The 144,179-nt window shown below is 46.1% G+C and overlaps 4 protein-coding genes across 13 annotated transcripts in view; 2 read left to right on the top strand and 2 right to left on the bottom strand.

The window, feature by feature from the left end:
* LOC119188228 (uncharacterized) overlaps positions 1–9,890 on the top strand; it is an 83,373-nt gene extending 73,483 nt beyond the window's left edge. For all 5 annotated transcript variants that reach the window (XM_075895319.1, XM_075895326.1, XM_075895306.1 and 2 more), the window contains 2 exons: positions 7,995–8,202; positions 9,639–9,890. In XM_075895319.1, the coding sequence (XP_075751434.1) occupies positions 8,040–8,202; positions 9,639–9,820 (345 nt within the window). In that variant the 5' untranslated portion in view covers positions 7,995–8,039 and the 3' untranslated portion in view covers positions 9,821–9,890. The remainder of the gene's footprint in view (positions 1–7,994; positions 8,203–9,638) is intronic.
* Positions 9,891–55,111: 45,221 nt separating this feature from the next.
* LOC142767295 (uncharacterized) lies at positions 55,112–57,249 on the top strand. Its single transcript, XM_075868729.1, has 3 exons — positions 55,112–55,673; positions 56,204–56,616; positions 57,129–57,249. The coding sequence occupies exons 2-3, from the start codon at positions 56,279–56,281 to the stop codon at positions 57,247–57,249; spliced, it is 459 nt and encodes a 152-aa protein (XP_075724844.1). The 5' UTR covers positions 55,112–55,673; positions 56,204–56,278.
* Positions 57,250–58,880: 1,631 nt separating this feature from the next.
* LOC119188226 (lysozyme) lies at positions 58,881–77,272 on the bottom strand. Of its 2 annotated transcripts, none has more exons than XM_075895264.1 (4): positions 77,191–77,272; positions 62,710–62,768; positions 61,212–61,335; positions 58,881–60,469 (listed from the first exon to the last, which is right to left on the bottom strand). In XM_075895264.1, the coding sequence occupies exons 1-4, from the start codon at positions 77,255–77,257 to the stop codon at positions 60,180–60,182; spliced, it is 540 nt and encodes a 179-aa protein (XP_075751379.1). In that variant the 5' UTR covers positions 77,258–77,272; the 3' UTR covers positions 58,881–60,179. The 2 variants fall into 2 exon arrangements, with proteins under 2 accessions (XP_075751379.1, XP_037292056.2); XM_037436159.2 differs by lacking the exon at positions 77,191–77,272 and adding an exon at positions 66,979–67,132.
* Positions 77,273–81,050: 3,778 nt separating this feature from the next.
* LOC119188225 (choline/ethanolamine transporter flvcr2b) lies at positions 81,051–142,752 on the bottom strand. Of its 5 annotated transcripts, none has more exons than XM_037436158.2 (10): positions 142,555–142,752; positions 102,001–102,069; positions 97,645–97,847; positions 96,540–96,704; positions 92,274–92,438; positions 90,489–90,642; positions 89,635–89,769; positions 87,147–87,429; positions 84,824–85,041; positions 81,051–82,351 (listed from the first exon to the last, which is right to left on the bottom strand). In XM_037436158.2, the coding sequence occupies exons 2-10, from the start codon at positions 102,029–102,031 to the stop codon at positions 82,278–82,280; spliced, it is 1,428 nt and encodes a 475-aa protein (XP_037292055.1). In that variant the 5' UTR covers positions 102,032–102,069; positions 142,555–142,752; the 3' UTR covers positions 81,051–82,277. The 5 variants fall into 5 exon arrangements, with proteins under 5 accessions (XP_037292055.1, XP_075751367.1, XP_075751361.1 ...); XM_075895252.1 differs by lacking the exon at positions 142,555–142,752 and adding an exon at positions 136,184–136,253; XM_075895246.1 differs by lacking the exon at positions 142,555–142,752 and adding an exon at positions 131,373–131,377.
* Positions 142,753–144,179: the final 1,427 nt, after the last annotated feature.

Here is a 144,179-nt window from a genome sequence, read left to right as displayed (position 1 = left end):
GGAGAAAATGATGGTTGCCCAGAGTGAACTGCTGATGAGAATCGCCGAGCTCGAGACTGTGGTGGCGACAGAGCAAGAGAAAACGAGGGCAATGGGAGAAAGACTGAAGTCCGCCGAGGAAGCGCTAGCGAAGCTAAACAAAGAAGCGACCTACCGAGAGAACAGTAGGGAACCGGAAACCAGAATGGTGGAGAAGGAAAAGCAAGTAAGTTTGAAAAAAACAGGTTTAGCCGGTTCAACTGTCGCAAGGCCCAGCTTCAGCGAGGTAGTGGTGGGGCAGGGAGGGAACAAAGCAGCCGGCGTCACAGGTGCAAGTAGCCCCCAGGTGCAGAACGGTCCAGCTGAAAAGTCACAGCATGTGATAATAGCCGGGGACTCGAATTTAAATCGATGCACAGAAGCCATCAAAAAGAGGGTAAGAGGTGACAAGAGGGTTGCGGTAGGGGCGTTCCCAGGACGCAAGCTGGAAGCAGTCATGAGGCAAGCGAGCGCAAAGCTCAAAACGACAGCTGATAGACGAAACCTCGTGATAATTTCAGGCGGTTTAAACGATGTCCTCAATTAAGATGCAGAAGGACTAGCAGCCACACTGGCGAAAGGCGTCGATGACATGCGCGCCACTTCTCCTAAGGTACAGGTAGTTATATGCACGATACCGGAGGTACCGGTGCGTGATAGCAACCTGCAAAGAGCGGTAGTCAACGCAAACCAAGAGATATGGCGGATTAGTCGAGAGAAAGGCTTTGAAGTGGTGGAAATAAACAGAGAGGTGCATAGGTGGGATGGTTTTCAACGAGACAGAATTCACTTCGATGGGAGGCTAGGTCATAAGGTGGGTTGGCGACTTTCAGGACGCGCACTAATTTGGGTACTTGCGGGCCCTTCGGGGTCCAGGATAGGTAGTAACAAAGAAAACAACCAGGGGAACTTTTTGACACATGGTAAATGCAGATACAATTCCAAAGTGGCACCAATATCTAAGACACATAGAGTCCGGGGCAGAAATCGACGTAGACACGAGGGCCGAGCCAATTCCGACGTAGAGTATATTAACATTCAGGGTGCCAGGAATAGGCTGAAGTGGGAAAAGATAGAAGAACAGCTAAGGGAGGAGAGGCTGATGGTATTTTGGTTTGTAGAAACAAATCTTAGGGACATGGAACAACCACCTAGCAATCCGGACTGTGCATGGGAATATTGTAATAGAACAGAAGGCAGCAGAAAGGGGGTGGTATTAGGGCATTCATTCATAAACGTACAGACTGGCAAAGGGTCAAGCAGGAGTGCAAAGAACATTTATGGCTAAAAGGGAAAGTGGCAGGGCAAATGACGCTTCTGGGTTTTGGACAGCGGCAAACGCCAGAGAGGAAACCCAAGAAATGGTGTAACGCATAGAAAATGACTTTGACGAACTATGAAGAATGCGAGGTAATTATATTAGGAGATATGAATGTGCACATAGAAGATATGGATGGATATACTGACCCAACAGGCAGAATGCTAATGGATATGTGTGAAAGGCATGATTTAATCATTTGCAACAGCACCGATAAATGCGAAAGGCAGATAACATGGGAGGTGGGAAGGCTGCAGTCGACGATAGATTACGCACTGATTTCACATAGGATGTATGATCGGCTATGGGTGATGAGCATAGATGAATATGGGTCCAGAAGCTTAATAATGATCACAAACGTATCAAGTTGAGTTTTGAAAGAGAAATGAAATCGGAAAGGCAGCATTACGAGCAACCACATGGTAACATTTATTCAGAAAGGCACATAGAAATAGCAACTAAAGAGAATGAGAAAACAATCACTGAGGATACTAAAACAGAGTGGACGTACACAAATCTAACTCGATTGTTTGAGTTAGAGCTTGCTAAGGTACGAGTCAAATAAACCGGAAAAAGCAAAAAGAAACCCAAGAGCTGGTAGGATGTGGAAGTTAAGAGAGCCATAGTAACACGTCAGGAAGCCTCCAGAAAATACAGGTATGCTAAACAGGGGGGTGAACGGGAAGATATCAAAAGAAAAGGGGAAATCTTTTTGAGCTGCAGAAGGGAAGCGTCTGATTTGATCAGTGAAAAGATTGGAAGAAAGGGGGCCCAACGGATGACGGAAGTAAGCAAAAAGGATACAAAAGCAGCTGCAAAGTTTTGGAACTATCTCAATTTTCTGAGTAATAGGACAAGCATGAAACAGAGGTTTATAACTAGAGTTAAGGGGGTCAGACTAGAGGGGGATGAGGCAATAGAATATATAAAAACAATGATGACAGAAAAATTTAAACACCATGAAAGTGCTGCGTGCACCGTACCAAATGAGGATGGGCTAATTATCTCAGTAGCTCCACTGGGACAACGAGAATCAGAAAGGGCAGAGGAAAGGGTTCCTAATAGCACTTCAACAGGCCCTGACAGCATCCTAATCACAATCTGTTTTTATTGATGCAATGTATTGAAATAGCGGAAAAAGAAGGCATGCCCCTGTGGCTGGCATTTCTAGATATCAGGGGAGCTTACGATAGTGTGATTCAAGAAATATTGTGGGGAATACTGGGTACACTAGATGTGAAAGATAGAATAACTAATCTTCTAAAGGGTATTTATAAAAGTAACAAGGTAGTTATCAAATGGGAAGAACAGGTATCTGTTCAACGCGGGCTTCGACAACGCGGGCTTCGACAGTGGTTTCCCTTGTCACCTTTGTTATTTATGCTGTATCTACAGGGACTAGACGCCAAATTAGAGGGGAGGAGACTCGTCTTCAGCCTGTCTTTTGCCAAGCAAGGAAAACACATTTAACAGTCGTTACCACCATTGATGTATGCAGATGATATAGTATTAATAGCCGACAACAAGAAAGATCATCAGGGTTTGATAGACACCTGTGGTAATGAAGGAGATGGGTTAAATTTGAAGTTTTGCAGAGAAAATTCGGCAATCACGATTTTTAATAACAAAAGCAGTGAGCATAAGATACAAGAAGTCACTCTAGAAATAGTAGATAAATACAAATATTTGGGCGTATGGATAAATAACGGGTCTGAGTATCTAAGGAAGCAAGAAAGATACGTAATTTACTAAGGACACCAGGAATGCAGCTGTAATGAAAAATATGGCATTGTGGAACTACAATAGATATGACGTTGTGAGAGGGATCTGGAAAGGTGTCATGGTCCCGAGTTTGACGTTCGTCGATGCGGTCTTGTGCATGAAATCAGAAGTTCAAGCAAGATTCTAAATTAAGCAACGTGGTATAAATTGCTTTGGGAGCACACGGAAATACCCCAAATCAGGGGATACAAGGTGATATGGGATGTACATCGTTTGAATGCAGGGAAGCTAGCAGCAAGATAGAATTTGAGGAGCACTTGAGAAAAATAAGAGAGCAGCGTTGGGCCAGGAAAGTTTTCAGCTATTTGTGCATGAAGAATGTTGATAGTAAATGGAGGAAGCGAACTCGAAAATTATCAAGCAAGTATTTAGACAACAGCAGAATACCACGCCAAAAGAAAACATCGGTTAAGAAGAAGGTGAAGAAAACAGAGAGGGACATGGGGAAGATAGGAATGCTTACGAAATCATCACTCGAGACCTACTGAACATTTAGGCAAGAAATTGCAAGGAAAAAATTTACGTTAATTCTCGGGGTAGTTCTCTGCTCTTCGAGGCTAGAACGGGAGTATTGTGGACCAAGACGTACCAAGCAAAATACGAAGGCACAGACACGGTATATAGTGCGTGTGGAGGGGAGGAGGAAATGGCTGAACATTTGATAATGTTCTGTCAAGGGCTCCACCCTATAGTCGAAGATAATGGCGCTGAATCTTTCAAAGCATTGGGGTTTAGGGAGAGTGAAGGCAAAATACTTTAAACGGGTAGAAATAACCAGGAGGAGGCTAACGGATTGGTCGCTGCAATCGAGGTGCGAGTGAAATTCTTTATGGTTAGGTGGCGTGAGCCACCGCCCAATCTGAAGGGCGCCGCCAGATACATCCACCTATCCATCCATGCATCTTCAACCTCGTTATCATTGGTCTTGTGGAACGACTACAGAGCTTGGTGAAGCTATATATGTATGTTGACGACATCTGCATCTGAGCTTCTGGCGTGACAAGGCACCAGGTGCGCGCAAGACTTCAGAAAGCTGCGACGTTGGTATCAGTGTACCTCAATGAACAGGGTCTGAAGATCTCACCATCGAAATGCGCATTGATTGCTTTTAGTAGAAAGCCAATGAGACCATACGCTATATCTATCGACGGCCAAGACGTACCAAATGCCTGGACGCACAGATTTCTAGGCGTATTCATTGAGAGATGCCTCTGCTGGGGCCCACATGTGGCTCACTTGAAGAAGAGGCTGACAGACATTGCTGACTTATTCAAATATTTTGGAGAGAAAACCCGGGGGACTTCAGTACATACAATGATGCAATTGTACAAGACTCTTTCTCTCGGCTATTTGCGATACAACTTGCCTGTGTTGACCAATACTTGCCGAACCAGCATTCGCACTCTAAAAAACATTCAGGCTATGGCTCTGCGAGTTTGTCTGGTGCTACCGCGATGTCCGTCAACACCTGAGACAATTGTGATCACAAATGACTACCCACTCAAGACGCATATTGTAATGGAAGTGCTCAGAGCACACGTGAGGCATCTCACTCACGCCCCTGCCCATCATCTAGCCTCACAGCCAGAAGACCGACCTTGTGCCTCATTTTGCAAGACAGTCTTGACATATCGTACACGCATGCCCAAGGGATATACCACTTCGTCCAGAATTGCAACTCCCTCGTGGTGCATGACTCATCCACGTGTTGAACTCATGGTTCCAGGCATATGGTCAAAAGCTCGGCTCTCATCCCCAGTGCTAAAGCAGCTCTCTCTTCTCTTGTTGTATGAGAAGTACAGTGACCATAACCATTTATTTACTGACGCTTCTGCTAAAGTAGATGGGTCTGTAGGGTCAGTGATCTTCCCTGCAACAGCGACAACGACGAAGTTTCGGTTATCTCACCAGACGTCATCGACAGCTGCTGAACTTGCTGCTCTACGTCGCGCAGTTAAAGTCATTAAACACCAAAAAGCCAAGAAATGGAGCGTGTTCACGGACTCCAAGGCAACACAACAGTGTTTGGTGTTCCCCTTACGCCGGGGACCTCATGAACAACTAGTGTTGAAAATTAGAGTTACTTCACCACCCCTTCGACGAAGGACACAAATGCACGTTTCAGTGGCTTCAAAGTCACTGCGGCATACTGGGCAACGAACATGCCGATGTAGCTGCTCGATCAGCACACGAAGATGGTGAACAATTCATTCACGTTTCAAGGACTGATGCTGCAATAAAAATCCGAAAATCGCGAATGAAGAAGTAAAATCCCTATGAAACGCTGAGTGCTTACGGCACACGCGACTGCATAGGCTGGATGCGTCTCGTCGACTTCGGCCTCCGTCCGGACTATCTCGACTTGAGACAACGGTGTTTTGCCGACTGTGGCTTGGTGTCACCTTCACCAAAGTTTTCACCTTCCGAATCGGCATGAAAGACAGTGCTGCTTGCGACCATTGCGACAGCGATTAAACAATAGAGCACATTCCCTGTCACTGCCCTCGCTGCAGCGTGCAAAGACGACAGCTAGCTGCTGCGTTAGCTTGTCTTGATGACAGACCCTTGTCAGCACAGCCAGTGCTTGAAAGGCGACATAATCTGTATTCGCACAGAAAATTAGTGAAGGTCTTATTGAACTTTTTGCGTGATAGTGGCCTCATAACAGGCTATAGCACCCCAGTTAATTTTTTTCTTTTTTATTTCGCGCGTCTATTTCGCTCTTCGCTTTTTCCCATCTTTATTCCCCATTATTCCTTTCCTTAGTACAGGGTAGCAAACCGGATGCTCCCACTTCTGGTTAACCTTTCTGCCTTTCCCTCATTTTATTCTCTCTCTCCGCACCGCGAGTTGTCACTTATGTTATAATTGCACGAACATTGCCGCGGAAGGAATGTGTCCCCGTGTCTATAACTAGTTTGATACACTTAGATTTGACAGGAACACCCGTTATCACCAGAAAGGGGCATAGAAATAATATAAACTTTTACAGTACAGGGTTACGCCTCTGGTAACGTAAGTGTTTCCTATATTAGTCCTGTGCAGTATCCTTGCCTGCATTGCTTACCCTTTATAGCAGAAGGTGTGTACCTCTCAACGACATAGCAAGAGATAAAGAAGAAAAACGATCTAAAACAATTTTAATTTCGTTCCACAGATGTGCCCGATTGAATGATTGATTGTGCCAGAACTAAGGAAGAAGTCGTAGTGTATCGACCGGTTCGACATCGTTTCTTATTATATGAGAGGAAAGAATCGTTTTAAGAAAGCTTAAGCTGTACGACACGAGCAAGAAATTTTAGTGGGGTCGTAGCTGTCGCATTCACTCATGTCGTACGGATGCTTAGTTCCACTACATGACATCTTTTACGCCTGTTGCAGCAACACCTCCCCTTATACTTAACCTCGCTCTCAAGATCATGAAGTAGATTTTACTTTCTATGTGTCTATCACAGCCAATGCTGATAGGATTCATGTGGCGGCCGCGCTCTATTACAGGCTTTAATAAATGAAACGATGGAACAACCTTTTTATTTATTTATTGGTGTAAATTGCTTCTTTTGCATAACATTGAGAAGACGACAAAGTCATAACGAAGTTCGTTACCACAAAGGCTTTCCACCAAATCAACCATGAATGTCGGTGTCCCCAGTGATCGAAGACCTGAAATATCCACAGTGCCTTACGATCGATCAGTTGCTTCACTTCAAAACGAAAGAAGCGAGGGGCTGGGTTAGAGGAACGGAACGACATTGAGTATACCCACGTTAAGAGCTAAGAAAAGGAGAGCACCGTCTCATCTATTTCCGCTTGCTTCGTTCTGAAAGACATCGAACATTTATGACGACCAACTTTTAAGCCGGTTCTCATCAGACACGCCGGATTAGACGCCGGTCGCCTTTGCTGAGCCGTGCAGTTGTTGGACGCGTTTGTGCGGGACGTCAGCAGCTCTGTTTTTCATGCTGTTTGTATACAACGGCATGCAGCGCATGACTGCTGCGAAGGAATTTACTTGGCGACGCGAACCTCGCGAACAACGGACTTCTTAAGACATTCATGAGCAGCATTCGATGCTGGAAATAATCGGACCACTTCATCGTCTTTTTGACGGTGATTGTTGCAGCATAAAGATGGCGAGCACGAGAGCTTTGTAATAATCATTGCTGGAGGATGACTAAGTGTGCCGCCGTTTCAAGTACAATAAAGAATTTATGTCAACCGTGACGGATGAGGGAGCTTCCGTGGCACGACATATTTTTTAAAGAAATATCGTGTCTTTATTGGTGTTATCTTAATATGCTCACGCTGTGCGCCTAATAATCTCTCCCTCTCACACTCCCAAACTGGCCCGGAGTCGTCCTTTTCATTGGATTAAAGATTAAATTCATTCATTCATTCATTCATTCATTCATTCATTCATTCATTCATTCATTCATTTGTACACTGCTTTAAACATAAGTCTTGATTATCGAAGTGCATGAACTCTGGAATCAGTCATTTGCTCTCGATGCAATTGCGATGCGATTATTATTATTATTATTATTATTGTTATTGTTATTGTTGTTGTTGTTGTTGTTGTTGTTGTTGTTGTTGTTGTTGTTGTTGTTGTTGTACCGCTTTCTGAGTCCTTCTTTGCATAAATAAACATTTTTTTACTCCGTAGAGAGCGAGGCAGAGAAATATTCTAATAAAAACTGTACATGTTGTTTTTTAACTGGGAGTCTGTGAGTGAGTCAGTACGTTTCGTCTAATAGGTCGCTCATTGTGTAGCTGTAATGTATTTCTTAATTGTTTATGTTAACAGGCTTTTCTCGGCGAAAAGTATTGCTAACAATCTCGCACTGGTCCTTGCCTTTTACGCCTCGACATTGCGCAGTGCGCATTCGTCGAGCGTGTACAGCAAAGACAGCCTACAGAAGCAATGGACACGTCGCGGAGCCTGCTGCTGAGCCTCGCCGCTCTGGCCCTGCTGGGATCCTCGGTGACGTCAGCCTTCTACCGAGGAAGGCCGGGAAGCAGCTTGGCGCTGGCCAAGAGGCTGGAGACTGAGCTCGCCGAGGACGAAGAGTACACCGCGCTGCCCGGTAAGCGTTCCACCATTTGTTCTTCATCGTGAACTTTCTTACAGCGCAACACCAGAAAAACTACAGGACAGGGAAGGAGTAGAACAGAAAGAAAAGACGGCGCTGACTCACAACTGTTGTTTATTGGAAAAAACGGGGTGAAAATTATTGGCAATATATATAGGTCCCGGCAGCCTACATCACAACATGCGCAGAATACGAGGTGCACCGAGGTAGCGTTATCACACTCATGGCAATAAACAAGCTTGGCCTAAATAACTTAATTCTTTTTCATGCAGTGTGACGGATGATTCACTAACGCACTTGCTACCCCTAATCTTTATATGATATGCCTCAGCGATTTCTCTAGTTATCTGGTTAGGATGTTTGAAGATGATGGTGGTTCTCTCAAAAATGGGACGACAACCGCATGACCTGCAATGTTCCGGCAGATGAAGTCGCGCGATTCCTTGAAGAGATAACTCATGCTCTCTTAAACGAACATTCACACATCGTTTCACACATTGCCAATAATTTTCACCCCGTTTTTTCCAATAAACAACAGTTGTGAGTCAGCGCCGTCTTTTCTTTCTGTTCTACTCCTTCCCTGTCCTGTAGTTTTTCTGGTGTTGCGCTGTAAGAAAGTTCACGATGGATCCTAACCAACTGGCCCGACTTACCGTCTTACTACAATATATTTGTTCTTCAGCTCACATCCTCAGTTCACTCTTGAGGGCACATCCATCCGGCTCTTGAGCGCACGACCCCGCTAAAAAAAAAAAACTTATATTTATATTGTTGCCCCTTTTCACCGCTTATTATTATTATTATTATTATTATTATTATTATTATTATTATTATTATTATTATTATTATTATTATTATTATTATTATTATTATTATTATTATTATTATTATTATTATTATTATTATTATTATTATTATTATTATTATTAATGTATTCCTGTCTTCTTATCCCCAATGCCCTTCCTCAAGCACAGTAGCAAGTTTACGTCGGCTAAAGTCCCTGCCTTTCAATGAACAGTTCTTATTTTCCATCTCTCCATTAATAGCCCAGGAAAGCTTTGAAACGCTAGTAGGTTCATATTAACTATTGAGTACTGCGTATGCTAAAAATAGTGATAAAATAAAATGCATGAATATTTTCGTGTTTTGACTTGACTATCTTTTTCTTGTGATGCCTCGTGCAGAACGCCACCAAAATATTCATCATACTTACCGGCGCTTCTATAGGACATTTTGTACCTGACGCTTCGTAATAATTTGGTTTGATAGTTAGACCATGGACTTGTGAGGACAGCCCATACACTTTAACCAACAGTAGCTAGTGAGGGTGGCTCATGACTGGCACTGGTCTTCAACTGGCCTGTCAATGGTGTTTGAGTAAAATACTAAACGCGAACTCCCCTAACGGTGTTCACTGCATGCCGCCGCAGGTGCCTTGGAAGCCTTCGAATGGCGCTCCCGGTTCCCCGCAGTGGCGCCGGCGGACATTAGTGGCTTCTACCCTTTCTTCAGGCCCACGTCCCTCGCCAAGAAGAACAAGGACGCGCCGCGGTCTATCGACCCGGCCGCCGCTGCGAACCGCAAGTTCCAGACGCAGGGATGGAGGCGCTGATCACCAGGACGAGACACTACTGGACACTGAGACATTAAAGCTCACGTTTGGTCGTTTGTTGTGGGACAAAGATATCTCTTTCTCTTATCATTTTTGATAATTGCCGAAGAGCAGGCTCTCATTGCCAGCGTAAGGCAGAAAGATGGAGATCTATCTGCGTTTCCAACAGGAAAGGAAGATCTTCACGGTTATTTTTCAATGTACACGTACGGGACTGAATAGTAGTCCAGCAGTAGGGTTGTCTTTCACTACTTCCCAAAGCAGGAACACAATTCTCCTCCCTCTCTTGTATTGTCAAGCTCTAGCAATATAGTTTTTTTTTTCGGTAATTCCGAACCCTAAAGATGCTGAGATGTGTTTCCTCTAAAGACTCCATACAATTTTTATTCATTCGTATCGGGTCATTTTACATTCTGCACTCCATTTTCGTGTCTAGGGTACGGCTGATACATTTTCTGGCATGTATCAGCAATATCTGTTTTAGAATAATGGGATGGCAAGGTAAGTTCTAACTAGATACGGATCGCGCGCAATCACCCTCTATAGTAGCAAGCGTTGTGCACCCTGCTTCACCATTTCATGCTCACAAGAATTTTGTCGCATGATCGTTGTCTCACATAATCGAAACAAGAATACTCATTGGCAAGCTCGGAGTGACAAAAGCAATTGGATGAAATTTTCGGTCGAAGTTGCATTATAGCACAGGGCACATATCTTCTGCTTCATAAGTGTTGGTATAGCCTCAGTGATTAAAACGCACTGCTTCTATTTTTCGCCTCCAATCTATTTCATTATTTCTTGCACTTAAAATGTCTTTATAACGAGTTCTGAGGTGGAGCTAAAACCAGAGCTATAGAGCATGCGCAGAAAAAGGGATCTGTGGATCTACGAGGACTGGAGTGACTTAGCATCGTAGCTGGCGTAGTTCGTTGCCCTCTTCCCCTACGTAACATCCAAGGTACGTAACGCGGCATTCAGTAAGATGTCCCGTAACAGCTTGTGACTTTTAGATACCGGGATAACGGCGTCATGTGACGTTCTTGTGAGTCACCAGCGTATAAATAGAAGCCGAGGCATTCATTACTCTTGCTCAGCACCCTCGAAGCTTGGGCATGACATCAAACGCCTGTTTTCTGCTCGATGAGGCATTCGAACTTCTTGTTTTAAAAGATCGTCATGCTCGTCGTCCACGTCTTTAACGACCATACGAAAATCGCATCAGGAGACCATCGAAACACCTACTTCTAAGTTGTAATCTTCCTGGTGTCTACAAACCTCTATGCCGGCTTTACATGTCGAACTGGAGGTGGCTTCCATTCCACCATAGCAAAACACTTCAACAACGACTCATTAGTAAATTTTCTATTTTGCTTTTCTTTCTATTTTATCACTGGTGCAAGACATTCATCAGGTTCAGATCAGATACACTGGCACTCTGCCAAGGTCGGCGTTCAGCCCATTCGTTAGGGTATTCGCTTGCGGCGCGTGAGGTCATAGGTTCGATAGCAAACGCCGTCGTGAACAGTACTTTTTTACTTCCTCAGAGGGATTTTTCTTGCATGACACAGGGACGGAAAGACAGACGGCAGTCTCATTAAGTCTGCCTAGAAATCGTTAGAACTTCCAAAAATTTCAGTACTGGATGCTGCTTTATACTGCATCAAAACTATCCCCATTTCAATGTAAGAAACTGGACGTGCACCTAGTTAACCTCTCTGCCTTTCAATACATCCCTCTTTATATGCTGTACACATCGCAATCACACAGAAAAATGGTAAACGTTACCTGAATGTTCTCGGGGTAAGAAATCTATGAGATTGCAAGCAAACTTCCTTTAATCAAACAAACATATTCATACCTCCAATCTCTGTGGTGGTGATGATGATGATGATGTTGATGCCGCCACCACTGCCACCGCCGCCGCTGACGACGACGACGACGATGATGATAGGTGGCTGTTCCCTCAGAGCGGGTGGCCGCAGGTACTGTGGCCGAGCCTTGTCAAAAAGATAGAAAGAGAAAAAAGGAAGATAGATAGCGACGAACACATACTGCACGTTTAGCGCTGGTGCGACCTCTTTCTCACTTTTCATGCACTTTTCATGCACTTCCATGCACTTAAAGCTGAATGCTGTGCGAGTGTGCGTGTATAGGCCAGTGGTTAGACCACTTGCCTTTGGACTCGGCGGTCTCTGGGTCAAAGCTGGCTTCACCAAGGGTGTTTATTTCGCTTTATTTGTTTCTTTATTCACTCTCCCTATCGTCAGAGGTCCTCTCGATCACCTCAGTTTCTCTCGTTTCATCCTCTCCGAGGGTCCTCCGAGGCCTTTTAACGTGCTCGTCGATACAGTGCATTCATATGCTACCCACAAATTCTTGCTGTGCATGTTTGCTGTGTAGATAAATGATTAATGCACTTGATTTCGGCCCTTGAGGTTCCAGAGTCAAATCTCGCTGGAGAATGGGTGCGTGTTTTGCTTTAATATCTTTTTATTCCCTCTCCCCCATCGGTGACACCTCCTCTCCGTGTCGATACCCTGGACCTCTTCCTTTCACGAGTCTCCTTCACCATTCTTGTGTGACTGTCAATACAATGCAGTAATAACAATACAAGCCCTATCCAAATCATACACTGCGTACTTAGATAAAAAGGGTGACGATTTAGAGGACTTGGTACTCTACCGCTAAACGTGTGTTTAGAAAATGTGGTTAACGATTTAGAGTACTGGGTACTCTTGAATGGGAGAGCATAAAGCCGTCCCATGCAGGAACTGCATAAGAACACTTCAGACTTTCGTCATTAGTTCATCCTTGGCCAAAAAGGTAAGCTTAAAGCTTTAGGCCTCTTCTGTTCTTGCATTTATTGAATGTTCTATTCTGTTCGGAAGAAAATCTCATTATGGGTGCATATTGCAAGAATGGTTCTCCAATACGCAATAAAGTATTCCTGGCATGAAGCGTTTGCTTCACCGCAGTACACGTCGAAAAGTCACCGAAAAAGTTGAGGTCTTCTTCACGCATGATAAGGCTCAACATTTGTCTGACGTCACGCCTTGCAACAATAGGCATGTAACGCGCAGAAAAGTATCCCTCCAAGATAACTCTTCTCCTGAATAGCTTGTTTCCCCGCCGTAAACGTGGAAAAGCAGTCGAAAAAGCTGGGGCCCTTATCACGCATGATAAGGCTCAACTTTTGTCTGACGCCACGCCTTCAAATGAAAGACACGCAACACGTATAAGCTCATGCCTCCGAGCTGACGCTTCTCCTGAATAGTTTGCTTCACCGCAGTAAAAGTTGAAAAGCAGTCGAAAATGTTGGGGCCCTTAACACGCATGATAAGGCTCAACTTTTGTCTGACGCCATGCCTTCAAATGAAAGACACGCAACGCGTAAAAGTGCATGCCACCAAGCTGACACTTCTCCTGAATAGTTTGCTTCACCACAGTAAACGTGGAAAAGCAGTCGAAAAAGTTGGGGCCCTTATCACGCATGATAAGGCTGAACTTTTGTCTGACGCCATGCCTTCAAATGAAAGACACGCAACGCGTAGAAGTGCATGCCACCGAGCTGACACTTCTCCTTAATAGTTTGCTTCACCACAGTAAACGTCGAAACGCAGTCGAAAAAGTTGGGGCCCTTATCACGCATGATAAGGCTGAACTTTTGTCTGACGCCACGCCTTCAAATGAAAGACACGCAACGCGTAAAAGTGCATGCCACCAAGCTGACACTTCTCCTGAATAGTTTGCTTCACCACAGTAAACGTCGAAAAGCAGTCGAAAAAGTTGGGGCCCTTATCACGCATGATAAGGCTGAACTTTTGTCTGACGCCATGCCTTCAAATGAAAGACACGCAACGCGTAAAAGTGCATGCCACCAAGCTGACACTTCTCCTGAATAGTTTGCTTCACAACAGTAAACGTCGAAAAGCAGTCAAAAAAGTTGGGGCCCTTATCACGCATGATAAGGCTGAACTTTTGTCTGACGCCATGCCTTCAAATGAAAGACACGCAACGCGTAAAAGTGCATGCCACCAAGCTGACACTTCTCCTGAATAGTTTGCTTCACCACAGTAAACGTCGAAAAGCAGTCGAAAAAGTTGGAGCCCTTATCACGCATGATAAGGCTGAACTTTTGTCTGACGCCATGCCTTCAAATGAAAGACACGCAACGCGTAAAAGTGCATGCCACCAAGCTGACACTTCTCCTGAATAGTTTGCTTCACAACAGTAAACGTCGAAAAGCAGTCGAAAAAGTTGGGGCCCTTATCACGCATGATAAGGCTGAACTTTTGTCTGACGCCATGCCTTCAAATGAAAGACACGCAACGCGTAAAAGTGCATGCCACCAAGCTGACACTTCTCCTGAATAGTTTGCTTCACCACAGTAAACGTCGAAAAGCAGTCGAAAAAGTTGGGGCCCTTATCAAGCATGATAAGGCTGAACTTTTGTCTGACGCCATGCCTTCAAATGAAAGACACGCAACGCGTAAAAGTGCATGCCACCAAGCTGACACTTCTCCTGAATAGTTTGCTTCACCACAATAAACGTCGAAAATCAGTCGAAAAAGTTGGGGCGCTTATCAAGCATGATAAGGCTCAACTTTAGTCTGACGTCACGCCTTTTAAAGACTGTCCGTTGACGCGTACTTAACGCGTCACGGGAGGCAGAAACGGTATAAAAATTTTTCTCATGGTCTGTATTGTTGTGAAGCCAACGTTTTGCAGGACAAGCGGAGAGGGGTTTGCAGTTGCTGTTACTGTAAGTAGGACCCTCTCTCCCTTTTCCTTTTGGTGCAGATAGCGTGCTGTTGCCATTGGCACAGACCATGCCGTTTGATGTGACGTCATACAAAAGTTGGGTCTTATCATAGGTGATAACGGCCTCAAGTTTTTTTTACTGTTTTCTACTATTAGTGCTGTGAAGCAAGCGTTTCAGGAGTAGCGTTAGCTCGAAGGAATGCTCTCATACGCGTTGCATGTCAGCCGTTACAAGGTGTGACGTCAGACAAAAGTTGAGCCTTATCATTCGTGACAAGGACCTAAACTTTTTCGACTGCTTTTCGACGTGTTCTGCGGTGAAGCAAACTATCCAGGAGAAGCGTTAGCTGGGAAGGTTGCTATTACACGCGTTGAATGCCTGCCGTTGCAAGGTGTAACGTTCGACAAAAGTCGACTCCTATCATTCGTGATAAGGGCCTGAACTTCTACGACTGCCTTTCGACGTGTACTGGGGTGAAGCGACCGCGTCAGGGCAACCTGTTTCTCCGAAGGTTCTAAATACGCATTGGGGGGCCTTCGTTGCAATGTTAACCGACAATCAGTTTTATCAAAATTGAATAATACAATCAAGACGCAAAACAAAATACTTCCAAAGGCTGCAATGTTACCTTTATTTTTAAAAGAAGGGCACGATTAGAATAGAGCTTGTATAATTGTCACTGCATTGTATCGGCAATGACGTAAAAATGGCGAAGGAGATTTGTGACAGGGGAAGGTCCAGTGCATCGACAGCGGAGAGGAGGTATCCCTGACTTCTAAAGGGGAATAAACACCCCTGGTCAGGCGTGGTTTGACGCTGGCACCTCACGGTCCGAAAGCAAGTGCTCTTAACCACTGGGCTACACTCCCACGCCTGCCCAGCGAAAGTTTGTGGGAAACACGTGAATGCACTGTATCGACGATCACGTCAAAACGACTATGGAGGAGCCTCGGATGACTTGAATGAAAGACAAGGAGGTCACGTGATCGACAGCGAAGAAGATATCTAGATGATGGGGAGAGTGAATAAATAAATATTGCAAAATTAACCCCCTAGGTCAGGGGGGGTTTGACCCCAGGCCCTCACGGTCCGAAGGCAAGTGTTCCAACCACTCGGCTACACACGCACGCCTGCGCTGTGTTAATGTAGAGGAATAATATGAATGCATTGTATCAACGATCACGTTAAAAGGACAGAGGAGGAGACTCGGAGAAGAGGAAAGAGAAGGAGGCCAGGTGGTCGACAGCAGTGAGGAGGTCGCACCGAAGGGAGTGGAAGTATGTGGATGCCGCTAGGGAACGCTACCAGCGCGGCGATGCATGTCGCACACTGCAGCAGCACTTGCAACGATACTTTCGTTCAACCGCATGCATGATAATAATAAATGTTGCGAAAAAACAAAGAGCAAAGAGATCCTTAAAGAAAAGTTTGCGAAAGCTTAGAAGAAATTGTGGCTTTTTGTTTTTATAAAGATCCATTGGCGGAAAACGAAACTAGCATAAATTTCACAAGAGGGTAAAGCTCGCCTAAGTAACATTAAATTTTAAAATAAGTGGAATAAAAAAACGGGTTCCTCATTGTATCGCGAGCTCAAAAGGGCAGTACGTGAAAAAAACGAGCCCCGATACTGCAACGGTTTTCATGAAACTGAGCCACATCCATTAATTCAGCACAGCATCAACAATGGTGACCAAAATAACTAACCTGGTCTCATTTAATTTGTTTCATTTGCGTCCTAGTTCACTACCGTATTCATGTTCCACAATTTGTTTTTCGAGTGCGAGTTGGCATTTACTGAAGGACACAATGGCGTAGGACAAAACTCGAATATAAAAAGTAAGAGGCCGACTTACCTATTTCTTCTTGCATCTTCGTGTTTACTTTTGAGTTCAACACTGAAGCACAATGTCCTGCTTTCACTCCAACTTCGTATTGTAGAAGTAGAAGACGTATGAAATTAAGATATTTGACACTGATTTATTCCTTGCAGAAGAAGAAGGGATCCGAAATAGTGCGGCATAAAAAAGAGCTCAGAGGAAGAAGAAGAGGAAGAGGAGTGATAGATCACTCATTTTGAAATAGGCCAATTTTTATCTTTTATTAGTGTTCTATCATAAAAAATATACACTTGTTCGCCGATTCCCCTGCGTGGGTGTGTGCCACGGGTTCAAGTATCTACTCTACTCTACTCTACTCTACTTCAAGGTCCCGTTCTTGACTCATATCCCTTTGTGGGTGTGCGCCATCAGTAGAGAATATTATAATCATCATCATCATTCTCAAGGTTTTTACTCTTCCAAGTCTAGTGACGACCATTACGCCCATGCGACGAAGCAAGGCACCGACGGAAGTACAAGCATGGTGGATCCGCCGGGGTCCAAATGAAATATTCCCATCTTTATTTTGCCCAATGCACAGTTTATTCCTGAATACGGCCAATACTGGGGTATGTAGATTTTTGTCACAATATAGGTTTGAGGTATTTAGGGGAGAGGAACATACTGGCAAAAACAAAAACAAAACGGTCGAGTACGCCCGACCATACTGTCAGTAGCAAATGTGTTTTTCTCAGGTTCAGTGCCTATTTTAGCAGAAAAAACGCCACAAATGTAATGCCTGAATAAAGGGTGACAGCTTTGCTGTCTGACACTTTTCGTGGCGTGGAATATGGTGGAATTTTTGTGTTATGCTTTTTCGCATGGAATTGTGTGTGTGTTTTTTTGTTAGGTTTTTGTTCAATTCTACCCATTCTTCAGGGCAAGGTAGCAAACCAGATATATTTATCTTTGTGTGTGTGTTTTTTTGTTAGGTTTTTGTTCAATTCTACCCATTCTTCAGGGCAAGGTAGCAAACCAGATATATTTATCTTTCGGTTAACCATCCCGCCTTCCCCACAACCTTTATCTTTCTTTTTTCATCTTTCTCTAAAACAAAGCTGCGCTTTTTATTGGAAGCAAGGGCCACGGATGTGGGCGCCGCAAGAATGACGCGAAACCCTCCAACGGATTTTAATGCTTAATTTTCTTCATTTTCTTGGAGAACCTTCTTCGAAGCTCAGAAGCACTAGATTGCTTTACAAATTAAGAAGAAATTGACTTTACTACAAGTGGTTAGGTAAGCGGTTGAGGGGGAGACAGAAAGTTAAGTGGGCAGATGAGATTAGGAAGTTTGCGGGTAAAAAAAAAAAGTGGCAGCAGCAAGCACGGGACCGAGTTGACTGGCGGAACATGAGAAAGGCATTTGTACTGCAGTGGCGTAGTCGGGCTGATTATGATGATGATTCTGATGATGATGACTTTATGGTACAAAATGGTCTGGCAGTTTGATTTTTGTTGATCTCAGATGGCGGCTCCCGGGCTCGGGTAGTATCGTCGGCCAGCCGGACGGCCCAAGGCTGGTTATTCAGGTCCAAGCTTTTGAGGGTCGCCACTCAGCTTCGGTGGGACCGACGGAGATCCCCCTTGATTTGGACTTGAGAGGCCTGCTTGCAACCCTCGATCATATTCGGCGAGCCGTGGAAGCTAGTGGGGCCCTGGAATAAGGACTGCGCCAACATGCAGCACTCGTCATGTATCCTTCTTCAATAAGGTTGCTGTTCTTCCGGGCAGCTTCCGCAACCAAGGGGTAAATCAGCTACACCCCTTACCCCGTGATAACTCTGCGCACGCTTATGCTAATGATAATAAAGAACAGAGTTCAACAATATTAAGCGTAATTTAGAAAGTGTTCCCTCACTCGTTGGTGTGCAACGCCCCCCTGTTCATATTTATAAAGCAATGCCGGCAAAGGAAAGTTCAGTGAATGCAGAAAGTAGCCTGCACACCAACGACAAAGAAGCCAGCTCTCGGTGAAGTGGGTACACGAGTATACATGTGTGCATACATGTATGCTTATGTTGGATAATTTCTTTTTGTAAGTCATTTAGTGAGAATCGTTGCTCAATTAAAATTGGTACTCTGGTGGATGAGCACGGTTGTGCTTCCACACGTGTTATGCTTTGAAGCCAAATTTATCTTACCAAGTTTAAAAGGCTATTGCAGTTTGCGTGCTGCAAGGCTAATTGATGAGCACATAGTAGATGCAGCAGCCTAGCGGAACGAAAACTCCGAGGACATGCAAAGGCGCGCGTCTGTTAAGCATAACGCTATAGCGTCCGAGGGGCGAAACATCAATATGCTGTATGTGCGCGAATTTAGTGGGCCGCTTATTACAGTGAAAGCTGTTATGGGATCACAACTCTGGTCACGTGCAGTTGTCCGCCGCCGCCACCACCGGTGTCCGTGACCGCATCACGCGAAATTAGAAAAAAAAAATCTAGCACCAAAGACACAGTGGGGCTCGAAACTTTGGTCTGATGGGTGCCAGCCCAGTATTCTGCCACTGAGCTACACTGGTGCTTGTGACTTGTTGGCAAACCTAGCACCAAAGACACAGTGGAGCTCGAACCCGGGTCCGCTAGGTGCCAACCCAGAATTATACCACTGAGCAACGCTTGCGCTAGTGACTAGTTGGCAAAGTTGCCTTAGGCGGGTTCGATGTCGGGAAAGCAATCGCGTTAATACGACTTATACAGCGTTTTAAAACAACGAAAGAACAACCAGTCGTAGCACAATGCGAATAGCGTAACGAGCGGGCCGTCCGATGCTCCAACCCATTAAAAAGCTTGTTCTTGATAAGAACTTTTACCTCAGACGCCCAGCCTTTGCCCCACCTCACCCCAAGCTCAACCGGGCACAGGCCACCACTTTGCGTCTACTTCAAACAAACGCACATCCCTCACCTGCCCGCCTTCACCTCATATTCCCGCACGTATACACAACCTCCCACTGCCAGTTCTGCGGCACTCACCCGGCTACACTTGCGCGTATGCTGTGGGAGTGACCGGCACAGTACACACTAACACCACGACCCTTTCGTCAAAGCTCCATGAGGCTCTGCGGAGCCCCGCTCTCGACGACCAACCTGGGCGACCCAGCACGCCCGTGAGGCGGCGTCGAGGCAAGCCCTTGACGCCCCCTCATGGGAGACCTAGGCTCGGCCACCTAAACGTGCTAGTTTCTTAGGATAAAGTTTATTCCTCCCCCTCCTCCTCCTGTGGCACATACCCACTTCAGCCATAATTCATCATCGTCGTCAGCCGCTGCATGAACAATTGGCACGAAATTCCCTGCAAGTGTTTAGCGGATGCCACGCTTTTCTGAAGAATGACGAAAAATAGCAGAGCGAATGCCGGCCTTCTGCCCAAAAGTTTATGTTTAGAAAAGTTTATTCTCTCATGGGACGCAACAAAGCTAAGGGACAAGCGTCTGTATAACAGGCACAATAACAAACAAAAGACAAAGCACAACATACATTACACATTTAAACAAGTGTCCAAGTCCGTAGGATGTCCATCGTTCATAGTACTAATAACTATACATACACTACATAAATGCACTAATCACAATATGGACAATGTACATGATGATATATGTGCAGAATTTACAAGACTTGGTGAAGATGTTAGAAAATATGTACAACAGGTATCAATATTCATAAAAGTTACATAACTTACAGCGTTAGAATGAAGTGCATATATATTAATGCCCTAGTGGGTATCAAGCAATTGTGCTTGGAGCAGTTACCCAATGAGTGTTTTGAAAAGGCTCTGAAAGGCCGCCCTTCTAGCTTTCGCTGTGACTGTGGTGTGCCTTCCACGCAGGCCTGGCGTTTTTTTTTCTGTCGCTCTATCTTTGTTATTCTTTTTGCTTTCGTCAAAAAATTGTTACAGGTATACTATGAAATCCATTTGATTTAGTTTAATTCAAGTTTTACTTATATATTAGAAAAAAAAAACATGAGAAGGTAGGCAATGTTAGAGCCGCATTTATCCTACCAACGGGACACAAACAAAAATAAATAATGAACAATAATAAATATTATAACGAAAAAACCGAAAACTAATCAGAAGCACTATGTACTATCTTGATGAATGTCAGCTGGAATACGGAATTCATCTTTGATTGATATGTGGGGTTTAACGTCCCAAAACCACCATATGATTATGAGAGACACCATAGTGCAGAGCTCCAGAAATGTTGAACACCTGGGGTTCTTTAACGTGCACCCTACGGAATTTGTCTTTATATGACGGTATCTTGTAATGTACTAATACGAACGTAATGCATTGTATTGCAAGATTACACTGCATTGAATCATTTTATTTCATATGAACAATTTAGCGCTTGCCCACTGCGCTAAGCCGCTACCGCATTTAAAAAGTTATTTCGGCGTTGAAACTAATATTGCTCACCACTATACATATACAATATGTGGTATATAAGGAATGAGTTAAGAGTACATACAGCGTGGGCAAACCACTGTTAGAGCCCATACAATTATGTTTCCAAACTCTGTTGCTCGACGGGCGAAGCACTGAAAACGGATATAAGGTTTACGTGGTCGAGAATTATCCGGGGAGTCTCGGCTATGGCGTCTTAGCATAGCCTGAGTTGTCTTCGGACGTTAAGTCCCTTAAGTCAACCAACCGAACCATGGTTCGTCATTGCAGAGAAGTTCTCTAAACTGCTTTCTAACGCCGGGCGACTCGTTGGCGAGCTGCTATGAAAACGATGAAGATATCCGGCTACTCGATCGCGGCGCCTACAATGCCTTGTAATTGCTGTCGCTTTATGGGACACCAATATTATGACATAACATCGAAGTTGGTTGGTTGGTTCCTCAACACCTTGGCGCAACCCACCTATTGGGATAGGCCATGAATGGAACGGTGCCTTGCTTTTTGAATTAATTCACTTCTTGAAAGGGAGGGTTGAATTATTTAGGTAAAATAGGTAATATTATAAAGGTGTTAGGTTTCTAAACAAACAAAAAACCTTGAAAAAAAAACATAATAAACACACAAAAAATGAAAACAACTTATACATAAACTAACATTGAAGTTAATGGGTTGTTATTAGGATACCACCACCATCGTCGTCGTTGTCGTCGGTGTTTGCGCAGACCGGAGCACAGCGTATGGCTTGAGTAGGGAAACAAGAATCATATATGTCGGTTCAGTCCAACGAAAGATCATGTGCAGAGTTCACGATGATAAATAACGTGTGACCATGCAGATTTTTTTTACAAAACCTTTTGGAGGAGAGACTAATATAACTTGGTGATCCTCAGAGGCCATTTGAGAAACTGATATAATAATAACATTATAATTTCAGTTTCCTGGTGTTTCCTTTCTACTTCGTTTTTAGAATATTTACGGGCCCTATAGCTGATCTCAGTATCATTTCGCCTTAGTTGTACATACTCGCATTATTACAAACTGAAAGAAGGATGTCAGAACCAAGGGGCGTCGACGCATAAACCGTGCAAGTGAAATGTTGGCATACGATCATCTCCTTGCCGCTGTTGTTGTTGTTGTTGTTGCCCCTTCGCACTGGCACATACCCACTATGGGGGATTGGCCATGAAATCTAGAAGTATCCTATATGAGATATATTAAAAGGTTTATCCTTAATGAAAAAAACTAATGATGTAATAGAAAATAATAATTAACTAAAAAGGAATATTAAACTAAACAAATAATTGAAGATTGAATCAAGAAGAGAAAAGGTGAGGTAATACTACAGTGGAAGGCAGAAATTTTGAGTAGACCAGACAATCGAGCTTATCTCACCCGGTCACAATCAAATGAATATGCAAATTTCATTCAAAATTAGACAAGTGTCGTCAGAAATATATTTAAGCAGGCATTATTATGACATGCGCTTTGATTCTCGAATGAAATTGCATACAGCATCGAATACGCTCCTGTGGCAATGTCCCAAGCTAAAGGCACCGAAACTTAGAACATTATCTGCAGTTAAATTTAAACCTACTGCTTGAAACGGAACAATTAAAAGTCTTTTCCTAATTAATGAATAGTTTTTACATGTTATAAAGTAATGCTCTATTGTTTCCGTTTCTTCACAGAATGGACACAGGGGGGATATCGCCAGACCAGCTCTGTGCAAGTAAAAGTTTAATGGAGGGACACGACATCGAAATTTGGTTAAAATAACTTCTAACTTTTTAGATTGACTCCACTGAGGTTTCCAGGGGTATGTTAGGTGCTGATAGTCCGTATATTTAGTAATATTTTCCATAATATCCGTATAAATAGCCCATTTTCTATATCTGATCGACACTATGTGTTCCGATTCTGGTAGTACCGAGATCACAGGGCCATCAAGTGTGGCTCGAGATAGTGAATCGGCTATTTCATTCAACCGTATGCCACAGTGTCCCGGGACCCAGACTAACTTCAGGAACTTCACATGAGGTGGAACTAATGTTTGTAATGTCGCTAGAGCTCTTGATTGTTCTGAAGCTGTGAGAGTAGTACACAGCGAAAGAGAATCAGTAATTATCATTGCACTCTCTTCGTTTGAAGGAAGTTTTCGTAGCGCTAAAATAATAGCCAGGAGCTCAGCTTCGAAAACCGGAGTGAAGTCTGGTAGTCTTACCGAGAATGACCAACCGAGGTAATCTGAGACGATTCCTACTGCTGCCTTTTCTTTATTCACAGAAGCGTCTGTGGCTATTATGTTCTTTATTTCCGCATGAGCTATGTAGTCTTCTAACCTGTCATTTAAGTAACTCGAAGATTGAAACTTAGATAGTGGGGGAAAAATTTCATCACATTCTATCGTAATATTGTGATTTAATGCTTTGGTTCCAATTACCGATCTGATATCCACCTTTATGCTTTCAAGTTTCTTTTGTACAAAAATAATCTGGGGAGTACGAAAGCGTGGCCAGTGAGCGAGGAAGAAGGCGTCGGGGTCACTAATAAAGGCATATGCAGACCGTCTCGCTGATAAGCCGTAAAATTTCAAGTATGTTTGTACTGTTAAGATACGGAATCGGCAAAGAATAGTTGGTATGCGAGCTTCCTGATATAGTACATTAATAGCGACATACCTGGGGAGTCGCAAACACAACCGTAACGCTTCTCGCTCTAATAGAACTAACGGTTTAATTTTGTACGTAGGGCCACCCGAAAATAATATACACCCAAAATCGAGTATTGGGCGCATGTACATTTTATATATCATTAATAAGGTGTGTCTACGTAACCCATATTTTCTGTTGCTCAACTTTCGCAATAAGCCTGAAGCTCGTTGTGCCTTTGCCACGATATAGTCTATGTGAGGGCTCCAGTTAAGTTTCTCGTTATAAATAATGAGCAGTATTAAAAGTGAGCAGTACTTCTTTTTCCTTCTTTCGTGGTGAACAAGAAACTATAGCCCAGCGTTGCATATTGCACATGGACGCCAAAGTGAAGTAATATGAAGCCGTGGGATTTTCACATTCACTTTTGTCGTGCCTCGTTCGCAGCTATAGTGTCTCTATCAGTTTTCCAATTTGCTGTTATAAAGTATTCATGAGCAATACACTGGACTTCGAGCGCAGTATAGTTCGTTGATCGCATTCTGCAGTGGCGCTTGCTGTTCACTTCGTCGGTGTTTTTAAATTTTTTTTGTCATTGAGACGAGAATTGTGAAATTCTTTAAAACGTGGTCCATCACGGAGAAAATGCATCTGCTTATATTGCTGAAAGGAAGGCGGTGTGTGTATGGGGGGGGGAGGGGGTGTCAGAGTTTTTATGTTCGTTGTTGCTGTTGCTACTGTTATTATTAATACATGCGCAAATGTATTAAAATGACAAAATGATATATTCAGGATCGAAGTGACGAAAAAAAAAAGAAACTCCAGACCTGCGTGAAACACGCACAACAGTCACAGTGGTATATAGCTACCAATTTTCCACAGTGGATTTGAGCCACAAGAGAAGCCTTGAACAACGAGAACAAGAAAGCTGGCAGAGAGTCTTTCCTAGAGCCAGTTCTAAGACCTATCGGAATGGCTACTTCAATTACAGTTGCCAGCTACCCACTACACCATAAATTATATTTTTACGAAGAGGGATAATACCCACTGTGCCACTATGCAACATTCTGCTGAAAACTAAGTGCACACTACGCGTATGTACGGCATCACGTCCACTTTGTGGATGCTGTGGTTGACGACAATGAACTGTGTCTGAGCCTTTTGCGAAGCTTTAAACCACCCACTCGTCATGAAATGCGCTATACCACCTGTCAAAAAGGTGCGTGCGTGCGTGCGTGCGTGCGTGCGTGTGCGCGATCTGAGAAACGACGTGAGTGCGTAACACCAGTTTTCCAAAAGCAAGGTAAATTTTCAAACTTTAAAAGCATTCACGTCCATAAGCGAGGTTACACAGCGTAAATCAATATTAAAGCAGTGGCAGTACGCGATTAATAATAAATGAAAACAACATCTTGTCTAGACTAACCAGAAATGTCCAGAATTCTCCCTATCCATCTTTTTTTTTTCCTTTCTCGTGTGTGTTTAGTAGCGTTCACCGGTAGCTTTTTGTAATCATATGTGCAGTCCACGCTCCTGAATCGATATTTTACTTGCAAAGTATTTCTAGCATAATAGTGAGCGCAGTCACAAACCTTTACGACGTCAGCTTCAAACTGAAAAATATAGATTTGTCAAATACATCTACCCTTTTATGTTATACCAAATTGAGAAGTTTGCAGACATAGAACGAATTAAGATCGCGCAAGACAGGGAAATGTGGAGATCAATCTAGCCGTACACATAAAATGGGCCAGCGATTGAAACGAACGATAAAGATAACATTAGGCCATCTTGCCGCCAGTGGTCATTCGCCATCAGCTGTGGCGTCACTAAACCTGCAGTCCTTGAGCTCTCCGCGCCGACAGATAGTTATAATAGTCAAAATTATGTATGTTAGCTATAAACGAGGCTGTGATTGCAATACAATCTGGTCTGTAGGACAAAACAACAACATTGGCGGACCAACGGTGTGCAATTGGGCTACCTAATTTGTCAAGCAGAATGCATCAATATTAAAAAGAACGGCCGTTCCTGGCAAAATAAAGTTTTACAGTTCGTTTAGCTGACAAAAAGCAAAGCTCAGGTGAAATCCTGATTCTGAAATTTCAATAATTAAGCTATTTTGCCGTTCGAAGTCGATTGCATGATCACTTCCTATAACCTTTCGATCGCCTAGACATCAGCACTGGTTCTACACGCTGAGAATTGGTCGCCGAGGTGTTCAGTTACAATTGATGCACCTTTGATTCTTATTGTCATATGAATATTCTTTAAATTTAATTTGCATGTGACACAGCTTTAATTATATTTTGCTTCTCCTCGTTTCACTCCAATTCCCGTTCAATTCGCCTTATAAACTCATCATAACAGTTAGTGACTTGGAATATCCTTGCTCCATCATATGTAAGGTACACGTATTAATACTCGTGTGACAGCACGTCTCTCTCGAGCGATACTGGTAGGCTAACAGATTACATGTCGTTCGCTCTCATGGGCAGAGCTTTGCTAATTTCCAATCACCATGCTTACTTTCCGAACTTGGCCGGACTTTCGACCTCAGCCTGAGAAAGAAACTTTTTTAATACGGCACGCCGCTTCGAAAAGCGACGCGTTTATTTTTATTTGTTTGTACTTATCTTCAACCTCCCTTGATAGCAAGACGTGCGCTTCATATTCTTGCGCGCCTCCGTATCAAATCTGCGACTGACATTTGATTACTCGGCGGACGCTCGCAAATACGGTTCCAACAATTGTTTCGCTGAACTCGAACTGAGTTGAGCTAGCCTGATATCGAAAATGACGGAGGCAGGATAAAACAGACAACAAAACAGCAAAGCTGATATTACTTCCAACCTAATTCCAAGCACGTCCAGTGCAGTCGCAAACGGTATTCTAGAAATGTAATCATTACGATGTTTTCACCCTCGTTTGATGAGTTATAAAGGTCTTTTTAAATTTCCTCTTAGGTTTATGACGCCGCTGCAGAGAGGAGCTGCAAAGGACTTCATCTTTCGAAGTTTTTAACATTACGCTTACCATTCACTTGCATGTGTCACGGTATACTACACGGTACAGTGACAGGTCACTTGTATAATAAAGGAGGCAAAAAATTTGCCATTATAATAATCAAGGCGATATTAATAGAAAACAAAGAAATCGAAACGCGGTGATATTGCTCTTAAGATAATGTTCACAGAATAAAAACTCTTGAAGGGCACTTGAAGAGCTAAAAAAAGGGTGAGCTTAATATACAAAATCCTCGCAACAAACTTAAATTTAGTATGTTGCGTTTCAAGTGAAGTTAACTTTGGCAACGCCCATTAAGAATAAACACTGTCATCTAATGCTTGAATCTTACTATATTAAGTTTATAAACTAAACATCAAATTGCTAAATTAAAAAAAAACGTTCAAAGGCTGGTTCAGAAGGTTCAAAGGCCTCACCGAATTACGGAAACACACACACACACACACACACACACACACACACACACACACACACACACACACACACACACACACACACACACACACACACACACACACACAGTTCTATGAAGTATATATGTAAATGTGCAAGTGGTGCGTGCCTTGTGACTTCAACAAAAGAGACATCACATTCTATAAGCTGCCACTCGCACGCTGGCAGATATGCTGCAGGAGCCATCAAACTGTGTACGAGAAGATGCACACCTGTTTCTTCAGCCAGGCCCCTTACACGGAGCGAGTAGGGCTGCCGCAAGGAAGGACGGTTCTCGAACAAGCCAGAACAAGACAAATCAGGGGATCTGGCGCCGACATGGCTGCCGGAAACTTACGTCGAGTATTTCTTCAGTTGATGCAGATGACAGCGATTGCCCGGGACGCCACAGCATCAGCGGTGTGTCCGGCTCTGCCGGACATTTCTGTGACGCAAGACTTCTTCATTGAACTTCCTTGCTTTCCTGCGGTCCGAATGCCACTCGACATGACGGCGCTGCCAGCGGTATCAACGTTCGGTTGCGAGCGTATATGCAGCTGGCAACGATGGAAGCACCGTGACAGCGAAGCACTACAAAAGCACACCCACCATTCAACCACTTTGGGATCTGGCGCCGACATGGCTGCCGGAAACTTACGTCGGGTATTTCTTCAGGTTACTTACTTTTACCTCCCTGTATACGGTAGGCCATTTAAGAAATCGGTGCCATATCCCACTGCTGTTCTTTGTTCGGTGTTTTTCTACCTGTCGGCCTTGCACGCAAATGCTGTCGCGTGGGGTCATATGGTGAAAATGATTTTGCTGTTATCTGGGGATATAGGGCAAAACCCAGGCCCTCTAACACCGCAACAGGAAAAGCAGATGTTCGACACCATCATGACATTACCTTCAATGCAGATCTCTCAGTCTGCCATTCTTGATGAACTTAGCTCTATCCGAGCTAACCACGAAGCGTTTCAACAAAAAATAACAGAATAAATACATTCAGTGCGAAAAGAGCAACAGGCTCTTGAGCAGCTAGTGGCAGATGTAAATGATAGATGAACGCATGTAGAAAATTACACCCCCCTATAGTAACACGGGCAAAAAAGAACTTGAGCAACTTTCAGCCCAATGTGGAGTGCTTTCGCGTGCGTGTCAGGCTATGAAAGAATTTCTGCACGACCTCGAAAGTAGGGATCGTCAAAATAACATGGTATTTTATGGTTTCTCAGATAATGAGAATGAAACGTGGGCACAATCAGAGGAAAAAGTTATTTCTTTTTGTTCTTGTGACTTACAGCTCAAAATTGCCCCTGACGCAATTGAACGAAGTCACAGATTAGGCCGATATTCGGCGGCGAGGAAAAGGCCCATCATAGTAAAGTTTCTATCTTTTAAAAAAAAAAGAACGTGTGCTGAAGTCTTCTGGCAAGCTAAAGGGAACCAACTTTGGAATCAGTGAAGACTATTCACCCAAAGTCAGGCTAGAGAGGCAAAAATTGATACAATACGCTAAAGGAAAGGGTTGTGATTTTAAGCTTCGTTTCAATAAGTTATTCATGAATGACCAAGTATTCCTATATAACAGTGCTGAAGATAGAGTTGTGCCTAGTCGTAGATAGCAATCACCTCGATATGCCATTTTACTGACAAAACAATTGAGAAAAAATGAACTAACGTGCATCGTAGTTAACTGTCGCAGTTTGAAAAACAAAAGAACAGAATTTCTTTCGTTATTAGACATGACTAAACCACACATAGTATTTGGCAAGGAATCTTGGCTCGATACCACCATCACAGATCATGAATTCTTTCCGTCGACTTATGCAGTATACCGAAGGGACCGCACGGCGCACGGAGGTGGTGTATTCCTAATGATCCATAACAGTATCAGTAGTGTTCGTATTTATGGTGTTAGCGACTTGTGTGAATCTGTGTGGTGTAAAGTTATGCTGAGTGGTGGCTCAACTGTGGCCGTTGGTTCCTTCTACAGGCCCCCTAGTAATACAGCACCCGAGCCTTTATTTACTTTAAGCAATATTTTGTCAACGTAAATACAACATACACAATGGTTGCCGGTGATTTTAACCTACCCGATGTTGCATGGTCCTCATTCAAGCCGATAATTCACAGTGAGTCACTGCTACATAGAGCTATTCAAGAAATCGTGAATGCCCGTCAGTTATATCAGCTTGTGACAGCCCCCACGAGGGTGTGCAGTACTAGTGCAAACGTATTAGACCTGTTTTTTGGCAATGATCAAACGCTTGCTTCCTCTGTTGTTACAGTACCAGGTATTAGTGATCACGAAGTTGTCCTTGGTAAAATGTGCTTAGCTGTAGCTCAACAACGAACTTCGGGGCCCAGAAAGGTGTTTTTATATGAAAAAGGAGACTACGCTTCTATTTCAACAAAACTAGACGCTTATTTACCTGAGTTTCAAGAACTATGCTCGTGTTCTGACGTGAATGGCTTGTGGAATGAGCTAAAAACAAAACTGTTATCTCTAACTCAAACTGTTGTACCATCGCGAGTCATATCAGCTAAACAACGAAATGATAAACCATGGCTAAAACCATGACCTTAAAACATACAAATAGATGAAACTACTTGGTAAGAAGATAACCAAAGATCTTGGGAAAGCAGAGAGGGCATACTTGAGTGATCTGAGTATTAAGGTGAAAACTAACCCGAAACTCGTTTGGAAATACGTTAAAAGAAAGACAAACGTTCGTGGTGGTATTCCTGATATAAATGATGGTACTAAATACTTGTCGGACAGTACAAGTAAAGCTCAATGCTTTAACCGGTACTTTCAGTCTGTGTTTTCGGTTTCGTCAGCGGTTCAAACTACAATGTGCAACACAGTAACGTTATCGCAAATGGCGGAGTTAGAAATTTCAGAACAAGGTGTTGCATCTCTTTTAAAAAAACCTTAGTGCAAACTCGGCATCAGGTCCAAATCAAATCTCAAACTTCATTTTAAAGACCTGTGCCCTTTCAATTAGCCCATTTCTTACAGCTGTATTCAGAAATTCTTTATTGCAGGGTGCATTACCTGATGACTGGAAACGAGCAAATGTAATTCCTTTTTTCAAGAGTGGTGACAAGTCAAGTACTTGCAACTATCGGCCCATTTCGTTAACGTGTGTGTCCTGTAAGACACTTGAGCATATTATATACTCGAACTTGGCAAAGCATCTTCAGACTAACAATTTTTTCTGTCTAACACAGCACGGTTTCCGGAAAGGGTTTTCCTGCGATACGCAACTCGTAGAATTTCCACTGTGGGTATAAAAGTCCTGGCTGCACTGTGCTTCACCAGTGGGCAAGGCGGCAGCAGCTCGAGCACCATGCTCAATCCTTTCGTCTTCTTTGCACAGGTACGTTACCTAAACCATGCATACTGCTTGAGATCTGACAATCGTTTCTTGCTGCTGCTCACTTGCCCACCTGGTGTTGTGTCGCTATATTCGCATGCGTTGTATAATGTTTGCCGCCTGATTCTTAGTGGTGACGTCGAACTAAATCCTGGCCCTGGTTCTAAAAATAAACCTCTCAAAGACTCAGATGGCCCCGCAACGCGATCTAGGACAACTTCAAATACATCTTCGGAGGCGGTTACGCTGCCTACTCCGTCAGCCCATGCTACACAAAACGAGCCCGAAAATACTACCGTTTTATCTATGCTTTCTCAGATACTCACAAGCCAAAATCAAATCGCTAGCGATATAGCAAACATAAAAACACAATTCAATGCAAGATTCGATGCGCTGGAATCACGGGTGGCGGCACTCGAGTCTGTGACAGCTGTCTGCGAGGGGAAAACTGCGTGAGAAGCCTTACGCGCTGAAGGTGCCTCGGCGAGTAAAACACCTTGCACAGCTCAGCCTCAAAATAGACGAGCTCGAAAATCAATCCAGGCGAAATAATATTATCTTACACGGGTTTCCAGAGGACGCCGGCGAGAATGGCGAATCTATACTGTCTAGTGTGTCTGTACTCGTCACGCAGAAAATGAAAATGGAAATGCGACGCGTAGAGCGCCTACATAGATTAGGCAAACCGCGTGAAAGGCTGGCGCGTCCGATCATATTGGAACTCCTAAATTTTAACGACAAGATGGCTCTCTTGAAGAAAGCCAAACATCTTAAAGGCTCCGATTTCAGCATTTCAGAAGATTACTCTTTTAGAGTGCGATCTATCCGCAAGAAGTTATGGGACGCGACCTCCACTTTCCGCAATAATGGCTCCTCAGTTAAAATAGTGTATGACCATGTATTTATCGACAACGTTCGCTACAACTGGAACGACGCATCGAATGTTCTAGTTGTGGCCTCTGGTTACCATAGCCGTGCTACAAATAAACCTGGGACTTCCCCGAAAGTTCCCTCACAGGGCTTATCGCCGCCCCTGAATACTTCCGGTAGTTCTAGTGCGCCGCTCGTCCGTGGAACTCAGTGTTGACTACCCCGTAGCTCTGCACCCAAACTAACTATTATTAACCTTAACGCAAGAAGCATAACAGGCAAATTCCCCGACTTCCTTTCTCTTGTTTCGACATATTCCCCACACACCATTGGTATAACTGAAACGTGGCTCCACGAGGCTATATATGACTTTGAATTTACCCCACCCGGATATGTCGTGGTTCGTGTCGATCGACGAATCGGCCGAGGCGGTGGTGTAGCCTTGCTCTTTCGGTCGGACTTACGGTTCTCAGTCCTGCCTAGTCCTTCTGGCATTGAATCAATATGGTGCAAACTTCACATCGACAAACTTCAGATTGTAATTGGTGTCATATACCGCCCCCCGGATTCCTCCCTTGATATGTTTCACACTCTTAACGAGTTCGCAAACGCACACAACTTCGGCACCAAGCATCTTGTTCTTATGGGGGACTTTAACGCCCCTGGAGTTGACTGGCCTTCCTTGACTCACAGCGGCCGCGACTCCCATATTTGTGGTGAGCTTATAAATTTTTCGTTATCCTTCGGGCTTACCCAGATCGTAACTGGCGACACCCGGCATAATGCACTCCTTGACTTGGTATTTGTAAGTTCAAATATGTTACATAACGTGTGTAAATGCGAGATTATCGATGGTATCTCGGATCACAAGGAAGTGCTAGTTTCCTTGCAGTGTTCGATTGCGAAACGGCAATTCGTGGTCACTTCCTTTCACGATTTTAACCGCGCTGATGACGTTTCCGTTCTCGACTGTTTAGCCGATAAATTTGAACAATTTTTAGCACTCGCCACACGCAACGATGTTGATGCTTTAGTTGGTTTCTTTGAACAGTTGGTGAAAACTTGCACTCTGGAATTTGTACCGATCAAAACAAAAAAGAAAAATACTAATGTTCCCTGGATGAACCGTGACATCTTGCATCTTTCACGTCGGGTACGTAGGATGAGGCAGGCGAGGTCACGCTGTTCCTCTTATGATCACTGTAGATTTCTTCAGGCAAAGGAAGAACTCCGGGTCAAAATAAACGCCGCAAAAAACCATTTCTTTCGAATAGAACTACCGAACCTGTTATCCAATAACCCACGCAAGTTTTGGTCATCAATATTGCCCCGCGATGCCGCATCAGCGTCATTTTCCATTGGCAATGAAACAACCAATGATCCTGCGGAAATTTCCGAAGCTTTCAATAGGTTTTTTGAGTCTGTTTTCACTCGCGACGACCTTGAAGTTCCTCTTTTTCATAGTACAAGCTCATTCTTATCAATACCGGACATTATTATTAGCGAAGAGGGGGTTCTCAACCTAATATTAAACTTAAACACTAAGAAATGCAAAGATCCGGACGACATTTCCAATGCGTTCTTGGTCCGTTATTCCGATTGGGCTTCCAAATATCTTACTGTCATATTTCAGAAATCCCTTGAAACTGGCATAGTGCCTAGCTCATGGAAACTGGCAAAAGTAATTGCGTTATTTAAGTCCGGAGAAAAGCATATTATGACTAACTATAGACCAATATCACTGACTTCCTACTCTTGTAAACTACTGAAGCATATAATTTATAAACACATCATGGAGCATTTAGAACAACACAACCTGTTATCTCAGTTTCAGCATGGATTCAGGAGTGGTTTCAGCGCGGTTACGCAATTAACAGAATTCGTTCACGACATTTCTTCTTCACTTGATTCCGGAGAGCAGGTCGATGCCATTTTCATCGATTTTTTCAAAGCATTCGACACGGTATCTCACACTAAGCTGATATGCAAACTAACTGCCATATTAAACAACCCTGTCTTGGTCAAGTGGATAGAAAACTTTCTTTCAGATCGCACGCAATTCGTAGAATTTAATGGTTCCGTATCCAATAAATCTATCGTAACTTCTGGAGTTTGCCAGGGCTCGGTCCTTGGACCACTGCTATTTCTGATCTACATAAACGACCTGCCTGGCAACATCAATTCTAAAATCCGTTTTTATGCGGACGATTGCGTACTATATGACACCATTAGCACACCGCAGTGTCACCAAAAACTAAACGAGCCGTTTTCTAGGTTTTGCGCGTGGTGTAAAACGTGGCAGATGTCCGTAAATTTCCGCAAAACAGTATCCATGTCTTTTACTCACAAACGTTCCCTGTCTAATTTCACGTACTCATCCGCTGACATAAACCTCCAAAGAGTTACAGAATTTATTTATTTATTTATTTTTATTTATTTTACCCTCAGGGCCAAATGGCATTACAGAGGGGGGTGGGTTATTTACAATAAAATATTGAATTTAACAAAAAAAGCAGTGAATACGGTTAAATCGTACAAATAAATTTGGAAGAGCACAATGTTTGTTAATATGCTGTATAATAATACATGTTAGGTAATACAACAACAAGCCTAAATATACAATGTTAGCTGTTGCAACAAAACACAAAAAAAAAGAACTTATTACACAATGTTAGCTAAAGCATCACGGAACAAATTGTTATCAGTAATAGCAACAATGTCACCGGGAAGTCTGTTCCACTCCTTTGATGTGCGAGGCAAAAAAGAATTGAAAAAAGTTTTTGTGTTGCATGAAGGGATGCCTACTTTGTGATGGTGGTCAATGCGGTGGGAAATGTGCTGTGGGCGAAGTAGTAGTTGGGCATGCAAGATGGGATGATGGTAGATCTTGTGAAATAGAGTTAGACGGGAGACTTTTCTGCGAGATGCTAAGGAAGGAAGTGCAAGTGAAGTTTTCATGGTTGAAATGCTAGCGGTTCTGTTATAATTGGACAATATAAAACGAACGGAGTTATTCTGAACAAGTTCAAGGGAAGTTACCAGGTTATTATAGGTAGGGTCCCACACGGTTATTATAGGTAGGGTCCCACACGGAATATAAGTATCTTGGCATTATTTTCACAAGTAACCTATCCTGGTCGAAACACATCGAATATGTATGCCCAAAGTCACTTAAAAAACTGGGTTATCTTCGGCGCACACTCAGCCAAGCACCGAAAGACACCAAACTCCTGATGTATAAAACACTAATCCGACCGACATTCGACTACGCATGCTCCGTGTGGAACCCTTATCGAAAAGGCGAAATTAACAAAATTGAAGCCGTTCAAAAGAAAGCCATCCGATTCATCTGTCGCAGGTATGACTGCGCTTTTTCACCAACCACAGCCCTCGTATCTCTAGAGCTAACCACCTTAGCTGCCCGTCGTGAAATTGAATCACTAACCTTTTTTCACCACATCATTCACTGTTCATATCGCCTGTCATCGAACAAATATGTCACATATGCAAGCCCCACTCAGACCAGAAGCAATCACACCCTTAACGTTTCCCCGTATCATCCCCGCACAGACACGTTCAAATATAGCTTTTTTCCGCGAACAATTGAGCGTTGGAATTTGTTGCCTGGCCACGTGCGCTCTCTTGACTTGCTTACATTTCCTTCTAAAATACAACTATTGTAAACTACGTACATATACCGCTTTGTTTCCTTTCCCCCTTTGTACGAGTGCACTTTTGTACTTAGATGTGTATATTAGGTCGATCTTATGTAACCCTTTACCATGCCGCTAAAACTGTATACTTCCTTCTATGTTGACTTTCGAACACCTGGTTTCGTCGTTACTGTGTTTTCTTTCTTTCTTTTTGCTTTTGTTTCATTATTGAACTTGTTCGATGCACGGTTTTGTGCGATGTACCCACTCCTGCTATAGCCCCAAGAGGGGCTGCAGTATGTTAAAATAAAATAAATAACATCGCCGCAACGTTAAATTCCGGTAGCCAAATTGATTGCATATTTTTAGACTTTAGCAAGGCTTTTGACACTGTTACACACTCGCTCCTTTTACTGAAATTATCGTGCCTCAATATATCTGCTAACACCCTGGCATGGCTACAAGCTTATCTCTCATGCAGGAAACAATGCACCATCATCGATAGCGCGTCGTCGTCACATGTAGACGTCATTTCAGGAGAGCCACAAGGCTCCATCCTGGGGCCGCTTCTCTTTTTGATTTATATCAATGATCTTGCTGAATGCGTGGACAGTCAAGTGAGGTTGTACGCAGATGACTGCTGCATATATCGTGAAATCAAGTGCACTCAAGATTCCGAACAACTGCAGAAAGACCTTGACTCAGCAATAGCATGCTGCAGTACGTGGAAAATGCAGCTTAACGTGTCAAAGTGCTGTGTAATTAGGTTTACCAAGAAAAAGCAGCCTTTTATCACAAATTACTTCATGGAAAGGATACCTTTATCCATGGTAAATGAATACAAGTATCTTGGCGTTGTCATCAACAGCACACTATCGTGGAATGATCATGTTCGCATAGTATCAGTTAAAGCCAGTCACGTGCTGAACTTCCTATGCCGCAATTTCAGAACCGCCCCTTCTGCTCTTAAACAAGTTCTTTAGGGGTCGAATGTACGCCCAATTTTAGAGTATGCTTGCACTGCCTGGGACCCGGCCACAAAGTTAAATATTGATGCATTGGAGCGCATTCAGAAACGTGCCGCCCGGTTTGTGACGGGTGATTACTTCACCAGAAGGTCTAGCGAAATTGTTAGTTCACTTGGTTTGCCGTTACTCTCCTCAAGGCGTAAATATATCAGGCTATGTCTTTTGTACAACCTAATAAACGACAAAACTGGGATCGATAAAAAACAAATACATCAGACCACCAACACACATCTCATCACGACGGGACCATTCTTTGAAAATGTGTGAATATATGTGCCGAACATCAACGTATGCAAATACTTTTTTTCCTAAAACTATTCACGAATGGAACAGTCTTCCAAAAACATTGTGACCGCCCATTCCACAGCATTTCCTTTCCTTTTAAAGAAGTATGTGGTCACACAATGATATTGTATGCTGTGATTTAGGTATTTTTGATTTGTTTTTATTTTTTGAGTGCCGTGCAATTCAACTTGTCCCCACTGATTTAAATGTAATTTGAATTTGTAAACCCCCCTACAACAATGCCCCCAGAGGGCGCTGTAGGTATAAGCATAAATAAATAAAAATAAAATCATTACTTGTGAAATGAGAGGGGTGTTTCTTGTCTGCCTTTACCTTGAAAAAGTACAAAAAAGACAGGTAACATCTTTGTAGGTGGAGCTACCATTCATTCGAATCCACGTACAGGCTCTCCACGGGGCTAGTTCGAAAAGCGCCCGTAGAGAGGCGAATTTCTAGATGGTGGACAGGGTCGAGAATCTTCAAAGCTGATGGTGTTGCCGACTGATAGATTAGAAAACCATAATCTAGGCGTGTGCGTACGAGGCTTTTATTTAAATTCATCAGACACTTCTTGTCACTGCCCCACGTAGTGCGTGACAACACTTTTAAAATATTCATTGTTTTTAAGCACCTGTCTTTTAAATACTTGGTGTGTGGGATGAAGGTTCGTTTTGTGTCTAATATTAGTCCAAGAAACTTGTGCTCGATCTTCACTGGCAGAGGTTGACCATGCATGTCAATTTCGGGATAGAGGCCCCTCTTTCGGCAGAACAAGACGCAAGTGCTCTTTTGCGCGTTGGGGGAGCTAACTCAGCTGCCTTGTTTAACTGTACGTCCCCAAGTCTGTCCTGCAGCCAAAGTTTGACATCCTCCTCGATGCAGCGGTAGAATTGCTCCAATGCAACGCATTCCACCACTTTATCGCGGTCGTCATAAACAGCTTCGCCCTTGAGCCATTCAATCAAATCGGCTTTAAGACGAAACGCGAAGTCAACGTGTGACTCATTCCCCTTTTTAGCATACCGGAACCTTTGCCTGAAAGCCTCGGGTGACAACTTATAACGTCTCAAGAGCACTTCCTTAACCTCGTCATAGCTCTCAAACGCTTCCCTCGACAAGCAAGTTATCGCGTCGGACACTTCGCCGGGAAGAAGAGCTAGCAGGTTCCGCGCCCAAAGAGACCGCTCCAAAGCGTTTCGCTCACAGACGTGTTCAAACTTGACGAGATACTTCGCCATGTCCTCGCCTACTACGAACGGTGGCAGTTGGTCACGAATTCTAAAACCGCTGACCTGAATCGTCGGAGAAGCTACGCTAGGCGCCTGCGAACACTGTAGGATTGCCAATTCTAGTCGTTTCATCTCAAGGCGCTCCTGTCTCTCGGCCTCCTCGCGCTCGCGACGTTCGCGCCTTTCAGCTTCTTCGCGAGCTTCGCGCCTTTCAGCCTCCTCACGTTCGCGAGCTTCTACTTCTCGCCTTTCAGCCTCCTCACGGCGTGCTTTAATATCCACCCAGGCCTCATCGACTTCCTCAGCCGACACTCCCTCATCCTTCATGATCTCAAGGATCGCTTGCTTTCGTTTCGCACGGCCCAAAGTAATGCCGAGTTCCTCACAAATTTCGACGAGTTCCTTCACTTTAAGGTTCTCCATCGTTCACACTAGCCTCTTGCTGTTTGCCCCTGTTAACAATTTACTTGCCGTACCCACTGTAAGTCAACTAGCAAGACGCGCAAGCAATTTTTCACTCTCCCGTGTTTACCCCCTCCGCATTAACTTTGGTTTCAAAGCACTTCGACTTTGCTTGAAACGATCAAAGCTCACTCTAATGCTTCACACAGCCCTCCTCTAAACTACTACAACCTGAGCTAGAGTAGTCTGGTGAACTGAGGGGAAAACATCAGGCACTCACCGCATCGATGTCGCTGACGCCGGCCGATCCCGCAGCTGCCAACCACTGTTGCGAACGACGGACCGATCCCGCCGAAGCCACCACTGTTGCGAAAGACGGCGACGCCAACACGGCCCCGAAGGCGCCACTGCTTTCAACTCCGCCGGGAAGGTCACCAGCCGTTTGGTAGCGTATGTTTCTCAGCTCGCGACTGCTTCTGCGCAGAGCTGATAAGACGAGCGGACGAGACGACGGTGAGTTAAACAAGGTTTATGTACAGCATATATACAGAGGCGTTACAATTTCGGCACTGGGGCCGACAGAGACTCGAAGAGCCGAGCTCTCCTCTCTAACACATAGGTCAGCTTTTCGCCTAAGACCGCCGACTCACACACATGTCGGCTCTCCGACATGGGGACTCCTCTCATAGGACCGCCGATCGCGACGCACCGCAGGGCTTCTTTTATAGGCACCGGGTCCAACCAAAAATGTCCAATTAGAAGCGCCGCTGGTCGTCAGGGCAGATTCCTCCAATGGGGTCGCCGTGCAATGCGTCAGACCACCAGACACGAGGACGCCGGCTCGCTGTCACGTGCGCCGCTGACTCAATGCACGTGGGCCAGAGAGGCGCCGCGCGTGTTCACGCCGTTGGGTTGTTCGCGTCAGGCGGACTGCGGGCTGGCCTTGACCCAGATTGTTTTTTTTCAGAGGCACGGACGTTTGACGAGGACTCGCTGGCATAACAATGCACACTTTGCGCAATTGGCTCGCCCTCTGCAACTTGCGATCCGTGCCCGAAACGTTGACACTTGAAACATCGACAAGGATTGGGGATATATTGTCTCACATGGAGCTTACAGTAGCCGGTTTCAATCGATTCTGGTAAGTCACTAGTACCGAATGAGACAATTATGTGTTTGGTGGGTGTTTCTTTCTTGTCTCGTCATGTAATAATTCTCTGTACCTTGACTATATTCTGGTCTTGCAAGCCTTCTAATAGTTCACTTTCCGAGAGTTGAAAAAGGTCATCATCAGAAATGACGCCGCAGACAGTGTTCATGGACCTGTGTGAGCCCACGGAAACAGAGCTTCTCCAAACGCTACAAGTTTAGAACACTTCTCATATTGAGCTTTGTCACGAACCTTCAAAAGGAGATCGCCACTTCCCATCTTTGTGACTTTATAGCCTGGACCTATTGCTTCGGTGAGAGTTTTCGACACAAAAAAAGTGAAATAGTACGTACTGTCTTCTTTTTTCTTCTGGCTATGAATAACATGGTACTTTGGGGAAGGTTGGTTTGGTGTGTTGAGCATAAAAGTGTATTCGGTGCGCCACCTTTTCAGAGAGCGATCAGGAGGAGGGGGGAGCATTTGCCATGAACTGACTATAAAGTTCGGCAGCAGTGCCAGTGGCCCACCCTTGAGCCCAACCAGGGGACGTGGCAGGAGATGCTGGACAAGTCCTGCCGACGCCAGATGTACAGCGCTGCTATAACCTAATATGGAATAGCCAAGACTGGGTATCCACATAAGGTTAACCCTTGCCGCCAGGAAATTCGGAAGTAGATGGAAAAGAGAAGATGACAGGACAGATAAAAAGTGAGAGATAAAGACGAAGATGCGGGGAGAGAGAGATAGGAAAAGGCGACTGCCGATTTCCCCTGGGTGGGTCAGCCCAGGGGTGCCGTCTACGTGAAGCCGGGGCCAAAGGGGTGTGCTGCCTCTGCCGGGGGGGCCTTAAAGGTCCAAACACCCAGCGTCAGCTCAACCCCCAAGATCCCCTTTTCCTCAGACACGGCTCAGCCACGCATGGCTAAGCGTGGGAGGGAGTCGTAACCCCCCTGTTAGCTCGGGTCCGTGCTGTCGCTACACACCAAACATCTGCGTACGCAGACGCCCCTGCGGGGACCTAGCTGCGGACATGGCGGTCAATTCCTCCTATTCTTCACTCTCATTTAAAAAGTGTTGCAAGAACAACGCCAAAATTATCCGCTTTAAACAGCTACAGCTAGTTATAACTTTACATTTCATCTGTACTCAAACATAGCTTCAGTGGATATCATGTAAAATATTTCTTCACTGTCCGTGTGCCTCGACAGGAGCTGTAAAAGCAGTTCCTCTTTATTTTGGTTCCAGTCGAACATTTAAGTGTGTTTCCAGACACTGACTTTTTTTATCAGCAAGCATGCTGGCGTGAAGCGAAGAGAACAAGCAGAAGTAATCAGTGATAGGGCGTAGAAGCGCGAACGAAAAGTCCCGGTTGATATTAAAACCTTCGACAGAACAACTTTTTACGATGAGATATTGCTTAAGATTATTTCTTTAATGATGGAACTGTTTTAAGCCCATGATTCCACGCTTTAGTGTTCGCAAAAGCTCGCGTTGCCTAGCAACCACTTGGCACAGCTGCGCATGGCTTCGCTCAGTGGGCTGCTGTATCAACTAGTTGAATGATAGAAAGAAGGGGAATAAAAAGAATTAGAGCTGGTAAGGGCGAGATATAAATAAATAAATTCTTTTGGCAAGGCGGGAACCTGGGTACTCAAGGTTTGAAGGCGATCGTCATAACCACTCGGCTCTCCAGGCCGGAAAACAAGCATTTATGGGAGCCATATCATTTCACTTTGCAGTGGACGGCATAAGAAGAAAGATAAAGATAGAATGAAACGTGAAGAAAGTAAAAGAAGGAAAGCAAGGAAAATAAATAGACAGAGTTAGAAAAAAACTAACACAGAGATAAGGAAAGCATTTATTTGTAGCATAGCCGCATCAGTACAATATAGCAAGGAGGCGGGAGGTGGAAGCAAGGGAAGAAAACAGAGAGAGAAGTCGAAAGGATGAGGAACAGTGTGGTGTTGTATAGTATACTATACTTTAGTATAGCAACATGTTGGAATGGGAAGAAAGTGTGTCAATGAGAGTAAGGAGGAAGAGAACACCACTTGCTCCGCATTTATCTCAGCCTTCGCACCAGTAACCTGAACCTGGCTTTGTTGTTGTTGTTGTTGTTGTTGTTTCGCCCTGAGGTGATAAGTACAGTTATTGACCGGCGTCACTTAAGAACAGCGAGGCCTAAAATTGTCACGTAGGAATATCACATCTTCGAGTGCTCGATCGCAGACAAGTCTTTTGGCTAAAGAAGGAAGAAAAGAAAGGAACGGCAGGGATGTTAACCGGATGTTAACCGGGATGTTAACCAGGAAAGAAAAACTAGTGCCCGGTGGGTGGTTATTACCTTTTGTTCTAAAAATCGGCTGAATCGTGAAAGCGACGCTCGTAGGACTAGCGCTTACCCTGTTCTGTTCATTTCTGTTCTAACAGTTTCAAGGTTGAGGTACCCTCTCTTCATACGGGACAGTTCACTGCTCCCCAGAGTGGAGTATGAAGTACTCGAAATCATTTAACACTTCTTCTAAACACATACACATGTCTTGAAACCGAGAAAACCTATGTCTATCCCGTAGTAGAGTAGTCTAAAGCGTTTCCTATTTATTCTAGACACGCACTGAATGAAAGATCCGCCTACGACCACGCACAGTACTTTACTACCACTGAAGAATACGCCCTTGTGTAGTTTGGCTTAAGAGTAGAAAACTGCCTCTTCCGTTTAAGCTGTATTCACACGGTGGACGTGATCGCGGACGGATCAGTCACGTGACGTGTCTCCTGATTCGGATCCCTCCGCAGCCAGCATTCACAAGGCAGGAGAGCATTCCCGCTATACAAGCGATAGTTTGGGCATTGCTCTTCGAGGATCTCAAGCGTGATTTGGGCTTCCGTCGTTTCACGAATCGCTTCGCGCGGGCAGAAGCGAGGAAGCGGGAACGGCAGACGTACATTGAAGCAATCCGCAGGCTCGAATCGCAATTCCGTCCGTCGTGTGAATTCAGCTTTACCTTCTTCAATGATCGAGCCGTGGGATAGTTCATGAAACTGCTAATATTTCCGGAGCCCTCTACTACGGCGTCTCTCGTAATCATATGGTGGTTTTGGGACGTTAAAGCCCGCATATTAATCAATGAAACTGCTAATGACGAAATGTACGAACGAAAATTTACGAAAGTATCTTACCTCTCTCTTTCTTTTTTTTTTCACAGGCGGCTGACGGTTTGTCGTTGAGCCAGCAACTGCAAGCTACACCTTCGTGGCTCTTTGGAGTGGACTGGCACGAGCACAGCAGAGTGGCGTGTGCTTGCTGATGTAAGATGTAAATCAGTGTCGGTGCGTTTAGAAAAAGTCGCGGTACCGCTGCAAGGGTGAAGCAATGATTGCGATAGCGAGAAATCGGAATGCGACATGAACAACAAACAACTCGAAACTTGCAGCGTTCCGCTGAAGCACGAAAAGGGACGTTAGAATTTACAAAAAAAATAATCACAAAGAATAGGTTCACAAAAACCACAACATATATTCAGTGCAGCGATTAAGCTTGATAACAATCACGAAACAGTACTAGAAATGAAAAGTGCCAAAATAAAGACGAAGGACAAGAAAGAGTGGACGACTTGGCGCTTATCTAATAACCGAGTTTAACGGCAGAAAAAAAAAACTATGTCAGTCTCATATCAAACAATCAAAATGTTCCCTAAATATTATCGACCAGATATGCAATCTCACAATCGTTCAATGACACTGATGGCCGACCGATCGACCAACCGACCGACCCACCTGCCGCGATAGTGCTCTGCTGCTGGCCCGAAGGCCGCGGGATAAAATTCAAGTCCCGGCAGCGGCTGCCGAATTTAGATGGCCGCAAAACTCTATAGAAACCTGTGTGCTCAGATTCAGGTGAAAATTCGTGGAACCTTCCACTACAGTGGCTGTCATAATTACGTCGCGGCTTTGACCCTCCCATTTTGTGTAACGAACTTACAAAACATATTTACCTGGCGCGGAGACCGTACCTTCCACCGCACCAAAAACTAAAAAGACCACAGACTCTGACACTCAGGCTTCTTCAGATCGGGGCGTACCCTAACCACGCGCTATTGCACAAAATATATCCCGAAATACAGCCAACTAATGCATGTTCCTCCTGCGATAATATTGCTAACTTGTAACATGTTCTAATGGTGCCCTACGTTACGCTGGGGTGAAGTCACCACGCCGTTCAAATGGGAGGGTGCTATTACCAACTCCGGGATCGAAAAACAGTTATGGGCAGTCCAACGGGCCCGCGACGCAGCAGTGAGACTTGGTCTTTCTGTTCTGATCTCGGGGCTGCCCACAACGTGCTAAAGCGCGTTCCTAAAGACCTAATAAAGTTCATTCATCCATTTGACACGTACAATAAAAACAATTACCGTTATTGAACTAAATTCTCATTATCGGTTAACTAAATAAAACGAAAATGTTGGTCTTTTTCAAGGACTTGAAAAAACGCTTCTTCCCTTTAAATTTACGCTCTCCCTTGACGAAATTTATACTAAGCTTTTTTCCCACAAGAATGATTAAAAAAATCTTTTTTGTTGCAGAAAACTAGAGATTATTCTCTTTCCTAGGATTGAATTATACATTTTTTTCTAAGCTACCCGATCTTCAGCAAATCGCCCGGGGTGAATGTGAGCCAGAAGTTTAGGATCTACATCTGAAATCTGTCTGGTCTGAACGGGAAAACAACACTTATTGCACTCTTTTTTTGTTTTACGGTCTTTATTTTTCTCACAAACATTCAACAGTGAAAATTTCTAAGTGATGTACATGGCCGATCCCCCTAAGTGGGTTAGAGCCATAAATAAGGCGTCATCATCACCATCATCTTTGTCGCGTGCCATCGATGCTTGGTATCAAAGAAGAAGTCCAAGAAGTGCGGAGAGACGACGTTTTGATCGGACGCCCTGAAAAAAGAAGGTGAGCTCTGTAACACTCTGGTCTCAGATGTCACTGAGGGCAACATTTAGTGCGGTATAAGGAAAGGAGACCGTTTTCAGTGTCACTGATTCAACGCCTATAAGCGCCGTTTGTCATTAGATATGCCGCACACTGAAGCGACTTGATCTCGCCCCTGTTATACGCGAAGCAGCCCGCTTGCGTCATCGTGATCTGTCACTTGTTTTTCTCTTTTTTTGTTGTTTCTTTTTTTTATGCCCGCATTTTTATACCTCGCATCCCTCTCCAATTTGAAGTCCGGAGAGCTATGCTAAGAAGCAAGGACAAATCGTGCTGTGATCAAACATGCGCACAGCGACATCAGTTTCGGTTGTTTGACATCCGTCCTCACTGTCCTCGCACTTTCTTGTCCAACTTGCGATCATAACTTACTTTTTTTCAATCTTAACAACTTCGCGTAACGCAGGCTACTGGCACATAGTGATTTCACTGTCAGTCGTTCACAATAATATAACGTCCCAAAATCACGATATGATAATATGATAGACGCCGTAGTGGAGGGTTCTGAAAATTTCGGGCACCTGAGGTTCCTTGACGTGCACCTAAATCTAAGTGCACAACAAGCCTCTATAGCATAATGGCCTCAATGCAGCCGCTATGGCCAGGATAGACACCGTGGCTTTCGGGTCAGCAGCCGAGTACTATTTCCACATGACTATGGCGGGTGCATCACGTAAGCATTAAACGCGGCGTCCTGTTTGGTGTGCAATTCCGGTTATTCTAGATATTTATCGTTATGCCACGGAGGCCATAATGCATGCGCATTCTCTTTTTGTCGCAGGAACCATGGCGCATGTGGGATGGGCCCTGTTCAAGATGCCGGGAAAGAGGCGCTGCCTGCGCAAGCTCAACGGCATGGTGCGATACAGAAACTGGCGCTGGCTCGTGCTGTCGTTTATTCATCGTAGTGCTTTATCACCATGCAGCTGTGCTTTTCCTTTAGGAAACGCATTGTATTCGCAATAACTTGGAAAAGCACTTTAGTGTTCATGTCCTATGAGCGTTGATAAAACGCAGAAGTGCGAATCAAAGGAAATCATATTGCCTATAAGTATACGGGTGCACGCAGACATGACGGTCTTCTACCAGAGGTCGTATAGAGTTTTGCTCGTTAGGCAACTTCTCGAAAAGAAACACATAATTTTCTCAATCACGCATGTTCATAGAAAGACTATCTACAGAGGAGGGATTTCGGTGCCACGATGGTATAGTTATCGTTCATCATTTAGACGTTCTTCGCTTCGTTTGAGTGGACGCGAAATCGGTGAGGTACTGCCAAACTTGTTCAATGCACCAATTTGATTTGAGTCGGTTACGTAATCAATGATTCCGTAAACAATTTTACTGGGACGGCTTTGTGCTCTCCCAGAGTAGAGTACCGAGTACTCTAGTTTGTTAAACACTTTTTTCTAAACACGTTGCTGTCCCATAGTAGAGTGTATTCCATAAATCACCAAACCTGATTTTCACTCTTTAAACTCAGCGTATACTTATTTGTATTTTGAATGCCAGTAGAAACATTTTCATTGTGCGTTGTCTAACTTAACATCGATAAACGCTCCAACCATGATTAACCGGCAGCCGCTGCCATAATACCACAACTATCCGCAACAGAAGTGATAAAACGGAGAGGGCAATAGCCTCGTTGCATTCTTATACAAATACAAACCATGCATTGCGAACGCCATAGGTGTACTTTTCAAACAAAACCTAAGTAATGCCCCGTTTTCAACTAATCTGTTCAGTTATTATACATTCAGATATTATAACACAGGTTGCTGTTTATATGTGCCTTGTTTACTGCATAATGTTCATATTCCTTGTCATTTGGATGTGTTCGTATACTTGTTGCTCTGTATAGATGCTTTTTTTTTCAACCCACTCCTGCTTGGGCCCGAGGAGAGCCTGCAGTATTGTGAAATAAAACAAATAATAAGCTTGTGCACTCCTAAACTGCAAGCCTGATTTTGGGGCAACTTCCAATGAATTTTAGTAAACTTGTGATTAGCCGCATATAAAAGGTACTGAAGAACTCCATCGATTCTGTTGTAGCACAACACGGCGGCACTTAATTGTCATTCAGACTTGCGGGCTACCTCCCTGCCTTTCCTATATGCATTCTCCCTTTGCCTTGGGGGCAGTGGGATAAGCTGGAAACACTCCGTCACCTCTTAGAGAGCAGATAATTGGTTTCCTCACTGTTTTCTACGCTTTGATGCACTGGTCCTGCCCCGCCGCGGTGGTCTAGTGGCTAAGGCACTCAGCTGCTGACCCGCACGTTGCGAGTTCGAATCCCGGTTGCGGCGGCTGCATTTCCGATACAGGCGGAAATGTTGTAGGCCCGTGTGCTCAGATTTGGGTGCACGTTAAAGAACCCCAGGTGGTCGAAATTTCCGGAGCCCTCCACTACGGCGTCTCTCATAATCATATGGTGGTTTTGGGACGTTAAACCCCACATATCAATCAGCACTGGTCCTTGTGACGTAGTCCATGAACGATGTCTGCGCTTGCGCGTCGCAGGATTGTCGATTTCCCGTGTTGTTGGCACTGGCGCTGCTCGGTGCACTGGCGCTGCTGTGCGGGGGCCGTCGGGACTGGTCCAATGACCAGTGGGCCTGGATGGCACCCAACCGGATGCTGGTGTACTCGGCCTGGGCCGAGCATCGCGGCGAAGTCAACGAGGTGCGCGTCATTTCGCTGCTCGCTCCTCGTGGGGCCCTACGGGGACGCCTGCTGTGCACGCTGGCCTACCTCAACTACTCGCACGTACAGGTAACCACCGAAAAAGTGGCATCGGCGTTAGCATCGCGCCTATTAAATGTGAAATGTGAACAGTACTTGTCCGATGCGAAGCAGCTTATGCTAGAGTTCAATCCGGTGTGCGGCGTGACTACCCTTACTGCGCAAGCGCCAACTCTCCCCCTCTCCTTGTGTGAGTGCGAGAAGGTGGAGGGAGGTGGTGGCGAAGAGGTGGCAGAGCGCTGCCTCCGCTTCGTTTCTCCTCCCCCGTTTATCTCTGCCACAGCTGTGCGTTCGTATATAATGCTGCGTATGCTTGCTCCATTGCACTCTCCTAGCAGCGCTGGGTGTTCACTTTGCGGCACACACGCGGTAATACACACAAATGGGAGTGGGGAGAAGGTAACATAAGCGGTGCACAGCATATACACAACTCCACAAACAAATGAAACACACGAAAACACACAAATGAAAAGTGAGCACCAGCGCTGCTTCGCATCCCTACATGGTTCACTTTAATGTGAGATGGTGTAATTTTTTTAGATAGCAGGATGCTAAGGTGTGGCCGATGCGTCTGGAAGGAGACGTTCCTGGCGTGTTTGACACACGCGAGTGGAGTCATCTAACCATGAGTGCCGTCTCACTGACACGACTGGCGTTAGGGCAACGCGTATGTACACCATACGAAATGAACAAACATAATTTTAAATGCTACAGATATTCAGAACGGTTCATTTGGGCTCCGGGCACCATTGGCGTCGCCAGGAGGTTCCGAGGTGAAAGGGCTGCTCAGGCAAGTTTCCCTCCTCGAAAAGTTTTTCATTGTATATAACAAACTCTACATCCGTAGCCAGGCAGGTGCCTTATAAGTTCGGACTCCTTCCCTGCGCCTCCCAAAATTTTTGTGGCGTTTTTTTTTTGTTGGGAATAACCAATGAAAACAGTTGAGAGAGTTCTCAAACAGTTGAGACCTTCAGCAAGTGTCTCACCCCCCCCCCCCCCCCCCCAAAAAAAAAAAAGTCCGGGCTATGAGCCTGACGCACGCATAATATCACACGCATACATATTCACTTTATATATATCAAGGGTGGTGCAACCCTTCGACCCCTGGAAAAATTTCTGGCTTTAGCCTCTGCTGTACCAGATGCTTTCATTTTAACTTTCACATTCACTATATGACCCCGAGTGGGGGCATTACATAAGGGGTGGGTGTACAATAAGGATACATGATACATGACCATTCAGGATGAGAGGTGCACTTTTACAGCATCAATGAAAGCATCTGGGTTGGTGGTGGCAACGTTGGCGTAGAGAAGGCCGTTCCAGTCTACAATGGTGCGCGGGAAAAAAGAAGAAGAGAAGGTGAGAGTACGGATTTGAGGACGAGCAACACTTAAGCAATGACCTGTACGAAGGGATATACGAGCAGGCGGTGAGATGTAAGGTGGCTGATTGAGTGAACTGTAGTACATTTTGTGAAACAGGGATAGGCTGGCAGTGCGACGGCGACAAGAAAGGGCGGGCAGGCCAGTTTCCGCCTTTCATGGGGATACACTAACGTTATACGAATGTGATGAGTGAATGAACCTGCTGGCGCGGTTCTGCACCATTTCTAACGCGTCTATGAGATAAGATTGATGAGGATTCCAGATTGCGGACGCGTACTCAAGTTTTGGTCGAATTAAAGATTTGTATGCGATGAGTTTAACGTGAGGAGGAGAGCTGCGTAAATGACGTCTGAAAGAGCCTAGGGTTTTGTTACTGGATGAGATGACGTTAGATTTGTGGGGTTTAACGTCCCGAAACCACCAAATGATTATGAGAGACGCCGTAGTGGAGGGCTCCGGAAATTTTGACCACCTGGGGTTCTTTAACGTGCACCCAAATCTGAGTACACGGGCCTACAACATTTCCGCCTCCATCGGAAATGCAGCCGCCGCAGCCGGGATTTGAACCCGCGACCTGCGGGTCAAATGAGATGACGTTGGACACATGCGGAAACCAATTTAGATCTTTGGAGATAGTTACATTGAGATATTTGAAGCTACTAACAGATTCAATAGGAGTGCTAGCAATTTTGTACGGACAGAGGAGAGGGCTTCGCGAGCGGGTAAAGGACATTAATTTACATTTACTGGGATTCAGGACCATAAGCCAGCGATCACACCAATTCAGGATTTTAGATAAACTGCTCTGCAGCACAGCCTGGTCGGAGGTATTTCTTATTGACTGGTAAATAACGCAGTCGTCGGCGAACATACGAATAGAGCAGGTAACTTCCAATGGCAGATTATGGCAGATTATTAATATATATCAGGAACAATAGGGGACCCAGCACGGAACCCTGGGGGACGCCGGAGGATGCAGGGACGGGGTTAGAGGCTATGTTATTGATGCGCACACACTGATACCGATTAGTAAGGAATTCTTTAACCCATTGTATGACATCTTGATGCAAACCAAAGTGGGAAAGTTTTAACAGCAAGCGTTGATGTGGTACCTTGTCGAAGGCTTTAGCGTAGTCAAAGATTATTGCGTCTACATGTATATTAGAGTTCATGTTAGAATGTAGATCATGAATAAAAAGGGCGAGCTGTGTTTCACAGGACAGACCCTTGCGAAAACCATGCTGTGATGAATGGAAAAAGCTTTTGGAATCGAGAAAGTTCATGATGTTAGTGTAGATGATATGTTCCATGATATTAAATGGTATGCTGGTTATGGAGATGGGCCGGTAGTTTAATGGTGAAACTTTGTCGCCTGACTTGTAGACGGGAACGACCTTCCCCACTTTCCATTCGTTCGGTAGAGTGCCTGATGACAAATACTGCGAGAACAACAAGGTTAAGACTGCGGCAGAAATATGCTTAGTGTTTAGAAGTGACGTCAACAACACCTGCGGACGAAGAGACCTTTAGTTTTTCACTCAGTGATGCGACGACTTCGGCCGAGAAATTTATAGCCGGCATTATCGACATGATGCTGTAACCACAATGGTACAAGCACATAAGGCTCATCAGGTAGAATAGAAGTGCATTTGTACATATATTTAGAGGCACTTTGTAACGTTTCGCTAATATAAAAAAATACAACATTCCATCCACGTGCTTCGCAAAGCATCAATTCCCAAGTTACGTGGGATCTTTCAGATGTTTTTGGTGTCAGCGATGGAGTCCGAAGGGTTACCGACGTCTTCCGAGGTTCTTGAAACGTATGAGCAAAAGTAAACTTAGACAAGGCTGGGTTAGTTGAATGTACCTTTTCCTACAGGAAACATTACGTGTCGGCAATACACGGTAGATTGAGTGTGTATCTTTACCCGACGACAGTATCCAAAGTAAGCCCCATTCACGCAATTACCGCGCAGCTACCTTTCGCCTATGTAAGAGAAACATATGTCAGCAGAAGCCCTATCTCAGCTTAGCTTATCTTGTTATAGGTCTGTTGCCCCGGCGTGGTGGTCTAGCTAGTGGCTCAGGTACACGGCTGCTGAACCGAGGTCACGGGATCAAATCCCGGCTGCAGGTGGAGGCGGAAATGTTGTAGGCCCATGTGCTCAGATTTGGGTGCACGTTAAAGAACCCCAGGTGGTCGGAATTTCCGGAAACCTTCACTACGGCGTCTCTCATAATCATATGGTGGCTTTAGGACGTTCAAACCCCACATATTAATCAATCAAATCATTGTTATAGGTCTGTTTGTAAACAAGAGTTTTTGTACAGAGATAAAAGAGCGTCCTTGGCTGAACCATGGCCGTGGCTAAATACTGTCATCAAGATCCCGATTCTATAAAACTCGTCATGACGTTCAAGCTTCATCCAAAGCCAGTGATCAACTGTATGACAGTGTTCATTGCTTTAAGCCTGCGGAAGCGTTTGGCCTTAAGAAATTCGCAAAACATTTTTTACTCACACAACTACGAAAATTTGTCCGTCGGTATATCGAACAGCATGCATTCATGTCACTATGCAGATAAAGGGTATTTTGATTGTATGGAGCTTATATGTACGGCAGAACATATCTTGCATTCCATAAGCATACATGTATATACAGGGTGTCCCAGGTAACTTTAGCCAGAGTTTAAAAATATGCCGGCACATTCGAGTACGACGCGACCAAGTGCATGTTGCTAACCGTTGGCTTGAGTTAGACTATTTTTTGTGTTCTCAAATATTGTTTAATTAGATATGTTTAATTAACTAACTTTTAAAGAAACGAAGATAAAATATTTCACTGAGAAAGTTGTAGACCGTTTTGCAAAACGTCTGATTAGACAGTTTTGAACTTTATATCTGCTAGGTATTCTGCTAATTAGTTTTTCTGCTAATTACAAATGCCCGCGAAATACAAAACTACCACGTGACAAACCCGCTCGTGCGCCAGTGGGCACAATGATTCTGGTGCTCCCTAACGTTCCGCGTACGAACGACCATAGCATTTGCCCAATTGTGCGGTCTCGGCAGGGCCGCAACGATGGTGTTGGCTTTAAGATGAACATGTTTTGCTATCGGCCACAAAAGCTATAACCGCTGTGACTGCTTATCGCTGCCATAAACCATTGCGAGGGAATCGTGTTGTTCTTACGCGGAACGTTAGGGAGTACAAGAATCATCGTGCGCACTGATGCGTGAGTGGGTTTGTACTGTGGTATCTTTCTGTCTTTCGCGGGCATATGTAATTAGCAGAAAAACACTAATACTTAACAGATGCAAAGTTAAAAACTATCTATTTAGACGTTTCGCAAATCGATCTACAACTTTCTCTTTGAATTTTTTTATCAATCTTCGTTCCTTCAAGAGTTAGTTAATTAAAGAGATCTAATTAAACAATATTTGAGAAAAAAAAATAGAAATAGTCTGTCCAACTCCAGGCACCGGTGAGCAACATGCATTTGGTCGCGTCGTAATTACGCGTACCGGCATATTTTCAAACCCTGGCTAAAGTTACGTGGGACACACTGCATACGTTACCCGTGTATACAAGTATAACCACCCGCCGCAGCAGCGTCGGGTACGTTTAAGAGATACAAGAGTTCTCGCTTCGGTATCTAGCATTATAAGAGGAAATAGAATGTAGCTTTCTTTTTTTTTTCCTTTACCCAAATGGCGCAAGCGGATCCGTCGGCGTCACGACGAGGAAGGCCCCGGTATAAACGGGGAAGTTTAGCCAGAGCGGGTCATTGTGCCCGCGTTATCGAAACGCGCCGCCGCAGGATAAAGACAGCGCTTCGAAGTCAGTGGCAGCGAGTTGGCCTGTTCTTTCGCAAAAAGCTCCGACGCAACTGGCTGCCGTGAATTGGCCCGCTTTAAAAATAAAGAAACGAGGAGAAAAGTGCACTTTTCTTTTTGCTTCCTTATTCGCAATGTGCCCGGGATAGAAGCAGCTGATCCCGACTTGAGCGCGAATTTCGCCTCGAGTGTTGACGGAAGGCAGCGTATGGAATTTGCTCGCGTAATGTACGTGTACGAACAGAGAATAGTATGCTTTACTAGGAAAGTAAATAGTTTCACGTAAAAACAGAAAACAGTCGGCCTGAGGGCGAAGGAAACGAGTTTCACAAAGGATGATAGCCGTTGCTAGGTGATCTCGGAGCGCAAGGGTGCATTAGGTACAGGCTATATATAGTTGGTTCTTGAACATTATAGCGAATTAGTGCAGAACACGGGACAGATTAACCCTCATTAAAATTGATAGTTTAGCCCATTAATTGATTGATATGTGGGGTTTAACGTTCCAAAACCACCATATGATTATGAGAGACGCCGTAGTGGAGGGCTCCGGATATTTCGACCACCTGGGGTTCTTTAACGTGCACCCAAATATGAACACACGGGCCTACAACACTTCCGCCTCCATCGGAAATGCTTTATAGTTTAGCCGGTCCACCGAGTCACTTGCTATAGCGTTTGTGGCTTCTTGATTGTGCCTCTGTCAATACATGCTCCGCATTTTTAATTAAAAAAAGAACTGTTGATAGCGCTGTGTCCTGTGTTTCACTATTCCGTAGTTCCGGCTGTTCTGCTGTAGTATAAATATACAATACGTTGTCAGAGGTTCGGAGTTGAAAAAACCTCAACGTGGGCCTCCGTATAACAGGCAATCGTGTCTATGTCCTTTAAATTACGTTTTCGCAGAATTAAGGGTTCAGGGTATGTCCTTGTTCTTCCAGAGCATTCATGATCACTCACATTTTATCGAGCAGACTTTCAGCATGTCGCCTGTGAAATAAAGCGCCATCCACCTATTTATCTATTGTACTTAAACAAGCACGCGTTACACTCTGGATTATTTTAAATTCTCGATTATAGATAAGCTTTGCGGGTGTGACTTGCCGTCTTTAAAGCCCTTCATCAATTTTAAACTGCTTTGGTTACTGTAAATTATCTTGATTTTTTTAGTTATAAGCAACTGCATGGTATAACTTCAGAATGGTATGTATCGACGTTATTCTTTAACAAAAATAATAATTAATTGCTCCGAGAGATCATGAAGTTTCAGCGAGCCAATCTGAAAGTATAGAAGTCAATGCCTGCCTTTTGCTTACCTGAAATCTTTCCTGCCTTTTACGAAGTCTCCTTTGTCGACAAACACGTGTACCTCACGTTCCTGAAAGGTACTGGGCTAACCCGATTTCTAGTTTATACTTTGTGTATTGTTTTGTTCGCGTTACACAGATATCTACTTTCCGAGCATGATAGAGCACTGATACGGGGGGCGACGACGGTAGTGGTCGTTATGTTAAATGCGATTATGTCGGCGACCACATTATGAATGAGGCTGTCAAGATGCAACTCAGAAGTGGCAGCACAGTTGGGAACAAAACAAACGGCTGGTGAGTTCACCGCGTGCTGTTTCTTTTTTCTAAAGCAGACTAAACTGATATTCGAACAGAGCGACTGCGTACTCGTGACGAACCATCATATTTCTCAAACTCGCCGCGAATGTAATACAGCAAAAGCTATCAGCGTCAGTCAGCGCTGTTTACTGTTACTTTCAGCCATCGCCACCTTTTTGCGCTGCTAATTGTTAAGGTTTAAAGTCTTAAAACCACCAGGAGAGACATCTTAGAGGAGGTCCCCGGAAATTCTGGCCGCCTGGGGTTCTTTAACGTGCATCTAAATCTAAATACACGGGGCTCGATCATTTTCACCAACGAAAATGCAGCAGCCACGGCCGCCCCGCCGTGGTGGTCTAGTGGCTAAGGTACTCGGCTGCTGACCCGCACGTCACGGGTTCAAATCCCGGCTGCGGCGGCTGCATTTCCGATGGAAGCGGAAATGTTGTAGGCCCGTGTGCTCAGATTTGGGTGCACGTTAAAGAACCCCAGGTGGTCGAAATTTCCGGAGCCCTCCACTACGGCGTTTCTCATAATCATATGGTGGTTTTGGGACGTTAAACCCCACATATCAATCAATCAATCAATCAATCAATCAATCAATCAATCAATCAATCAATCAATCAATCAATCAACAGCCACGGCCGATATTCGAATCCGCGGCCTCAAGTTTCGCTGTTCATTCACCATTACTAACACACAAACTGACCATACTACCTGTACTTTCACGAGGCTTATTAGGATACGTCGAACTCGGCTGCAGGTAGTGGCAGCCCGCGTCGAGCCTCTGAACGCCACGCTGCTGGCGGGCCACACGACTGGTCCCACGAAAGACCACTCTCTCGAGCCCGGTTTCGTGTTCTGTCCGGGCGATCCGCTGCTGCAGGCCGACGAAGTGGGTCTTCGCCTGGTCGACACAAGCCGCGTCCACTGGCTACCCGTAGGCCACGCGCCTACCAACAGCGTCAGACCTTTCCACGACGCCGGTAGGGCTTAGCGCTTGATCGACGACCGTTCGTGTTAATCGACCAAAGCGTTGTTCCCGACGAGAGCGTAGTGCCGCTCGACGAGTCCTCGGTCTCGTGTTTTCTCGTTTACTGTATACGTTCCAGTAGCGTATTTCCAGAAACGCTTATCGAATGATTGTACAACAACCCGAAACAAGCGTGTGTAGTGGCAACATGTCTGCTTATCAAAGTCATATCAGAGTGGTCATATGATAGGACGAAGATGAAAAAAAAATTGTTTTGTGAGCATGCCATTGCCCTCACCCTTTTTGGAACGTAATATAGTCGTGTGGCGAAATGACGGGGAAAAAAGGCACTTGTACACGCTATAAAAATTTGGGCGACTGTATACGTAATTTAAAGCTTGCGACATGCCTTCTGGGGCATGCTTCTATCGCAAAGCACGTGTTTGCTTATTTCAGAATACTTGCACGTGCTGCCACTTTCAATGTTAATATCTGGTGGTATTACGTGTCAAAATTGCGATATGACTATCAGGGACGCCGTGGTGGAGGGTAGTGAATAAATTTCGTCCCCATTCATTTTTTTAAGGTGCACTGACATCACACTGTGCACGGACCTTCAGCATTTCGGCTCTAGCAGCGGCCGGCATCGAACCCGCGACCTTCAAGCTGTTATCACTGTATACCACCAAGGCGTACGACTACCAATGTTCCCGCGAGAATCCGCGTGATACGGAACCATAAGTTCACGAAAGTTATGTATATAAGATCGCCCACAACGTGATCATTGGGACCGGTTTGGGATTTATTCATCGTGGCAGCCATCGCCTGTGAAGAATGCTTGATTCCATCAGGGCTGATCATACCGGGAGAGTTTGAATGGTAGCGCAACGTACATCGCTCATTTTGACTTAGCATTCAATATGTAGAGAGCGGTTCCGGTCAACGTGCAGAAGCAGCCGCCCATGTCCGGACTGCGAGAGTTCAAACCAGCAAATTCAGGGCAGTGGTGTGCGCTCTGTCCGTATTCGACTTGGCGACCGAGGATCTGCTTCTCGGGGAGCTCGTGGCCCACTACACAGAGCTGGGCGCCACGGACTTCGTCTTCTACAACCGGACGGAGTCACGGCGGGCTCGCACGTTCTTCGGCGCCCTCACGACGGTGAGTCACAGAGTGCGGGAAACTTCGTGTCCATAGGCGTGTGCAGGGTTCCCCATCATAAGGTCTGGCGCAGCGCCCCCATCCCTGTGAAGTCAATGTAAGGAGCAGACTTTGTGCCCGATCCCCTTTTTAGGCGACCATAAGGGAGCCCCCCCCCCTCCTGCATTCCTTCTCCCCCCCTTCACACCACGTGCGCAGGACTACGCTCTTGTCCCATCATAGCTTGTTCTTAAGGCAAGTCAGACAATACAACTCCATGCTGCTTGCAAACATTGTTGGCGTGCTTGGTTTGTCTAGAGTTACTGTACAACGTCTCACAATCCACCCGATGCCCAAGACCCTACCCAGCACCTCCGCCAGTCACGTTTCTTAAGACAAACTTGGTTTAATGGGTTCGTTGAGTCGACTAGCCAAGCAGCAGCTCAAACAGATCGTCGTTGTCTTCTTTCACTCCTGGATCTCAACCAAGCATATCATGTGGCAATATGCTACCTTACAGTAACTCTAGGTTTGTCCTGTCACACCATCAGGTAAACTCGGTCGTCTATCTACCCTGGACTCGCCACGACGCACGCCCTCTGCTGGCGTACGACTGCGCGCTGCGCATGCGCGGCTTCGCCGACGTCCTGGTCGCGGTGGGCACGGACGAACGACTGGTCCCGTCGCGGGCATCGGCCAAAGCCGACTGGAGCCAGGAAAGCGGCGGCAGCAGCAACGACGCGGGCAGCTGGAGGCTTCCCGACGTGCGAGGGTCTCTGGTGGTAATGTCGCGCAAGACCTTCTGTGGAGCCGACTACAGCGAACACCAGGGCGTGGCGATGCTGATGCCTCGACGCCGAAGACTCGGGGACATCCACTCTGCCGAAGTGGTGGCTGCCGGCCTGGACGCACTGCTAGCCGGCAAGCAGGGCTCGCACCATTTGAGACAAGTTCTCGTGCATAGGTATATACAGCAAAATCTCGTTTTTATAAGATTCCTCTCTGACCTCTGTCCTTCTCTGTGCACCATACCGTCCACGGCCATGCTAGCGTCTGTGCATATAGATAGCAACTTCGCTGACCCTGAGGGAAGAAGTATGGAAAATATTGTGCATTGGTGACGCTGCTGCTAAACGCTGTTCGTGTTTTCTGACACATAAAAGACGCAATCGTCCCGGATATATCACGTACTCTCGTAGAACGTACGCGACGTCTTGCTATCAATAAAAAACCGAATTCAAAATGACTCTTACGCGTATTAGTGGCGCTAATATACAGAAGGTCCATCTATATACAGATCTCTGTTGCCTGCAGACGGCGTCTCTATAGGCCTGGAATCAATCAATCTATCAAGCATCTCGGAGGCGTTTTCACCTGCTAACTGATAGTTTGGAATTCGATTGATTAAACTTCGTAGCAAGTGGTCGCAAAGCTAAACAAAGGGCCCGAATGCACGGCACTTCTTGTTCCACGCAGGTATTCCGGCGAACAGTGTCCCGCCGAAGGAGAAGTGGTCGACATGTCGGCAGCCGAAGCCGTGCGTCGGACGCTGTCATCGCAGCCCATGATCCTGTGGAAGGCGCTGTTCGTTGGCTGACCCTCCGACAGGGCACGCAGCCACGGAGGAGAGAGACTTAGTCGAGCTATCGCTTCCTCCGTGCAGGATTAACGACCCGTACTGCCGCTGCTGCCTGTCGACGTGCTTATCGCTCAAAGACTTCTGCGTGCGCGTTCGTGCATGTGTGTTTGTGCCTACTTCGTTTTTCCATGTGTCGTCAAGGAAAAAAAAACTGCGAAGACGTTCCCCTGAGTTGTTGTATACAGGTGCACGCAACGGAAAAGTCCATTGACGAGCATATGTGACCTATGACCGCTGAAAAAAATGCCACAAAATCATTTAAAATGATCTCCTCAGAGTGTGCTTCTTTGTGACGATCACTCTCGCCTTTTAATCATGCCGGACTTTCGCTACTTACATGCTCTGACGCAGGCACTCAGGATGCCATCGCGACTTTGCCACCGCGCTTGTTGCTCCCTTTGTGCCATGGCCTCCACGATTAGCTCCTGCAGCACACCGGTGCGCTCCCAGAGCTAACCAAGGAGGCCACGCTTGTGCTGATCTTTTCCCAGTGCGCTCCTACTTTTTCTTCACTCCTATGTTGAGGCAGTGAGCCTTGGAAGTCAAAATAAACAAAGGGTCACAATTGTGAAATCAGTGATTTGCATAAGAGCGCCTACCATGGGTGGGCAGGAGTTCACCCCCCCCCCTCCCCTGTAATCTAAAAAGCAGGCGCAGTCTGCGTCTGCCCCACACATTGACCTAGTAAGGGGGTTTGCGCTGCGACGAACCTCCACTGCTCCCCCCCCCCCCCTAAAACGGAGCCATGCGCACGCTTAGTGATTTGCATATCGATTCTATATTGGAAGGTACTGTGGCGATTTCAAATCAGTTTTGGTTCCCCCACAACCGCTCTAGACACGTCCTGCTTATCTCCACCAGATGACACACTTTTAAGGTTTTTTTCTTTGCCATCAGCATTCTTGACCAGGCCAAAGTTTTCAACTGCGTGCCTTCCCGAGTAATTCACATGCAAGGATTTTTTAAAAACACTTTTCTTTAATTATTCTCCATTTTGCAGGTTTCCGTAGATGAGATTTACGAATATCATCACACTCTAACCTTTCTTACGCTTCTAGCTTGGCTGATATTGGCGTTCCTCTGCAAAGTGCCGAGTCGTGCCAGATAGATGCAAGTCATCTCGTGCCTCACAAAGCAAATAAAGCACTTGTGTGTGTTTGTTTGTTTGTTTGTTACCACAACCTTTGTGTTGCCTGCATGCTCTTTGTCCATCGTTTCTTCCTAGCCATCCTTACAAAACTTCGCAGATTTCCTTGTTTCCATCTTTTCGATCTCATTAAGCTCTTCATTTTCCTCACCGTTTTGTTTTCCTTGAAGACATCGCTTGAAACTTTGCAATACCGCTTACTATGCACTTGTTTTTGAGATGAAGACGATGCAACACAGTTTGGGGATGCTTAAAAAAAAGGACTTGATTGAAACAAACAAACGGAATCTTAATGGAATAAACCGCGCTGTAAATGCAAGATACACTTCGTATGTAACCTTCTAGTCTCCCGAATTTCGGTAAACATTGCGACGCTGTTATTCCACTAAGATGATCGTTTCAAATAATGTCTTGAAGGAAATGGATGAAAATATACACAATCAAAAAACCAAGCGACGTGTTTACTTTCTTTTTAGAAAAAAAAACACATGACGATTCGCTTTTGGGGCAGCGCAGCACGCAAACACTCGATACCGACTTCCCTTCCAGCAACGCAGGTGCATTCCGTTTCTCTGCTAGACGTTTAGCGTCCCAGTTTCGTGCCACCGCACTTATCTCTCCAACCCTGCAGGCTGCGAGCTTACCACGACGAGCGCAACTCAAGTGAGTCACGCGATGCAGCAGGAAAAAGGTCGAAAACAAACTCTGGGAAATTGGCGAGGAAGATCCCCCTCACGTCGAAGTCGTGGACATCTTCCACAACCTGTAGTTTCACAAACAACCCTGTGATTGATAAGTCGAGAAGCCAGCAAAAACAGGCATTCCGCTGCGATTTCCAAAAGTTTCCGTGACACTGTCCGGTCCAACCCTGATGGCAACGTTACTTTGTACATTATTCACGCGAGACCAGGCATATGTTACGGTGGACCCGTGCGTAACTTGTCATGCAGTCCTCAAGGCATCGAGCTGAACTAACTTGTAGGTCAGTACCAAAATTTGTCACCTGTCTTGTACGTAAAAGTGACACCTAAAATTATGAATATTTCTACTCGGTGCAGTTGGCAACAGATATACCTTTCTACGGCTCGTCGCATAGCATGTGACACCATAAAGTTATATCACAACTAGTTCCCGCTAAATCAACGAAGTAAAGCAGAAAGAAGATAAACTTCTGGACAATCCACGCCATGTGGCTTCATCGCCCAGACCGTGTTGCTCACCAAAGACATTTGCAGCCCCCCTGAAAAAAATTGTAAAGAATACTGTTCTGAACAGAGCGTTGTGTGCAGTTTCTCGCGCACAGTTCTACGAAAGCTCAATCATTTTCCATTAAAGCCACCAACGCAAATAACGTTTCCACGATGCATTTACACCCTGTACATGTATTATTAGCCAGAAAGTGCAAACTGACACCGTGCACCGCAGGCTGAAATTTCGCGCCGATAAAAAGATAAGAATCTAAAACACCTACTACGTGGCGCGCGGGTTCTGTGCAGTCCTTGACAGCCCTCTCAGCGGCACACGCGTGACCCTGTTTTTTTACGTAACACAACCAAAGGGTAACCTATCATATATTTTAAGGAGCCCGATTCTGGAGCCGGAGTTGGAGAACCCAGGAGTAGGCGCGTCTTTACATCCGATCAAGTAATCGAAAACAACGCAGAGAGTCCTTAAGCTAGCTGCCACGAGTATTGTTCATTGAAGACAACGTCACGAACGACGAGGAGTCACAGCGGGGGTCCTAGTTGCGTTTGTTGCTGCGGGCATCGAGGCCGCTTATACCGGAGTCGTCGCCGGGTCCGAGACCCTGCGGTGAGGGCGACGGGCCGAAGCACTCCTGGAACTGGGCCCAGTAGTCGGTCGCGTCCACCCACGACGCGGCCTGGCAGCCCGAGCGGCCGGCCTTGTGCATGCGAGCGTAGTCGTAGCACGTGACCTGGCCGTCTCCGTCGCAGTCGGTGCCCCACTTGTTCATGTAGTTCACCACCGCCGTCTCGGCGCAGACCTGGTCCTTCAGGCACTTCTCGAAGTCTGCGCAGAGCACACCGAAGATTACGCATGGTCAGAGAAACGTGAACGTTATACGAAAGAAAAACTGTTTGAAGCTCCGCGGGCTCTGCAGGCACGGTATCAAAACAAATAAAAAGCTCGTCGCTATGCGCGGCCATTGGAGCACTTAAGATCGGCCATGATTCAAGTCGTGACCCTTTTTGCGAATAGCAAAGCCTTCCCGGACGAAAAGTTCAGCTTTCAAAAGGAGTTTTTCGTCGACTGGTCGATACGACATGGTTATCCGGTAACACATAAGATAATCTGGCGCGTCTTTGTTTGATTGCGGACACGTGAATTAGACACATTATCACTACGTTAAGAGGCGTTCCGATCCTTGTACAGGGTCCGTCTGTGTGATCCTTGTACGTGAACCATGTGACCGCGATTTGCTTCCAAAATTCAGTATGCAACAATCAACGAGAGTGGTTACCAGTCAAGTGAATGTAAACAAAGGTGACCGTCTCCGGCCCCTCTATGCGTTCCCGTTACGGAAGGATTCGAGTGCCGCCATATTGGACTGTTAACCATTGTTATGTATGTTTTACAACTAAACAAAGAACAGTGTTGCGGAAGACACATGCTCATGAAAACGGTCGGGTTGGTGCACACGATGTTTGACGGCCTTATCGATTCCCGTTGTGATATACGAAAAAGAAAACATCGACTTAACAGCCAACGATGGCGGCACCCATAGAGAAAATAGTCTAAAGGGTATACTCACGGTCAAAGTTTCCGGGCTTTCCAGCGTCGACCCAGTAGGCGTACGATATCTGGTAGGGGCCGCAGAAGTACGAGTTGGGGCCGCCATTCGTGCAGCCGATTTGCGTGTTGCACTTGGTGCTGGCCTGCACGACACGGTTCGCCATTGAGTCTCAGTGCGTGCCCAGAAGGCTCATTCGCGCTTCCTGCCTAACCACTTCAGGTCACGAGACATTGCGTCTCGGCCCCGAAAAATAAAAAGGCGGCCAGGTTTGAGAGAGAGAGATAGGTTGCCGATAGCCGGTCGATGTTTTGGATGTTGTCCTGCGCTCCACACGCCGAGGCACTTCGGTGAAACGTTGCTCGCGACTGTGAACTACTGTGCTCGCTGTGTGATACAATCGCTAAACGATTGTGCCGCGCTGTAGCAGTTTATCTAATTTGGATTTAGCCGAAGAAGCAAGCTGGAGCTTAATAATGTAATAATGCACGTTATGTGAGACACACTTTAGTGGAAGGTTATGTCGGCCATTTCTCTAACATTACACAGCACACGGGCATCTAGCGTTTCGCCTCCATTGTAATGCGACCGCCGCGACACCGCGCGGACAAATTTTCGTACACAACCACAAATATTTTGCTTTTTGTGCACGTACTTATCATACACCCTCACATGCATGCAAGGAGACACGTAAGCAACATTTCTGGCTCCGGCCCTGATTGTAAAGCAGGCGCGCATTGGGTAACAACTCTTCGCGGTATCACAATATCCGAACGATTGTGCAGCACTGTAGTAACATTTTCTTTGTTGTCTCATTGGGATTCGAAACTAAAAAGGCACTGACTTTTTTTTTCATTTATGGATTGTCTGGCTCCGATACAAGCGAGCAGGAATTTTGTTCTTTTATTATTCCTGTATACCTGCACAAATGTCAGGCGCCTTACCTCTTTGCTTCGGATTGCGGCAGTGACACGATTGTTCTGATGCCAAGTTTCACTTTGCTGTTATCAGTGGTTGAAAGATCAATCATCTCAAGCGACAGTCTTGCATTGATAAGCGAGGCCTTGGCCACTGACGTGTACAAACACAGCGGCCACACGCCCCCTGCCGCTAAACCAAGAAGAAAACAAGCCAGATTTCGCTGAGAGCCAGTATATGATGCATGGAGGAAGTAACAATCGTTTGACGCTTCTGTGATGTGTTTGCACCTAAGAACCACGCCTATAGCTTCGGTTATGTGTGCTTACATATCCGTAGGCGAAAGCTGTCAATTTCTAGCAAGGCTCTTTGTTCGGACGTCATCTACAGGTGCAGCCTTGATAATAGTACGCCTTCTGAGCCTTGTCTCGTAGTTAACTCACGCGTGGGGTTTCTCTTACTTTTTCATAGTCGAGTTCCATCAGCAGGAGTAAGTGTTGCGTGGAACTTACGGTATAACTTGTCGCAATAAAAGTGTGGCAACACTGTTCTCCTCACGGCGTCTAATGCACAGACCATGGAATGTAGAACATGTACTTACGTAGCAGATGCAGTTCAGGCACTTGCGTGTCGCATCGTCACTCACTTGAGCATCAGAACCTGCGCAGTGGAATAAATAATAGAGAGTGAACACGTGAATATGTTCATGCCAATGATCAAGTATGTCGTCGTAAATCAATGCTGGGCGGTAATTTTTTTTTGTTTTTTTTGCGTAGCCATTTTAATGTCTCCATATTTTCCCGAGTTTTATTTATTTATTTATTTATTTATTTATTTATTTATTTACAGAATACTGTCGATCCCCCATGGGGATTATTAAAGGGGTGGGCATCACTGTCGCAACTTTCGACGTTTAAAACAAGAAAAATCAGAATAATAAAGAACACGTAATCACTGAACACAGCAGTACGGCATAGAACAATCATACATAGTTATTTGAACGATAACCAAGTACAAAGTACACCAATGGTACACCAACAAAAAACCGGAGTGGAGAAGAAACGAAGCACAGAAAGAAGAAAACACAGATCGAGTATTATTATCAAGGAACCGTATTAAACAATAAATATATGCAGACAAGTGTTTTAGTATGACAATTGGAAATAGGAAGGACTGCGTGAAGAAAAACAGGTGATCACTGTACATGCTAACTAGGTTAGAATAGATCAGTGCCTTCATTTAGTTTCATAAAGTTCTCTAATGTTGGCTGCTGTGTAATGACTGGATTCAGTGTGTTCCATTCTCGAATTACTCGCGGGAAGAACGAATATGAAAAAGTATTATTACTAAATGAGTATTCTTCGAGTTCCCATGCATGGCTTCGACTCGTTGGTCTGGTATCTCGAAAGCTCAAGTAAAGGTTTGGGTGTCGTGAACATCACGCTAACTATTTGTAGACGCCCCTTAAGCATAGCAGGCTTTGTGGGAAGACACAAATGTTTTCCATCCAGTCACAGTATCGCAGTGAATCATTATTTTGATATGCACAGTCAGGAAATCTCAAATTTTGTAAGGTCGGTGCCTATTGGCCCTTTTTAAATAAAAACAACGCGTGAGGCAAAAATAAAAACGAAACCCTGAAAAACCTGGCAATGTCTCAGTTTGCGTATTTAGAAAACCAGTGCGCCCATAACGACGACGACGACACGAGAAAAAAAAAAAAGACAGTACGAGCGCTGTCGAACAATTGACACTTACTTTCATTATAATGACATGTGGTTCCAACATAATTCAGCCTTTAGCACTCGTACTGTCTCCTCCACGTCTTTCGTCTGCGTCGTGTTCGCGCGGTTTTTCCAAGTATGCATCGTTTCCAACTCACCCATTCCCCCCCCCCCCCCTCAATTCTTACTGCAACTTGTCTCTGACTCGACAAATCGTTTGTTTCCGGAGTTCAAGAGGCATTGTCATCAATTTTGACCGTTAAGTTTTCTCTATCAGAAGCAACATGGACAAAGGTAAGAGGGCATACAGGGTACTGCAGCCCTTTCTGCCAGTGTCTATATATAGTTTGCGCACATCGGTACTTTTTTGACTGCGCTTCTTTATTTACGCAGGGAACAATCCCGCATCTACACAAACGAAACTATAGCAAGCGCAGTGAGTTAAATGAACAAAAAAGTGCTTGGTACTGATGATAATTATTGTTGAAGGACCAGGATCACGCCTACAATGGCGCAATCTCTTTATTTTTATTTTTTAATGTTTATACGCCAGGTTGCTTCTCGAGCACCTAGTTGAGAAATTGTTCGTTCCCAATTTCACTATCTGTTACATTTCCGCTTCGTACTCTTCACTTAGTACACGAACAGAAGTTAAAAAAAAAAAGCGCGGTTTCCTTCTTGCGGCCGGTCTAATTCCCATGAATGCCATGTAGCCATATCAGGTGTTCTACACGGCTTGCACTCCTCGGCGGGATATAACCATCATGACGCGACGCGGTCACTCCATAGGAATGGTCGCAAACTGCCTGCGCGTAATGGCTCAGAATAGAAGTAGTCCCGCAGTCGGCTCCTGTGTGCACAGGAGCCGACTGCAGCCACGTTCCACGAGTGGCTTCCACTCAAATCAGAAAGTTGCCCGCTTCATCGTTACTTGCAGTGCCTTCTTCGCTTTCCCGAACATGTTACGTGAGCAACGTAGGTACATACTTCTAGATTGTATCACAGCACAAAAAGCCCGCGAGATGTCTGTTATAAAACGTACTCGAGAAGCTGTCAGAAGTTCCAGGTTTTCTCCATCAGATAGGGTCCCCTTTTGCGTAGGGCTCGAAGCGCAGAACACGTCGTTTATTGTGCATGCTGCTCGCTACAACAGTACCTTTAATGGAAAAGTAGGACTGACCATTCGGCGAGTGTGTACACAGATTCGTTATTACGAAACGGCGCCACGAACTGCCAGTCAATTAGAACTGTCTGCGTATTCGGTGGCAGCAGGTATTGGGAACAGCTTTACAATATATAAGACGCGAGAGTTAGATGCTGTACCAGGCTTATCGAATGCGAGTCGAATGTAGCATTATAAAAAAAGTGAGAACCGTGTGCAGGAAGAAAAGACGTCATAACAACACTAAAATGACAGTTCGCTGCTGTCATGGAGTGTGTCGACAACATACCACAAACTTTAGTACGTCTAAAGTGTAACAACCGCTGATAGATGTAAGCATCTCAAACCGTAATAAAATATTTTGTCAGACCAAAAATGGTCGTCTGAAGTGAGAAACACAAGAATTGGTAATGTTGGAAATGATTATTGACAGCGTCGAGTTAATAAGATCTCATACAGGCGTCAGTGCACTTTACAATACAAGCGATATATGTACTAAAATTCGTCTTATGATCGGAAACTCGGTTTGTCAGTGCACGCTAATAAATAACTCTGTAATGCAGGTCAACAACGTTTTGCAGCGTCCTAACGGTGTGCTAATGTGATTGAAACGGTGTTCGCATGTACTGGGAAGCCCTAAAAGCGTCCTGTCACGTTAAATTGACAATTAAAGGATAGCAGACGGACATCAAAAGCGGACCGCGTATAGCTCACTTCAGCGAAAGAACAGCGACATATTTTCTTCGACTAAGCACTCCTTGTGCTCTGTCGTGACACTTTGCCACAGGTTATTCATTACGTAAGTTCTTGGCACGAATCTATCCTTCGCGATTCTCGTAGGGCGCCGCCGAACAAGCTTTCTCTTTGTGCAACGAGGACGCCAAGCACTCGCCGCGGCATACCCCTACATCAGTGCGTGTCCCAAGCACTTATTACGCGGGGGGCTTTACGTCGAAACCACCCGTCATGCAGATTAGCGGGTTGTATACGATCGAAGGACGCCGATGACAAGTGCTCAGACTATAGCCTGTGCCAACGATTCGCTGCTGCGAAATACGGCTGCCGGCGGGAACGTGCCGTTTCGCCGGCCGTCAAAACACGGGCCGCCGCCGTGTAGGGGAAAAAAGTTTCGCAGCTATAGGCGGTTTCCCCCTGAAGCCACTTGGACACGGCAGCCTAGTTTCGAAATGGACACAAGCGAGTGCGCGTACCGAAATGTGAATGGCGTCTATAGGAAGCGCGGCTAGCCCACGTAACTCGACGTGTAGATTGCAGAGGCAGCCTGTGCGAATTGGAACGCCTGCGCTGTATCGCGGCGACGCGTTGCGGTGAATTAAGCCTTCTTCGCTGATACAAAGTAATCTCCCTTGTCGAGAAATGTGCACTGCATTTTGTTGTCGTTAATAGGTGGATTTCTGGTATAACGCCCTCCGAGCGCAATCTCTGCAGCTATGACCAGCGTCAATGTGCCTACAGCATCAGTGAGATGCCACGTCAAGGCGTTACGTCGTACTATGTGAACATAATTACTTTGCGATCACGAAAGATTGCGGATTGATTGATATGTGGTGTTTAACGTCCCAAAACCACCGTATGAGAGACGCTGTAGTGGAGGGCTCCGGAACAAAAGATAGCGGGGCTAGATATAAAAGATCTTGCACGGGGCAAATAAGACTGCAAAAGGATGGCGCGACAAGTGGCACTGGTCGATGGTATATTATGCTTCATGGCGCAGGGATTAATTCTGGCCAAAGAGAGTTGAGACACGATATGAGCCAGTCCGATGAAACAGAATCAGTAGCGGTAAGTATAGGCTACATAACAGCCTAGAACACGCGCAGTCAAGGCGCAGTTTCTCACACCGGTAGAAATTTCTCGGTCAGTAGCTTTCTCGTCTACGTGCACCTCCCACGTATGCGACGCGTGACGTGTGAAGCGAAAGTGACAGCACGTGCAGGGCGCGTCCCGGCTCGCGCGCACTCACCGATTGCGAGGACGTACAGCGCGAGGCAGGCGACGGCAGCGGTTCTCGAAGACATGTTCGCCCTACGCGGTCTTCCGTTGCTCTGGTTACTCCTCCGCGCACGGCTTGGTGTATCGGCGTCAGCCGGAAGCGCTCGGCCTTCACCCACAAACCAGTCGCGAACGCGCATGCGTCCAACGGGCCCAGCCAGCCGGCCGGCCAGACTTCTTCCCCCCAAGGTGAGCTTCTTCCGTTGACTTTCGCAGCGGGAGAGGCGTCAAAAGTGGCTCGGTGCGATCCACGGCGCCGGCCAACATTGAAACAATGACTCATTGACGCCGCCTCTGTTGCTTCGGCAAGTGGCCGTCTTTATCGAGAAGCAAGGACAAGAAAGGAACGCCGATAGTTTGAAACGGTGTGCAGGGTCGTTTCGAAAGTGCGCGCCCTTTGGTACGCCACGCACGGCTGGCCGCCACTGCCAAGGACGCGTCGCATCGTCGGTGCGGTTGCGTCAGTAGCGCCGGTATATACGTATGTGGCCGCCTCCTTGTATTGCGTCTTCGAAGAAGCCGTTGCCGCAATTCTGGAGAACACCAGTGACGCCGCCAGTGCGAGCCTGGTTCCGGTTCAACGTTTTTCTCCGAACTTTCATCTCTGCAGTCTTCAGCTTATCCTTTGATTGCTGTAGCATAATGGTGGACCCGGAAATGGCCCGTTTAATTAAACGAGACATGGGGTATCCTTGCGTGGGCCTGAGCAAGGGGTGCCATAGGCGTGCGGGGGGTGAGGCAGAAGGGCCCACCCTTAAACATTAATTGGGGGGGGGGGGGGGGGGCTCAACTTATGCCTCATGTTTTTAGAGAGTCGGAGGTACCAGCACCATCATTCTTTAATGTGCAGTATTATGACGAAACAAGTTTCTGACGACTTCCAAGAACAGTTTTATTACTTTTTTGGGTCCCGCAAAGCTATTGACCAAATGCAGGTCATCGCTCTATTTTTTTCTATTACAAAAAAAAAAGAGAATAGGCTGTATTATAAAATTGTTTAATGCACGCCAGGAGAAAGTTTACCTCACCTGTCACCCCTAGCTGTCGGCCGGATTGCTGACTTTTGGACCGGTCAATGGACGGAAAGAGGTAAAGCGTCGCCCCCACCACCCTATAATAGGGGATCTTGCGCACATCTAGTCGCTGTTGTTCGGTGGTCTCGTTGGACGATTACCGGTGTGACAATGCAGCAGGCATGCAGTTTAGTGCATGCCAGAAAAACGGTTGCCAACCGTCGCGTAACGGTCGCGTGCCAATGTCGCGGGGTCAGTGGCATTCATGGCATCCTGTAGGACGCGTCTGACGCAGTCGTTTGCAGCATCATTCTAAGAGTGAGCTGGACATACGGGTAAAAATGAAATACTCGCATGCTCGGCGCGCAGAATCGGGAAGCTATGCATTAAAAATATTATGATGAGTTGAAAAAATGAGAAATCCATGGAGCACGGCGTACCACTTCAGAGCTATAACGTTGTGATGAGTTCTAATCTTCTTCAATACGGCGACTTTAAGGCAGTAGACATGAGCACTTGTTGAAACGTCGACCTAGTGCGACAGATACGAAATCACTATCGGTACATTCACATATTTGATTTCACTGCCTTCATGGCATCACACTGAACAACGCTCGAAACGCTTGCGCGCACACATCGTGCACTGGCATCGGCATCAACTGACAATTGAATACACTGTCCCGGATTACCTAATTGTCCAATACGCGATCTCTGCGATCAGCCAGTTTTATTGCAAGGTATTCAACAAAGGTTCACTTTTATCGGTGAGCGTGTGATGTGCCAAAGCGCAGAGAGTTTTAGGGAATGGAAGTAGCAGTGTCTCGTGTTAAAGGAAACTGTTCTATGAATCGATCGAGTTTGTTACTTCAACATAACTGCGTTTGTGATCTCAACGGACGTGCAACTGCGCTTTTAAAAGAAAGAAAATGCTTTTGTGAACGATCTCTACTGATAAGGGTTGATTGCCGAAAACTATGCACCGCGCGATTCATACATACGGTGTTCTACATATCAGCCGTCCGTCTGCAGAAAGATCGAGATACGCGCATCAAACATGAGCGCACGTTCAGAGCAGCGATAATACTAATTGTTACAGTTTAACGTCCCGAAACCGCATATATGGTTATGAGAGACGCCGTATAGTGGGGTGCTCAGGAAATTTCGACTAGCAGGGTTTCTTTAAATCTAGGCACACGGGCATCGAGCATTTCGCCCCACCGAGATGCGGCCGCCGTGGTCCATGAGTTCGATACCGCGATTTGGTCAGCAAACGAGCACTGTAACCATTAGACCACCGAGGCGGGTACAGAATCGCTATGAAGATACGAAGAAGATTACCAGGGGCTACACTGCTCTTTGACCACAGTCGATCTGCAGCGTGCAAGAGACGAGAGATCCTCGCGTTCCTCTCCGATGAGCTTTTCTTCCTCGGGGAGCACGAGTTTCTGCGGCATTGGTCATGCCCTTTCGTCAAGGTGGAACACGAAAGGACACAACTCATTTTTCGACAGACTTGGTGCTAAGCAGCGCCCGTTGAGTTGTTTTATATGATTTCATTTGTTACATATCGTGTTTCATTGCATCTATTGTATCATTATACCATTGTATCATGATATCGCATTGAGTTCTTGTGTACATATATGCCGACATTGTCATGTATATTAGAGCAAACGTATTCACTGTAACGTAGTGATGTTAGTCGTGAAACATGGATGTGCCGAAGTGTATGTGCCCTGTTACTGGAATGGTATGAAGCCTTTGTGTTCTGTACATGCTGTAAATAATTTTTTTTCTAAATGCAAATAACCATTTCCTTTTTTTTTAGCGACGAGTATAGTAACACTGTTGACAGTTGCAGAAGCCGCAGAATCATGTCAGCGTACTCTTCAGCTTCATGCGAATAAATAAAAGAGAGACACAGAAGCCTTTCTTCCTCGTCATTTCCTTCCTCGTGCACGCTCTATCTTCGGTGTTTGTGGTGAACAAACGCTTGGGGAAACGCGTCACCACGGTACTATATCGGACAACCCCTCACGGCGTGTACATGGTTGCAATGGTGTTATTGCGTGCCACCCACTATTGCAGTCCATCCGTGCTGGGCCCCGACCTCTCCGGCCGGTGGAACGCCGCGACGCGTCCGTTTTGTAAAGTGCACCGGGCGAGTGCTGCCGCGTCTCTGACGTCAGTGTTGACGTCCTTTCCACGTGCCGACCCAGGAACGGCTGGGCTTCCCCTCAGTGCCACAACGAAACCACTCACGTGCACGCGTCCTTGTCATCTAAGCATATTCGGTATTCGGCCCGGGGCGTTGTGGTCGCCGGGCGCTGCGCTGTACGGCCGAGTATACATACACAGAAGTCTGCGATTAGCGATATCGCGCCAAGGCTGAAAAACATACGCCGCGTATGCATGAACTTCTTGAGGTGCGGGAGTCAGGGTCGATATTATTCGCACTACCGTTATCGAGCCTCTATTATACGCGCCGGTGCGTTCGTCACGATTTGTGGGCACTCGCTATACGTTTTACACGGTGTTCGAAGAAGGATTTGAACACACGTATGGCGCCTGGAAACACAGGCTCGTATTGGCTGCGAGGATCACATCGGCTGATTCACGCTTTTTTTCTGTGGTACTCGACCTGCGAGACAGCAGCCGAGTACCTTAACCACTATAGACCACCGCGTTGGGACAGTGGTCAGTAGTGTGTCTGTGGCGTATATGACGCCCACAAGCGTTAGGATCACCCACGTGAAAGGCCCGACCACTATATCCAGACTTCGAATAACACCGTTTCAGATATCCAGTGTTTGACAAAAGGAACGCTGTCAAACAAAATGAGTCCTTCATAATCACATTGTGGTTTGGGGACGTCAAACCCAACAAACAAAAACGATTAAGCTCGCAAACAATTATACTGACTCAGAAAACGCCCAAAACGACGCTTACGTACCGCGCCAAGATCCCGGATCTGTATACACTCTAAAAAAAAAAAAAGCAAGTAAAAAGGGTGTCTTTTTGTCCCACAACAATAATCCTCATCTATACTGCGTTCCATCCTTGCGCTATTACCTCGCGCCCGGCAAATTCCGGTCACGATCGACATGCCCATTATCAGGGTTACATTGTATTCTTGATAGGAAAGTGCCCAGCGCCGAGTTTTCAAGAAAGGAAACGCACGCAAGCCTGATGACGATTATTGTTGTGGGATAAAAAGACACCCTTTTCACTCGATATTTTTTAGAGTGTATTTCTCGGAGCATCTACCCGTCGCAACAGCTTCAATCGGCTCAGCTTTCCGAGAGCCTGTTTTGCACGCATACGCATGTCCACATTTATTCCGTATGCATACCACGCGTCTAAGTCTCTGAGTCAAGCCCACGATGCAAGGTATACTCTCAAGAACAACATTATATACCAGCGCGACGCAAACGAAATACGCTTGCTTTAGCAACGTAAAGCTGCATAATTATCTACCCTCGAAATCCAAGTGGCCTCATGCATGTACTAGCACAAAGAATATCAGTAGCTTTTTCCATGAATGCACAATACGCATGTGTATAGCTGGTTTCTTGGTTTAGCCCCGCCGCGGTGGTCTAGTGGCTAAGGTACTCGGCTGCTGACCCGCAGGTCGCAGGTTCGATTCCCGGCTGCGGCGGCTGCATTTCCGGTGGAGGCGGAAATAATGGAGGGCCGTGTACTCAGATTTGGGTGCACGTTAAAGAACCCCAGGTGGTCAAAATTTCCGGAGCCCTCCACTACGGCGTCTCTCATAATCAAATGGTGGTTTTGGGACGTTAAACCCCACAAATCAATCATTTCTTGGTTTAAGCTTAGGCAGCTACACTAAACATGTTTTTCATCCTTGAATACGATATTTATATGCTTATCACTTTACGACACCCACATGGCGATGCAATGAAGTGCATGCCGCGTAGAGTTAGCGGTATTCAGAAACGGTGTACCTGGGACGTCTTTCCACCACACAACAATAAGCGTTATTTATCTGTCGTGCTTCGCTTACGTTATCCCGTGCGCCCGGTACTATAGCTGGTTGCGAACCGGGCGTGCGGCTATCAGCGTGACGTAGCGCTCGAGATAATAAAGCAGCGAGCGCACAGTTTACGAGACATGCAGAGAACGCAAGTAAGCCAGATTAATATTGTTGCGAAGCGAAAAAAGACGCCCCAAACACCCCCGCTCGGCTCACATCGATTTGCTGCAAACAAATTTATTCCTAATTCGTTCCGGTATGTGCGTCACTCGAGCATCTACGGACACTGCCTTCTGGTAGAGCTGGCTGAGTATTCCAGTTAACCACTCAAGTCACAGTTTAGCCGCAAAGTCGAAGCAATTAATATAATAGTAGCAATAGCAACAAATTGGGAAGTCGTGCGAATCACAGCCATCAACTGGCTTCTTTAGCATGCGGGTCAGTGCAGTTCAGCGAAACGCTGGCGTAAGAAAACGCGGCCGCTGCAGCGAGAAAAGCGGCCTTGTTACTGCCTATATGACCTCAACGCAAACTTTGCGATGAGAGCCGGTCTGAGAACCTCCCCTTCCTTCCTCCTTCCTTCCTCCTCCTCCTTGTGATGAGAGCACAACGCGTACCAAGGTTGATTGATATGTGGGGTTTAACGTCCCAAAACCACCACATATGATTATGAGAGACGCCGTATAGGAGGGCTCCGGAAATTTCGACCACCTGAGATTCTTTAACCTGCACCCAAATCTGAGCACACGGGCCTATAGCATTCCCGCCTCCATCGGAAATGCAGCTGCCATAGCCGGGGTTCGATCCCGCGACCTGCGAGTCAGCAGCCGAGTACCTTAGCCACTATAGACCACCGCGGCGGGGCGCGCACCAAGGTACCAGCAATACAGCGCACGCAACCACGGCCGACCACGTCGGGCCAGTCAAAGTACGAAGTTACTGCCGGATGCACGCAGATGAAATGCGATGAAACTTTAAAGGCATTCCAGATATTAGAGGAAAATTGCTTGCGTCAACGTCCGTTTCATTGGATACTACAGAACATATTTTCTTTAATTCTTTGTGCTCATACGATTCTTGTAGCGACTTCGGCGATGTGTATGCGCATTCGGAATAGCAGCATATATATGTGGCACCTTCTCACTACAATATAAAAATTAGTTCTTCTCTTAATTTATTTTGTCTCTCTCTTATAACCTGTGTCATCTTCCCTTATTTCTTTTCTTGTTACGGTTTTTCAACGCTACACTATGTCAACTAAAAGATGATCGTGTTGGTAACATTATATATAGCCTAATTGGAAGGACACAACAATCTCATTGGCTGCCGTAGCGGTACATTGTACAGTGCTCGGCTGTTTCCCCGAAAGCCACAGCTTCGAACTCAGCCGCGATGGCCGTACTTAGATGAAGGTGAAATCGAGGTCCGCGCACTTATATTCAGGTGCACGTAAAAGAACCCCAAGCCGCCGGAATTCCCACGCAACGTTCCAAACCCTCCGTACATGACATGCCTCATAATCACATCGTGGTTTTGGAGCGTAGAAATCCAGCGATTAACGTGCACAGTGCTCACCGGTGTTGCACCACGTCATGTTGACTGGCGGAGAGTAGCGAAACGCAGATACCACATTTTGAAGGAGTTTCAATTAGCTAAGCACCAAGCGATCTCTACCAAAGTATCTTGCGAGGCACGCAAAAGCAAAAGCACGCAAGGGCCAGCAGACCGGTTGATTCGAAACAGACGATATGAATCGGTAGGTGCTGCAATAGTGTGTTCAGTGAGAAGCAAGCGGTAAACTGTATGGTCCGTAGAGTTTGAAATGTCCAGGACTGAACTAAGCCGTGTGCCGCCTGATATGAGCACGAGAAAAAAGAAGTACTTGCAGATGACCATTGATCCAAACGGGAAGTACAGTAGGGACGTTAACTTCGGTGTTTCCGAGGGGAGATAAACATATATCTGCTGTTTATTGAATTAAAAACTATACGAATATCAACTTTACTGAGGGAGCTTTCGCGATCAGGAAGTTAGAGATTGGCAGTGTCCATTTCGGTTTACTGAAGAAAGAGTGAGCCATTTCGGGCTGTCCGTGAAATGAAAATGCTAATTCCGTGCGCCGTGCAATGCTATAGTTGTCACACCTAGCCTCGACTGCACATCTGCAGTGAATTCCGAGCACGTGCAAAAAGTGTTGCAAGACCCCTCTGAAGCGTCCATTTCAGATAAGTGTGTATCTGACTGTATGTTCGAAAATTCAGGCGTCGCCACCAGAGAGGGGTGCCCTGCGTTGAACATTCACCCCCCCCCCTCCCCCTTCTGTAGAAGAACCCTCCGCATATCTATGACTGGCAGGAATGCATATATGATACAAAAATCTGGAAGCGTTGTTGAGTTTACTGCTGAGAACGGGTTCATGCTGCAGTATCAGCAAAAAAAAAAAAAAAAGAAAAAAAAAAGAACGCGGGGCGAAGAAACTGAGCTGCCCGATAAAAAGCTGCCGAACAGGTTTAGGTAAAACATTTAACGAGTCTGACCGCACGACCCTGACGTATATATACGACAGTTACGCTAGAGCAACGATAGTCATTCATTGGTATGCAGTGCAACACGGCTCTGCTTTGGGATTCCCGCACCAAATGGCCGCAAGGTCATCGATTTGGAAGTCGCCTGCAGCTGTGTGTAGTGTGTGAATATATATATATATATATATATATATATATATATATATATATATATATATATATATATATATATATATATATATATATATATATATATATATATATATATATATATATATATATATATATATATATATATAGTAATGCCAAAATGTTGCTAGAGATAGATAAAGTTTTCGTTATCTGTAAGGGAGCGAGATCGAGACTTGACATAGCAAGTGCCAGGAATTGCTATTGAGTCAATTTGGCCACAATATATTCGCAATGCGCTGTACAATTCAAGATGGCGCCCGGAGGAGAGTCAACCCATTTGTTATCAAAGGAACAGATAGGACGTGCGGACGCACGGCCCAGGCCACTTGCACCGGTTGAAGTCATGAGCTGCCCTGAAATGTGTACGAGACGCAGGATACTTTCCCAAACCGTGGAAACTCGTCGCCTAATCATTTGCCGCAGTATAAACTCGGTGCCTAATCATTTGCCGCAGTGTAAACTCGTCGCCTAATCATTTGCCGCAGTGTAAACTCGTCGCCTAATCATTTGCCGCAGTGTGACAGGTTATTTCAGCTCCGTTACCGTGCGTGAACGATGGCTTTGCAAAATCCAGTGCGTGCTACAGAAAAATGCATGAACTAGAATTGACGTACGAACTGAACGGCATTGTGAGGCAGTATGTACCGAGCCTGCATGATGCCTTTGCCGCAGTATAGTAGGCCGCTAGCGAATAACGCCATCGGTGCTGCACAGGACCGAATGTTTAACGAAGTGATGGTTTCCAGACATATTACGCCATCGCAGGCGCGTATAGCCAGAATTTTTTTTTCGAGGGGATGGGGAACCTGGTTGGCTCGCTTATTTTATTTATTTTTATTTTAAGGTACCTTACAGGCCCCAGGGGTGTGGGCATTGAGTAAGGGGGACGATACATTAGATACATGTACACATACATATGGAGCTGGTAAAAATACATAAGAAAAGATACAATTGCAATATAATAAACAGAAAGCATTATAGAAAGATATATACATGTAAAGATGACGCACGTATGCAAACAGTAAGCGAAAGTGTGCGTTTATTGAGCATGGTTCATACATGACGTCACGATGCGTTGGCCAATCCACGCTTGTGTCAAGCTTGTTTCTTCGAGATTTCGGGCGATTGGGGTGCTTTTCATGCGCGATGCCGACGCCCTCCAGTAAACAGCCCTTAGAACATCTTATATTTGGATCTTACGGGGCCCGAGCGCCTAAAAGGTAGAAATGTGCGTTAGCCTCGACCCCTTCACGTTGCGACCGACTCGCTCGCTGGATTCCGTGCCGACCGGTTGTGCCCTCGCGATCTCCGACGACAGCGCAGCTCTGGCCGACTGGTTTGGTCCTATACGCCGCCTCCTACCACCGGTCCCCTACGACGACGACAGCGTAACTCTGGCCGACTGGATTAGCCCTACGCCATCTCCTGTCGCCGACAAGAGCTCTCGCCAGTGGTGCCTCGTCCTCGGACTCCTGTCTCCTGTGTGACAGGATCTTTCCTGTCTCCTCCTTACTTCCGTCGTTCGCTGTACCTGCGCCTCGCTCTCTCCTTCCTCACTCTCTCTCTTTAACTTTTAATCCCTCCTTTAACCCCACCCCTCGTGAGCTACTGTTGAAGTGTCTTCCCCCTGAGAGGCATACGGGGCTCACTTTTCTCTTCTTTTCATTTAAAATCACTGCCCCCACGTTGCGACCGAGAACGGACACTTCAAGCGACGAGAACATATTTCCGGTCTTTTGTTACGGAGACATCGCCAATTATCTCATTTTTTTCGCTATAGTTATTTGGCGCTCTAGGAAATGAAGGCGTTCAGGTCGACCGAGACGCATAATTATATTACAAGCGATTTAGTCAAGGGTATGTCGGCTAAACAGTTCTAAGATGATGTGCTTTTGCTGGGTGAGGTAAGTAGCAGGTTGTTTTTTTTTTTGTAATCTTCGCTATCTGAGTGAGATACTGTTTAATCAACGCACAAGTTATTTGCTGTGGCAATCTTCTCGGCTATTTCCTATCACTCGACACGTACTTACATTCAGGTGCACGTAAAAGAAGCCCACGAGTCCACTTTTTTTTTTTTCTCATGTGACAGGAGCTGTTGGTTTTTTTAGTTTGGAAGCTCGACAATTTAACGCGCGAAAAAAAATATACAGAAACGCATGAAAGAGATATCACTTGCCACGTAGTAGTCAAAAAAAAAAAAAAAAAAAAGGTCCTGTGCATTTGTCGGCTCGAGCATGCAATAAAATCTTTCGAGGGCGTATCCAAATGGCACGCTCAGCTTCACCGCGGCACGACAACGGTGTCCTCATAGAGACGCGGGCCTCCTCTAAACTGACCAAGCTTGTCGCGCGGTTGCTCGTTCCGATCACAGTTCCAATGTTCTGCCTACAAACGTAACGCAAGTTAGCTGTGGCTGTACATTCTGCATGCAAACAACCAATGTGCGTGTGCAACAAGCGTACCTTTCCCGAAGTGGGCGCCACAAACACGTATGTCTGTCCTGTCAGTGTCCAAATCGGCGCTTCTCATCCGTGCCAGCCACAATCCCCGTCGCTCGATGGTCTTTGGGAGACGTAATAAAGTTAGCGTCCGTTGATTTCGCCCAACAAGTGCGGTTGGAACAACCAACAACGGCGCAGATAACCATCGCGACGCGACGAACGTTCCGCCAACATTTACCGCCGCAGCCACTGGCCCGCTGAGCCAGCATGGCGGAATGGTATCCCTGGTTTCCTAGGCGTGACGTCAGTGCAAGCTATGTATACACAATTGCAAGACAGGAGTATGGAGTAGACCAACACCGGTGATACAAAATAAACAATTATGAACATGACTATTGTACCTTCATCTTACAGCGTGATCGCGAGGGCACTGCAAGATGTTATTGAAAAGGAAAAGAAAACAGAGGGGTGGGGAAAGGCCTGGGCCCCCGGTATGCCGCTCCCCGGCTACGCCACTGTGCTTATGGCCTTAGTTACTCCATGCTCCGCCAACTAACGTTAACTACAAGATTTAAGCCGCGTAACCTACACAGCGTCCTTCGTTCGTACATCACATGACCAAAGGCGTCTGTCTGTTGCGCGGAAGCTCTACAACGCGGTGTCATGCTGGTATTACTCAAGATTTGCCGTATTTTATCCTGATTTGCCTGTGGGAATCGATGTAACGCGAAGCAGCCACCAGGAGCTGCATACGTCGACTTGTTTGTCTTTGAGGCAAATGCCACGTAGTTCCCTATCGCACGTTTATCGTGCATGCATGTCCAATCTTACATATGTAACTTGATAATAAAACGTACATTATAGTATATATCGTCATGCACACGAGTCATGCCATACGAATCTTGTGTATACCCAGTTAACAAAATGGCCGTAAGCACATTATGAGCGCGGCTAACAAATCACCCCATTGCATGACATGCGAGCCATGATTTTTTTACCGCCTGTAAGTTACGATCGGCATACATTGACGTCTCGCAATACAAATTTTAACGTATATTCTTTAAATTGGCGTATATTCTTTGAAAGACCATTCTGTGTAAATCATGTCGTAAATGACATGCGTTCCACGGTCTGCACGTTTGGGCCTGTCACTTGTGTTGCCAGAGCTAACCAATTTTGGTAGGTGTTAAGTTGAGAAAACTACCACAAGAGCACCAAGGCCGCATCATGTAGAGTACCGTACACCGTTAAAGGGAACGCTCTAATGAACCGCTGTCATATTGAAGGCGCCATAAGTGCTGGTAGACGTAGCGAAATTGTTCGTGCACGGCACTGGTCTATCAAAGAAGTCAGAGCAGTCAACCAGATGTAGTCTGATGCAAATCTAAGCCGCTATGCTTTTGCCAGAGAGCGAAATCCGGGCATTACGCACACGAAAGTGTTCCCTTTAACAGTGAACCCCTCAGTACATCGTGCCGTTCATGACACGCATGCCACTATCTGCACGTGGGAGCCTTGTGTTGTCACGCGAGAGCCTCTGCTACACAAAGACGCGCACGGCGAGTCGTTAGCTGGTCGAAGAACATAATAATAGCGGAACGAAAATAACTGCAGCGATTCCAATTAGACGCTTGTAAATGCTGTTCAAGTCCATAGTTTCGTTTTACCAGGTGAGAAAGAGGGCCATTCGAGCATAATTCAGCATCACTAAAAACAACTACTTTTGATATAACACGAACGCCCTGACGACAACGGCTATAACACTGTAGCATACTTCGCTGTAGTACACCTCGAATCGTGGTATCAGCACTGGTATCATTAGCGCACGCAGCGGATAACATGACTACACCTTGTGACAATAGTTAACAATCTTGCACTCTTCAGAAAAGTACTGGCAGCGCACGCGGTGGCTTTTTACCGAGGATATACTTCGCGAGACAATACAAAAACGGCTTATGACATTTAATGCCTGAATTATGAAACTGCTGAACAAAATAAATAATGGTTTCATTTTCAAGCGTTATAAAGTAAACTTTAAACGACTCCGCAGTTAAATCACACAGAATGCAACTTGAAAGCATACTTTTAAGTGTATTTCAAATTATCCATACGCCACAGAAGCGAGAACCTTGCAACGATAACAACAAAAAACTAACTTTAAAACTGCGTAACATGTCCCCTGCCACCTCTTGAGTGCGTAAACACTAAATACACAAAATTACTGAAGATAGAACTTGCGTCACCCAGGCCAGAAAGAAGAAATAAGTGAAAGTGTTGCACGCGCTTCGCATCATCAGCTACAAAATAATTGGTTCTAGCATAAAATACCTTAGACGAAGCGGCGCTAGATTTTTTCATGCTAAAATACATTCCCCGCGAGTACTTGACAGCCGGCATTAAAGGCGGCGCGCACTTTGTGACTTGCTTGCTCAAATTTTTTTCAGTATCTCGCGAATTCGCGTCGGAAGTAAAGGGTTAGAGGAGAGCCAAAATGGGTTACCAAGAGCGCATGCAAAGTTTTATTCAAATGGGCCCTACAACACTTCTTGAGCAACGTCAGAAAAATATGCCCATCAGTATAGTCGAGGCTCCCGAAAAAACGCGAGCCAAATATTATAGGGCAGCACGGGGCCTGGAATGCACAACAAATTCTCATAGTCAGCAAACAATTCCTTTCTATTCTCTTGATAAATGATGATACAAAATCAAAAATCACTTTTCACGACCATCGGTTGATTTGAACATGCCGCGCTTGGCTCATGGTGCCGCGGAAGACCGCGACTTGTCCACGACCGCACTGAAAAGTCGTATTCGAGAAGAAAAAAAAAAGTGCTCAAGGTCACGAGGCGCGCGTGACGTATTTTCTTTCCCCGTGCCATCTCTCCCTGCTTAGCTTCCAGCGCTTTTATCGGGACGAGAGAACAGAGAATGCAACTGCGGCGTGCGACAAATCTTTGTTACTCCTCTCGTACTGGACGGATTCCAAAAAAAGCTTTGCGGCGGTGAATCCGTGAGGCAATTAGCTCTTTCAGTGAATCCCTTCCACGGCTACTTCGAAAAGCGTAGCGAGGCCCCTCTAAAGCGATAGATGTACTACTCCAGACACAAAAACGTCTGGTTCTTCCGTAAACCTGACCTTCAAGGTCGGCCAAGGTCATCCCACAATCTCTGAGCAATGTAGCCCACGTGATGGCGCAATATTCTCGCCAATGAAGTCAAAGGTCGCGCCAACGTTTTCACGGTGTATTGATCATGGGCTTCCTTCCATGCGCTTTCTTCCACGCGCCTCGCGTGATCATCGCAACACCGGTCAGAGAGCTTCAGCGAAACAATAGTGCGGCGCGTTCGCGAAAACGACCTGCGGTTCAGGGTCAGTTTTTCGTGCCAGAGCCACTGGCTGCATCCATGGGCACTGCGCGTTCGCTCCGAGCAGGTGCTATTGTATATGCGGTTGTTGCTGCTACAAAGGCGACTGTCTGGCAGGCTCTTCGCCAAAGCCAGGCATGGAGGAAGTAGAACATGGTCCGGGGCCGCTAGTGCCACTGGTGCAGAATGGATGACGGCGCGGCGACCTTTCAATATTAGACAATGCCACGCAAGTACACTGTCGTAAGTGAAATCTTTACACAAGTGAAACAAACGATGCAAACTTTGCCAAAGGCAAAGCTGACATATTTTGCTATACAAACTTTGTTTAGCGCCATGTTCAGCCATGACACTTTTTTCGGCTGTAGACTCTTAACAAGAGATCAAATTTGGATTTGGATTGTGTTATGCAAGACATTGCCAGCATATATAAAAAAATGACCACAACAGATTCTCCTATCTTCAACACTATATTTTCGGACCTGTTCAGAGTTATATTAATTGAGCGTGAGACATTCGCAGTAACAGACTTTAATTGAAGACACACAGAGCAATAAACACAGATGACATGAATCATTTATATAAAGCCAACAGTACAATGCATGAAACCTTGCTGCATCATAAATGGAAGCACTTCAAATAGCAGCTGTTGCCTGAAAGCACGTGGTCGTGGAAGCACCTGAAGCGTTTTGTTCATTCTCCGTTACCCGGCGCAGCGACACCAGAGATCATGCAGAACATAATGAGTGAACACAAATTGCTGTAAATATGAAAGACAAGTACAGCTCTGCAATACCCTGAATGTACCTTTTGGCCATGCACAAGCCTATCGGTTGGCATTCAAACTAGGGTGCCGCAAACAGCGGAGCACAGCCACACCATTAAAAGATCATGTTTAAAGTTTTAACGGCATTAACTAGATATATATATCTGTTCTACACGTGCTACTGGAAAATGGAAGATACAAACGATGTCTCAATTGCATCGTCAGCTACAGCTAATATATAGTTCGCACTATTCTAGTGAGCTGCATGCTCAAAAATATACTTGCACATATAGAACCTCTCATTTTTGCATCCCATGCCCCACGACTTCATTAAACTGCTGCAGTTTAGAATGCTGATGGATGGTGCATCACATAAATGTTCCTCGTGTAGGGGTGCCTTTTTGCACCCCAAGCATCAAGTACTTCAGATTATGCATCACAACAGCTTACCAGCAATCAGACACTCAATTGCAAGCAAAGCTTTGCTTCCGGAGCTTCCACTCTGTACAGCTAGCCTAAATAGAACCAGAGTTCTTTAAAAATGATCTATAACAACATAAAATACACACATGCTATCCACACATATTTCGATGCTCACACATTGTGGACAAAGGTCTCTTGAATAAATGACGTTCGCAATAGGAGAAGAGTTGGCACAGGAAAGGCAATTGGCATCGCACTCGAACTGCCTGTTCTGTGCCTCGATACTATCTTAGTAAGGTCATTCCTCTTTCGATGTAACGTTGCTTATGGAAGCAGACTAGCCAAGCACCATTCATCGTGGCAAAAATCGATTCAGTCTTTTAGGGTGCTCTCCTGGCATGCCTTAAGGACGCCGGTAATTGCAGCTGCACAACGAGCAGGGAAAGTTCGTGATGGCCCCACTGGCAGCCGGCGCTGCAGATGTTGATAGAAGAGATGAGGCTTTGCTGGCCTACAAAAGACCGATGTGATCGAGGTCTCTAAGTCGCAGTAGTCATGTGGACACTACAGCTGATGGTTCAGACTGCAGCTGGGCATGACGTCTCCGCAAGTCGGAGCGAATCAGAGCTGCAAAAGACCAACCACAAGCTCCAGACACATACACAAAGACATGCTGCTTTTATTTGCATAATGAGCGCACTTTTTTTTTCTCTGCGAAAACTGACACAGGTCTGGGGAGGCAAGTTTCACAAGGCGCAAGATTCTCAGGGAAAAAACCTTGAGGTACAGAGAATTTAAAAAACTAACCAGAACTTGGCTGCTGGCCTAGTTGGTACATTACTCTAAATAAACTAGACATCGCAATTACGCCAGCAACCAAGCATCCTGAGAGTTGCAAGAGATGCTCCTTCAGTGTCATCAGTCTTTTTTTTTTTTCTGGTGGTGGCTCTTTCATTAAAAGATTTTCAAAAGAGACCGATAGGAATCCTTCCGATGGTGACCACTACTTTAAGGAAAGACTCAGGTGAAACAAGGCCTACCTCTGTAATAAACACACAAGTTCAAGACATATTGCTAGAACTGTGCTAACGACCCTGCCGGCACTAGCGTAGGCGATTGCAACAATTGCTAAAAATGTTTCGGAGGCTACTTGCTTCATAATCTCTTATGCTTAATCTATTCTGCTTTATGACTACTAACTATGCAGCTGATAATGAACTTGGCCTGAAAACATGATCTGGTCACCAAATATGGCAAAAAAAAGATCTCAAAATCACAAAAACACACGAAAGTTCACCAATCCGTCTAGTTTTTCCTGCCACCGAGTGCCACCATCTTGATGTAGTTCAAAAGCTCAGAGCTTCATATTTATATTTTTGCCCTCATCATCTACAAGGCTGCCTAAAAAAAATGGCAAAGAAAAGAGAAACATAAAGCCAAATTTAAAAAATATCAGTAAATCATTCCAAGTGGGAGCTATCCCAGGAACTTCTGTGCCTACCGCTACTCCTGCATTAAAAAGCTTGCCGATTTTTTGTTAGATTGTTTTATCGAGTTGTGGTTCATGGAAAACCTATACTAAACAAGCTGCAACATGCCCTGTGTGTTTAAAAAATTTTTCTCTCTGCTTTGCAGCTAATGCAAACCAGTAGAAATAAAGCAATAAAATATAGAGCATCTTGTACAGTAGCATGTACAGTTGAAACTTGATTTATTGAGGTGATGACCATGTTCAATTTATTGAGTTCAGTCAAGAGGTTCGTAAAATTGTGAAAGGAACTTTTCACTCCTCCAGAATCTAAAACTGCAATGTAATGGCACACGAAGGTAACAGCTGCATTTCGTTTGCCACTAACCCACCCCTGAACGCCTGAAAATTCCATGAGGGCAGCTCGCATATGGAGGCTCCTGTGTTCGGGTGATACAGACGAGGCAGATGGCCACATAAAGCGATGACAAGCTGCTGATGTGCAAGCGCAGGAAGAATGAATACAGCGATTTTATGAGCAGGCATAGTAAGGAAGTTTCCAGAGAGACGTTGACAGCCCATTTGTGGCATAAACCATTTCGTAACAAAAGCACCACTGAGATCACTTACAGAGACTCTGAACTACGATCACTCCTAGTGCCATTTGGTACGTAAAAGCGCTAATGTCTGTTCCTTGCAAGTGCATGAGGTACAGCCAATACTAGGATCGTGACTAGAGCAGCTAGATATATTAATGCGAGGGCACTGTGGAGCATGCCACGAAGAAAGCCCACATGCATCAATATTACGTAAACAAACTGCATTTTCACCGATTCGTTTCTGGAAAAGCTTTGTTAAATCAAGTTTAAGGCCACAAGACTTTCGTTAATTCCAGTTGACAACGGGACCTTTGGATACCTGCTGAGGAATGGAAATTTTATGAAAGCAGCAAATTCATAAAATTGGCTTATGTTAGATAGATTTTTAACTGTACATCAGCTCCAGTCTAGCTTTAGTTCAAGAGTAGCTAAACAGGTGAGGCGCTATATTTAGGGACAACTTTCTGTGGCAATGAAGGGAAAGCTATGGAGGCGGAGTTAGAGCACATTTATCCTCTGCGAAGAAGTCCCGCTCGACTCACTTTTTGAATGCCGGCCTTATTCGCATAATTCCACTTCACAGAATTTGCTGCGTCTGCTTACACAGCTATTTTTGAGTGAAATTCGACACAAGCTCCTTTGGCAAGTCACTGGAATAGCTGGAGGACGACACGCACTCCCCTATACACGAAGATCACATTTTGACTGTGAGGTGCATTTAAAACATGCTACGTTTTCAGATGTGCAGAAACGCAAAACGACACTTCACGAAGAAAAATAAATATTACTATTTTCTTGGTTCGTGCAGCATCTCCTTATAAACAGCTTTCCGTAAAAAATAATGTTTTTTTTTACTATCTTCACACAAAAAAGGCAGACGCATTTGTGGGATTATATTCTTCAGGGGTGACACACGCCCACTTTCGTTCCGTAGCCTTCCCTTCATTGCCACAGAAAGTTGTTGCCGAGTATAGACAAAGGCTCAAGCATCTCTTCAGCACACATGTTGTGTAGCACTCAAAACGCACTTACCCGTGAGTATCGAACCAACAAGTAGAGCCCCCGAAAGTGCCAAGTTCGTGGTGCGATCACCATACACGACAAGCATTTTGCCAGCAGCCACGGTAAAGAGTATGCCAAAGACCTGTGCAGAAGCATTGAGCAGGCCCGATGATGTGCCCTCCGGCTCGGGGAAGGTTACTTCAGCTGCAAACTCAAATCCCAGTGGAAGGTAGCCTGTCATGAAGAATCTGCATAATTCAATGCATCGGAGTTATTATAAATAGTCTTATTTGCTGTTACGAAAAAGAAAAAAGAAGAAAAAAATGATTAGATTGTTAAGTTGAGGTCATTCAACTTCGTGACAAGTACATGAAAACACATTGTAAACGTGGTTTCTTGCAAAGTGTTGCATTTGGCGGGCCATCCTTTTGCCGCGGCCGCCAGAATAGAAGAAAGGCAGCCGCCTCATTTTGTGGAGATAAGGAGCAGCCCCAAGACGCCCTGCTGTTTCCATGTACTGAACGCTGCGTGGCTGAAATTACTCTACAGAGCACCACTGTCCTTCGGATCTGTGCAGAGATGAGACACGTGGTGTCTTCGTGCCCCTGTAAAAGCCACAATGCCGAGCTTCTGCCGATTAGGGATGTCGGACCACCAAGCTGTGCGTTTCTGACTGATGAGCCGCCGACGCTCAAATCCAGGTATGGCCCCTCGGAGGCGCCTAGACCATGATCGCCGTTCGACAAAGCTTGGGTGGTCGGCGCGAGCGGCAAGATGACAAACACATTTCACCCCGCTCGCTGGAAGCAAGATTCGCCGGAGGAGGCAGCATCATCGGGACAATACACGTGTTTGGTTTCTGTATTTGTGTTTGTTGGGGGGGTGTTGGCATAATGACACTCGTGTGTGCTGCGGGGCATGTTATTGGACAGTGCCGTATGGATTTATTCCCCGATATAGGGATCTGAGGAGTCGAGACTGTATTTATTCAGCCCTCGCGGGCTGCTTAGTGTGGTTTACGGAGCTTGTTCAATAGACAGCCTTTTCAATGTAGAGCTTTCAATGTAAAACTTCAGGCCAGAGAGCCCGTTCCATGTATATAATGTAAATAAACCCTCTCTACGAAGTTCAACCTCCTCCTGCCTCAACATTTTGATCCCGAACCTCCGATGCTGCAAACCGTGGTCGCAACAAAAGGGAAAAAGCATGTTGCAGCTTGACTGGCCCCTTCGCCCAGAAAAAAAAATTACAAAATATTACAGGTAGCAGAAAGTGGCAATACAAAATAATGTGCATGTGGTCCATAATAGAAATCATCCAACATTCATGAACAACACAATCAGCACATCCGATTGAACATATGAGTTTTAGACATTATACGCACATTATCAATTGTTAGTTTCTATTTGTTCATACCACTTGGAAGACTGTAGTTTGCTTTGATCAGAAAAATAATACAGCTGAACCTCAAATTTACAGCGGAAGCCTGACATTCTGACATGGGTCCGCCGCTCTGCAAAGTGGAGGAATAAATACTACATGGGCTCAGTGACTACAAGATGTTCACAGAAAAAAAAAAAGAAAGAGAGAAAAATGAAAGAAATTTCACTGTGCATACAAATATGAACAGCGCACACATAGAAGATCACAAAGCTGTACGAGTAAGTTTTTCACGCCTTTTGAAATTCCTTGAAGTTCCGACTGTCACTGCCCAAAAAAAAGAAAGAAAACAAGAAAGAGTTCACAATTTATTTACTACGCGAAATGCATGTTGCTAACTACAGCTTTCTCTTTTCAAGCTGTTCACTGTATTTGAGCTTTGAGCTTTTCATATGCTTTGCTAGATGGAATGCATGCTGCCAAATGCAGACCAACAGCTCTGGTTACAAACAAGTCATACAGCTACTGCGGGGATGTGGTGCAAGCAATGTTGGTCGCTGTATGTACAAACCATTCATTCAGCATTAGACACTGCATTCTGACTGGCTGCAATGGTTCTGTTGCCATCTGTTCACCATACTCGAGATTCTACTCTACAGTAGTAGTGTTAAAATATCACAGTATAGAATTGCACTATCCCACTCACAATCACACTAAAAATAAGCCACGAATTCAAAGGAAAAAAATAGAAGAATAGAAAAATAGAAGAAAATGCTTAAGGTTATGACGCATGCTGACAAACAAACTTGCTGAATCTGAAACACATTAGCATTGGTTCCAATGGCACTTCAGCAGGAGATTGTAAAAAGGTCATAGAACTCATAAGCTTGTTAAATTAACATTCGTTCAAGTGGTATTATATTGTAATTGGCTTCCTTTAGTTGTATAGTTTATTGGAACTGTCGGTACTCACCCAAGCAAACAAGTGACCAAGAACACAGGCCACAACATGGCTGTATCCAGCACATATGTGTAGGCCACCATGCCTGCCAAGGAGAACACGTAGACAACGAGCGTGGTCTCCTTGTAACGATGCGTCTCGTCCAGCACAAAGCCACAGAGGACTGATCCGACCATGCCAGAGATGACGAGGGACAATCCCAGCCAGCCAGCAGTGGTCTCTTGACCATTGAAGTAGGTCAGGAAAACTTGGTTGAGTAACGTCGAAATGGCATAGAAGGTTCCCACGTTGATGCCTGCACAATGTAAATATAAAAAGACTGCGTGTTACAGTCTGACTGATAGAGATAATCTGCGAGTAAAACTTGAATGCCATTTGCTCACAACAACACAGTGTATTTCACATCTGAGATTACGTTCTTTATCATAACCTACTGAATATTATTGAGGAACACAGCAAAGTTTCTAGCACATAATAGTTGCAGTTTACAATAGTGTCACGAAATGCTACCACTAGGCGCCATTGCTTGTTGCTGGATATGTTCTCTATCTATTCAAACTGATTTACATTTGTTGTGGACACTGTGGTGCATCACTAGTCGGCCGGAAATTGCATTATGCTGTAAAACTACAGAAGCACCTTTTTGTAGCAAAGTGTCAATGGTATGGTGTTGTAGCATCATTTAAACAATTACAGGTGTTTTTATCATTCGGTTAAGGAATGTTACAGTGCTAGTTGTCTTCTAGCATGTTTTATAGAAAGGTACTTTACGTAATTTTTTACGTTGCGATGTGTTTTTATGTAGTCACAATGTCAAGCAGGGACTTTCATACCCCCTGGACGGATGCTCCTGCTTACAGGATCATTGTACCTCAACTCTCATTGTTTTTCTCTACTGGCAAGGCGCTGAAACCCAACAACTAAGCGCATTTCTCATCGCACTTGGCAAGACATTTTTTTTACTTGTGAAAAAACGGCAGTGCGCTTTCTGCTCTCAAAATGCCAACATACGTATTTGTCATCTCTGCTAAACTAAAATTCCGGCCTATCTTATTCGAAACAAAGTGCGAGGGACAGGGACCCAAGAAGGAACAGGAAGGCCAGGCAAGCACTAAAACTAAGGTCTTCTTGTTCCATCTTGTGTCCCTATCTTTAGTGCTACTTGTTCGATATGAATTGCTGAAAAATTGCCGACATTTCAGCTCTCGTAAGATCATACCGTAATTACTCGAATCTAACGCGCACCTTTTTTCCGGTTAAGCGAGTTCATAAGTCGCATGCGCGTTAGAATCGAGTACGAACAAAAAAATTACGGTCAATCTATTGCCATCGGCAAATCCAAAATGGCCGCCCCCTACGTGCGTCGGCTGGCGCGTCGGCCATTTCTGCCTATGTGTTTCCCATGTGCGGCACTTCGTACGTGTGCTGAGCAGTTCGTCATCTAGTAGTGCATTAGCATCGACGGCGTGGAAGGGCCGACTCCAAAAACTCGAGTGCACCACGATGCCGCTTTTAAAAGAAAAGTCATCGCATGTGCAGAAACGGATGGAAATCGGGCCGCATCGCGGTCTTTCGGAGTTCCCGAAACGTGCATGCGGGACCGGCGGAAACAAAAGCAGAAGATTGTCGACAGCAAAGCTTCACGCAAAGGCTTCAGTGGACCACAGCAAGGTCGGTTTCCGCAAATAAAGAGCTGCGCGGCGAGTATGTGCTTCAGCAGCGAGCGGCACAGCGGCCCGTGACGACAGAAGTGCTCTAAGTGCGGGCTATGCAATTAGTCTTAGAAAAAGGTCTAATGCAGAGCCAGTTTAAAGCGAGCAGGTGCTGGCTAACTAACTTTATGAAAAGGAAAGGCTTTTCCCTCCGAAGGGGAACATGCATATGCGAAAAGTTTTGCAGTGGAGTACGATGAAAAGCTTCACAGTTTTCAGAGGTTCGTCCTAAACTTGCGGCGCAACAACGGCTACCTGCTTGGGCAAATCGGGAATGCTGGTCAGACGCCTCTTACTTCGACATGCCTGGCACCACAACCGTCGAGAAGAACGGGGCGAAGCAAGTTCGCGTGCTGACATCGGTCCACGGTAAAACTACAGTGACGGCAATGCTCTGCTACACGTCAGATGGGCACAAGCTTCGCCCGTACCTCATATTTAAATGGAAGACGCTCCCGAAAGGAGTCATTTTTTCGAGTGGTGTGATCGTGCGGGCCAGCGAGAAAAATAGGTGCGCGTTGCAATCCATGTCTTACGTTTTTTTTTTTTTTTTCACTGTGGAAATCGGGTGCGCGTTACAATCGAGGGCGCGGTAGAATCGAGTAAATACGGTATGTCCCCCTTTGTTACAATATTGTACGACTCAGTGTTCAGATCTGAAGCAGTGAGAACAATACAAGAGCTCATCAATACACAAAACACAAGTAACTTTCTAGGATCCATGCCTTATCTAATTTGAATACTACACAAGAACGATAAAATTCTCACAATTTCAAAATAGAACTGACCGTATGTGATCAGCAACAGCATGTAATTTGTATTGCGCAGCAGATTCCGCATGGAGTGCCAGTACCCTGTTGGGTCGGCCTGTTCCCGGGACACTTGCGCCCTGCTTGGTGGACGAGGTGGTTTGTCACGAAAACCTTAAAATAAAAAAGGTATTTATTCTCACAGAAGCATTTGATCTTGTACGGTGGCTAGCATCTGGTTCACTAGTACAACGAACACTGTTTGTGTAAAAAAAAATGTGGCTTCCTTTGTTGACATCAGATTACAACGTTACAAAAAGCTCGCACAAAACTATGTATACACACTGCGTTGCTCTAAAGGAGCCGTGGTGATAGTAAGCCCAAGAGGGCTGTATCAACAACTTTAAAATGAACAAGGTTAGCACATTATTTTGCTTAACGGCCTTCGTTGTTCAATAAGCCTCTTGTGATTGATCCAAGCAAACACTTGTCCGCTCCTGTCATGCATATGTTCATGCCAGCTAATTTTGTACATGATGAGTTTTAATGAACATTGAAAAATTTTTCAAGCGAAAGAAAAGATAACTAGCTGCATACATATGCAATTCAAGTCCCTGAATTTGAAAATGTATAGCTGACATACCTGCTGTAAGTAAACAATAAAAAAAAGCTGACTTGAAATAGTAGACTACTTAGCAACGATCAAAATGCTGGGCTGTTTTTTGTGTTGCTGTTAGTAATGTGCAGCTAATTTTATTCACAAACGAGGCTCATTTTTTTATTTTTAATTTGGTGTATGATACCAGAGATGACCTTTGCAGATGCGTGAGTGCGTGTGAAGCCCATGCAACAGCAACAAGTGTTGCTGTTACAAAAAATGAAGGATTACTTGCCAAATAGTATGCCGATAAGCACAACGGTGCTGAAGATGGCCACGCCATAGCACAGGATGGTCAAGCCACGTCCTATCTCCTCCAGACCTTCAGCAGTGTCTGGCGACCCAGTTACCAGTTGGGGAGGAACCAGAAAACCCAGCGCTATTCCCAACTGTAATGAGCCCATGATAGTGATAATGATAGTGAATACAAAATTTTGCGTATTCGCACATGCACATATTATTACAGTAAGTCACGGCCGCACAGTAAGATGTGCCGACTCCACTGCTGTGCAATGCATTCGTTTGAGACAAATTGTGCACAGAAGATGTGTTTAGTTCATTCCTTTGTCCTCTCCCTCTGCTTCTCTTTAGACCTTCACACATTCTTTCTCCTTTCCATGCACTGTCAGTCAACAACTCACAACTTGTACTGCATTCTGTCAAGACAAGTGGAAATCATCCAACAACCTGCTTTCATGAGTGCATGGGCTGACTAGTGCAGACTGGTGGTGATGGCAGTGGGGTGCAGTTGCAGGCAAGCAGACGCACAAACACAGAAAAATGTAATTTTGTGTGAATTTCATGGTAATAGGTTGAACATAAAAATAATACCTGTAAAAGTAAAAGCTAATACAATATAACGTCATAACAACACCAGTATGTCGGTGAGATAAATATTTCAGTGTGTTTTCATTTCGTCCATTGTAACTCAGTAAAAAGTTGTAGAAGCAAAGTTGAACCTCTTGGCCCATCAAAATAAAGGAACTATAATAACATACAATTTTTGAAATAAAAAAAGATTAACTAGGGATTATACGCAGCCAGGTTCATTGATAAACTTGAATGCAAGTAGCTGAAGAATTTTTTGGAAGTGTTCATGCTATTGGAAGTACCACTGAATCCGGTGACTTGTTTTCTAAATAACAGACAGTGACATTCGGCCATTCAAAAAATGTCAAGCAAACCACTGATAAAGAATCCACTCACTGAACAAAAAGACTACAAACGATCTCCCCGAAGGAAACCCTGATAGGATGCAAAGCATCAGCGGTGCGCATGGCATTGACCCAGCTGAAACGGGCATTGACGCGGGTGCTGGAAGAACGGTTTAAAGCGAAACTCGGTGTAACGTTTACTCGAGTAAACGTTTGTTCGAAACGCAAAGACACGAGAGGCGGGACGCGTTGTAGACCCTTGCACTCGGCTTCTTTCACTCGCACCTCGGCGGTGTTACCCGTGCGCCCTCTGTATTCTCGCATGCGATCGATGTTCTTGACTTGTACCTCATCGGTGTCGCTAGTCTTCCACGGCCGACGCTTGCGTTGGTCTTCCGTGGCTTGCGCCTCGTCGGTGTTGACGTCGCCATTTGCTAACTCGATCGGCTCACTAACCCTTGCAACGCCGGCGAGAGCCGAAAAAGGTACGCGCACACTAACAGAAAGCGTGCCGCAAACCCACCGTGAACGGCTTCTTCTCGCCGACAGATGCAGCGAGGTAGCGCGGGTGAGATGATGCCTACTTGAGGAGTGGGGTCAGGCGTTGCGAGTGGCGGAGAGAGTGAAGCGAAAGAGCCGACACGTGGTGAGCATGCGGCAGGCGAAGCAAAGAGATGTCACCGCGCACTGCTAGGAGAGCGTGAGCTACTTGGCCCCACTCCAACACCTGTGGCGAGGGGAGCGGTGCGGACGGAGAGACAGCGTTACACAGAATAGTAAAAAAACTGGTCCGCATTTAAAAACTACTAAAAGCACTCAAACGCAGTTTGACATTTTTGTTCTGGGAAAAGAAAGGTAAAAGGTACCTGATTCCCAAAGACTCCGAGAGAGCATGCCCGGGAAACCTCCTGCGCACTGAACCAGACGGCCGCAAGGCGCGGTGGGATGCTCAGGATGAAGATTTGCGACACGGCCACGACAGTCTGGCCCACGAGGCACACCACAAATCGGTCACGCTCCACGCTCAGTACCTGCATGCACATTTACCATTGCTAAAATGAAGTCTTTCAATAGCCACTAGCCACATGATGCAACAATTCAAGTGCAATAAAGCTCTACCGGGGTACGTCACAACATGACATCACCGCCGCACGTGCCAAGCAGTGGCTGGCAAAACACTCCCGACGGTGCCTCAGCATGGTACAGTCGCGTGGCGCTTGGCACGAGTTCCTATTTCTTTTTAAAGCTTGAACTTCAGTTTACTGTGGCAAGATTAGATGGGGTATGTGTTAGAAAACTTCTGGGTGGTCTAGGTGAGCAGTAAACTGTGCTACGAAATACTCGCCACGCTGGCTGACTGTTTGTTTATTTTGTAGAAGTGAACACATGTGGCAGCCTGTGCGAGGAAAAGCGGCATCATATTTGAATATGTGCAATTGTGCGTTGGAAGGCATCCACAGTATTTGTTCACCTTTACGGACAATGAGATTGAGAACATTGTATGGTGTGTGCTGTGTGAATAACAATGCATCTTGTTTGCAGAAACATTTGACATTCGTTGCGGGCCAGTGGCAGTTTTTGGTTATGAACGAAACTTCATGATTCACTATTTTAGCCAAGGTAAAAATGCATTTAACGCGATCCTCTGCGGTTGGGTACACCTCAGTGTTCGCGCTGAGTGCAGAAAAAAAAGTGCATGATCTCCGGGCTGTATACAACTACGCATGAGCTATTAGCATGTTTTAGCATTGCCAAAGCTACATATATGGCATGCCACGGCAAGTTTATAAACCCAATAAACGTGTAATTCGTATTGTCGGAGACCCCATACGTCCTAATGGAAACAGTGGAGATTCTTGTTTTTCATATACAGTTAAATCTGGACATAACAAAATGGACACAATCCTGAAAAAAATCGTTATGATGAGGATTTCATTATATGCATGTTTGGTACAAGAATTCAAAAAAAAAAATGAACACCCAAATGAAATAAAAGGGAAACTGAAGGCACAGCTCGCCCAGTACAGTTATTTACCGATAAAGACTGTGTTATTATTGCGATAGCAACTATATGGACTCTCTCGACGAGTTTTTGCCGTCGCCGCCATGTACCGTAACAAGTCCAAATTGATATCATGCCCTCACATATCCTATCGTAACTTTTACTTGCGGGTGAAATCGGGCAAGCACTGCTCAGAGATCAAATGAGCTGGCCCGTCTCTATCGCGTGGAGGGCGCATACGATAACATCTCACCGCGCGTTAGAACTGCGGTCGAATGCTCAAACAGAAATAAAACCATGCGTCTTGAATGAGCATAAAACAACGTGTTGGGGGGGGGGGGGGGGGCATGCTCGAGTAGCAACAGTGAACTTTGATTTTAAGGGCGCGGTCGCGATCGCTGGCGCGCGTGCTATCTGGGCCACTTCAAAGTCTGCTTTCAAAGCCATGAGACTGTGAAAAGAGCACTTCTCCCTGGAGCAGCCGTATTTTCTTACACCAGCGGTGTAGCAGTTCCGCGATATCTAACCCAATAATGTTTACTGCCAGCTTTGCTTCGTAGATTACAATTTGTCGCTATCGCATTCAATGCACTGAATTCAACGCGCCGTTGTGTTGGCAGAGCTGATCGGCTAATCTCGAAGGCTACGGCTCCTCCTCTCCACGGGGCAAAGTATGCGTGAGAGATGAAAGCGTGCGTCGTCACGGCGTGGCGACACGCGATCATAGCGCCATCTTGTTGGTAATGCTGGAAACACGATAGCCCCCCCCCCCCCCCCCCCCCCGAGGTGGTCGTCAACAGTGGTAAGTGGTAGATATAAATAGCTTGCCATTTGAACGGTGAAGGAGATGCTCCTTCGTAGTTCAGAGGTTAACGCCTCACGCTTCAGAGGTCCCACGTTCGATTCCGCGCACCGGAGTCTTTTTCTGGATCATTTTTCTTTCTTGCGTTTTCATATATATAGATACGCATACATATACGGTGAGCGACGTCGACACAGGGGCAAAATCCAGCCGAGTGTATCCATATAATTGCTATCGCAAAAAAAAAAAGCAAGGCTGAACGTCATCGCGCCATTCCTGCGCGTGCAGTGAAACCACGCACGGCGCCGAAAACGAAGAGCGAACGACACGGCTACCGTGGAAGACTACTCGGTAAAGCTCTCCCCATATGCAGCGCCGCTATGCAACGCTAACTAAAAGCGTAACAACAAAAAGTGGCATCACCTCTGTCACTTAGAGCAGTTCACACTTCTGCAGCAAACGGTGCTGCCAACGCAAGTATTCTTTTTTTTTTTTCGTTTGTAAGTTTGACGGAGGGGGAGGGCACATACAAGCATGCTCCCGCGACGGCAACAACGGCGGCAATGCGCCTGCCGGCCTAGCGCACACCTGTGTGCAATAACGAGCGCTCGTTCTCGCTTGGAAGTTGCCGGGGCCACGACCGCACCGTGCGCGGCGCTGTAACTACACACTTCGTTGGCGGCGGGGGAACCAGGAAAAGTGCATGCTCGTGCCAAAATAACAAAATCCGAGGCCGGATTCCTAGATTGTCCGTGGCCGAAATTCGTCATATCAAAAATGTCTCCCGCTGTTACTTTATTACATAAAGGTCGCAAATACATGGGTTTCTATGGAGCAACGGTGGGGAATAGAAAACTTCGTAATATCAAGAAATTCGTTATGTGGAGGTTCGTTATAGGCAGATCTAACTGCACTTGTTACCTTAACTGCTTGATCTTTATGCATGGAATCGAACCAGTAATATCTGCTGAACCTCCCGGCCTTTCTCTTCGCCTCTCTCTCAATCTTTATGAAGCGGCAGTGCCAATTACAAGTCGTGTATAAGGCATCTGATTGAGTGAGGTAACTGCGCACGAGATCATCTGTATAAATCGCATACATTCAGTGGGTCCTGAGGAACGCCGAAGGGGAGAACTTTTTCTAAAATTTTACGGGAATTTGCTAACCTCAACCTAACGCAAGGCAAATGTGTTTCTTTTTTATTTGTATTTTTTCCCATTCATCTCCGATCAAAAGGTTTCGCAGAGTGAGAGTCTTATCTGTGACCTCACGTACAGCAGCTCAATACCATGCTGCCGTCAATGCTGTACCACATTTAAAACTGCAGTGCCCATGTCGCGGCGGAAATCGAGTACGTTCACAACCATGCCATGCAACAAAGCACCAGTCATCGTAAACGTCGAAGAGGCTAAGATTTTTTTTTTTTAATGGCTGCGATCTACGACGAGCGAACCGCCCCACGTTAACCTAACAGAATCGTGCATTGCAGGCAGTGACCCTTCCCTTTAAAAGCTGGGACTTTAGCAAAAATAACAATTCGCAGAAATTACTGTCGAAGGTATGTTGACACATGCCACGCCGCTATGCAGTAAGACCCTGCCGGCAGAACTACTTGCGCACCAGCACCTGCTCCGAGGGAAAGGGTGGCTTGCCCTGTTTGCTCGCAGCGACGTCGCACTTTTTGCAAACAAGGAGAGGCAGGTCTATTGCAAGCCACGGAAGTTTGTGGATGTTCATCTTCAATGCAGAGGTGTACCAACAATGGAGGAACTGAGGTGTCATCGTTTTAACATTAGTCTTTTTTCTTCTTCTGAGCTTTCAAAGCTCAAGTATGCACAAGATTATGCAGCACCCAATAGTGTAATTAATGCTAATTAGACATTGCTTAAGTAAAGGATTGTGGGCATTACGCCATTATGCAAGTGGCAAGGAAAACTGGGCAAGCTACTGGAATGTTGCCACATGCATGATTAATGATGCTGTGTCAAACTGCACTGTCTTAATGCATCAGGGTGCATAATATATGGTATTTTTAAATGAATGTATCTATAAGCAGACAATGCTTAAAAAAAACCTATGCCAGTGTCTTGAAAAAGTTTGTCATTAATCAACATGTCTGCAACTTTTCCAAAAGACAGTTCAGCTGATAGCTAAAAAAGAAATTACACATATATAAAAAATTTTAAACATTCACTTTTTGTTTTTCCCAGAACTTCCATCCCAGGGGAGACAATCGTTTGCTAATATAAGAATCAGTAAAACTAAATTAACAATTAAAAGCTCGTCACATTAAATCAAGCAAATCCAAAAGGCAAGTTGAAGCCAGACCTTGATCCATGAGCCAGCACAAGTTCCCAGTGCTCCTAGGATAACAACAAATCGAAGACCTCGTCGTTCAAGCAGCCAGGAAGCAGGGAAGATGAGGGGTATGTAGGTCACCATGTACACCACTGCTGTCCAGTTCACCGTGAGCTCATCTATGTTGTAGTATTTCTGCATGAAACATATAAATTCACACAGCCTAGCTGTCAACCCATTTCTTGGAAGGAACATCTTACTTGCAAGCACAACAAGTGAAAATAGGTACAAGTAATGGGCCCACAAATATAGCGGCTAGTTTCATGGTGAGGATGACTGCATGGGTACTGATAGCCAATAATTACAATAAAAAATTTGTTGCAGGCGATTGAGCATTCTAACAGAACAGAATCTAGAAAGGAAGACTACATCACTACTGTGCACACACACTTCAAAAGGGGTGCCTACCAATGATCCAGACGTCACACTGGATCTGTGTATGTTGTCGCCAGTGTGACTTTTCAATATTATTTTTATTAGTGATGATACCAAGTACAATACCAAAAAGATCTGCTGTCCAACTATTGGTTACTACATAATTGCAGCAATGCCATTTTCGCAAATCTTTGAATTGTGAAGGAAGCATTAAATCACATGCATAATCAAGTAACGTGAAGTGCTCGACTCTAAGAGTGAACCCAAAATATGATTATACAGTCAGTCACAACCTAGAAATAAATACAGGCTCCACCTGCAAAGGCGCCGCACTTGCAATCACCTAGGTAAGAGAGGAGTTCTGTAAGCAGGTCTTGTTTCAAACCATAGGTACTTTTTCTGTGCTAATATAAGTGCACACATATCAGCAACTAAAGGTTCATCCTCCCTACTCAAATTATCACTTTTTACTTAACAGTGATGTCAAACTCTTCAGTGAAATTTGCCGGGATGTTTAAGTATTACACTTAAAACCAGTGCACAGGCATGTGAATTACCAGGCGCACCAGCTACTTGAAACACACTAAATATGCTAGACGTCACGAAAATGAGACATCACGAAATTATTTCTGGATAGAACAGAGAACGCAGTGCGTGGCCCTTGCATTTAATCGAGCAACTGCAGTTCGCTCACACGTACCATGACAAGGTTGGTGATGATGGAGTACTCTATCCACTGGAAGGCGTTCGTCATGGAGTAGAGGATGAACAGGGTCAGCTGCACGAACCGCCAGGCGTACACGCGCGTCATCATGTCCCCCATGTCGGTGGACGAGGCGGCACCGCTGCTGGCCGCCACCGGCGAGAGGGGCGAGGACGCGGCCGAACCATCATCGGCGCCGCCTGCGGCATCAAGGACGGCAAAGAAGCCGTGAGCACACCCTGCCATGCTTTTAACTATCCGCGCGCGGGTTGCATTGCCCCGCATTCACTCGGCCACGACTTATCGTGCATCACACGGAAACACTGCGTCTACAGTGCACGCATTACCCCGCCGCAGTGGTCTAGTGGCTAAGGGACTCGGCTGCCGACCCGCAGGTCGCGGGATCGTATCCCGGCTGCGGCGGCTGCATTTCCGATGGAGGCGGAAACGTTCTAGGCCCGTGTGCTGAGATTTGGGTGCACATTAAAGAACCCCAGGAGGTCGAAACTTCCGGAGCCCCCCACTTCGGCGTCTCGCATAATCACATGGTGGTTTTGGGACGTTAAACCCCACATATCAATCAACATGCGCACGCACCTTTCTGCGAAACGCCGACGCCGATCCGTTGTCCGAGCAGTACGTGGCAGTGGATGAGGATTACTTCGAAATCCCGTCGCACACCGACCAGCGACTTACAAGGCATGGCATCAGTGTTGGGAGGCATATCGAGAGAATGCTGCCGCCGATCCGTTGCCCGGGCAGTACTGGACCACCGCGATTCCGCGTTTCCTTCGAGCGCAGCCAACCGATGCCATCGACGGCGAGATACACAAATATGTGCAGGCGTATACTACACCGAGATCACGAAAGATAAACAGACTTTGAGAAAATATGACTCAAAAAGAAAGTGCAGACGTTGCGGCTTATGTTTCTTGGCCGCGAACTTGAAGCAGTAAGAATAATTGCTCGCAAAACTGAAAAAAAAAAAGTGACGCCGAACCGCCCGTTACAGAAGCACCCGGAAAGACCACCTTGTCCGATTCACGGCACAGAGCGGGCGCGCGCACGACTCCCAGAAATTTTCCACCGCGGTGCTCTGAATCTTTGAAAAGTACAACTGTCGCTCGTGGGCCCTCTATCTCCTGAAGACCAGGCAATCGCGCTGTCGCTTTCGCCTATGAGAGGGCGTCGCCACAGTGCCCGCAGTCCGTGCTCCAGCCTGTCGCCGGCTGGCCGATAATCAACGGCGCCGAGCCAACGCCACCGCATCACTACAAAGCCGCGCTCGTATACACTGGCCCGCAGTTTCGTAATGTGTGCCCAGTGTCCACACGCGTCGGCTACACGTCGACCACTGGGGCCCGCGGCGTCGCACGGATAGACACGGCGCGGCAGTCGTCTCGACGTCTGTCGCTGTCCTGCAGCCAATTCGTGAGCTGTTTGTCCCGGGACCATGCTTGCAGCGTGCCTTGCACTTGCGTGCTTGCACTCACGGCGGCGCCTGGCCACGCGTCTACGCGTCGCCTGATTCGCGTATCGCGCGTTCAGATAGAGCGCGCCTTTTGCCCTCCGGAGACTTCCGCATAGCTGGTGATGTCCACGCGTAACCGTTTGGCCCCTGCGGCTGGCACCAGCACGCAAAGGTGATAACATGGAATCAACAATGCGGACGTGGCAATGGATGCCGACGTATCGCAACTGATGGTGCAAGTAGAGCTTCAATATGTAGCAGCCAGTTGCTTTTTTCCATTGTCTTGCATTATTCCCACGTTACAGAGCGATTATCTAAGGAAATTGTATAGGATTTATCGTTCTCTTTTAAAGGCAACCGATTTAACTCAGTTTGGTTTCGCCTTAATAACAGCATGCTTGTCTTTCACGTACACTGTTGGTCTTGAACCTCCAGATAGCATCCTCTGGAACGTTTACTATACATCTATACAGTGCTGGGCTCAAGCACCTCAGTATGAAATCCACGCGCTCCGTCCAAGCTAACTGTCGCGCGACCTTGAGATCCAGGAGGGTCCTTTTCTTGTAATGGAGCGCTCGAACATAATGGTGTCATCGAAGCTCTTTAGCTTGGTCGACGGAGGCCGCAGACGCGTTCGGATGTCCGCCCCACGTTGATTCTGTCACCACACTCATTCCCCTCAGTTTCTCTGAATTCCCTTACTTCAAGGGTTTCGAACACACGGACGGCCCACGTGGTCACCACACATGGAAACAAAACCGTAGTACAAAAAGCTCTATCGATATATTCGAGAACCGGAGTCCAGATTTGCCATTCGGCACTGCTATCGATGTTTCTCGAATGCTTACTTCAAGTCAGAAGAATTCAATTTTAAAACATTTAAATAACACACCTAAATATTTGTTTTTCCCCGATATTACCGAATGCAGTAACCTTAATAACTAAGCTAGTTGTTTCACAATCATCTTTAAGACTTCTTGATGCGCAGCGCCAACAGTGAGTGTCTGAGGCTTCATTACGGGCATGTGCACATGCTCGTTTAATTCTGTCACTGCTATAACGATTATTCTCCAGAAGTGATCATCTTTTAATGTAGCGCTGTCTTAATTATATGCTTTTATTTCTGTTTATTGTGAACCGTTGTCTTGAAAGCGTGATCTCTTTTATTATTTATCTGCCAGTTTGTACATTGAACAAATATACAAGCATCCTGTTAAAGCCCTATGTGAGTGCTAGTATTCATTAATCAATCAATACCCTTCAGAAAAATAGCCCATATATGAGATATTACAAAAGCTTCCTTTCATTTCGGATGACAACGTTAGCTATCTTGTTATAGACAGCCATTCCAGTTAGCTTGGAACTTCCTTGGCCCCCCGTATACCTCGCGGCACTGCATTTACCGACTTCGGCTCGCTGGGTGAAGTGAGCTGGAGAGCGCTGCCCTGTATGTATTCTTTCCTGTAAAGCAGAGGCGTGCATGTTCCCTGAATAACTGTAGAAAATGTGGCCCCACCTCGTTTCGATTGATTGATTGATTGATTGATTGATATGTGGGGTTTAACGTCCCAAAACCACTATATGATTATGAGAGACGCCGTAGTGGAGGGCTCCGGAAATTTAGACCACCTGGGGTTCTTTAACGTGCACCCAAATCTGAGCCCACGGGCCTACAACATTTCCGCCTCCATCGGAAATGCAGCCGCCGCAGCCGGGATTCGAACCCGCGCCCTGCGGGTCAACAGCCCCACCTCGTTTCCTTATATTACCACTTACACTATATCACCACTAACCACTGACACCTCCTTACCTAACAAGGGCATGCAGGGTACCAGGAGAGGTGATCCTCATGTGTCGTCCGCTTATCACCATTAGCGGAGCGTTGATTGAAGTAGAAGCTTTGCAGAAGAATAAGTATAGTGCACAAGAGGGCCAGCCCTCAACTCTTATCTCGTTGGCACGAACACTTACAACCCGCGCCGCACTTCACGGTGCTCGGTGACACTCCAGAATGTTGATACCGACAACACAAAGCATTTCGTTCGTAGGCGCTCTTTTAAAGCGCTGGAAGCATCCGCTATATTAACGAGGACCGGCCCTCGTTTTCTATACACAATTAATTTCAGAGCTATTTGTGAATATAGTCTGGAAATTTTACGTGCGCCGCTTGTTTATCCAAGCAGTACACTCTTATGACAGACAGTTCAGCTATGGTTGGCAACGATTCATCGTTGAGTAAACTGAGGCGAGCAAACATAACAATAGCACGATCATTCATGGGGCTTTACGCGTTATGATGACGGGCCACGTCTTAGCGGAAGGCTCCACGCATTTCGACCACCAGTGGCGATTTTCACCACGATAAGATTGTTCGCGCAATCATCAGGTGGCTACACCACCTTGAATTTCCCACACCAGAAGCCGTGACGTCGCAGATTTTTGAGGCCGTCTGCGGCGGGCTACGTAATTGTAACATCACGAAAAATTATTTACATTGTGTCATAAGGAACGCCGACATTTAAAACAGCAAGTTTCAGAGAAGTTGAACCAACAGGGCCATAATGTGCAAACGTATACGCTCCAATACGTGACCTCACACTGACGTTAATGGGTTGAAGTTTCGGAGCGAAGTTAGAACGTAAAACGTAACTTTAACCTTTATTTCATGATAGTGAAAGTAATGACAATTTAGTTCTGAAGGAATAATTTGTCTGCATAAACTGATTTAATGTTCCACTTTAAAGTCCTTTCAACGTGCACCTAAATCGGAGTACAACACGGGCCTCTAGCTCACGGACATTAGAGTCTGGTTCTAAGAGTTTACTATATTTCCTCTTCCAAGCCAAAACATCGCGTCGATGTGAAGTGGCCATGCGACTCACCGTGAACTTTGACCTGGCCGTTCTTCTCCATGTCGCCGAGAGGCACCGCCTTGACCCCGCCGGTGGCACCTGCGACACAGCGAGCGAGAGACGCGCGCGCCGTTCAGTAACGAACACGCGCGGTGCACAACGAAGGCGTGCGTCACGCGATCTGTTCGTACACTGCCAGTCGACAAGCCCGCTCGAGACCAGACCGACACACACGACACGAGCAGGGAATCTTCGCAACACACTCTCGCCGCAGTTGACTGAACCGTCGTCATTGTCTACAATCAACAACGCGAGCTGGAGACGCGCGGGTTTGGACTGGGAGCGTATACGCGTGGGCAAAGCTCTCCGCAGGAGGGACCAAGTGTCATCTTCCCCCTCCCCACTTTTCCCCGAAAGAAAAGTTCCGCCATGGATTAAAAAAATTAGAATGAAGCGATGAAGTTGAGTTCGCAACGGCCTGCCGTTTGTCCCCGGGTTTCTGGCGGTAAAAATGGGAAGTAAACGGTTGCTTGAATGCAATATCAAGTGCCCTTGGTCGTCATTCTGTAAAAGAATAAGTACAAATAGAACCTGCATAGCTATAATCCTGCGCACAAAAAAAGTTTACGCAGTCGGACCTGGAAGGTCCGACAGCGTAAACCCTCCCCTCCCTCTCCTTCTCACTCACTCTCCTCCCGCCGGAACGTAAAGCTATAAGTGGAAGTGTCGAAAACATCAGCAGACGACTCGGTCACACCGTAAAAAAGAAAAAAGAAGTAAGAAGGCACTTTGCGATTATCGCTGTCCTACCCAAAGAGAGTTCGCGTGGATGCCTTGTACAATTTAGTTCTCTCGTTTTAATCTCATAATACTTCTTTATGCGTGTCTAACATTGTCGCGGGGTCATGACGTTGAAAAAGGCAACAGTGATCGTGTTCAAAGCGGGACTCTTTTATTCGGGCCCGAGAAATGAGAAGTGAAAGTGCAGCAATACACTGTACACTAATTACATATAGCAGCGAACAGAGCTTCAGCCGTTGATTAACCTGCTCTGCGATGAGGAGCGCCGGCATTTATACATGCGGCGTGGAACATCCGAGTTTTATCGCTGGTTCTCGCGTAAGCCATCTAATCAACTTGACAATTCGCGTCTTGCGCGTATTATCTTCGCGAAATGATCTTGACCAATCGCGAAGCTTTTCAAACGTCGCCGCACGATCTGCGCCGAGCTTTGTTAACAGTTAGGGGGTGTGCGAATCGTGAATTTCGGAACCGAATCAAATACGAATGAAAATCGAAAAGTGTTCCAATAGTTTTGAAATAGTAAGCCAAACATTTTCAAAGCAGTCTCAGACTGGTAAGGTATTTTCCAAAACACCCGAAAAATTCCATAAGATTTCATTTCACACAAATATTCACAAGTTCTAACAAAGGAACATTACGATTATTACCCACAAAGAAAACCACAGTAATTCAAACTGAGGCAAGCTCGTATACAGCAGCAAATGAGAGCCTTGGAATTGTATTGTGACTGCTTGCTGAAAGATATATCAGTGACTACAGGATTCATAACACCACTTTCATAAAGTGGTGTCTTCACAAGCTAGTATCTTCATAAGCTAATATTACAATGAGTACCACGGTGAAGATTAGTAAACTAGTGACACTATCGCATCGTCGACACGGGAGTTTTAAGTAGACACGCCTTCATCCCATGATAAACACAGCGTCAATAAATGGACAGCATTCATTTAGACAATAAGACGCTGGAAACAAGAAAAGTTATTTTTTGATGTTGCGAAGTCTCGTTCCTCCGAAAACTTCCAATATTCACCATTCAATTCGAGTATACCCAATCGAATAGAACGCCATTCATATTGTTATTCGAAACGTTCAAATATTCGCCCACCACTACTAGCAGTCTTCTATGGGTGTAACCAGACTACATCAAAATAAAGCACTAAATACATGTGGTACTATAAATATTTTCTTATTGGGGTTGTGTAGACTGTTTTCGGGCGAAAATTCGAAAGGCCACACTAAAAGTCCAGTAGGTACATTTGCGTAAAGAATATGACGACACGAACGGAAACCGCAGGCGAACCACGGTTCTGTGGGTGTTTTTTTTTTTTTTTTAACAGCTAAGTTTGCAACCTCTCAGCCAGAACTTGTTCGCTTAACAAAAGTATTTTAACGTCCGTTAAAAAAATGCTTGTATGCGAGCTAGGAAATTCAAAGTTAGACTCCCGCTATTTCACTTGAACACAGGCAATGTTTGCACGCTATATTTAAAAAATAATAATAGCAACAAAACGGAGCTGTTATAATGAAACAGTGTCTTTTCGTCTTAAACAAACTCACACTTGGAAAGCAAACCCGTCTTTCACTTTATGGTAGTGCGCAAAGCATTCAATATTACAGAAATGGTGATTTCGATTTCGTAACACGCTGAAATGATAAAATTTCTGTTCGTATTTATGAGTTAGGGTTTGCTACGTCACGACGACAGAGTAACGCGAGTGTTTGGACAAGTTGGTAGTTCGTCGTCAAGAAAAGTTCAACAGCGCGGGGGAAGGAACACGAACGGACGAAAAGAGATCTGACTCGGACAATCATGGCACTTGTCCCTGTCAGCTCTTTTTTCGTGCATTCATGTTTTTTTTTTTCACCGCGCTGTTAGAATTTTTCTTGACGCGACAGCAGGCCACGTACTTGAGACCCCTGCTGTAGGGGAAGATGTGACATATATATATATATATATATATATATATATATATATATATATATATATATATAAATATATATATATATATATATATATATATATATATATATATATATATATATATATATATATATATATGGAGGAGGAGGTAGAGGAAGGAAAGGCAGGAAGGTCAACCAGGCGAGCGTCCGCGGTTTGCTATCCTACACCGAGGGAAGGGGATTGAGGGACGAAAAGAGAGAAATAGAAAGAAAACAAAGAAAAAAAGGTGAGTTTAAACTAGACTGCTGCGTTCGATAGTACTGGACGCAGGGCTTCAGGCATACGGCGAAACATTCAATACTCAGTCAGTTCATGATGCCTATTGAAGGCTTGCAAGCACTGGACGTAGAACGTTACTGCTGTAGTTGTGCGATGAAGGCGGGGAGGGGAGCCTTGATATCTTAAGTGCAATACAACAACGAGGCCGCTGACGCTTTCCGTAATTTGTCGAAAAAAAACAGAAATGATCCTCATCATGAACGAGCACGCGGTCTCTTCATCCTCTTCTTCATCTTCGACGTCCGCCGCCGATTTTTGAGGCGTAGCCTGCAATAACCCTGATGTGTGAGAGAATGAGTGAATAAGTAAATAATTAAAGAAAGAAAGAAAGAAAGAAAGAAAGAAAGAAAGAAAGAAAGAAAGAAAGAAAGAAAGAAAGAAAGAAAGAAAGAAAGAAAGAAAGAAAACTTCTTGCCGAAAAACACATTCTTCGCGAGACCGCAAGACCGATCTAGCAACACTGACACCACACTCAGCCTTCCAAGCACGGCATCAGGCTTGCTAAAAAAAATGCAGCTATCTGCGATCACTTCGTACTGCGTTATAAACACAGGTGGGCACATGTCTCTGTGCATTGACGCAGAGATGCACGTCTATCTTGCATGCGTCAGCGTAAGCACACGTGGAAATCAAAATCGCACGACGGCTACTACGTCGGTGAATCGTAATGAACGTCTCGTTAGCTGAAAGGCAGGATGCAACCCCTGCAGTTTTTGCAGATGAATGTAATTACGTTAAAGCGGTGGAGATTACCACCCACTTTTATTGAGCCAGTCTCTCGCCTTCACGGAAGTCTGCAGAACATTCCATATTTCAAATATGGTAATTTCAGTTACGTGCAACTGTATGAACCGAGCCACATTGCGCTTTTTGGAGCATTCACCATATGGAATCAGCTCTCTCTCTCTCTCCCTTTACCTAGGTAAAGAGAGAGAGATAGAAAGATGAAATGATGAAAGGCTGGCACGTTTTTGACAGATGACCGCACCCATGACATAGAAACTAAAAGTCCAATATCCTAAGCAAATACGCGTGCAATGCACACGGCTATAAAAAAAAATGCATCAGCTCTGTGAACTGCACTGCTTACGTTGCGCACGTTTTTTTTTTTGTTTGTCGTTTTTTGTGACAATTTTCACAAATTGAGGCAAATAATACAAAAGACAATTGGAGACACAACCTAATGGAGCCAAGCATTACAGGAAAGCACGTGGAACGCTATTTGTAGTTTATAGTTGAAGTATAAACAGTTATTACACAAAATGAATACGAATTAAACGGATGACACGAGAAATGACCGCTACCCACATACGGATGCTGTGGCGATGCAGCTGCTGACGCGCTCTTTCAGAACGACAAGCACCTCACGGACATCGTGCGACCATACGATGAAACATGGGTCGCTGTAAAAAAGTGAACAGCCATTGGTTTCCAGCTGGTGCGCCTGTCTAATCCCCTCATTGTAGGGGGAAAATGTATGGCGAATTTTTCAAACGAGATTTTACGTTACGCACTTCCGAAAACCCTTTCTTTTTTTAAGCGTGCGCGATTGGATAGCCCAGCACAACTGCCAATAACCGCTTACGTTTTTGGAACGTCACTTCCCGAAATCACACGGCTTACCAATCATGGCGCAAACAGCTACCGGCATTAAAAAAAAAAAAAAATGGACGCCAACTCGAACCACGAGAAAGGCGACGATCCCGTACGAGTGTTAGACATGTGTATGAGATACAATAGCTAACGAAGTAGTATCGATGTGGTATACATGACCACACAAACGTTTGCATCTTATGAAACTAACACAGTGACTGCAGTAGCTGTAGAGTTCCACCACTGCGGAACATGCAATGATTGGTTTGATTTCCGGCCACATTCCATAGCGGAAGTGGCGTGTATACACCGTACCGTATACGTTAGCGTATACACTGTGCCTTGGATACACGTTAAACGACAGATGGTAGAAATGCATCCGGACCTTTCCGCTGTATAACACGGAGTCTCACACAGCCACCGCTAACCGAGTTTTGGACGTTAAGCCTAAATATTTAGCTCAATTTGATCCCTTCCCAGCATGTATGCATGCCAAAAAGAACGGGGCGAATCGTTGTATAGAGCGGCAAAGCTAGAAGGATATATATGAACGATACGGTCCCTATAGCCTGAATAGTTCTTCTGCGAAGAGGGTGTTTACGGGCGGCACTATACACATGCATGTGCCACCCGCTTCTACACAGACACAACAATTGAACGTATATATATATATATATATATATATATATATATATATATATATATATATATATATATATATATATATATATATATATATATATATATATATATATGGGGAAGAATGCCCAACCATGCGTTCACCTGTTCCCAGGGCGAGGCATAGCAGCGGCCACAAAAAGTCGAAGACGAAGGCTCGCAGTGAGCTGAACAGACGCTGCCGACGAAGTGCACCGGGACCATTTTTGCACACCAGCTGACCATCGCCAGCTCCGGTGCTTCCACCACGCGCAGCACTTGCCGCACAGTCGCCACGATTGCGACTACCGCTAGCACCATCAGTAACGCCACCACGACCACCACCAGAGAGGGCGGAGCGCCAGTTACGTCCAGGAATCATCTCGGCGATCCACCGTGTACAGTATATAGAGAGTCGCACGACGTTCGGAATCACATTTTACACGCAGTGCTCGACGGGTCGCCTATACGAAGTGCGCGCAGCGACAGTCAACGATCATTGCCATTCGCTCGTAGAGTGTGCTCTACGATCTTCTGTCCTCTCCCAGCCCGATCTGCCTCCTGGAGCTGCGCTCAGGTCGTCGTTTGTGCCAGGTGTCCGGTAAAGCGAATCGCAGGACGTGCAAACACGGGTGCCGCGGACATAAAGGCGCCTGCGGTAAACGCGCGCGTCGGGAAACCAACGCCGGCGCGGCACATTCCGCGGAGTCGCGGAAAATATCCGAAACGGCTTCGTGGTTATCGTGCCCGGCTGCGCGAAAAGAAGCGGGTACCTGGCCGTATTCCAGAGGCCTATACCCGTGCTTGCAGTCTCAGTTTTTTACGACACCTGATATTCGCGCACACTGCAGGCGCAGTACGAGACACTGTTCTTCGTACGATGCAAGTTTTCGAGAGATATAGCTGTACGCGTGGCCACCGCTGAACCGAGTCTATATAACAGTTAATGGATAGTAAACGTCATTAAAAGACGTCCACGCTGACGGCCGCACTTCAGGGGTAAAAAAAGTAAATCTAACGGAGCTACAAAGCCTCGGGAAACTGGAGTACCACGCATTCCAAACGTGGAGAGTATACAGGTGTTTTAATTTACATTGCAATGAAAATAACTACGCACTGTTGTAACTCGGGGTGGAAGGTGTATCCCACCGCTGATCACCAGTTGTTGGGAATCCCACCGCTTGCAACCATATGTGGTAACTCGGTGTGCTGAGTCGTATCCCACCGCTGACGACCAGTTGTCGTGATCCCACCTCCTGATCACCAGTTGTTGTGGCTCGGGGTGCTGTGGTAGCGTGGTGTAGCTTCGGGTTGAGGAAACGACCGCTTACAAGATGGGGATACGAAAAACAAACAAGGTTTATGGCACTATTTACAAATATTTACAGCATGAGGTTAAGAGTTCACAAACCACGAGCGTGGTGGTTAAACCTTTAGTTGGTTCAGAGCCTTCACAAACTACGAACGTGGTGGTTGAACCTTTACTGGGTTCAGAGCGACGTCCTGCACTCTGCGGCGCCGTTATAAGCCCTGTCGGGCTCCTCCTTCTTCAGTGGAACACCAATCACACACACACACAACAGGTGAGGGGTACGAGCAGGCACGACGCACGTGAACAGCCAATTTCGAGTCAAGATCACTGCACTTAAAGGTGGCGCCAGAGGGGCTCTTGCTCGTCGTGTGTGTCACTGGTCGAGGGGTCCCAAGCTTCGGACAGCAGACATCAAATGGTCCGCCAATCTGTCTGCTCAATTAGCAGGGCACTTTGTGGCGGCGGTCGCCGTTTCTACAAAGGAAGACGCTGTCTTTGTTGTCCCCTCTGGAACGGCTTACCGCTTCGTGGCGACGTGACGTCTCATCCGCTGGCTAGCAGGGACAATGCCTGGCGGGCATAGGCATTCGGCGAGCCGGCTACTTGTTTGAAGATTAAAAGAGCGCCGCTCCCCCGTCATCTCTCGACGCTGGTTCCAAGAAAACCGGGGTTCCAGGCGTGGGAACGCTGCCCGGCTACGCTTCTCAGCGACAGTATGGCGCCTACCGATGGCGGTCATAACAGCTTCCCCCTCGCCAGATGAGTCACGGAGGGCAGCGGTCAACACTGCTGCTCGCAGGGACGACGAAAGGGTCCGTAGTCGAATCCCAAGAACTGGCCTTCGCTTGTGGCATGGTCTGAGTAAATGCCGAATCTTCGACACCGTTTCCGAAACTGGACCACATGCACAAGCAAGCACTCGGCCCCCTTCGAACAAACCAAGCCAAAAGAGGGATGACAAACCAATTTTAATTACTAGCTTTAACAAAAGCTCACTCTCAGAACTCTCAGGACTCACTTGAGCAGAGAAACCAGACGTGCTACCTTACAAATTTACATAAGATGCACGAAAAAAACTAAAATATCAATTTTGATACATAAAGAGTACCCCAGAATGGCTTAGAAAGAGCGGCTGAGCGCGTCAGCGTTTCCATTCAATTTGCCCTTTATTTACCTAATGTCAAAATGATATTTTTGAAGAATCAAGCTCCGCCTCACAAGGCGACGGTTCTTCGATGTCATGGTTTGCAGCCAAGAGACAATGGCCTGTATCTACTTTAAATTTAGCCCTCCCCTGAGATAACACTGCCACTGATGAATGCTCTACACAATGCAGGCGCACTCCTTTCCTGAAGCGCAGTACGTTATCTCACGAGAGCCCAAATTCTGGCTCAAGTAGAACGCATCATACTCGTTGCCACTGTCGTCGAGACATATAACGGCAGCCTCCTTCTTTTTGTCGCTGACTACTTACACGGCTCTGTCCCGCTGAGAGCATCGGTCCGGAACTCGAATTCAGCGAGCGCTAAGATTGTTCTAACGTCAGTCTTTGTTTACGTCCGCCCATAATTGTCTACCACTGAGACATTAAACTCACCAGCCTCCCGCAACCTTAACCTAAGCTGTGACCAAATGGTCTACCTCACGGTTAGGGAAAGCTTGAGGATCTGCTCATGATCACTAGATCAATCATTCTTCAACAAAAGTAACAAACACTGCCTTCTAGCAGGTTAGTTCGGTTAGTTACCTGCCTTTGCTAACACCCTTGATTAAAAAACAAAACACTGGGTTCTTTTGAGCGCTTTCAATTCTTCTCATTCTTACGGCGCTGCAAAATTCATGGCACTACTAACCAAACGCTTAGGCCTTCACACATGGTCTAAACGTTCATCCTTACATTACGTTGCAACACACCGTGTACAACACAAAAATAATGCTAAGCGCAATACTCATCAAATGCACCTCACAATAATTGCATAGGGTTTCGCTAAAACTGTGCACCAATGGCTCTCAATTCTCATAACGCGCAACGACAACTGCACTGTGTTGCGCCAAACTTAACCATTTTACGAAATCATCTGGTCTATGTTAATATCTTCTTCCTTAAATGCCAATTCACGCCACATCCATATGACAGTAAAGGCATACGATATTAAACTAAACCTTTGCAACACTAAAAAAAACAGAACAATTTTTCCAGTTTTTACCTTCTCGGTATATTTGTACAAATGATTAATGGACTTCAATTTTCAGCCTTTAGTTCGGCGGTTTTCCCTTTCAAAAATTTACACCGCTTTACATTACTTACAAAATTAAAAGGCTCAAATCTGCATTTCCAATGCAAAACTGAGTAACAATATTTGACACGCCTGTGCAAAAGTTACTCGAACTGACCGTTCCCCCTTTTCTCATGGTTCCTTTATTCGTACACGATGGGGTCGCGGTCCCGGCGGTTTTCGAGCACGCCAGAAGCTACAAAATGCACAAACTCTAAGCAGTGCACTGCCGTCATACCTCATTTTCCACTTCTTCCTGTTCCCCTCAGGAATGTGAAAAGGACGCCAGAAACAGGGTGGAGACAGGGGACATTGTCTCTTTGTGCTCGCCCCGACGCGGTTTTTAGCCACTCTGTGCTTTCGACTTTGATCCTTCAGGCAAGGCCGCTTTCCCGAAGTTGTCGAACGCAACCGCGCTTTTCGTTGGGGTAACGCACCTCGTTTCCCCCCTCTACACCTGGCTTGCCGCTTGTACCTCTCGGAACGCCACCATGGACGTTTCCTGGAACGGATTAACGGCCTACCCTCTCGTCTTTCTTGCGACTGAGTGGGGCCTGACCTAGGCTTGCACAGTGACGAACGCTTCTGCTTCTTTCTTTTTCGGCGATGTTCGCAAATCACCTCGATAATAGGGCTGCACTGCTGAAGCATGGCGTTCTTGCTCTCATCAGCCACTGCGCTAACCATGCCTACTTTTGACAATGTCCAAAGGTCCTCTTGAGGCATGAAGAAGGTTTCCAGCCTCTTACTGGGCCCATCAGGGCTGCTGGCACCCTCCTCATCCACGCAAGGAGCGTCTTTCGACATCGTCCCTACCTCGAGACCGGCCAAGGCCTCGTTCTCTGCATGCTCTACATCGATGCATTCGAGAATACGCGGGCCTTTCTCTGGCGCGATATCTGTTTCAAGCGCTTTACCAGGCGCCTCAACTTCCGGCGCTTTGCGACGCGCCTCGCTTTCAGACTCCGGTGCGAGTCTTTCTTTCTTTTTGCTAATAGAAGTTCCAAATCTTCTGATTAGCTCTGCTTTCACAACTTCGTAGTTGTTCGCGTGCTGCTCACTGAGTCGCGCAACAACATCCGCTGCCTCGCAGGGCAGAACCGTGCGTAGCCTCTGAGACCAGGTGTCTCGCTCACACTTAAGTTGACTACACTTTCGTTCAAAGAGTCTAAGATACAGGCCCATATCCCATGATACCTCATATGGCTGCATGTACCTAGACATCTCGAACTCTGCCTCATTGTCGAGAAGAAGTACTCCTCGCTGGGGTCCCAACCTCATACTCAACTCATAATCTTGATTGAAAAACTTTCTCTTGAGGCCTAGTTTTTCGTGTTCACTCTTTCCTTCCATCTGAGCTGCTCTTAGTTTTCTTTCGATGATGAGGTCCCATTCTTCACTTAGTTCCTCATCATCAGCCCCCAAATCATTAATCGCTTGAATGATTATGGGTTTTCGTGCCAAACCCTTCGTATCGATCCCCAATTCCTCACACAACAGCAACAAGTCCTGCAGCTCCCGTAAATCCATGATCGTACTGAGTGCTCGCTACTTCCAAAATAACTTTCCGAAACGGCGAAACTGAGTCTTTCGGCAAAGTTAACTACCAGTTCTAAAATTTAACCCTCTTTTAGAACCTGGTTCACTCAAAGGAAAAGCCAAGCACTCACCCATACGTGATCCATGTCTCGAGCCAGCTGCTTCTCCTGGGCCGACTGTTGTTGTCACTTGTAGCTTCGAATCCGACCGATGCCAACCAGTTGTTGTAACTCGGGGTGGAAGGTGTATCCCACCGCTGATCACCAGTTGTTGGGAATCCCACCGCTTGCAACCAGTTGTGGTAACTCGGTGTGCTGAGTCGTATCCCACCGCTGACGACCAGTTGTCGTGATCCCACCTCCTGATCACCAGTTGTTGTGGCTCGGGGTGCTGTGGTAGCGTGGTGTAGCTTCGGGTTGAGGAAACGACCGCTTACAAGATGGGGATACGAAAAACAAACAAGGTTTATGGCACTATTTACAAATATTTACAGCATGAGGTTAAGAGTTCACAAACCACGAGCGTGGTGGTTAAACCTTTAGTTGGTTCAGAGCCTTCACAAACTACGAACGTGGTGGTTGAACCTTTACTGGGTTCAGAGCGACGTCCTGCACTCTGCGGCGCCGTTATAAGCCCTGTCGGGCTCCTCCTTCTTCAGTGGAACACCAATCACACACACACACAACAGGTGAGGGGTACGAGCAGGCACGACGCACGTGAACAGCCAATTTCGAGTCAAGATCACTGCACTTAAAGGTGGCGCCAGAGGGGCTCTTGCTCGTCGTGTGTGTCACTGGTCGAGGGGTCCCAAGCTTCGGACAGCAGACATCAAATGGTCCGCCAATCTGTCTGCTCAATTAGCAGGGCACTTTGTGGCGGCGGTCGCCGTTTCTACAAAGGAAGACGCTGTCTTTGTTGTCCCCTCTGGAACGGCTTACCGCTTCGTGGCGACGTGACGTCTCATCCGCTGGCTAGCAGGGACAATGCCTGGCGGGCATAGGCATTCGGCGAGCCGGCTACTTGTTTGAAGATTAAAAGAGCGCCGCTCCCCCGTCATCTCTCGACGCTGGTTCCAAGAAAACCGGGGTTCCAGGCGTGGGAACGCTGCCCGGCTACGCTTCTCAGCGACAGTATGGCGCCTACCGATGGCGGTCATAACAGCACTTAATATTGTTTTACTTTCGCGGAGGGCGGACTGTCATCGTTGCACCGAGTAATAAAACACAAAATCATTTGTTTATCGTATGTTTCTTTACAGCACTTCCTTCCACCTCGATTTGTGTGGGCCAGAAGTACAGCATACGGCTCATTTATTTTTTTACTTATGTTTACTTTTAGTGCATCAGTGGTGGGTATAGTATGGCTTCAACCAATTTCCAGGGCACGTAGTTGCTGCGTGTTTTCTTTTGGCAGAGTTAATTCCTAATTGCGGAGTCACGAATCGCCTACATAGATATATACGGTGGTTCGCCCCGATAATTAATGTTTGCAGGTTAACGTATAACTTAATTACGTTACATCGCACGCTCTGATTGGAAATGATGCTGGTCATTGCTAGAGGCACTGCACTCGTTGAAAACATTCCGTCATACAGTGTCAGTGTCGAGGTATCCGTCTTTCAACTATGCCACAAATATATAGGTGCATCATGCCATACAATACGTCTCGCCAACGACTCGCGCACCACACCACATGAAGCATTCACCGAAAACCCCACACAATTTTCCTACGGTTGTGGTTGGATGAAGGAGACATTTCGTTCCTGCAGGAAACGGTGGCTGTGAACGGGGTTTGTGAAGCATAAAAAAAGAAAAAGAGGATTGTCAGTCAATCGGCCTCTTTTTCTTTTTCTCTCTCCTTCCTCTCTCTCATCTTTATGCCCCCCTTCCCATTCCCCCAGCGTAGGGTAGCAAACCGGGCATGTGCCTGCTTAACATCCCTGCCTTCCCTCTTGTTGTTCATCCTCCTCCCCTCCTCGGTGAAGCATAAAATAGACGTGCAAGAACAGTAAAAACGGACATGGAAACGACCAACCAGCTTGGGGAAAACATAATCCTCTACTGAGTCTCACGTGGAAGTTTGCGTCCTCCACATAACAGCAAACTCAGATTGCGCCGTCGCCCAATATACCCGCGGGACGAACGCGAAACCAATTTTGTTTCAGTGCTATTCGAGACTGGATTCATAACAAAGGCACCAGCTGCGGTCGCCAGGACGTATAAGTGTAATCACGGCCACGGAGTGGTGAAAAAAATGAATTAACCACCACGGAGTGGTGGTTAATGTTTTGGTTGCGCCATATTGGAAAAGGAAGCGACGCACGGGCTGCGCGGAATCTGGCTATCTGTCGCATTCGACACAATGAGCAGTCGTACAGTATAATATTTACTACGAAGCATTACTCAAGAATTCTGACAGACGCACTTTATTTACGTTATTTATCATCATCATCAGCCTGACTACGTCCACTATAGGACAAAGGCCTTTCTCATGTCCCGCCAGTCAACTCGGTCCTGTGCTTGCTGCTGCTAATTTACACCCGCAAACTTCTTAATCTCATCCGCCCAGCTATCCTTCTCTCTCCCCCTAACCCGCTTGCCTTCTCTAGGAAACCAGTTAGTTACCCTTAATGACCAGCGGTTATCCTGTCTACGTGCTACGTGCCTGTCTACGTGCTACATGTTCACTTCAACTATGATATCCTTAACCTCGGTTTGTTCCTTAATCCCCTCTGCTCTCTTCTTGTCTCTTAAGGTTACACCTACCATTTTTCTGTCCATTGCTCGTTGCGTGGTCCTCAATTTAAGCTGAACCCTCTTTGTAAGTCTCCAGGTTTCTGCTCCGTAGCTAAGTACCGGCAAGATGCAGCTGTTACATACCTTCCTCTTGAGGGATAGTGGCAATCTACTTGTCATGATTTGAAAGCGCTTGACAAATGTGCTCCACCCCATTCTTATTCTTCTAGTTACCTCAGTCTCGTGGTTCGGCTCCGCGGTTATTACCTGTTCTATGTAGCCATAGTCTTTTACAACTTCAAGTGTACTATTAACTATCTCGAAGCGCTGTTCTCTTCCAATTTACGTTATTATATATACGTTATTACGTTAAATTGTTTAGTGTTCTCCCGCCTTAACACTTCTGTGGCCCATGGAACACCATACAAATGACTACGTAATGCTTTACTGGCGAAACACGGGCGCATATGTACTGGTGTAATGTACGACCCGTCAGAGCTGACCTACGATCTCCAGTGTTTATTGAAAAGCGAGTTTATGAAAACCACCTTGTCTTTGTTAACACGCCTTGTATTTCACGGATGGCTTTTTTCTAAGTGAATAGCAATAATTGCACATGCTTTGTATAAAACACACTGAAAAGTGAACCTCGTGGATACTGCACACCACAATTGCAGCACACCCTGACACAGTAGATAACGGACGGCGCCCTCTACAGAACGTTAAGAGGAAACACTTGTCTCTGCGAGTACTGCACACTGCGAATCATCAATAGGGCACAGCGTAGGCAGGCAACCACGCGCTGTGCGTAGTGGACCACTGAAAACGGCTAGTTTTCCGCAGTGCGAATAGTGAACACCATACATAGTAGAACAACGTGCATAGTTAACGGTGTGAGTGAGGTACAGCATGAATGGTGAACACTGGAATTGGGAGTACTGTATACCTTAGAGCTGTGGTTCTCAAATAGGGGCTCGCGGACCACAAGGGGTCCGCAAATATATTTCGAGGGTCTCAAGACCAATACTCAAAAAGAAAAAAAAAGGTTATTTATTAATTTATTTATTTATTTATTTATTTATTTATTTATTAATTAATTTATTAATTTATTAATTTATTAATTAATTAATTTATTTATTTATTTATTTATTTATTTATGCTGTGAAGAAGAGGATGTGCCTGCAACGAGCAGCATCGCCAACGCCTGGCTCTCTCGGCTCGTGCTTCGGTTCGTTGCTGTGCCGATCGCTGGACGGTTCTTGACGCTGTCTCGTCGCTGTCTTTAACGGCTAATAAACCTCCTCACATTTGGTGGAAGGTGCTGTTAATCCCCGTTGCTACACCCTGGAGCTGCGAAGCCGCACGCTACCACCTGTCATGACTGCCAACGCCACTACATCGACGCCTTCGCTGCAGTTCAACTGCCCTGGCCATCCTAAACTACGGGAGCCGAAGGTCTTCAGCGGTGCGGATGGGACCGACGTCGAAGACTGGCTTGAGCACTACGAACTGGTGAGCGCCAACAATAAGTGGGATGAAGCCGACAAGCTGGGCCACGTGATATTTTTTCTCACTGGCGTCGCCGAATTGTGGTTTAATAACCACAAACACAACATCCCCACATGGAGCGTCTTCAAGACGTCATGTACTGAAGTGTTCGATCGGCCGGCTGTCCGCAAGCAGAGGGCAGAACAGCGCTTGCGCGTCCGCTCTCAGCAGACTGGCGAGACCTTTACCAGTTATATTGAGGACGTCGTCGACCTTTGTCGACGTGTGAATGACACCATGCCCGAATCTGACAAGGTCAAAAACATACTGAAGGGCATCGACGACGGCGCATTTCAAATGCTTTTGGCAAGGAATCCAAGCACAGTTTCTGAAGTCGTCAGCTTGTGTCAGAGCTACGATGAGTTGAAAAAGCAACGCACTCTGACTAGGCAGCCTCAGCCTGGTGGTGAGTCGCTGTCCAGCTTCGACTCCATGCCCGACAATTCACCATTGCTTCAGCAAGTCCGAGTCTTCGTCCGTGAGGAAGTCGCCCGCCAACTTTCCCTAGTGCCCTTCACTCACGAGACCACCACCCGTCTACCTGCCCCGCTTCGCACTGCTATTTCGGAAGAGGTTGCACAAGCTGTTCCTCTTGCGCACTAAGAGCCACCTCTATCAAGCCGTGGTCACTGCCCGGGTGTCGCACAGCCGGTAGGCGCTCCTGTCGCCTATCCGCCAGCCGTTCAACCTGTGGCCGCGCCCCTAACCTATGCAACGCAGCCTGTGGCTCCGCCTGTCGCCTTTTCGCAAGAGATGCAGCCCGTAGCCGCGCCGCTCACATATGCAGACGCTGTACGTAGGCTCCCGCAACCACCCTACACCACGCGCTCACAGCCCGCACACCCGGCTGCTTATACTGCACCTTGGGCGGCAGCACCAGTCGCCAATCCCTGGAGGACGCCCGATAACCGACCGATTTGCTACGCTTGCTTCACTCCCGGACACGTTGCTCGCTACTGCCGCCGTCGACCTCAGACGTTCGGCAACTATGCCCGGTCGTCGCATCCCGGCAGCCGACCCTTCGTCCAATACGGGCCGGTCTCGCCACCTCGCTATGCGCCTACTGACCACCTTGACTTCCAGCCGCAACGCGCACCCTCTCCTCGTCGGCGATCGCCCTTCCCCATGCGTCGCCGGCCCGGACTCTCGGACCAGGAAAACTAAGCAACGCAGTTCAAGAGGCAAGAACTGCGCCGTTTTCGAACTGTCTAAGCCCTCGCTCCTCTCCTGCTAACGTGGTCGCAGTAACTGTTGAAGGTTATTGTACTTTCGCCCTTGTGGACACTGGCGCCGCTGTTTCTGTTATTGCCGCTAATCTCTGCCGTTTATTACGCAAAGTAACGACGCTGCTTTCGGGACTGTCGCTTCACACCGCAAGCGCACAGCAAGTAACGCCTCTCGCAGCCTGCACTGCAAGAGTCTCCATCGAAGGCATTCTTTACATCGTGGAGTTTATTGTTCTTCCTGTCTGTTCGCATGACGTCATCATCGGGTGGGACTTCCTATCCCGCCATAATGCCGTCATTGACTGCGCACGCGCCGAAGTTGAGTTTTCGCTCTTGTGTGATGTCCCATTACTGGACGCTCCTCATCAGCCGCCGAAGTTGCTCGTTCATGAAGATACCGATATTCCGCCTGGAAATTTCGCCCTTGTTCCCGTTTCATGCAACGCCTACACTTACGCTACAGTTCTTTTTATGCCTTCCGATATCTTCAAATGTCGTCGAGCTTTGCCGCTGCCTTTCGCAACAATTGACCTTGCCGCCGGAAGAAGCAACATGTTCGTAAGCAATCCGCTTTCCACACCTGTCACATTGCTTGCGGGGGAATGTCTCGGCCGCGTGCAGGATCTCGACCCTTCGTTTTTGTTTGATGTCCCGGACGACTACTGCGACCACCCAAAAGCACTGTCGGCACTCGGGGAGTCGTCCAATGATACGTTTTCCAGCGCCATCGCCGACACTCTCACTCCCACCGAACATGCCGACCTGCTGGATCTTCTCCATGAGTTCAGGAATTCGTTCGATGTGTCGCAACCTCAACTGGGCCGCACATCACAAGTCAAACATCCTGTTGACACCGGCGTATACACCAGCCACTGCGTCAAAGACCATACCGTGTCTCCGCTGAAGAGCGCCACGTCATCAACGATCAAGTCGAAGATATGCTTCGTAGAGACGTCATTCGACCATCTCACAGTCCCTGGGCGTCTCCCGTCGTCCTGGTGCGTAAGAAAGACGGATCTATCCGATTTTGCGTAGACTATCGTCGTTTGAATAAGATAACCCGCAAGGACGTCTATCCTTTGCTGCGCATTAATGACGCCATTGACACCCTTCACGGAGCGGAATTTTTCTCGTCGCTAGATTTGCGGTCTGGCTACTGGCAGGTCCCAATGGCAGAAGCCGATCGCCAAAAAACGGCATTTATTACACCAGACGGACTATATGAATTTAACGTCATGCCCTTTGGGCTTTGTAACGCGCCTGCCACGTTTGAACGTCTTATGGATAATACGCTACGTGGCCTCAAATGGAATATGTGCCTCTGTTACCTCGACGATGTCGTGGTTTTCTCCCATGACTTTCCTACGCACCTCTTTCGCCTCAGGCACGTTTTGAGTTGTCTGACCAACGCTGGTCTGCAGCTTAACCTAAAAAAATGCCGCTTCGCTGCACGCGAGCTCGTCATCCTAGGCCACATCGTGTCCAAGCACGGCGTATTACCAGACCCAGCAAAACTTTGAGCAGTCGCAGAATTTCCCAAGCTGACGACCATGAAAGAACTTCGCAGTTTTGTAGGCCTATGCTCCTATTTCCGGCGCTTTGTTTGCAATTTTGCATCTATCATGTCACCGTTAACCCAGCTTCTTCGCGGTGACGTGAACCTCACCTCCTGGTCCCCTGCATGTGACGTTGCCTTCACTACTCTGCGCCGTCTGCTCACTTCCCCACCTATTCTTCGCCACTTCGACCCGACGGCTCCTACCGAAGTGCACACCGACGCCAGCGGCGTCGGGCTAGGCGCGCTCCTCGCTCAACGAAAGCCCGGCTATTCAGAATACATTGTAGCCTACGCTAGCCGCACTCTGACGAAAGCCGAAACTAATTACAGCGTGACAGAAAAAGAGTGTTTGGCTCTGGTGTGGGCGCTTGGAAAGTTCCGGCCGTACTTATACGGCCGCCCGTTCGATCTAGTAACTGATCACCACGCGCTTTGCTGGCTCTCCACATTGAAAGACCCTTCTGGCCGCCTTGCGCGATGGGCACTCCGCATCCAGGAGTACGACATTCGCGTCGTATACCGCTGCGGACGCAAACACTCTGACGCTGATGCCCTGTCCCACTCACCTTTACCACCAGATCAGACGTGCAGAAACACTTGCCTCCAGACCTTGTCATCGCTAAATCTCGACTCGATTGCCACCGAACAACGTCGTGACCCGTGGATCGCCTCTCTTATCGAATATTTATCTGGCACGCCCAACCTTTCAGTATCTCGATCCCTCCGACGTCAAGCTTTCCAATTCGCCATCCGCGATCACCTTCTTCATCGACGCAACTACGCTCCCGATGGCCGCCGGTGGTTGCTGGTCATTCCACGCACTTTACGATGGCAAGTATGCGCCTCCCTTCACGACGATCCGCAATGTGGCCACGCCGGAGTGTTCAAAACATATGAACGCCTTCGCCATCGCTATTACTGGCGCGGCATGTACAATTTTGTACGTAAATTCGTGCAGTGCTGTCCTGACTGCCAGCGACGTAAATCAACACTGCCACGTGCGACTGGCGCATTGCAGCCACTTCCATGCCCTGCCAAGCCATTTGATCGTGTCGGCGTTGACTTCTACGGTCCCCTTCCATTGACACCAGATGGTAATCGGTGGATTATAGTGGCGGTCGACCACCTGACACGCTACGCCGAAACAGCCGCTTTGCCGAGCGCTACAGCTCAGGATGTCGCCTCTTTCATTTTGCAACGCTTTATCCTTCGACATGGTGCACCTCGAGAGCTCCTTAGTGACAGAGGCCGCGCTTTTCTTTCCGAGGTCGTCAAAACTCTGCTTTCGGAATGCCACGTCATTCATCGGAAAACAACAGCATACCACCCGCAGACTAACGGACTAACGGAACGGTTCAACCGCACGCTAAGTGATATGCTCTCAATGTACGTGGCATCTGATCACAGCAACTGGGACCGTGTTCTCCCATACGTCACGTTCGCATATAACACCGCAATACAAACCACCACGGGATTCTCACCTTTCTTTCTTCTTTACGGACGTGAGCCTTCCCATACAATTGATACCCCACTTCCTTACCGTCCTGATGCTTCCGAGTGCCCACCTATCTCCGATGCTGCTAGACAAGCCGAAGAGTACCGCCAGCTCGACCGTGCGTTCACCTCGGAAGAACAACAACGCCAGAAAGAAACGCGTAGCACCTCTCTTCCGGATCCCAACTATGCCCCAGGGTCTCTTGTGTGGCTTGCCATCCCATACCAAACACCGGGACTCTCCTCGAAACTTGTCCCCCGATACGAGGGGCCTTACACCGTTTTGGAGTAAACCTCTCCGGTTAATTTCCTAATTGAACCAGTTTCCCGATCGGACGACATGCGCCGGCGTGCACGTGACATCGTCCATGTTTCCCGTCTGAAACCGTACCATGAGCCTTTGCCTGAAACTTCTTAAGTCGCCAGGATGGCTCCTTTTTCAGCGGGGGCGATTGTGAAGAAGAAGATGTGCCTGCAGCGAGCAGCATCGCCAACGCCTGGCTCTCTCGGCTCGTGCTTCGGTTCGTTGCTGTGCCGATCGCTGGACGGTTCTTGACGCTGTCTCGTCGCTGTCTTTAACGGCTAATAAACCTCCTCACAATGCCATTATTTTCTCAGACAACGGTCCCTTCTGCCTTTTGATAAGCCCGACCGCATAGCACGATTGCAATGCGGCGGAACTGATTTATGTTTACCCTTCTCATGAGTTAGTTGTAAGACTTTCGCAGTTTTCTACGTGATATGCACGCAGCATACTTCTGCTAGGCTAGCATATTTGAGAATCAAACGTGGCTACGGACGTCATCACTTATTGACGAACAGTCGAGACAGAATTTGTGTGGAACTTAAGTTTGACCCTTTACCGCGGAGAAATGTAGGCACCCATTTCAAGCTGCATGACCCCCCCCCCCCCCTTTCTATTTCATCTTACTGCAAGAGGTCCCCCGCTGTTGCTTCTAACCGTCAACAAGCGGTCCCCGAAACATCCATAGCTGAGAACCACTGCCCTATAGTGCAAGTGCATTCACGGTGTAAACAGTGCACAACGTGACAACTGCACACGGCGTTTAGTGCATACCCTGCGTATACTGCACATCTAAAATGCTTGGTGCGCTGTGATTATCGGTCATGCGAGCAAGATACTATGGGCGTGAGAATAGCGGGTATATCGCATACACGTTCCACGCCCAATGCAAACAGCTCGGGCCCGCTCAGCAAAGATAACGGCAGCTCGCGACCGAGCGCAAGGCCCTAATGGACAAACGGACGACAAGGTGAGATAACGTCGTCGCCTCCGGCAGAACGCGTGGCGTTAGTCAAACTACTATACGCAGCGCAGTCGCTAGCTTTTTTTTTTATCAGGTATATCATGATTTCAGGTATCAAACAGTACGGACGTGGCACGTAACACGATTAGACCTCCCATCGTCCGAAGCGACGCGATGAACGACATCCCGGAAATTGCGGTGCACGGAAAATTCCGCTGCTCGCGAAAGTTCAAGCCAACGCAGACAATAACACGTCTGCAGAGTAAACGGAAATTCATCGAGGCCCTGTTAGAGTTCCTAAGCTCCCTCTCTATACAACTGCTTGCACGTACACATGTATACGGCAAACCACATCCCGGCTACTGCATATAAAGAGCGTTATACGGTGCACGACTTTTCACGGCGAAAAGACACGCATAGTGAAGTATGTTCAATGTTCCGAAGGAAATAAGTGGCAATGTAAGGGCTAGTCTTTCCTTGTTAGACACAATATTATTGAGAACTAACGAGAACTAAGGTCCTGAGAACTTAGGAAAAGTGCTTATGTATGAGTATGTACTGAGTTGTCGTGATTGAAATGAAGTTTTACTTCTCAGAGCGCATATCGGAGCAGGAAATGTACCACTTGTAGCAGCCACATGTTTTCCGAGCAGAAGACACACTAATTTGTACGAGCTACTGGTGTTTTAGGGCAAAATGTGTTGCATATCTACAGGAGTTCGAAGCATCGCCGACGTGTCTCGTATTTATAAAAAAAATATTTCACAGACAACAAATAACGTACATTGCGGGAAACGAACAGTTAGAATATGTTTGGTTATTGAAGGCGCTGTCACATGAGCTAAACAAAAAAATACCAGAAGTTATGGCAGAAAGGAGACGAAACCGACAAAGCTGAGCACCAGGTTATAAATGAACAATCACATTTATGCATTGCCAATACAACGGTTGACCATATATAGGTACGAGATCAACGCAGTCACGATCATCTTCACATTTATCAAAACTAGACTGCATGTCAGGCTGTAAAACAAGAAAGAGCTAAGTGAGCTGTGAGCTATGTGCCTAATATACCAGTTCTTTCAGCATAAATTAGATCAATGCAGATAAAGCTGCGCACTGGTAGCGTATGCTAGCGTGTCATATAAAGATTGCTTTTGATTTTTTTTTTGCTAGCGAGCTTTGGTCACACGGTTAAAACTACTCATCCTGCGTTAAACCCCACAAATCAATCAAAACTACTCATCCTTCCTTTTTTTTTTTCCGTGCCGTTTCGAAGCAGTAACGGAGCAGTTACTAACAGAAAGTACCCTCTCGAGCAGCTTGTAGCAGCATTTACCTTTTGGAGAAGTCTGGAGCAAATGGAATGTCACTTCCGTCACGGAAGAGCAAGGAAGGGCGGGAAGTGGAGGGGGGGTTAAGAAAAGCGGGAAAGGGGGTTGGGGGAGTGCATTACTTACACCCCCTCTCCTTACCAGATGAGCACGCCGAGTGGTGTTTTTTTTTTCTCTCTTTTGCTCAACATAGCCAAATACAGAAACCGAAATCGGGCTCTATTTCTTCTATGGGAGCTTACAGCACGCCCAAGTATCTTTCACTTTTAAAACAATCCGCCTTTTTCATGCATGCCCCGGCGCATGCGCCTTTCCCCTAAGCTTCCAGGCGTCTTTTAATCTCGGAGGCTCTGTTTCTGGCGATACCGGTCGTCCTGCAGGCTCGTGGCACCGTGCTACAAACGGGTGGTTGTCTTCTTTCCCTCTCTTAACCCTTCCGCCACCTTGCGGGTTTCCACCGAACTCATTTGAAATAATACTGAGACTCTGTGGTCGAGGTCTTCATTCACATTAGATTAACATTTTATTCAATTCAACATTTGATTTGTTAGTCCTATAATACAAAGCTTTGCATAGCCTGCCGTTTAACGCACCTGCCCAATTACTTCATCGCTTGCAGCGTTTTGGAGCCCCTGAACGCACTGTGATGGCGTCAGACCGAAATGGGCAGGTCTGCTTCATATACGGTTCGAGTATAGCTACCAAAGTACAGCCCAGCTACGAACATATATTTCGCTTTATTCATTTGTTCCTAGGAGTTTGCAGTCAACAGGGGCGGGTCCAGTCACACATTTTAGAAGGGGGGGGGGGGGCAGTCGCTTGGACTTTAACTGAGGTCCTGGCTCTTTCGTCTGCAGTAGTTACTGTCATATCTAGTAGAACTCACTGTTGGACTAGTTGGCGCAAATCTCAAATAGTCAATTTCGCGCCATAATCACAACCACACAGAAGAAAAAAAGAGCACCCATCCTGTCTATGAGCTGAATTCTCCTGTATGGTCGTGATTTTGACGCGAAATTGACTATTTTATTCAGTTACTATCATCACAAGAACACCATTACAGCATAAACAGCGTGAATTTCTGCTCGCAGTGGTCCCGCTCATTTGTCTTCGTCCGTGATAGGAGGCGGACGACAGGCACAGTAGGTGCGGGGCTGACACAGACTTTGCGGAAAGAAGGGGGACCTGCCTTTTCCTCCCCTTTCGACCTGCCCCTGCCTGTCGACGGACACGAAGAAACCCCACCAACGAGTAATTCACAGCTTCGTCAAGAAAAACACCCTTCCACAGGCGCGCAATCGGCCGCAGCCGGTCAGTACGTTTGCCTTAATTGACCAGACGAGTGTACATACGTGTCAGCATGCACACGGCGCCTTCTCTTAAAATGAACCTTTTTTTTTTCTTTTTCTGGAGATTCCTCTCCACTTCACCTCTCGACTCAAATGATATCCAAAGCGAACCGACCGCTGGGCGAATTTTTATCGCTGCCTGCGTCCACTCGAGCGATAACTCACACGGGAACACGCTGCCGCAAATCAAGTGCAGACTCTCACCTCAACAAGCCGCTTGAAACGACAAGAAAAGGGGGGAAGTGGGGCGTTCAAATAGATCGAAGCGGCATACGAAGCGAACAAACGTGTCAAGGAATCGCATATATATAGGGTATAGGTACACGAGGAGACCCGATCGATCCATCTACCAATCCGAGATTTGTTAACGCGCAACCACATTCGAGCCGTCACACCACCGCGGCCATGAATTTAATGCCACTGACAACTGGTATACACAGCAGCGGGCCCGAAGCGCAGCAAATTCCGCAAGGCTCTGCACAAAGCTCTCCCTTCCTCTACGCACAAGTCACAAGACACGCGGCCAACCACTAGTACAATAGCCGTTGCACTACCTCCTCCCCCTTGCCCGCATGTGATAATGATGGTTGTTATAAATGGAATTTTTCTTTTTCCGATGGGGCGGCCAGTGTACATGAACCCGCACCCTCATTGAGTCAATTACGTTTCACTGCTGTATAGCATACCATCTACCTTTATTCATATCGCCCAAGGCATGACATGAAGCTGCCCCTCACCTTTAATGTCCCTTACCCACTTCCCACTTCATTCCCAACAGCGGCCAAGAGTCGTCCTTTCCTTTGATAAAGGTCACATTCATTCATTCATTTATATCGCAAGGAAACATACAGGCGTACGTGCATACGTGCAATCAATTGTAATTTTTTCCCCTCACAGATAAATCAGGTGCATCTTCGTCAACTCCCCCGCTTCTCGAAGGTGCAATTTTCTTCTTGTAAGATTTCGGCTGTACATACTTATTGTTCGCCCTTTCGATTTCCCTCTCCAGACGCCCTCAGCGCATAACTTCGACTTGGCAAATAAACGGGTCAGCCATGTGTCCCCTTTCTTTTAGTAACGTTTAATTATCTCTCCCTGACTCGCTGACGACATCGGCGGACGCCAGGAAGTTGCCTCTCCACCAACCACGCGCCCCCATCCGCCTCGGTGGTACTACAATGCTCAGCTGCTGACCCGAAAATCAAAAGGTTCGATCCTGCTCGCGGCGGTCGCATTTCGATGTTGGTGCAATGCTAAGAGAGGACCGTGCACTGGGCGATGCTGGTGCATGTTAACATTCCTAGGAATTGGGGACATTAGAGTTACCACAGCCTACGTGCTTTTCTCTTTTATCAATGCCAGCTAGATGTGCCCGACCCAGCTGTTCACGACCCTCTCCTCTAGCCCTTTCCTACTCAATGCCATCCCATATCCTTCGCGTGCGCTTTGCGGCCATGGGGGAGAGAGCCCCTCATGCAGTGCCTCATGACGGTAATCACATAAAGTATTTTTTCAGGGGCGAAGCTCGTTATGGCGTCACCCGTTCGTCCCGTTATCGTTTGTGACCACCGGTGGTACATACCCGAGAGAGCGGTCCTTAGAATGTCCGCTGGATGGCGGTACTTGTATATGATGAATACATGATGAAAATATGTGAGATATCGGTACGTGGAGTTTTCACTAGATAGGCGGACGGAGGGACTGACGGACGCCTAGACGGACAGAAAGACAAAGGGACGAACGCACGAACAGACGCACGGACGAACGGACAGACATACGAACGGACGAACGGACGCATGGACGGACGGAAGCACGGACGGGCTGACGAACGTTTCGCCCCACAAATCATCATTCCCTTCGTGGAAATGCTGTGATTTGTTTTGTTGAGTTGTGTACAGATCCGTGGGCGGCGTCTTGCATTCCTCGGGTTCGCAATATTGGCGGTCACGCTGGTTCTGTGCAAGATAAGGTGTTTTGAGATAGCATGTCATCGTTCATGACGTTATAGGGGCAACTAATGGGGAAGCGTCGCTACAACGATTCTGCATGCGCTGCTCTGTAACTATGCGGCGGCGTTGCTTCAAGCTACAAAGATTAGAAGCACGAAGGAACAAATCTGACAGACGCAGGATATTGGAGTGGGAAATACGTCTATCGCATCTACGGGGAAAGTGCTCGGAAGCGCGTGTGACGCAAGCAGCGCTACCCATCAAGCGTGACATCACGATCACTCTCTGAACAAACTGTTTGTATCTTACACCATGCCCTAAAACCAAGGCGTACCGACGGCTCCCGTTAAGCGCGCGTTTGCACTGCAGGGCATTGAAAGAAATAAAGGAGGCGTTCCTGTAGCATATACAGTAACTCTAGAAGACATCTGAACGTGGCGCCATCTCTCGGCGGAACGAACGCCAGCATACAGTAACTGAATGGGAAATCGGTGAGAAAAATCATATATCTTGAAAAAAAGCTAGTTATCAAAATATACTCCCGGTTATATGTAGCAGAGACCCACTGATACATATTGGTAAAATTGCGGTATCACACTACAGAACCTGTGGCTTCCCAGGAAAATTGAACACCACCCATATAGAAACACGTGGGATATCATTGTTAAATATTATCCTCTCCGAGAAGCCACACGGTTTGTAATGTGACACTGTACCTTTGCGAGACTGTTCAGTCTGGCAAAGTTTCTGCCGTATAGAACCTGGAGTCGTTTTTGATAACTAGCTTATTTTTTCAGATATGGTTTTTTTTTTTCGGTTACTTGCCATTCAGTTACCGCGGGCTGCCACTTTGACTGACAAGAGATGGCACTACGTGCAGAAGTCCCCAAATTCTGGTCACGAGAACACCAGATGGTCGAAATTCCCGGCACCCTCCACTACCACGTGGCACATAACATCAAGGTTTTGGCACCGAACACCCCAGAGCTTGTTAAAACTGCCTCCTACCCCCACGACTGAGCCAAATGAGCGGATAGTTAAGGCATACAGTCATTTCACTTCTGGCAATTTATGCACCAAGCAACGTCCGACTGGCACACACGGAATGCTTCTCCCAGAGAGGAAAGCAAGCACCCACAGCGGGCGGCCATCAGGCGCGCGGTCGTGACCGTATCGGTCATATCGCCGCTGCAATATCGCCGTCTCTGCAGCACGCGCCACCGCGCGATGCGCCGATAACAACCGGGCGCCATTCACGTCTACGCTGAAAGTCCTCCCGAGGAACGCGCAGCATCGGTCGCTCCTCGCAAGACGCTGCCGGTTTTGCGTCAGCTATGCCGTCCCGTCACGTGGTTCGCTCAATGGTTTCGAGCATGGAGGAAAGGATCAGCGTTTCGCTTCTCTATAGAGATGCGGCCGCCAAAGCCGGGAATCGAATGCGGGACCTAGCTTTCAGCAGCAAAACGTCATTGCCACTCTGAGTCACCCCGCGGTTCGTTGTCATTTCTCCAACAATAACGGCACACGAAAGAGAAGAGCGTTTTTTTTTTCACATTACTAAACTGCTATTTCACAATGCCAAAAACATTACGCTTGCCACGAGAAAACTAGCAAAAAAAAAAAAAACCCCGCTGGGGGCGCAGCTACTTCGAAGGACCCGTACCAAAATGGTCATATACTTTGACGGCCTTTACTATGCCTTACGCGCATATATAGTGGGAGTAATAATTCAATGGGCCAGTTAGTCTTCGTGAAGGTATGGGATATGGCACAACGGGAGCGTTGTCAACAAGGATAAATATATTTATTTCCCAACAGTTTCGGGAGGGGTCCTCCCTTCATCAGGGGATAACTCATCCCCTGATGAAGGGAGGACCCCTCCCGAAACTGTTGGGAAATAAATATATTTATCCTTGTTGACAACGCTCCCGTTGTGCCATATCCTATATATATATATATATATATATATATATATATATATATATATATATATATATATATATATATATATATATATATATATATATATATATATATATATATATATATATATATATATATATATATAGTTCCCAATCTGTAAAAAATTAAGTACATTGTCCTCTGACGCCCGTGATCTAACTTACCAAGTTCCAAGAAATTTCACCGAATCAATGTCGCCAAATTAAGAAAGATATACAACTTGAAATCCATGCATAATGCGCCGAATTTTTTTCCCGCAGAATTCGAAAATACTACGTTGACCTTGATTTTCTCATATATTATTTTCTTCAACCTATACAGGTGAAATTAACGGTATCGAGTTATCTGTGTAGAATTTATCAATTTAAACCAATTCGCTGTTTTAATTTGTCCCCTGAAGCACGGTGTTTCTCTACGACATCTCCTACACACGTACACAAAGGCGGATGCGAGATTTTTCTAGGGTGGAGCGGGGGTGGGGGACATTAACGGATTTTCGATATCTAAAGCAGCATATTCAGGGGCGTCAGTGCTTGTATTCAAAGTACACATTACAAAAATTAAGGGAGGGGAGAAAAAGACAAGACATCCAAATCCCCCCCCCCTCCATCTCTGAATCCTGCAGCCCGTCAGGAAAGACCGAAGTAAGAAGCTCACAGTAAACGCCTTGTAAATAATATATGGTGTCTCAAAAAAGAAAGAAAAAGAATCAAGCACACAAAAATAATGCTCCAGCTAAGCCATAAATATAAACCCCCAGTGACGTAAAGTAGGAATTGCGAGCTATAGCATATAACAATATAAATGAAGACAACATACGCACAACAGCATACGTTATTTTTACAGAGTGTACAGTGTGTGTAATGCCTAGTGTTAGTGTATTTACTCGTATAAGGTACCACCACTGGCTAAAGCATTTGCTGCTCCCTCATACAAAAGTGTAATAGGTGGTGGTGGTGGCGGTGGTGGTGTTGAAGCAGGCGGGGTTAGCCTGGCCTGCATGGCCGGCAATTGTTCCGCCTGAACATCTCCTGAATTTGGAAATTGTCACCACGTGTCAGACAGCCCAGTGTCTGGCTGGAAGACCAACAAAACTCGTTGCCCGTTCCTCATAGTTGCCGCGGGTCCTTCAGGAAAAATGACGTCATCAACTGTCCGGTGCCTATGACAGCCTTTTCGCAAGGTGCGGATCATCGCTGCTACAAAAGTGTAATAAAAGAAATATACGCTCTGCCTCACTTCAATAAGTGCTTTCCTCACTGCGACAATTTGCATTAAGATAATCACCTTCTTTTTATTTTAAGCATCATACCAGACAGATTGCGGAACGCGCGTGCAGTGTCTCAGTTATCGAGCCCGGATATCGACAAGCGAGCTGTCGGAGCACTCAAGAAGGGGACTGTCGCGTATACGCGTGGGACGTGCGGAGCAGTGGGCGAGGTGTCAGGTGTCGCGCGACCGACGATCGAGCGACGACGCAGACCGAGAAGCCACGGCGAGGCGCGGACGCAGTTACCGACCAATGCGCCGGAGAGGACATCCTCATCAGACAGCAGCGGAGTTGGGAGAGGAAGGGAAGGAGAGTGGTGTCACACTGGCGCACTGCGTTCCTCACGCACTGCTTTGGCGCTCCCTCGTGGGTTGCAGAAATAAACATATCTTATTACCTCGAACCATATTCACTACTATATACTGACTACTACTACTACTACTACTACTACTACTACTACTACTACTACTACTACTACTACTACTACTACTACCACTACCACTACCGCTACCGCTACCGCTACCGCTACCGCTACCGCTACTGCTACTACTACTACTACTTCATACTGTTCTAGAGACTGTCAAAGGTGTCATGGTGGCTCCGTATCACCCTTTTCGTTGCGCTGTAATGTGTTTGGTGCACGTTCCATGCCCGTTGCGCTCTGTGTGTTTCTAACCTCGTTCACAACCATCTCATGTAGCATCCTATGGCCAGCCTCGCCTCGATCAGAGACACTCCCATCCTATCACACTCCCCTTCGATTTCCACCCCATACAGAGTCACCAGTAATGAAGGTGGCTGGACAAAGAGTCGTTTGTGTAAAAAAAAAAAAAGAACCACTCCTTTATTCTTCGGACCATGCTGTCCCTCCGAACGGGGGAGTGGTTTTTAATAGGGAATGAAGAGCGAAGTGCAACCCGCAACTGTCTTTCTCAGGGGAGGATACCTCAGCAGTAGTGCACAGGGGTAGAGAGAGAGAGAGAGAGAGTGAGTGAGTGAGTGAATGAGTGTGTGTGTGCGTGCGTGCGTGCGTGCGTGTGCGTGTGTGTTCGTGCGTGTGCGTGTGCGTGCGTGTGTGCGTGTGCGCGCGCGCGCAGAATTCACTACAAGACGTGTCCACTCAGCAGGAAAACGGCGCAAGCACAGGGCGACACAACCGACGTCGATGGCCTGATGAGGATCTAGAAATCGCAACTGGTACAGTCTGTAAATTTTAAAAAAAGCTACAATCGTCTTTGTCTTTTAACATAACATAAACTACAAGCACCTAACTAATCAAGTAGCCTTTTTATTGACGTCAGAAGAAGCAGCATTAATCTTTAAATATACAGTTGCATGAAAAGACTAAATGAGGGGATATATATTTCCTATTTCACTCCGCTATACGTATATTTTGCTATCGTACGTGTGACGTCTCCTGTATATTTTTCTGTCATCTTCCTTTCAACGAAACGATAATGAATATAGGACGCTGACCCCATAGTGAGTAGTCGTCATACCTAAACATCCGTATGACTTATTAAACGAGGCTTTTTATAGTACGAAAATGTAGCTTCCCATTCTTGTTTCATCTAGGAGGCTTCCGATCAACAATTAAACCCCTTACCCCCCCCCAGCCCAGATTATTAACTTAATTAAGCGACAATAAGTAGATAACTCGGAAGGAGAGCCGCGTGTAATGGAACGATGAGCTAAGCGAAAGGTTTCCCGGAATTTCACAGCTGCATCAAATACACGGCGTCGGCCTTGCGAAATACTGGCCGCCTCGCGATTGCCTGCACACTCTGGCGTCACGCTGCTGCATTCCGTCTGTATATATGTGTGCGACTCTGCAGAATGTATCCGGAAGCTCTGCGATGCATGTAGAAGCGGGTAGAGAAACGACTGCGCAAGAGCTGCTGAAACTGTGAGCCACCGGCAAGTGTCACCACACATACATCGATGCATATTGAACAATTGAAATGTACACGTAAAAGTTCACTATAAAGCACTTCGCCACGTCTCCTATGAACCTCCGACGCGGTGTGCTCGGAGGCAGCTTTGCAGCTGCTGTACCGTTGTCAAGGGATCGCAGAGGGCGGTGGCAAGCTTAGGGCTGGGCGGACCCTGCGCGCTGCAACGCTGCTAAAAGCGCCTCAGTATATATATTTCGACGGCGTCTACCACTGTTCACAAACATGGAATAGGTCTATAAGACATGCAGTTCCCTAGGCTGTCATAAAGGGACATTAAACAAAATCACAGCATATCCACGGAGTGAATGATGATTGGTGGGGCGCAGCGTTCGTCAGTCTGTCTGTCCATTCGTTCTTGCGTCCGCCTATCTGTGTGATCCTTGGTGCATCCGTCCGTTTGTTCATTCGTCTGTCTGTCCGTCCATCTCTTTTTGCGGCCATCCCTCTATCTGTCTATCCGTCCGTGCGCCCCTCTGTCTGTCCGTCCGTGCGTGTGTCAGTCCGTTCGTCCGTCCATATGTCTAGAGAAAACTCCAAGCACAGCCATCTCACATCTTTTCATCATGTATTCATCATATACAAGTGTTCCCCCATCCAGCAGACATCGTAAGGACCACTATTTCGGGTATGTGCCACTGGTGGTTACGTACTACGAGGGACGCACAAGCCGCGCCATAAGGAGCTTCGCCCCTAAAAAAGAAAATTTCCCTCGTGTTCCTAAATTGATATTTCGCAATATCATTTACCCAACTCTTGCCGCGAAAAGAAAACGCGGGTGGCGACACCACCTGTGACGTCACAGACATTAACGGCTTCAACTAGTGGTGTGCGTACAATACTTAATCAGTAAAGATGAAGCATCTTCTCCTCTGCAAGGGCAAGAAACTTGACGTACTAAGTTTCAGGAAAGTCTATCAATCACGACGCCGTGCTACGTTTTTCGTAACATGTGGACATGCGAATATGTGCCCGATGGCAGGTATGTGCCACAGGTATGCGGGTATTTGCCACAGGTTACGCACTACGACAACGCGGGGCGCACAAGCGACGCCATAAGAAGCTTCGCCCCTATAAAAGAGTGTTATAAGTTAAAGGTCACGCTAAGCTCAAGCAAACCGCCGCCCATTTTACCGAAAAAAAGATGAACGTCCGGTGAAAGGAGCTCGTCGTTTGCTGGAGCCGTCAAAATGGCACTTCATAAAGGTTTTCTGAGAGCGGAATAATCATAAAAACTGAAAACAAGGCTAATATATCGCGCGTTACGGAAGTTCCCGGTTGAGCGTATGCGATAGACACAGCTGCTTCCTGTGCCGCGAGAGGTTTAGCTTAGCCACGAAACAAGTTTAGCTACGACGTATACCTAACTCAATGCGTTGATTATCGATAGGTCTAATAACTTGTCGGAGCTACAAACTTATATAGCTATAAACTTAGAGGCGCTACAAACTTATATACGTATATATAAACGCCGATTTTATAGTGCGCTCAATTATCGCGGGATATTTTTTAAAAATTGCAGGCATTAAAATTTCCTGGAATACAGAACAATGTACGTAAACAAGAGTGCTTCCACGTAAGATCGAACAAAGCCTTCCTAGAACAAAGCATATCAGGACGTCTAGGCCTTGCCTCTCTGCCACTGAACAAAAATTTTGTCGCCAAGATTTTCAGCCATATTGAAAAATTAGGCCCTGAAATCAATAGAGACAACCTTAATTCTAGGCAGAAACTACGGGAAAATAATTTTCAAAAGTTGACGCATCTAGCGGCCACGCCCTAAATTTTAGAAGGTACGTTTGGTGACGTCACACACTTCCGAAACGGGCAACTTCGGTTCCCGAAACCGGTATGAACAGCAACCGCGGTGAACAGCGCTTCCAACTGGGGCAAAGCAGCAGCGCTTTTGTGGAAGACAAAGAGTGGGTTGAAAGGAGAGGTGGAGAAACGGTAGAGAAAGGACAAGAAGACGTGCACCCAGCATGCTCCTCTGTGATTGTGATGTCACAGCTCGCGAGCAGCCGCCGCGCACGGACAATCCACCAAAAAATACAACTGTTCAAAAATACGAGAAACTAATTCCGTTTATCATAACAATAGCATATTCCGAGTCATTTTTTTTTTCATTTTTGTTCAGTATAACAGGTTCCAATAAATTTCGTTGATCCAAGGTAGCCTAAGTACGAAAAAATACGGTTTGAAATCTGTGACGGCAAGCACGGAGATTTCTGCCACCAATTCGAAAATGAAACATTGCTCTTCATTTTCACCTCTATTAGTGAACATATGATAGTGAAATTGATTGATTTGTGGGGTTTAGCGTCCCAAACCCACTATTTGATTATGAGAGACGCCGTAGTGGAGGGCTCCGGAAATTTTGACCACCTGGGGTTCTTTAACGTGCACCCAAATCTGAGTACACGGGCCTACAACATTTCCGCCTCCATCGGAAATGCAGCCGCCACAGCCGGGATTCGATCCCGCGACCTGCGGGTCAGCAGCCGAGTACCTTAGCCACTAGACCACCGTGGCGGGGCTATGATAGTGAAACTTAACGACATTAACGTTCTCAGAGTATGATTCATCAATCGAAACCAATTCACAGTTTTCAATTTAGAGCACCTAAATTTAAGGAGCGTTTGTAGAGAGAACCAAAGAACACGAGCGCACACGATCGCCCAATCAGCACGTGGCGCATTGCGTGTCGCGAAATCGTGCACAACCCTCACCACGACGGAGCTTCGTGACAGCTGTACTGAGAGCCGACCCAGAAAAAAAAAAAAAAAAAAAAAACGTCGGCAAGCACGCACCGCGAAAGGAAACGCTGCTGACCAACAGCTGCGGCCGACCGCCGGTGAATAAATGACCACGAAATATCTGCAGAAATAAACGTGGATAGGTGGACCAAGCCGGAAGAAATACCAGCGATAATTTTGCCTGCGCACTAAAACACGCTAGTTATTTGCTTTATATTTTGGGCCCGCGTAGCGACATCGACACCGAGTATGCCACATGCGAGCTCGCATGTGGGGCGCATTGACAAAATGACTATATACTTTTCGTCGCATTCGAAGAACAATTCAATTTGTGTTTTTTTTTTCTTTTTGTTCTCTCGACATGCTTCCTTGTATAAAAATAATACAAAAGTGACAGCATTCTACCATGAATTTACAACAGTATTTGATGCGATTACTGGCTCATATGGTACGGGGGCCGAGGTAAGGGGGGGGGGGGTTAATATGTAAAACGGCTAACCTTGGCAACTAGTGGTCGATATGAAGACGTGTAAATACTTCAGTATCATCCGAAAGGTTAACGCGTGACAAAGAGTTCCGGAGGGAGAGGGGGGGGTCAGAAACCCCCTTAACCCCAGCATAGTTATGGCCTCGGGACTACAGACTATACCACGTAAGTCTTGAACTGAAGAAGGGCTTCAATGGCTTTCTAGAAAGACGAATGAGCTGTGATGCCAGGATTCCAAGCAAGGCTCGCCCGATAGCACTTGCCTCAAGGCCCGTGTCCTTGAAACTTGTTTTCTGGCGGAATCACGCACTAACCAATGAGCGCGCAGCTTCCGAGAGCCTCGTAAGGGCGCCTGCATGGCGCAGTGCATTGTGGGGGGTTATCAGCTCGCCTTTGTAAACCTGTTACCGGGCTGGCAGATGTCAACGGCTAAGTACATACGACTACCCTCGACGCTTGTGTTTGCACCTAGATCGGGGCACTTGAGCGGCTACAGATTACTATTTTGGCAACTGAGCAGCTACATGTAAGCAATGCAGGACATCGTACCGGATACACGAAATGTGCTTTCTCTCTTCTCCCATGAAATCAAGCACCGGACTCGCGCGCGTGGCAGAATGGCTGCATGCCAGATTCGCCTCGATGGGAACAATCACTAGCGGTGTATGCACTTTCAGTTTCGTGAAATTTCGAGTGACCATCAACTTGATCATTTTTTTTTTTGTTTCCGCGCCTCATTTAGAGCAAGCATTCGTAAGAGTTACCATTTGCCAGCACGTCCAGCACAGGAACTGCGTGTTTACTAATACGTCACAACGGATGACGCACGAATACCGGCAAGAAAGCATGCCGTATGAACGGGCTGGGCGCTATACATCGTAATAATTCGTTCCACCACTGACCTGAAGCAGCCCCCTGGATCGAGATGCCTGTCGCATAAAATTGGTGGAAGTTTTGTCCGTAGCGCTGGGCCCGTCTGTGTCAACGAGCAACAGCATCTACACTGTCAGAGTAGGCTGTATTCCACGGCGTAGTCCCGGGAAGGCCTACAGAAAATGCGGCCAGTGCTATATGCAAACGGAACATCGCGACAATGACCGTATCCCCAAAAATGATAGTCCCAGATTACCGCTCCGTATCATCGCAAAATGTGTTTATCACTCTCGCCTATATACGAATAGTTTGCATCGACGTCATCGTGACCGCCATCTTGGGGTACTAGAATATAGAAAAGCTGCAGACAGCGACAAACCCGAGAAGACGACAGGTACGTCCCGTGCCGAGATTACAGTGATAGCATGCGTGATGCAGCAGTCAAGCGCAAAGTTGTTGAATGTGATGGTATTGTGGCCTGACGTCACCGTTTGCAGCCATGTTTTGGTACGAACAAGGTGCGGAGCTGCATCCATGACATCGCTGTACAGTGTAACATCGCGTGAAATGCATCCATAATGTTTACCGACATCTTCCATTCGCATCCAAACTCCCTCCCCTACTTTCGTCACCCATTCGTTTGTGTCGTCTAGATAGCCGGGTCAAGGGATATTTCCGGTGCATTTCACAGCCGTCAAGGGCAACGAAGCTGCATTCAGACTCTCAGTAATAAACAACGAGTTGCGCTTATAAATGTCTGTAAGATCAGATAAGTATGACTACCAATAACAAGGGTTATCACATCACCCAATGAAAGAGAACTCCGGACAAAAAAAAAAAAAATTCCACGACCGGCGCGGAAATTCGTTCTTTTCTTATCACACGTTGTGTCGCCCACTGATACAACGACTAAGAAAGAAGAAAGATAAAATGCGACATGGGTGGAAATACAACGTCAAGCTAGCTTATTGAAACGTAACCACGCTGGAAAATAAACCGAATTTTTGTAAATGACCGATAGCTGAAATGGCAGAATTAGAGAAACAAAACGTAACATTTTCTCCGTGTTACCGTAGGATTAAAACGACTGCTGCAACGTGTTATTACGAAAGAAAGAAAAAAAGAAAGAAAGAAAGAAAGAAAGAAAAAAGAAAGAAAGAAAGAAAGAAAGAAAGAAAGAAAGTGAAACTGCAACTGATTACAACTAATGTGCTTCTTGGTCCACGTCAATACTGGCCAACGCGCAACGCTGAAGTGTTAACAACGGGCACCCGTAGCAGTTTTATTAGTTGGTTGTAGTTTGACCTATTGAAATGTAGTCATGTTGGCAAATTGTAAACGAACATTCGCTTAATGTTGTGTATCATATAGCTAGTAACTATAGCTGACTATTCTACAACAAAGGTTATCGCTCGAGTGATACAGTCAGTCAAGTACACAATTACCACAAGAAAAAAAAGGCGACTAATTACAACAACTTATTACGTTAGTTTTTGTAGTGTCATTCGTCCCCCTGGCCATACTTGCACAGACATAATGAAAAAATGGGTAGGAAGGTGTGTGCGTGCGTATCATATAGTCCTGAGCAGTATGAAAGAGAACACCGAATTCTTGTTTAATAACGATGACTTGAAGTGAACTGATATGTGACGCATCGAATTTACAGGAATACCTCTCCGCTTGAACATTGACCGTGATAAGCGCTTTTGCATTTGGCAACTGTGTTTAGCCTTTATGACATTTAAAAAAAAAAGGTAGTTTCAGTATTCTCTCTCATATTGCTCGATTGATTTGTGGGGTTTAACGTCCCAAAACCACCATATGATTATAAGAGACGCCGTAGTGGAGGGCTCCGGAAATTTTGACCACCTGGGGTTCTTTAACGTGCACCCAAATCTGAGCACACGGGCCTACAACATTTCCGCCTCCATCGGAAATGCAGCCGCCGCAGCCGGGATTCGAACCCGCGACCTGCGGGTGAGCAGCCGAGTACCTTAGCCACTAGACCACCGCGGCGGGGCTCTCTCATATTGCTCATGCCTGCACATTCCACACGCGAGAGGCTTATACCTTTCCCCGCTCGTCTTCCCGACGTGGAAATGTTGCTTAACGCCCCAGCTAAGAGTTAATCATTAAAGCAACAAAACATGATGCAACATAGGTGGAAGTTGTTTCACGTCCCTCGACAAGCACAGATAAACCGTTATCACAGTCCGGAAGACCACGCGATGTACAGATAGCCGCGCCTTTCAATGCTGAGGGTTGCGTATAATTATCTTAAATGAGTACCAAGTTCGATAAGGACTATTTGCAGGCCGGCGCCGTGAGTGCCTCTTGCTGATATTGTACGATTTTTTTTCCCGGATTACCGCTATCTTCGAAGTGATGACGCAAGTATTCGTGCGTGGCTTAATTCGATCATTAAAGCTTAGTACCATGCGGAAGCCCCCCCTCCCCCCCCCCCCCAAAAAAAAGACTGCCGCACTATTTTTCATTCTGTCTTTCCCAGCCAGGCTGCAGTGTGATTATGATACACAGTGCAGGAGAGATGCTACAAAATGTAATCTTCAGCACGACGTATAGTTGTCGGCGGTAGACGTGATAAATTGGTTGGGACATCAACTGGACACAATGCGTGCCTAGTTAGCAAGTGAAGAGGCACACTATTCGTTGACTATGCATACATTCAAAGAAGGCACATAAAATTTACTAAATAATAGAAAAACAATTCACCCAGACTTCGAAAGCATCATAAGAGAAAACACTAAAATCCGTTACTTTCATTACTACTTCCAAAAAGCATAAGGCGTACGTATAAACATGGCGGAATTCCTTACATCACTGAAGTGCTCAATTTCGCAAACAGCCGAGGTCCTGACCAAGTAAAATATTTCGAACGCCTTGGGAAAGTAGCACGTATTCAAACTGTCGTCAAAAGAGTTCGTCAACGAAGGGCATTCCGCTACAGAAAACTTAATTGACCTCGCAAGAAATGTGTCACATTCGAAGAAAATAAATAAGAAAAGGCGCCTCACCTGTATCGAATCACCCCGATAACTACTGGTTTTCTGCTTGAGCAAGCCCTATAGTGAACGGATTCCAGTAGTTGCATCATGCGTTTTTCACGCAAAGAAAATGTGTACATTTCTGTGGCTGGTAACGTTCCTTGATTACGACGACACTTGAAAGTTTCTATCTCGCCTGAGGTGTGTGAAAAGTTAAGCGGATATGAACGGTATCGTAAGTCGGGCGAGCGATGCGTTCGAAATGAAGTTAAGTTTCTTGGGTTACGCTATAACAGTGAACCTGTCTAACTTCTATACGAACCGTTCGGAGGTTGTAAGCAGCAAAGATCGCGCATGCTTAAAGGGGACTGAATCACCTTGCTATTTTGCGATTATGTGAGAGAAGCACCGCAGTAAATGCACACCCAAGATTCGCCGAACAGACCGCTCATTGAACGCTCGCAAAACATAGAACGATAAGCTAAACCTGGTGACCTAGGATTCAGAGCCTGAATGTCCAACGAGACGGAATGTCCACCGGGTCACGTGACAGGCGAGACTGATAGTCCAACCGAGACTGAATGTACAACCGAGAATGAATGTCTAACAAGCCTGAATGTCCAACCGAGACGTAATGTCCATCGAGACTGAATGTCCAACGAGCCTGATTGTCCAACCGAAACGGAATGTCCATATAGTGAACTTTCCGTCTCGATGAACATTCTGTCTTGTTGGACGTCCACTATTGGACATTCCGTCTCGATGGACATTCCGTCTAATTGGACATTCAGGCCACAAGCGGCAACCTAGTAGTGGTAGTGAACCTAGTTAGTCTAAACACCTAGCGTAGAACCTGGCTCGCACCATGAAAAACAGCGTGGCTTTCTGAGTTATTTACTTTTTTCACTGAAGCAAGAACCTTACATACACCGGCAGATTTCATTTACATTAGGGGAAAAAAAAGAAGCGAAAGAAATCGTGCAAATGCAGTGAAGAGAGGGAGCTTCAATTCGACGCAGCTTTATCACACAAGTTGAGATATAATAAGTAAACAGGTTGGCGAATCAGCAGGACAATATCACCACTGTCACACGGTGCACTACTCATCGCGATTGGGCCCTATCGAGAAGTTTGTTCAAGAGTGATCACTTCCCTTCTGCAGCTTGCGTAAGAAAGTCAATCACGATAAAAAAAATGTCGATCCGCGTCGGGCCTAGTCACGATTAAAAGTGACAGTGTGACAGCGGTATAAGAGCGCACCAATCCACTTTGTTTCGGATGAAAGCGAACATGAGTACAGTCGTACAACCGCTGTTTCATATCGTCGGCTGATCAGAGTTAAAAGGCGACGCAGGAGCACCCTCAAGAAATAAATCTGATTGATTTGATTGATATGTGGGGTTTAACGTCTCAAAACCACCATATGATTATGAGAGACGCCGTAGTGGAGGACTCCAGAAATTTCGACCACCTGGGGTTCTTTAACGTGCACCCAAATCTGAGCACACGGGCCTACAACATTTCCGCCTCCTTCGGAAATGCAGCCGCCGCAGCCGGGATTTGATCCCGCAACCTGCGGGTCAGCAGCCGAGTACCTTAGCGACTATAGACCACCACGGCGGGGCGAGTAAATGAGGAGGAAAAACAGGAAGGAAAACTGAAACAATCTATTGCCGGCAATAGAAGTAATAGTACCGCTCTTCCCCTTCAGCATCACATTTCGCCGCTGCGCTGAGTCAAATGCGCAGTTCGATTTGATTCGCCAAACACTTGCGAGTTCCCTTTCTTAAAAAAAAAAAAAAAAATGTGCCGCCATATCCACGAAGTGAATGATGATGAGTGGGCGAAGCTCCGGAGGTAAACCTGGTAAACTATGAATCCTCCGTACATTTTGGCCACTCGATTTTATTACAACGCTCCCCCTAGCGTACGTCGCCACACTAAATCGAACGATTGCTTTCCACCAATTACACGTGCCATATGTGACATCATTCTTATTTTATAACATCTCGCATCTTTCATCTTCAACTACAAGTACTGCCATCTAGTTTATAACATCTTGCATATTTTCATCATTAGCTACAAGTATTGCCATCTAGTGAACACTGCAAGAACTAAACGAGAGGTAGCTACATACACAGGACGGTACCGCCATCTAGTGAACACTGCAAGGACTAAACGAGAGGTGGCTACATACAGGGGACGCACAGCCCATGCCTTAAGGAGCTTCGCCCCTAAAAATCGGCAGATCCCACGTACTTGGGAATCGACGTTATGCGAAGCATGCGGAGGGAAGGTGACCGGGTTGCATTTTTTTTTTATTGCGCGACACGTCATGAAATGACGCTAAATATATGTACAAATGTTGCACGCCAGACATACGTTGAAGAGTTGCAGATGTTTATCTAACCAGTTGTTGGCACTTGCCCAACGACGTCAACTGGAACATGCGTATTATCAACACCAGAAGCTGATATGAAGCGCTGATGCCCGCGAGGATGCTGGCTCTGAACACTGCTACATAAATCAACTTCAGCGCATGGCAACTAACCACAATTGACGTTAACCCGACGTGACGGAGTAAAGGAGTACATATGTAATGTTTATAAAATTGGGTAGGCAGCACTGCAACCACTATTGACGTTTCACAAAGATTAGCGTTCATTTGAAAAGTAGTTCCGAGACCTGGCGTAGTTCTGTGGTAAAATGCTTCATTGCCACGCAGAATGCTTGGGTTCGATTCCAGCTGGGACCCTGACATTTATTCTTTGCATTCGTCGGGTCGTTGCTACCGATGTCGGGTATTTCTTAACGCTCCCGCGTTAAATTGCCCATGCGTGTTCTCGTCGTTCCTGGGTAGATACTGTCAATCACCTACTGTGGCGCCTACCAGCGGCACATACCCGCCTGTGGGCATGTGCCACTGTCTGTCGGGTAGTGTTTGACGACGTACGCAACGAGATTGTGACATCATTCATGTCTTGACCAGCGCGTCATATTCGTCAAACCATCTCACCCTCTCATGTTAATATTGGTTCACGCCAAGTTAACGGGGTGACCACGAGAGCACCCAAACGTAAGCGGATAGATAGATAAATAGATACGCTCAAAGTCGCCGAAGTTCGCTAAGAAATGCTTCGCATTAAAAAGAAAAAGAAAAGAGCGGCTGTCATGCCTGAAACTAGCAGAGGAACCATATCATGCGAACGGATGAGACACAAGAGTTGGAACTCCATGATCGCGTGACTCAACAATGTGGCATTCAAATTTCGCGGAAGTGAGAAGTCGATCACCCGATGCCAAACTCGCGCGCCGCTTCGTTCCCACTGCTCCGCGCGTACTCGATCCAGAGTCCCGCGAAGCACGTGAAACGAAGATAGCTTTCGGATACTCACTTTTATTGACGCTGCCCGCTCTCCTCTGCCTTCGCACGACGCAGTCGTCTATTCAAGATCACCACCGTCGGTCGCCACGGGTCAATGCGTGCGCTCATATCATGCAGCTGTACGTGTGTACACGCGGGAACCACGCAAACAACCGTGCGAGATGTGTTCGCGATCAACGCTCCATCTTGCTAGCGCGCCGCGAAGGAAAAAGGGGGAAAGGAAGCTAGAGGGTTGCCAGACGACAAAGCTGAATCCCGCGCATTGCGACGGCGTTCAGTCGCAACTATGACGTGTCAATGCCCGTGCCATTACAGCAACAATCACAGCCGTTCCTTGTGCTGCATGTCAGCGGTGCAGTACAACAGCGTTGCTGCGTGTGATTGTTGTAGAACTCGTAGTTACGCAAAAGCGTAACGTGAGGGTGCTCTGTTTACAAGGATGCTTTAATGTTTCCTTGTCAAGCACTACTAATGAAACGATCTGACAATTAAGCCAAACATATAGGGTGCATTAGATGTAAACTGCAGTTAACGACATTGACCAATAGAGAGGAGCTAAGTGGACGAAAATACTGTTTTCGTCGGCGTAATTTTAACTCATTATTCGAAGACTCACAGTTGTGGGAGATGAATACAAGCAGCCAGGTCCAATTTTGGTCAAACTGCACCTACATAGGTTTATCAATCTGTACGAGCTCATCTCCTGTAGATGACGTGCTGAGAACAGTTTTTTAATTACCTAATGCTGAAATCAGCCAGGCATGTCTATCATGAAAAAGTAGCTTAATCGATCTAAATTGAATAATGTGTTTTATGCTAGCCATGCCTGCACAAGAGTTTTCCAGCTGTATAAATAAACTTTATTTATGCCATATTGATATGTGAAATATCTACACTACAAAAAAATAGAATCGCCGCACAACTTCAAAGACACCTAAGGGATAACATTGGGACAGAGAAGAGGACTGAAGAATACAACAGAACAACCAACGCCTCGTGCTCATCTTCTAACATCATACCTCATGTGATTTCAGCTTTGCAAGTTTCTCTGGGTATCCGCCAACGCACCCATACTTCATTAAAAGTCACTAATTATACCAGCTTGATCCCTTCGAACATCTAGCCACACACAAATTCCACCGATTTTAAAGAAAATCCTCAAATGAGCACTTATATCACACTAAGACTTCGCAAACACCAACCTGATAGATGAAAAAGTTCTCCGTACAGGATCATGATGGAAGCTGCCATACAAATGGCAGAAAAGCATAAATTTCACAACTTCAATCTAAGTGAATTATCGCAATACATGAACGCATTTGGAGTTGGCCAAGCTGCAGATTATCTGCCACTGAAAAGAAAACTTAAGCTTTGAAGTCCAGTTGAATCTTGCTTTACGTCAGTAAACAAAAGCTTTTAAGTGAATAAAGGGAAGCTTCACAATAGCACCAGCTATGCATAGGTTTATTTATTGACAAGCTGAGTGGAAAACCCTGATTAATGTTGTCATTCAGTTTCCTGGACAATATCATCAAGGAACTGCCATTTATGACCAGATAATGCTGAGTGAGTTGATTAAATTATAGGATAGCAGTATTGACACTTTTGACTGATGTACTAGTATGCATGCAAGAA

The sequence above is a fragment of the Rhipicephalus microplus genome, chromosome 1, assembly GCF_043290135.1.
Source record: "Rhipicephalus microplus isolate Deutch F79 chromosome 1, USDA_Rmic, whole genome shotgun sequence".
Classification (NCBI taxonomy): domain Eukaryota; kingdom Metazoa; phylum Arthropoda; class Arachnida; order Ixodida; family Ixodidae; genus Rhipicephalus; species Rhipicephalus microplus.
Note: the sequence above shows the minus strand (reverse complement) of the source record. Positions and strands in the feature narration are given on the sequence as shown.

Bases quoted from the DNA above. Each gene is read 5' to 3' on its own strand.
- LOC142767295 (XM_075868729.1), top strand. From the start codon at position 56,279: ATGCGCGGCTTCGCCGACGTCCTGGTCGCGGTGGGCACGGACGAACGA. The intron at 56,617-57,128 runs GTATATACAGCA...TGTTCCACGCAG, and splicing joins AGACAAGTTCTCGTGCATAG to GTATTCCGGCGAACAGTGTC.
- LOC119188226 (XM_075895264.1), bottom strand. From the start codon at position 77,257: ATGAGAAGCGCCGATTTGGACACTGACAGGACAGACATACGTGTTTGT. The intron at 62,769-77,190 runs GTACGCTTGTTG...TCCACTGCGCAG, and splicing joins TGGCGCCCACTTCGGGAAAG to GTTCTGATGCTCAAGTGAGT. The intron at 61,336-62,709 runs GTAAGTACATGT...CGTGTCGTGCAG, and splicing joins GCCTGAACTGCATCTGCTAC to GCCAGCACCAAGTGCAACAC.
- LOC119188225 (XM_075895228.1), bottom strand. From the start codon at position 107,648: ATGATTCCTGGACGTAACTGGCGCTCCGCCCTCTCTGGTGGTGGTCGT. The intron at 90,643-92,273 runs GTACCTTTTACC...GGCTCATTACAG, and splicing joins TCGGAGTCTTTGGGAATCAG to TTGGGAATAGCGCTGGGTTT. The intron at 85,042-87,146 runs GTGAGTACCGAC...TGAATTATGCAG, and splicing joins TTGGTCACTTGTTTGCTTGG to ATTCTTCATGACAGGCTACC.